At 35.6% G+C, this 144,179-nt stretch overlaps 13 protein-coding genes and 3 long non-coding RNA genes across 22 annotated transcripts in view; 6 read left to right on the top strand and 10 right to left on the bottom strand.

The window, feature by feature from the left end:
* Nucleotides 1–2,433: 2,433 nt before the first annotated feature.
* LOC116111262 (F-box protein SKIP23-like) lies at nt 2,434–3,726 on the bottom strand. The gene has a single exon (XM_031397452.1). It carries the CDS (start codon nt 3,724–3,726, stop codon nt 2,434–2,436), a length of 1,293 nt encoding a protein of 430 aa, XP_031253312.1.
* An 18,087-nt stretch (nt 3,727–21,813) lies between these two features.
* On the bottom strand, nt 21,814–22,727 carry LOC116111325. The gene is made up of 4 exons (XM_031397523.1): nt 22,453–22,727; nt 22,297–22,346; nt 22,116–22,197; nt 21,814–22,021 (listed from the first exon to the last, which is right to left on the bottom strand). The coding sequence occupies exons 1-4, from the start codon at nt 22,679–22,681 to the stop codon at nt 21,975–21,977; spliced, it is 408 nt and encodes a 135-aa protein (XP_031253383.1). The 5' UTR covers nt 22,682–22,727; the 3' UTR covers nt 21,814–21,974.
* A 1,109-nt stretch (nt 22,728–23,836) lies between these two features.
* LOC116111249 (transcription termination factor MTERF9, chloroplastic) lies at nt 23,837–27,736 on the top strand. Its single transcript, XM_031397440.1, has 7 exons — nt 23,837–24,238; nt 25,101–25,179; nt 25,250–25,437; nt 25,513–26,205; nt 26,383–26,829; nt 26,935–27,064; nt 27,423–27,736. The coding sequence occupies exons 1-5, from the start codon at nt 23,972–23,974 to the stop codon at nt 26,692–26,694; spliced, it is 1,539 nt and encodes a 512-aa protein (XP_031253300.1). The 5' UTR covers nt 23,837–23,971; the 3' UTR covers nt 26,695–26,829; nt 26,935–27,064; nt 27,423–27,736.
* A 1,766-nt stretch (nt 27,737–29,502) lies between these two features.
* On the bottom strand, nt 29,503–33,737 carry LOC116111283 (zinc finger CCCH domain-containing protein 18-like). Of its 3 annotated transcripts, none has more exons than XM_031397485.1 (8): nt 33,457–33,737; nt 31,643–32,601; nt 31,399–31,566; nt 31,135–31,314; nt 30,947–31,023; nt 30,584–30,757; nt 30,352–30,466; nt 29,503–30,066 (listed from the first exon to the last, which is right to left on the bottom strand). In XM_031397485.1, the coding sequence occupies exons 2-8, from the start codon at nt 32,572–32,574 to the stop codon at nt 29,997–29,999; spliced, it is 1,716 nt and encodes a 571-aa protein (XP_031253345.1). In that variant the 5' UTR covers nt 32,575–32,601; nt 33,457–33,737; the 3' UTR covers nt 29,503–29,996. The 3 variants fall into 3 exon arrangements, with proteins under 3 accessions (XP_031253345.1, XP_031253343.1, XP_031253344.1); XM_031397483.1 differs by having other exon boundaries at nt 29,503–30,069; XM_031397484.1 differs by lacking the exon at nt 33,457–33,737 and adding an exon at nt 32,692–32,789 and having other exon boundaries at nt 29,503–30,069.
* A 21,816-nt stretch (nt 33,738–55,553) lies between these two features.
* Nucleotides 55,554–64,376, top strand: LOC116111263 (protein transport protein Sec24-like At3g07100). Of its 4 annotated transcripts, XM_031397454.1 has the most exons (15): nt 55,554–55,828; nt 56,251–56,350; nt 57,010–58,137; nt 58,242–58,380; nt 58,946–59,136; nt 59,603–59,710; nt 59,819–60,022; nt 60,222–60,453; nt 60,566–60,715; nt 60,829–60,985; nt 61,788–61,915; nt 62,022–62,344; nt 62,427–62,615; nt 63,511–63,751; nt 63,919–64,376. In XM_031397454.1, exons 3-14 carry the CDS (start codon nt 57,067–57,069, stop codon nt 63,742–63,744), a joined length of 3,126 nt encoding a protein of 1,041 aa, XP_031253314.1. In that variant the 5' UTR covers nt 55,554–55,828; nt 56,251–56,350; nt 57,010–57,066; the 3' UTR covers nt 63,745–63,751; nt 63,919–64,376. The 4 variants fall into 4 exon arrangements, with proteins under 4 accessions (XP_031253314.1, XP_031253313.1, XP_031253317.1 ...); XM_031397453.1 differs by lacking the exon at nt 56,251–56,350; XM_031397457.1 differs by lacking the exon at nt 56,251–56,350 and having other exon boundaries at nt 57,016–58,137.
* A 564-nt stretch (nt 64,377–64,940) lies between these two features.
* On the top strand, nt 64,941–65,832 carry LOC116111313. The gene is made up of 2 exons (XR_004125049.1): nt 64,941–65,207; nt 65,375–65,832. It is a non-coding gene; the product is annotated as an uncharacterized LOC116111313 (long non-coding RNA).
* A 906-nt stretch (nt 65,833–66,738) lies between these two features.
* On the top strand, nt 66,739–68,335 carry LOC116111314 (armadillo repeat-containing protein 4-like). Its single transcript, XM_031397510.1, has one exon. It carries the CDS (start codon nt 66,800–66,802, stop codon nt 68,207–68,209), a length of 1,410 nt encoding a protein of 469 aa, XP_031253370.1. The 5' UTR covers nt 66,739–66,799; the 3' UTR covers nt 68,210–68,335.
* On the top strand, nt 68,315–69,929 carry LOC116111285 (U-box domain-containing protein 4-like). Its single transcript, XM_031397487.1, has 2 exons — nt 68,315–68,319; nt 68,441–69,929. The coding sequence occupies exons 1-2, from the start codon at nt 68,315–68,317 to the stop codon at nt 69,678–69,680; spliced, it is 1,245 nt and encodes a 414-aa protein (XP_031253347.1). The 3' UTR covers nt 69,681–69,929.
* Nucleotides 69,930–73,242: 3,313 nt separating this feature from the next.
* On the bottom strand, nt 73,243–73,752 carry LOC116111286 (heavy metal-associated isoprenylated plant protein 47-like). Its single transcript, XM_031397488.1, has 3 exons — nt 73,747–73,752; nt 73,582–73,663; nt 73,243–73,487 (listed from the first exon to the last, which is right to left on the bottom strand). The coding sequence occupies exons 1-3, from the start codon at nt 73,750–73,752 to the stop codon at nt 73,243–73,245; spliced, it is 333 nt and encodes a 110-aa protein (XP_031253348.1).
* Nucleotides 73,753–75,217: 1,465 nt separating this feature from the next.
* Nucleotides 75,218–87,028, bottom strand: LOC116111324 (heavy metal-associated isoprenylated plant protein 47-like). Of its 2 annotated transcripts, none has more exons than XM_031397521.1 (3): nt 86,949–87,028; nt 86,741–86,819; nt 75,218–75,673 (listed from the first exon to the last, which is right to left on the bottom strand). In XM_031397521.1, the coding sequence occupies exons 1-3, from the start codon at nt 86,952–86,954 to the stop codon at nt 75,402–75,404; spliced, it is 357 nt and encodes a 118-aa protein (XP_031253381.1). In that variant the 5' UTR covers nt 86,955–87,028; the 3' UTR covers nt 75,218–75,401. The 2 variants fall into 2 exon arrangements, with proteins under 2 accessions (XP_031253381.1, XP_031253382.1); XM_031397522.1 differs by lacking the exons at nt 86,741–86,819; nt 86,949–87,028 and adding exons at nt 75,764–75,842; nt 75,972–76,051.
* On the bottom strand, nt 79,736–80,500 carry LOC116111323 (heavy metal-associated isoprenylated plant protein 47-like). The gene is made up of 3 exons (XM_031397520.1): nt 80,388–80,500; nt 80,198–80,276; nt 79,736–80,108 (listed from the first exon to the last, which is right to left on the bottom strand). Exons 1-3 carry the CDS (start codon nt 80,391–80,393, stop codon nt 79,807–79,809), a joined length of 387 nt encoding a protein of 128 aa, XP_031253380.1. The 5' UTR covers nt 80,394–80,500; the 3' UTR covers nt 79,736–79,806.
* Nucleotides 87,029–88,527: 1,499 nt separating the features above from the next.
* Nucleotides 88,528–89,150, bottom strand: LOC116111287 (heavy metal-associated isoprenylated plant protein 47-like). Its single transcript, XM_031397489.1, has 3 exons — nt 89,145–89,150; nt 88,907–88,988; nt 88,528–88,760 (listed from the first exon to the last, which is right to left on the bottom strand). The coding sequence occupies exons 1-3, from the start codon at nt 89,148–89,150 to the stop codon at nt 88,528–88,530; spliced, it is 321 nt and encodes a 106-aa protein (XP_031253349.1).
* A 7,514-nt stretch (nt 89,151–96,664) lies between these two features.
* Nucleotides 96,665–98,737, top strand: LOC116111288 (calcium-transporting ATPase 12, plasma membrane-type-like). Its single transcript, XM_031397490.1, has one exon. It carries the CDS (start codon nt 96,665–96,667, stop codon nt 98,735–98,737), a length of 2,073 nt encoding a protein of 690 aa, XP_031253350.1.
* A 9,435-nt stretch (nt 98,738–108,172) lies between these two features.
* On the bottom strand, nt 108,173–117,445 carry LOC116111290 (putative DUF21 domain-containing protein At3g13070, chloroplastic). The gene is given in 14 exon segments (XM_031397491.1): nt 108,173–108,648; nt 109,659–109,838; nt 111,380–111,493; nt 111,626–111,691; nt 111,845–111,953; nt 112,084–112,130; nt 112,243–112,288; nt 112,326–112,466; nt 113,085–113,188; nt 113,371–113,448; nt 113,727–113,820; nt 113,918–114,014; nt 114,523–114,822; nt 117,319–117,445. Coding segments are annotated over 14 exon segments (1,761 nt in total). The 3' UTR covers nt 108,173–108,390.
* Nucleotides 117,446–137,052: 19,607 nt separating this feature from the next.
* On the bottom strand, nt 137,053–138,222 carry LOC116111256. The gene is made up of 3 exons (XR_004125033.1): nt 138,108–138,222; nt 137,216–137,247; nt 137,053–137,106 (listed from the first exon to the last, which is right to left on the bottom strand). It is a non-coding gene; the product is annotated as an uncharacterized LOC116111256 (long non-coding RNA).
* A 1,284-nt stretch (nt 138,223–139,506) lies between these two features.
* Nucleotides 139,507–144,179, bottom strand: part of LOC116111255 — an 11,070-nt gene continuing 6,397 nt past the window's right edge. Inside the window, exon 3 of the long non-coding RNA XR_004125032.1 lies at nt 139,507–139,534. This is a non-coding gene — a long non-coding RNA (uncharacterized LOC116111255). The remainder of the gene's footprint in view (nt 139,535–144,179) is intronic.

The raw sequence follows: 144,179 nt of genomic DNA on the forward strand, positions 1-144,179 counted from the left end.
GGGTTTGCTTATTCGGTTTGTAATAGTTGAAATTGATGACCCACCCGATAAAGGCTTCGAGCCCCGGTTGACCTTAAACCAGCTAGGCGGACAAGGTTTTAAAAAATGCATAAAATCAATAAATTAGGCTTAATTTATAGAAAATAATACAACCATAAAAAAATTACCCAATAATTTTATGATTATTGCCAAATATTACAGATTATGTCTCTCTCTTTTTTGGATGATTTAGAATTGGAATATAATGTAGACAAGGTTTATTTGGTTTATTAGCCATATCATTTTCAGGCAAATCACATCTTAAGAGTAAAACTTTGAAAATTAATCATGTTTTGTGGGTTGAATTTCCTTGTAACTACTGATACTGACAACACTCTTAGAATATGTATTAATAAAAAACACATTTTAATTTCATGTCCTAATCGTAAGTCAAGAGACAAGATGGCAATCTAAAAACAACGAATTTATCAAAGAATAATTGATTCTGCCGTACAATCTTTTCCCAAAAAAAAAAAAAAATAATAATAATAAATAATAACAATGATATAATTGAATACACCATGTAAGTAATTAACATGTCATATTAAATATATGTTCAAAGATTAATTAATCAAAAGTTTAAGGAAAATATGGGCACCCAATAAGTTTATATTTTTAATTACATACCTACGTAATATATGTTATATAAATTAATTCTTTATTGATGACATCTTTATGTTTATAGTATAACATGCATGCTCATAACGTTTTAAAGGTATAATATTATATTTCTTAATATGAAATAATCATTTTTTTTTTTTTTTTTTTACAGTGATGTGTCTCTTATTTGACGTTGATTTATCATTAACCAAATGTTCTTTTTTACACACTAAAGTTACATAATTGAGACGATGCATCATTTGAAATGAAAAATATTATTAAGTTACACCATCATGTCATTTAGTTTTAAAACTCAAAAAATTGGCCAGAAATCCAAGGGAAATTAAAACAAGTTAATATTTTGAAAAACCAATTACAACAAGCATAACACTACGGTTTTGCTTTCAATATTGTCAAAAACACTCCTTTTTTTTTTTCTTCTTTTTAATTATCTTGTTATTAATGGAGAAAGTAGATAAAGAACCATTATTGTAGAAGAAAACTGAAGGCTAGCATATTTAAGAAAGCTATAGCTTTTCAGAAGCACACATAGAAGTTTTGACATGCCCCAAAGTCTTCAATTTTTCAAAGTAAAATCAAATACAAACAACACTTAATCTTACAAAAACATTCCTCATTTATATATATATATACACATAAAATCTAGCTAGCTAGACAAAACATGCCGTCATATATATATATATATATATATTGCATGCCATTAAAAGCTGAGAATAAAGTTATTATATATATAGGGTACGTACTAGCTACGTACTGGCCTCACATGCAAATTTATTAATTCTTTGGAGACTTGTATATATTTTGGCACAGAAATTGTATCGAAGAATCATCAAATCACGTCAGGTTGTTCGTAGAACAACGCAAAATAAAACAAAAAAGACGATGTAAGGTAGAAAATTGAACCACAAAGATTATATAAAAGCCAACTGCAAGGTGTTTCAAAGTTCATTCAACAACAAAAGAAGAAAGCTTAATTGTCTAGCAAGGAGGTGTACATCAGTTCCCACCATGCATTGTAAAGATAGAAAGACAACAAGAACAACACAGCCAATTAAAGCAGAAAAAAAAGAGAATAGAAAGCAACTGCATGCCCTTCAGCCCTTCGTTATCCAAGCTCCCAGAGAAGAAATATGCAGATCAGGGCTGAACATCCACTGAGAAATACTGCTGCATGCAAAGGAAACAGTAAGTATATATATGACAGATATATTGTTATTAGGGGTTATTTGATCCTTAGATCATCCTTTTTATTTCCATTTTAAGAGATAACTCAGAATAAAGCTGAAACACATTACAAGTTCACAAGAAGTAGATTTGTAAATATTAAATAATACTTAAAAGATCAGGATCCTCTGATGATCTGAATTTTACCTGAACAAAATACAGTATTGTGATTGATGGTTAATAAAAAGAATAAAACTTAATATTGAAGTAAGAAGTTAAACAATTGTTTATAATTAGAGAAAAAAAAAAAATATGAAAGTTAATTACTTACATTGTTGGCAATCTGTGGGCTCAACGAGATTGAAGCATTGTACCAAACAGAATTACTACGAAGAATTAGAGAACTACTATATGCTTGTATTCATGACAAGTTAGATGTGATTAATAATTAACTTTCAATCTTTCATCAATAACCAAACAAGTTTACATATATATAAACATTCATCAAAGATGGATTGATAACCAAACAAACATGTAAATGTAAAAATATAAGGAAAACAACACAAGACATGTAATAATAATAGTGAGCCTCAGACTTACATTCAGTGGCTACTGGTCAGTCTGATGAGGCGATGGGGACCGGTATTGCCTCAACCATTCCGGTGGTGGCCAGAAAATTTTATGATATTCGGGCTGATATTCTAGAGGTATATCAAAGGTTTCTTCGACATCGTACACACGAACTTTGATATCTTCCAACAGAAGTCCCCAGAACTCATCTACTGGTTCCTCCTGCTCATCATCAAAGTCTTCTTCATCATCACTGTCAATTGGATACTTCACTTCATCAACAAAGATGATGTGATTGCCTTCAATCTCATCAAAGTCCGAAGCATCAATGGCGAATGACCACTTTCGGCTGAGGACTAACACGGTATCACCCAAGTCTTCAACCTCCGTCCATTCTTTCTCTCCATCCTCCGTCTCCTCCAGCCGATGAATTTTGAAATCAACAAATATATCTTCTCGAATACCAGGCCTTCTGATAAAACTATCAGTGGGGTTATGATAATAAACTTGATCATCACAAAGAGAATAGTCTCTTCCTACTAGAAGAAGATCCCCACCTGACTTTACCAAGAACCAATCTCCCAAAAAAGGATAAGGAACCGGAATTGTGATGCAATTGTAACTGGATTCCTGGACTGCAACCACAATTCCGAAGCGATCGACAACGTAGACATAACCATTGTGGCCTGCGATGTCGCGATACTCTATTTCTCGGTTCACCAGTGACCAATAGTCTTCACCGATTGTTACTGAAAATACTTTATGATCATTGATCACGAATAATGAGTTATCTGATTCAAAGTTTGATGACAACACTGCCTTGTTTTTGAGCTGTTCGTTGTCATTGTTACGGTTATTCAATGGCTGCGCAGGATTCGCGGCTTCATTTCTGATCCATTTTAGAGTGAAACTCTTACACACTTCAGTGACGCGAAACTCGAGCGAGTTCAACTCCTTGGGGAAGTATTCGTCTGGTAAACCTTCGATCTTTTTCATCGTGAATGGATTAAGAAAACAGAACTTGCCTTGTTCATTTGGTTCACTCACCATGATCAACCATCCGTCGTTCGGAGAGCCCTCTGGATCTTCGATAAGGTAGACCGTCGACTGAAACAACACGTACCCCAAGTTAAGCTGGTCCTTCGCGTTGTTTGAAGGAAAATACATTTTTTTGGGCAAGAGAACTTGCTCTTGAGGAGAGGGAATGGTAGTTCTCCAGGAATTACAGACGGCACGAAAACGGAGACGGCCTGAATGGGTATCAATGAATTCAGAGATAGAGAAAATGCCATCGGGAGTGAGATCAGCCCAGGAAATCTTGAAAGACTTCATGTGTTTGGCTCTGTGTTTGCAAACCCTAACCCTAAGTGTTGAAGAAGATGGAGTGAGAGAGAGAGAGGCGGATATGTCTATGTTCAGTGTAAGAGAGGGTTGATATTTGTAAGCCAGAAAAGGTCCAGTTGCGTCACTGTCTGACAGATGACGACTGCATGTCAGCCTTCTATCACAGTAACGTACGAGGGGTTGGTAAGATTCAATTTCTTACAAAAACAATAAAAGATAAAATTGTATTTATATATTTATTATGTAATTAATTAAATAATTATAGTGGTTTTAGTTTTCATGACAATTTCTTAAAATTTCATATTTGTTTAATTAGATGAAAATAAGTTATAAGTAGAAGAGACCGTCATATACAGTGGTCGACGATCATGATTATTGTGAAGGAATAATAATAGGGACGGTGGTGATGACGGTGTGATAATGGCGCGAATGTAACGAAAATGTAAATTATGATTTACAAAATAACGGAAAAGGAAAAACGAGATGTTTTGTGTTACAAATAATCTTCGAAAATAGTAAGTTGATGATTAGTTATCTTGTTTAGTTATATAAATAGCGGACGCTACGTACTTGATGCATGCCGCATGCAAAAATCTATTATTTCAGGTAAATAATTTTATATAATTATTAATTTTTCAATAATAATATGAGCATATATAAGTAATAAAAATGCAAAAAGTTTTTTTTTTCATATATAATTTTATGTCTCATAAAATTATAAATAAATAAATACCCAATAAGAATATAATTATATATACTCATTGAGAAATGTGATTATTTTAACTTGAATTATTTACCATATTTGATCATATTCAAAAACAGAAGTAATAATGTAGAAAATGGTGAAAAATGAAAAAGAAAATGTTATATATATTACAAATGATCGTGGAAAACAAAATATTTAATGCCGAAACAAATAACCCTATGTATTTAAAGAAATCTTGTTGAATGTCATATTCGAGTAGTTGTTGATAATGTTTTATCCTGTTTAAATATGCAGATAGAAAACGCTACCTAATTATACATGCCGCATGCACAAATCTATTATTTTATGTAAATTAACTAATATATAAGTTAATTTTAATGTAATATAATGATAATAAGTAATGTAAATGATAAAAAAAAAAAAAAAAAAAATCTTTACATGGTAATTTTAGGTATCATAAAAATAAAAGGAAAGTTAACCTATATAAGAACATATTTTAGGGAAATAAGATTTTTGAACTTGAATTAATTACCATATTTGTTCATTTCAAATATAAGTAGATTTAATAAATTAAATTAATTTCCGAACCATATAAAGTATAACAATAGTCTTAAATTAATAACCAGAAGTAAAAGAAAATTATATGGAGGCTGGAAGTGAAATATACCCAGAAATCAAACATCAAAATTATACACCAAATTAAAACCCTTCTTCTCAAAGATAAGAATATAATTATAAATGCTCATTGAGAAATTTGATTATTTTAACTTGAATTCATTACCATATTTGATCATATTCAAACAAAAAAATAAAAACAAAAAAACAAAAAATTAATTAATAAATAATAATGTAGAAAATGGTTAAAAATGAAAACGAAAATGCTACATTTTACAAATGATCGCGGAAAATAAAGTATTTAATAATCCTTTGTTTTTAAAGAAAAGTTTGTTAAATGTCATCATCGGTAACCGTTGATAATGTTTTATCTTGTTTAATTATGTAGAATTGTATGTGATTTTTCCATTAAACTCAGAGTATCGCGAGGTTATAACCCGATTCAGAACCAGATTGGCTCCATCGATTGTCCGACCTAACATAAGCTAGTCGTGACCAATCTTTAAGGTCGTTCAACCAATTCTCAAATAACTTCAGACTTAGATATCTTGGGAATGATCAAATCGACAACAATCTTTGCATAATTACAATGCCCAATTGTGAGAATATCGGAGTTACATTTCAATTTAATTGTAATCCCTTTATTTTTGCTCTTTCCTTTGTACAAACTTTGTATATAAACCTCCTCAAATAATGAGAAAATGTTTAAAAATATTCATAGAATTACTATTGTAAGCTCTCACAACAAATACAAAAAATAGTGGATGTAGGCTCAAGAGTCTATTTCGTCGAACCACTTTAAAATTTCTTTTGCTATTTACTTTACTACATTTATTACTGATTATCCGTAATCACACACACACTAGTTTCGATCTCGCTAAGGTCGATCGGATCACTCTAATTAGAGCAGATTTATGCATCAACATGCAGATAGAAACGCTAGGTATTTATGCATGCCGCATGCAAAAATCTATTATTTCATGTAAATTAACTAATATATATAAGTTAATTTTAATGTAATATAATGATCATAACTAATGCAAATGAAAAAAAAAAAAAAAAATTTCTTTACATGTAATTTAAGTATCATAAAAATAAAAGGAAAGTTATCCCAAATAAGAACATAATTATAAGATTTTTGAACTTGAATTAATTACCATATCTGTTCATTTCAAATATAAATAGATTTAATAAATTAAATTAATTTTCGAACCATATAAAGTATAACAATAGTCTTATATTAATAAATCATAAGTAAAAGAAAATTATATATATGGAGGCTGAAAGTGAAATATACCCAGAAATCAATCATCAAAATCATACATCATATTAATAACCCTTCTTCTCAAAGATAAAATTAAACAGCAAGTCACCAACTCTAGCTACATATCTGTTCTTTATTTGTTTAAGCAGAGATCAAAGGATTCATGTTTTATCAGAATGACTGATCATTTTAATAAGTGCTTTCTGGCCTGCATTTTATGATTTAGAATTGGAATATTAATGTAGACAAAGTTTATTGGGTTTATTAGCCACATCATTTTCAGCAATCACATCTTAAGAGTAAAACTTCGAAAATTAATCATGTTTTGTGGGTTGAATTTCCTTGTAACTACTGATACTGACAACACTCTTAGAATATGTATTAATAATAAAACACATTTAATTTCATGTCCTAATCGTAAGTCAAGAGACAAGATGGCAATCTAAACACCAAGAATTTATCAAAGAAACTAATTGATTCTGCCGTACAATCTTTTTTCCCAAAAAAAAAAAAAAATTAATAATAATAATAAACATATATAATTGAATAACACATGTAAGTAATTAAACATGTCAATTAATATATAGTTTCAAAGATTAATTAATCAAAGGTTAAGAAAATAGGGTGCACCCAATATATGTTTATATTTTTAATTACATCAGCTACGTAATATATGTATGTATAAATTAATTCTTATTGATGACATCTTATTGTTATAGTATTAACATGCATGCTCATAGACGTTTTAAGTATAATATTACATTTCTTATATGAAATATGAATATAAATTTTCTTTTACAGTGATGTGTCGTCTTATTTGACATTGATTTATCATTTACCACAATTAGTTCTTTATTTACACATTAAAGTTACATAATTGAGACATGCATCATTTAAATGAAAATTTGGATTTCGTTCGAAAAGTAAAATATTTTTAAGTACACCATCATGTCATTTAGTTTTAAACTCAAAAAATTGGCCAGAAATTCAAGGGAAATTAAAACAGGTTAATATTTTGAAAAACCAATTACCAACAAGCATAAACACTACGGTTTTGCTTTCAATATTGTCAAAAACACTCCTTTTTTTTTTTTTTTTTCTTCTTTTAATTACTTGTTATTATGGAGAAAGTAGATAAAGAACCATTATTGTAGAAGAAAACTGAAGGCTAGCATTTTAAGAAAGCTATAGCTTTTCAGAAGCCACATATTTTAACCCCAAAGTCTTCAATTTTTCAAAGTAAAATCAAATACAACAACACTTAATCTACAAAACATTCCTCATTATATTATATATACACATAAAATCTAGCTAGCTAGACAAAACGGCCTGTCATAATATATATATATATATATATTATATGCATGGCCATTAAAAGCTGAGAATAAAGTTATTATATATATAGGGTACTACTAGCTCACGTACTGGCCTCACATGCAAATTTATTAATTCTTTGGAGACTTGTATATATTTTCACAGAAATTGTATCGAAGAATCACAAATCACGTCTTGTTCAAACAACGCAAATACACAAAAGACGATGTAGAGTAGAAAATTGAACCACAAAGATATATAAAAGCCAACTGCAAGGTGTTTCAAGTTCATTCAACAAAAGAGAAAGCTTATTGTCTAGCAAGGAGTGTACATCAGTTCCCACCATGCATTGTAAAAGTAGAAAACACAGAACAACACAGCCATTAAAGCAGAAAAAAAAGAGAATAGAAAGCAACTGCATGCCCTTCAGCCCTTCGTATCCAGCTCCCAGAGAAGAAATATGCAGATCAGGCTGAACATCCACTGAGAAATACTGCTGCATGCAAAGGAAACAGTAAGTATATATATGACAGATATATTGTTATTAGAGGTTATTTGATCTTTAGATCATCCTTTTTTATCCCATTTTAAGAGATAACTCAGAATAAAGCTGAACACTTACAAGTTCACAAAAGTAGATTTGTAATATTAAATAATACTTAAAAGATCAGATCCTCTGATGATCTGAATTTACCTGAACAAAATACAGTATTGTGATTGATGGTTAATAAAAAGAATAAAACTTAATATGAAGTAAGAAGTTAAACAATTGTTTATATTAGAGAAAAAAAAAAATATGAAAGTTAATTACTTACATTGTTGGCAATCTGTGGGCTCAACGAGATTGAAGCATTGTACCAACAGAATTATACGAAGAATTAGAGACTACTATATGCTTGTATTCATGACAAGTTAATGTATTAATAATTAACTTTCAATCTTTCATCAATAACCAAACAAGTTTACTATATATAAACATTCATCAAAGATGGTTGATAACCAAACACATGTAAATGTAAAAAATTAGGAAAACAACACAAGACATGTAATAATAATAGTGAGCCTCAGACTTCCATTCATTGGCTACTGGTCAGTCTGATGAGCGGGGACCGGTATTGCCTCACCATTCCGGTGGTGGCCAGAAAATTTTATGATATTCGGGCTGATATTCAGAGGATATCAAAGGTTTCTTCGACATCGTACACACGAACTTTGATATCTTCCAACAGAAGTCCCCAGAACTCATCACTGGTTCCTCCTGCTCATCATCAAAGCTTCTTCATCATCACTGTCAATTGGATACTTCACTTCATCACACAAAGATATGTGATTGCCTTCAATCTCATCAAAGTCCGAAGCATCAAGGCGAATGACCACTTGCGGCTGAGCTAACACGGTATCACCCAAGTCTTCAACCTCCGTCCATTCTTTCTCTCCATCCTCCGTCTCTCCAGCCGATGAATTTTGAAATCAACAAATATATCTTCTCGAATACCAGGCCTTCTGATAAAACTATCAGTGGGGTTATGATAAAACTTGATCATCACAAAGAGAATAGTCCTCCTACTAGAAGAAGATCCCCCCTGACTTTACCAAGAACCAATCTCCCAAAAAGGATAAGGAACCGGAATTGTGATGCAATTGTAACTGGATTCCTGGACTGCAACCACAATTCCGAAGCGATCGACAACGTAGACATAACCATTGTGGCCTGCGATGTCGCGATACTCTATTTCTCGGTTCACCTGACCAATAGTCTTCACCGATTGTTACTAGAAATAATTTATGATCATTGATCACGAATATGAGTTATCTGATTCAAAGTTTGATGACAACACTGCCTTGTTTTTGAGCTGTTCGTTGTCATTGTTACGGTTATTCAATGGCTGCGCAGGATTCGCGGCTTCATTTCTGATCCTTTTAAGAGTGAAACTCTTACACACTTCAGTGACGCGAAACTCGAGCGAGTTCAACTCCTTGGGGAAGTATTCGTCTGGTAAACCTTCGATCTTTTGCATCGTGAATGGATTAGAAAACAGAACTTGCCTTGTTCTTTTGGTTCACTCACCATGATCAACCATCCTCGTTCGGAGAGCCCTCTGGATCTTCGATAAGGTAGACCGTCGACTGAAACAACACGTACCCCAAGTTAAGCTGGTCCTTCGCGTTGTTTGAAGGAAAATACATTTTTTGGGCAAGAGAACTTGCTCTTGAGGAGAGGAATGGTAGTTCTCCAGGAATTACAGACGGCACGAAAACGGAGACGCCTGATATGGTATCAATGAATTCAGAGATAGAGAAAATGCATCGGGAGTGAGATCAGCCCAGGAAATCTTGAAAGCTTCATGGTTTTGGCTTGTGTTTGCAAACCCTAACCCTATTGTTGAAGAAGATAGATGAGAGAGAGAGAGGCGGATATGTCTATGTTCATGTAGAGAGGGTTGATATTTGTAAGCCAGAAAGGTCCAGTTGCGTCACTGTCTGACAGATGACACTGCATGTCAGCCTTCTATCACAGTAACGTACGAGGGTTGGTAAGATTCATTTCTTACAAAAACAATAAAGATAAATTGTATTTATATATTTATTATGTAATTAATTAAATAATTATATTGGTTTTAGTTTTCATGACAATTTCTAAAATTTCATATTTTGGTTTATGAAGAGAGGATCTTGATTCGATATTTATAATAAAAACCGTCGTCGTAGTTGTAATTTAAGAATAATAACGGTTTTATATTATCATGTGATACATGAATGGAGATGTTATAATCAAAATATGTAGAGTGACCCACCTTTGTTATCTTCAAAGTTTGATGTCACACAAGTGTTCATTTTTGCAAATTACATATATGATTCAACGTATCAATTTAATGCCTTTCATAAGGTACCAATTTTAAGTATAAGTCAATTCGAGTAAATGAATCCCACCTAACTGAAAACTATATATGAAGGATTATAGGACAATTTATATATATTTTTCACTTAATTTGATTCACTTTGAATATTACTTATAGTATTGTATTAATGTATATTCGAATCTCTCTAACTCCCAAGATTTAAGTGGGGGACTATAGCAGTGGGTTGTTGTACACTTGTACTAACTCTCTTGAGAATTAGTCAGGTATGCGCATAAGTTGACCTAGATATCTAGGTTTATAATATTTGTTTAAAGCTTGATTAGTTGAATTTGATGGCCTTCCCATGGTTTCACCGACCATGAAGGGCCCTAAATTAGGTGGTTAATTAATTATATTTTAATTATAATTCCAACATTTTGTCTTTATTCTTCTCTCCTGTAATATTCAATTTATTGTAATTAATTATAGTCCATAAGTTACATGAAATACTATTAGATATATGTATAATAATATTTCATCCTCACCAACTCATATTTAAGATCAAGAACCAACAACTACCCTTTATTTATACTATATGACCACGGAAACAACATTAAATATAATAACCTAAAGTAAGACTAATTTTATTATACATAATATAGTTACATAAATATTAATAATATTTGCATATATTTTTCATTAATCATTGATACCGTAAGTATATTTTGTTTGAAGAAAATTCTAATCAATCCGTTTAAGAAAACCTACATATCAAAAGGGTTTAAGATCTACAAAGTCAAGAAAACTGAAGTATACATACGTACATATGTGCATACGATCACTATCATATAATATAAAAAAAATTAATAATTCATCTCGAAATGCCATTTATAATACAAAATAATTTTACCCTTTTCTTTAAAGTCTCAACAAACGAACATTTTTATAATAATCTCATAATCTTAGCAAGTGGACTAAATTTCAAACAAAACTTTAGATATTCAAAAAAGAGAATTATTGGGTTGATGTAAAGTCAAAGATATATTAAACAGCAAATTAATTAATTAAAGGAAGTTGGTTTGAATAAAGACAAACAAAGTAATTATGTATATGAAGAAACAAGTCAATTTGAAGATGAAGGTTTGTCAATGGTGGTGATAAGGGCAAGTCTTGCATAAGGAATGACGTATATTTTGAAAAAGAAATATTAGACTTTTTTAAGTCAAAACAAAAATTAAATTTATTATTTTGTAATTTTTTGTTCAATTCAACCATAGGATATAATGAGTTTAATTTTGATTTTATAAGACTTTGGCGTGTTATCTCTGTCGAACATTCTCTTTATGGTGAATTAAACAGGAGTAGTTTCATGACTTCATGACTCACGTCATAGTTTAATCATAAAGTCAATATATTAATGCTTAGTCTATAGAAAATGTTATAGAAACCATGTTTTTTTTTTTTTTTTTTTTTTTTTCATCATAAATCAATGTTTTAACTTTTAATAAGCGACCCGGGATGAGTGGCCCAAGTCTTGGGTTGATCGTGACGTCAAAATGTCAAAATGTTTGAAATCTATCAAACATACCCCTACAAATTACATGTTAGTCTCTATAGGTTTGAAATCCCACAAACACACCCCAAATGCAAATTGGCTGTCTATTGATTGGCAGCGACAACACACCAAATGCAAATCTCACTCATCCTTTGAGCCATTCCTCAACAAATATATCTAAAATCTAGTCAAAATTGAACCATTTTGTAGAAAAAAACACTGCCACCGACATCGACAACCGAAGCCAAATAGGGCCTATTTCCAGCGTCAACAACACTCTCCATCACCACAAAAATACTCCCCTTAGTCTCCTGAGCAAAACCCATCTCACCTCCTATGTTCGCCTCGCCAATTGTCGACAACAACCCACTGTTGTGGTCGCATGACTTTTTTCCTTTTTCGATTGTTTCACCATCGAAAATCACCTCCATCACTATCTTTCAACTCGCCTGCACTCCCTCTTTAAAACCCCCAATAGCCCCGCCATCATCTACTCGCCAATTGCCTCCTTCCTCTCTAGGGTTTGCTTATTCGGGTTGTAAACAGTTGAAATTGATGACCCGGCCTGATAAAGGCTTCGAGTCCCGGTTGGACCGGTTAAACCAGCTAGGCTGGACTAGGTTTTAAAACAATGCATAAAATCAATAAATTAGTGCTTAATTTATAGAAAATATAATAACAACCATAAAAAATTACCCAATTTAATTTTATGATTAATTGCCAAATATTGCAAGATTATGAATCTCTCTCTTTTTTGGATGATTTAGAATTGGAATATTAATGTAGACAAGGTTTATTTGGTTTATTAGCCATATCATTTTCAGGCAAATCACATCTTAAGAGTAAAACTTTGAAAATTAATCATGTTTTGTGGGTTGAATTTCCTTGTAACTACTGATACTGACAACACTCTTAGAATATGTATTAATAATAAAAACACATTTTAATTTCATGTCCTAATCGTAAGTCAAGAGACAAGATGGCAATCTAAAACAACAAGAATTTATTATCAAAGAAACTAATTGATTCTGCCGTACAATCTTTTTCCCAAAAAAAAAAAAAAAATTAATAATAATAATAACATGATATAATTGAATAACACATGTAAGTAATTAAACATGTCATATTAATATATAGTTTCAAAGATTAATTAATCAAAAGGTTTAAGGAAAATATGGGTGCACCCAATATATGTTTATATTTTTAATTACATCAGCCTAACGTAATATATGTATATATAAATTAATTTTATTGATGACATCTTTATGGTTATAGTAATAACATGCATGCCTCATACGTTTTAGAGTATAATATTATATTTCTTAATATGAAATATCAATTTTTTTTTTTTTTTTTTACAGTTATGTGTCTCTTATTTGACGTTGATTTATCATTTACCACAATCAGTTCTTATTTACACACTAAATTACATAATTGAGACGATGCATCATTTGAAATGAAAAATATTATTTAAGTTACACCATCATGTCATTTAGTTTAAAACTCAAAAAATTGGCCAGAAATCCAGGGAAATTAAAACAAGGGTAATATTTTGAAAAACCAATTACCAACAAGCATAAACACTACGGTTTTGCTTTCAATATTGTCAAAAACACTCCTTTTTTCTTCTTCTTTTTAATAATCTTGTTATTAATGGAGAAGTAGATAAAGAACCATTATTGTAGATGAAAACTGAAGGCTAGCGTATTTAAGAAACCATAGCTTTCAGAAGTCTTCAATTTTTCAAAGTAAAATCAAATACAAACAAACACTTAATCTTACAAAAACTTTCCTCATTTATATATATATATATACACATAAAATCTAGCTAGCTAGACAAAACATGCCGTCATATGAAAAATTCAATTCTATATATATATATATTAATATATATATATAATATAAATATTATAATATTATATATATATATATATATTGCATGCCATTAAAAGCTGAGAATTAAGTTATTATATATATAGGGTACTAGCAACGTACTGGCTCACATGCAAATTTATTAATTCTTTGGAGACTTGTATATATTTTGGCACAGAAATTGTATCGAAGAATCATCAAACACGTCAGGTTGTTGAGAACAACGCAAAATAAAACAAAAAAGACGATGTAAGGTAGAAAATTGAACCACAAAGATTATATAAAAGCCAACTGCAAGGTGTTTCAAGGTTCATCAAACAAAAAAGAAGAAAGCTTAATTGTCTAGCAAGGAGGTATACCTCAGTTCCCACCATGCATTGTAAGATAGAAAGACAACAAGAACAACACAGCCAATTAAAGCAGAAAAAAAGAGAATAGAAAGCAACATGCATGCCCTTCAGCCCTTCGTTATCCAAGCTCCCAGAGAAGAAATATGCAGATCAGGGCTGAACATCCACTGAGAAATACTGCTGCATGCAAAGGAAACAGTAAGTAATTATATGACAGATATATTGTTATTAGGGGTTATTTGATCCTTAGATCATCCCTTTTATTTCCATTTTAAGAGATAAACTCAGAATAAAGCTGAAACACATTACAAGTTCACAAGAAGTAGATTTGTAAATATTAAAAATACTTAAAGATCAGGATCCTCTGATGATCTGAATTTTACCTGAACAAAATACAGTATTGTGATTGATGGTTAATAAAAAGAATAAAACTTAATAAGAGAAGTAAGAAGTTAAACAATGGTTTATAATTAAGAAAAAAAAAAATATGAAGTTAATACTTACATTGTGTGGCAATCTGTGGGCTCAACGAGATTGAAGCATTGTACCAACAGAATATACGAAGAATTAGAGAACTACTATATGCTTGTATTCATGACAAGTTAGATGTGATTAATAATAACTTTCAATCTTTCATCAATAACCAAACAAGTTTACATATATATAAACATTCATCAAGATGGATTGATAACCAAACAAACATGTAAATGTAAAAAATAAGGAAACAACACAAGACATGAATAATAATAGTGAGCCTCAGACTTACATTCAGTGGCTACTGGTCAGTCTGATGAGGCGACGGGGACCGGTATTGCCTCAACCATTCCGGTGGTGGCCAGAAAATTTTTGATATTCGGGCTGATATTCAAGAGGTATATCAAAGGTTTTTCGACATCGTACACACGAACTTTGTATCTTCCAACAGAAGTCCCAGAACTCATCTACTGGTTCCTCCTGCTCATCATCAAAGTCTTCTTCATCACACTGTCAATTGGATACTTCACTTCATCCACAAAGATTATGTGATTGCCTTCAATCTCATCAAAGTCCGAAGCATCAATGCGAATGACCACTTTCGGCTGAGGACTAACACGGTATCACCCAAGTCTTCAACCTCCGTCCATTCTTTTTCTCCATCCTCCGTCTCCTCCAGCCGATGAATTTTGAAATCAACAAATATATCTTCTCGAATACCGGCCTTCTGATAAAACTATCAGTGGGGTTATGATAATAAACTTGATCATCACAAAGAGAATAGTCTCTCCTACTAGAAGAAGATCCCCACCTGACTTTACCAAGAACCAATCTCCCAAAAAAGGATAAGGAACCGGAATTGTGATGCAATTGTAACTGGATTCCTGGACTGCAACCACAATTCCGAAGCGATCGACAACGTAGACATAACCATTGTGGCTGCGATGTCGCGATACTCATTTCTCGGTTCACAGTGACCAATAGTCTTCACCGATTGTTACTGAAAATAATTAGATCATTGTCACGAATAAGAGTTATCTGATTCAAAGTTTGATGACAACACTGCCTTGTTTTTGAGCTGTTCGTTGTCATTGTTACGGTTATTCAATGGCTGCGCAGGATTCGCGGCTTATTTCTGATCCATTTAAGAGTGAAACTCTTGCACACTTCAGTGACGCGAAAATCGAGCGAGGTCAACTCCTTGGGGAAGTATCGTCTGGTAAACCTTCGATCTTTTGCATCGTGAATGGATTAAGGAGACAGAACTTGCCTTGTTCATTTGGTTCACTCACCATGATCAACCATCCGTCGTTCGGAGAGCCTCTGGATCTTCGATACGGTAGACCGTCGACTGAAACAACCGTACCCCAAGTTAAGCTGGTCCTTCGCGTTGTTTGAAGGAAAATACATTTTTTGGGCAAGAGAACTTGCTCTTGAGGGAGGGAATGGTAGTTCTCCAGGAATTCAGACGGCACGAAAACGGAGACGGCTCTGAATGGGTATAATGAATTCAGAGATAGAGAAAATGCCATCGGGAGTGAGATCAGCCCAGGAAATCTTGAAAGACTTCATGTGTTTGGCTCTGTGTTTGCAAACCCTAACCCTAAGTGTTGAAGAAGATGGAGTGAGAGAGAGAGAGGCGGATATGTCTATGTTCAGTGTAAGGAGGGTTGAATTTGTAAGCCAGAAAAGGTCCAGTTGCGTCACTGTCTGACAGATGACGACTGCATGTCAGCCTTCTATCACAGTAACGTACGAGGGGTTGGTAAGATTCAAATTCTTACAAAAACCATAAAAGATAAAATTGTATTTATATATTTATATGTAATTAATTAAAATTATAGTGGTTTTAGTTTTCATGACAATTTCTTAAAATTTCATATTGGTTAATTAGATGAAAATAAGTTATAAGTAGAAGAGACCGTCATATACAGTGGTCGACGTCATGATTATTGTGAAGGAATAATAATAGGGACGGTGGTGATGACTGGTGTGATAATGGCGCGAATGTAACGAAAATGTAAATTATGATTTACAAAATAACGGAAAAGGAAAAACGAGATGTTTTGTGTTACAAAAAATCTTCGAAAAAGTAAGTTGATGTTAGTTATCTTGTTTAGTTATATAAATACGGACGCTACGTACTTGATGCATGCCGCATGCAAAAATCTATTATTTCACGTAAATAATTTATATAATTATTAATATTTCAATAATAATATGAGCATATATAAGTAATAAAAATGCAAAAGTTTTTTTTTTCATATATATTTTAAGTCTCATAAAATTTAATAAATAATACCCAATAAGAATATAATATATATACTCATTGAAAATGTGATTATTTTAACTTGAATTATTTACATATATTGATCATATTCAAAACAGAATTAATAATGTAGAAAATGGTGAAAAATGAAAAAGAAAATGTTATATATATATACAAATGATCGTGGAAAACAAAAATATTAATGCCGAAAACAATAACCCTATGTATTTAAAGAAATCTTGTGAATGTCATATCGATAGTGTTGATAATGTTTTATCCTGTTTAAATATGCAGATAGAAAACGCTACGTACTTATGCATGCCGCATGCAAAAATCTATTATTTTATGTAAATTAACTAATATATAAGTAAATTTTAATGTAATATAACGATAATAAGTAATGTAAATGAAAAAAAAAAAAAAAAATTCTTTACATGGTAATTTTAGGTATCATAAAAATATAAGGAAAGTTATCCCAAATAAGAACATAATTATATATAGTACTACTTCATAGGGAAATAAGATTTTTGAACTTGAATTAATTACCATATTTGTTCATTTCAAATATAAGTAGATTTAATAAATTAAATTAATTTCCCAACCATATAAAGTATAAAAATAGTCTTAAATTAATAACTAGAAGTAAAAGAAAATTATATGGAGGCTGGATGTGAAATATACCCAGAAATCAAACATCAAAATCATACACCAAATTAAAAACCCTTCTTCTCAAATATAAGAATATAATTATATATGCTCATTGAGAAATGTGATTATTTTAACTTGAATTCATTACCATATTTGATCATATTCAAAATAAAAAATTAAAAATTAAAAAAATTAAAAGTAATAAATAATAATGTAAAAAATGGTTAAAAATGAAAAAGAAAATGTTATATCGGAAAACAAAGTATTTAATAATCCTTTGTATTTAAAGAAAAGTTTGTTAAATGTCATCGACGAGTAATCGTTGATAATGCTTTATCCTGTTTAATTATGCAATGTTGTGTCTGGTTTTTTCATCAAACTCGAAGTATCATGAGGTTAATTATAGCACGATTCAGAACCAGTTTGGCCCCATCGATTGTCCGACCTAGCATAAGCTAGTTGTGACCTATCTTTACGGTTGTTCAACCAATTCTTAGATAACTTCAGATCTCAAATATCTCAGAAATGATCAAATCGACAATAATCTTGACACAATCACAAAGCCTAATCGCAAGAATATCGGAGTTACATTTTAATTTAATTGTAATCCCTTTTATTTTCGCTCTTTGTTTTGTACAAACTCTCTATATAAACCCCTCAAACAATGTGAAAGGGTTGGAAAATATTCATAAAATTACTATTATAAACTCTCACAACAAATATAAAAAATAGTGAATATAGGCTCAAGAGTCTATCTCGCCGAACTACTTTATAATTCCTTTTGTCATTTACTTTACTACATTCATTATTCATTACTAGTTATCCGTAATCACACACACACTAGTTTTGATTCCGTCAAGGTCGATCAAATCACTTTAGTTGGTGCAGATTTCTGCATCAACATGCAAATAGAAAACGCTACGTATTTATGCATACCGCATGCAAAAATCTATTATTTCATGTAAATTAACTAATATATAAGTTAATTTTAATGTAATATAATGATCATAAGTAATGCAAATGAAAAAAAAAATTCTTTACATGTAATTTAAGTATCATAAAAATAAAAGGAAAGTTATCTCAAATAAGAACATAAATATAAGATTTTTAAACTTGAATTAATTACCATATTTGTTCATTTCAAATATAAATAGATTTAATAAATTAAATTAATTTTCGAACCATATAAAGTATAACAATAGTCTTATATTAATAAATCATAAGTAAAAGAAAATTATATATATGGAGGCTGAAAGTGAAATATACCCAGAAATCTATCATCAAAATCATACATCATATTAAAAACCCTTCTTCTCAAAGATAAAATTAAACAGCAAGTCACCAACTCTAGCTACATATCTGTTCTTTATTTGTTTAAGCAGAGATCAAAGGATTCATGTTTTATCAGAATGACTGATCATTTTAATAAGTGCTTTCTGGCCTGCACATCAAAAGAGAATATAGAATAAATTTTCTAGATAATAAAATGAATGTATATACCTTAGTTAATTAAGCTTACTACTTCATCCTGAAGATGAAGATGAAGATGATGATGGATCTGATGATGACACACCCAGATTGGAGGACGAAGAACATGGATCATCCTCCGCCGATGGCCTCATGAGCCAATTCGGCGGTGGCCATAACATTTGAAGATAGGCCGGGAGAGACATGATAGGTTCACTGCTTCCATCTTCTAAATCATACACACCAACTCTCACTCTTCCATCTTCTAAAGCTTCCATCACTTCGCCATTATCATTTACACCCCTAGCATAATCAGTTAAAGATTTAATTTCATCAACGAAAATGATTAAATCACAAGCTTAAACCGAATACGAACAGTCATGACTTATGAAAAATATTTGATCTCCGAATCTGTGACCTCCTCCCATCTCAGTCCATCCATATTGTCACGATGATCGAGCTTAAACACTTTGAATTCCACTGGAAGTTGACGATCATGATCAAGATTAACATAGCGTAGAAAGGCTAAATGAAAAAAGACTCGGCCGTCAAATGATTGAAGATCTCTAACTACAAAGTAAAGATTTCCACAAGATTTTACTAAGTACCACTTTCCACGTACGGCGAGGTAATGCGCGAGGAATCAATCAAAGATGTGTCGTCAATGATTCTAACAACGCTTTCTCGATCCACGGCAAAGAAAGAGTTCTTGTAATGTTAAAAGTCAGTGATTCCATAGCGTCGTTCCATCGGCCGCCATAAGTTTTCACCAATTGTGACGCACTGCAAGCCTGTCCGTTCGATCACAATAAACTTTTTTGCTTAAATCGAAGTCGCTGGACAAGCCTGCCTTGAAGAAACTCCTGGAGACTCGATGGTTTTCTTTAGAGCTATCGTTTCTAAGGAAGAAGTTTTTGGAAACCTCTGAGACGCGAAAGTTGAGAAGGTTTAAAACTTGAGGGAAGAGCTCGTCGTCAGGGAGATTCTGAACCGGGTGAGAAGAGGATGGATTGACGAGATGGAATATCTTCAATTGGCTCACTGACCTTGATCAACCAGCTCTTTTGGGGAGAGCTATCAGGAACTTCAAGGCGCGCGAAAGACTGTGGTTTGAACAAAGTGAAAGAAGCCATTGTGGTGTTAACAGTTTGAGCATTATTGATTGGACATACCATTTATTTGGGTAGTGAAAGAGGAGATTTATCAGGCGAGGAGTCAAGAATCGCTATGAGTTACAAATGGCTCGAAAATGGAGAATGTCAACGCGGGTATCCGGGCATTTTTCAATGAGAAATAGGAGTTCTGGTGGGAGATCAGCCTATGAAACTAAGGTTTTGGACTTTTTTTTTTCTTGGTAATGGGAATGAAACCCTAACCCTAATTGTTTCAGAAGAAAGAGAGGGAGATAGATTGAAGGTAGCGGAGATCTCCATGTTCAGTGGATTTGGTTTACCGATGTATATATAAGGCGGAAGAGGACCAGCTGCCTCCATTTGGAAACAACCGGTGTCAATTTCATGCATGTTAAAGATTCTAGAATGGGATTGATTTTGTGGATAACTTTCAATCAAGTTTTGTAATTTTTTTTTTTTTTTCAGTTTTTAGATTCTACAATGGGATGATCATAGCTAAAGAAAGAAGATGATAAGATAAAAATAGAAATTATTATTACAGAATAATAACATTAACATTAGCTGAATAAAGATTATAATATATAACTTAAAATGATGATAATTAAACTCAATCAAATATGAGAAGACAGTAATTAAAAAGTATATATAGATAAAAGAATGTTACTATCATTAAATCATTTTCTCAAAGTGTCTTAAACTGTACATATTAAAAATATTGAAAATAAATCATTTTTTTTCATTTAAATTGGAGTAAATTACTTTTTTCCATTCGACTTTTTCCCACTTAAAAAGTTTCAAAATATTACTTTCTACTCAAACTCCCAAAGTTTATATTTCGTTACTACCTAAAGCCAATTCTGACGGCGAAAATTTTCTCCATCATCACCATTTGAACCTCGGGTCTCCTCCTTACAAAACCTCTCTCTTTCTAGCATCTCATTTCTCGTCGATTGTCGGCCATCACAAAGCTAGGATTTCTTGTTCTTATCTGAACCCCGGTTGATTCCGACAATACATATTCAGTCAATTATCATCATTCGATTCATCAACCTTTACTCTATAAAACCTCTCACCTTAGCTCCCAGTAACTCGCCGAACGCTGATTGAGAAAGTAAAATATATTTTGGGTATTAACGAAATATAGACGTTAGATGGGAAAGTGGTATTTTGAAACTTTTTGAGTGAAAAAATGTCATTAAGGCAAACCTTGGGTGGGAAAAAGTCGTTTACTTGTTAAATAGTGAATTAACTTAGAGTAATACTACACATACATCATTTTCATACAATATTTCCCATACAACATTATGTGGTAAGATATGATTGGCTAATTTAAAGTTAAAATTAAACTTTCACCCAATCACATCTTGCCACATAATGTTGTATAAGAAATGTTGTATGAGAATGATGTATGTGTAGTATTATTCATTAACTTAATCATCAATTTTCAAATAGATTAAGATATAAAGTTGGAGATTATTTTCAATCGACTAATACATATAGTCACTTGGCATAGAAATCGTATTTTTATTTTAATTCTTATAAATAACATTAATTTCCTGGTATCAATAAAAATAAAATTAATGTATTAAAGATTAATTTCCATATCAACTGTGTACAAAAGGCACATATTTAATTAGTTTTAATTAAACAAAAGGAAACTATAGATTACATTAATTAACCTATTGTTGTTAAGTATAAAATACAGAAAAAGAAAAATTCAACAATTAATTCAGCCAGTGAAGAACCTTTTCCAGGACTGCCATGGCAGAAATCCACCTGCAAATCCATTAATTAAAAAAGGTTATTATTAGACATATTTAATGGATTAAATTTGAGAAAATCAATCAATTAATTAATTAATTAATCATACCACACCCAGGACACTTGAAATAGTCCTTCTCCCTTAAAATTAATCCTGACCCTCCACACACCTCACATCTTCTCTGTGCTATCTGATAATTAAATTTCCATAAAATTATAAAAAAAAAAAGAATTTAAATAAAATAATTAAATATAATAAGCTAAAATAATTAATATAAATATTTACATACAATTCTTTTGCTGAACTCAATTCCTGCAACCACAAATGGTGTAAACCCAGCTGCACATAATTATAAACAAATTAAACATGATTAAAAGAAAATTAATAATATTAAAAAATCTAAAATTAAATTACCCTATTTTGTTTAAAAAAAAAAAATGAATACCTATAGAACCAACAATAATCTGCCAAGTGACCGCGACCCGAGCAGGATCCGTTACGTTAGAAACATCATCAATGGCCTTAATTGGAGCGACCCGTCTTTGATTCGCAATCGGATTATTGTTGCGTCTTCTTCTTGTGCAACAAAAATTGGCCTTTGAATTTGAGAATTTTGTGATTTTGTTTGAGATGGGAATGGTGAATGAAGGTGAAGAGATTGAAGCTGCTTCCATGGCTGAGCCTGAACTGAAGCTGAAGTAAAATTAGTGTAACGATAGAACTCTATAAGAGAATGACCCGTTTAAATTGGGCCACGTTGGCATTCTTGGGGTCGGGTTCGCGCCAACCACATAAAAAACATGTGGTTTAGATTGTGGCTGTCCAGATGTTACAAAACGACACACAGTTTTGGACCTGTGAAACAATCCCCACATATTTGTAGCTTCCCAAAAAGTCCATGTTGTTTTGCTAATCCACACAAAACACCCTGTATTTTGTCTAGATATCACCATTCTCACCCCTAGGTAGAGCCGGCAGTGAGCCGTGCCACGCCGTACCTAAAAATTCAAGACTCATCGTGCCGTACCAAGGCCTCTAAAAATTCGTGCCTTATCATGTTGTGTCGACCCACCAAATCTGAAGGCCTATGGCACAACCCACTATATATCGTACTATGTCATGCTGTGGATTGGCCCACGTGCTTTGTGGGTGGCCTACAATTTTTTTTTAATATTTATAAATTATGATAATTTGATTTATTATTAATAATTATTGTAAAACTATTTTATATGTTATATTTAACGATATTTTGTATTTGTATTAATTAAAAATATATTTAATCACTATAAAATATAATAAAATAATAAGACATTGAAATATTAATTGAATTTCAACACTTTTTATTATTTATAAGTTATAATTATAAATTACAAATATAAACTTAAAAATTAGGATGAAGAATTAACACTAATAATTATATCTCTATTAGAAATACAAATATATAAATACAATGTGTGTTTGATCAATAAAACAATTTTTTTAGGCCCACGACACGACCCGTATGATTGTGAGCCGTGTCATGCCTTGTTGTATCGTGTTTTTTTTGTGTCGTTTGTCATGTCATAGGTCGGCATAGCCCACCGCCGACTCTATCTCTATGATTTTTAGCTCAAAGTGTAAACATACCTACGCCCATGATAATGCACACTATAATTTATCCATGTATCAAAGCAACCCTGAAGTCCAAAAATATATTAAAAATATTTTGCAGGACCTTATGGTTTGTCAAAATATCATAATGATTCCTGTATGTTATGAGCTTTCTAAGTTGCCCCTGCTGTTTTAAAAGATGTTGATAACGAAAATGCCACCATTTTTCACCGAAAAACTCAGAGGGATAAGGGAAATGACAGAGACAGTAGCAGAGCAAGAAAGAAATAAAAGCTAAAGCTTTAGATATTTTCCTTGTTTAGGGTTTTTGGGTATATTCTCTTTTTCTCTTTCTTTGGTTTATCTCTAAAACCATGTCACTTTTGTCTCTCTTCCCAATATTCAGTAGTAACCCAACAATTCTTCACTCCCCACTTCACACTGTTGCTCAGACAAGAACCAAAACTAGCCGTTTTGTGGCCTTATCCACTCACTCCAACGCTAAGATTCTTAAGCCTAACAGAAAGTCAAGGTATGGACAGCAACTGTCTCTGTATGATGATAGCGAAGAAGAAGAAGAAGAAGAGGAAGAAGAAGATGGGGATGACGTGGAAAAAGATGATTGGTTGGTTGATGATGATGTGAGTTTTTGTTTCTTGATTGTTATGTTATTCTTAGTTTACTCTTTGGCGGGTTTGCTTTTTGAAAGGAAAATTGTTTTTGTTTTGGTATGTAAATTTCCCTCCTTGTGTAAGCTTTCTTGGAGGTGTTTTCTAGTTTTTGAAAGCAGAAGTTAGTTTCTTGTTGCTGAAATTTTGGTTTTTGAAAGGAAGAAAAGTACTTTTCTAAAGATAATTTCTGGTTGCTGCATTGGTTTGATGCCAATTTTCTGAAAATTTTATAATTATGTGGTGAAAGTGTTGAACTATAGGTTTGTTATGTCAATTATGTGGCCAAGGGTTTGCTTTGGCGGAGTTAAATTGTTTATGGTGATGCTCTGTCGGGAGCAAAAGGCCAAGTTTGTATTTTTTTTAACTTGGGATTAATCCACTAATAGAATTTAAAGTTTGTATCTTTTCATTTCTCTTTATTTGAGTTCATATAGTGCTTTGTACAGTAGTTTCTAATTACGAGCTTGGTTTGGTGGTGTTTTTCATGTTTTCACTCGTTGTTGGCACTATGAAATTGGAAAATGAAGGAATTATTTGTATAGGAAGTAATTTCATTACCTCAGTTCTATATACCATTTAGAACATCATCCTTCATGGTGTGGGAGAAGTTAGTATTTGATTGAGTGTTGTTCCAAAGCAATGTGTTGTTAATTGGCAAAGACTGTTAAGATTTCCATGATTGAGATGATTGAATTTGATCCTATGGCATGTGTCCATGTTTCTTGTTTTATTTGTTATCTCTTTTTCACTTTTACTGACAATTTAATTGGTTAATATTACTTTGTTTGCCATTTCTTTGTTGCTTACACTTTAGCTGTGAGATTTTCTCCAGGATGACTTCGCAGAAGTTAAGGAATATGATGTCAATGGAAAGAGTAATAGGTCACAGAAGGGGGTGAATACAAAACAAGGTATGCTTTCAAAAACACTTCCCAAAAATTTGTAGAAAAAACTGGCTAAAGCATAACTTCTTTTTTGCAGGCAGTCAGAGATCACCAGTTACAGGCAGGAGCATAGGATCATTTAAATATGGAGGAAGCCTTCGAACTGCTGAAGAACAATTAGATGTCAGAAATAGAAGAAATATTGTAGGGAAGAGTATTACCAGTAATCCTTATCGTAATTCCTACAATACTAAGGAAGTTAATTCATTTGATGGCAGAGAAAAGGTATGATATTTGTCAAATTTTTCTATGAATTGTGCGAATAGTGAAAGGAGCTTTGAATGTTTCCTTTGGTTGCAGCATATGACGAAAAGTTCCATGGAGAATAGATATCAATGGCTATCTGAAGAAATAGAGTTGGATGAGAAATGGCTCCCACTTCTTGATTATCTAAGCACATTTGGGTTTAAGGAATCTCATTTTGTCCAAATGTATGAGAGGCACATGCCTTCCCTTCAGATAAATGTATGTTCTGCACAGGAAAGGTTGGAATACTTGTTGAGTGTTGGTGTCAAACAGAGGGATGTCAGAAGAATTATTTTGAGACAACCACAAATTTTGGAATATACTGTTGAGAACAATTTGAAGTCCCATGTCGCTTTCTTGATGAATTTGGGTATCCCAAGTACCAGAATAGGACAGATAATTGTTGTTGCTCCATCCCTTTTTTCTTATAGTGTTGAGAAGTCACTAAAACCAACAGTGAGATACTTGGTTGAGGAGGTTGGCATTAATGAAAAGAGTATAGGTAAAGTTGTGCAACTGAGCCCTCAAATTCTGGTTCAGAGGATTGACATATCCTGGAACACTCGCTATCTTTTTCTTTCAAAAGAATTGGGAGCACCAAGAGACAGTATAGTCAAGATGGTAACAAAGCATCCTCAACTCCTTCATTACAGCATTGATGATGGATTACTACCTAGGATAAATTTCCTACGGAGTATTGGAATGCATAATTCTGAAATCTTGAAAGTCTTGACTAGCCTTACACAGGTTAGTGGCTACTCTTGTGTTTTCTCTTCTTTTCCTTTGAACATCTTCATATCAAAAGAAATAGAGTTGTTTTCTCAACATATTTTTTTTATTTTGAAATGTATTATTTACCTTCATTCTGTTTTTCTAATTTCATATGATGTTCGCAAAATGAATTTATTGTTGAATGTGTTGCAGGTATTGTCCCTCTCACTGGAAGATAATCTAAAACCAAAGTACTCATACCTGGTTAATGAGCTTCGCAATGAGGTGAAGTCCTTGACCAAATATCCCATGTACTTAAGCTTGTCCTTGGATCAGAGAATTAGACCACGTCATAGATTCTTGGTATCCCTTAAGAAAGCTCCAAAGGGGCCATTTCCTCTAAGTTCACTGGTTCCAACTGATGAAAGCTTTTGTCAGCAGTGGGCTGGTACTAGTGTAGATAAATATTTGGCATTTCGGCAGAGGTTGCTACTCAAGGATTTTGCTAATAAATATGAAAAATGAGGATAATATATTTTCCCATGTTTGTTCTTTGTTTATACTATCACAAGTTTTGTAGTAGCAGAGTGATCATTCCCCAATTTAAGGCACCTATAAAGCTGGTCTTGTGGAACAGTTCCGGAAGTAACATTAGCCCTTGTAAGCTATTGGCTTGATTTCTTTCAAATAATGTTTGTGTGTTTCTCATTTTAATATACTAGATTCATGATTATGACATGGTATTTTGTGTCATATTTTATGCAGGAGTTGATCCAGATTTTTGTTTAGTTCACTTGGCATTTAAACTTTCACTTGGAGGCATTCAGATGATAATATCTTACTAACTGCTTGGATCGAAGAGAAAAATATTTCAAGTATAGTATATAGCAATAAGGTTAGTTATTAATTATTGAACTGGAGATTTTGAGTAGTAGTTGCGGAAATTCAAGCTGCATATAGAGTAATGGTAGTGTGCGTGGATATAAATACTGTTAGTCCTTGTACATGTAATTCCTCACTATTAAAATGTCATATTATTTTGGCATTATGCTTTTACACCATTGGTTGGCTACATTTTCGGATAGATTCAATTATTGGGAAAAATCTTTTATTAGCAATCATTGTACATGTTCTACTGTATGCTAAGATCTTTACTGAATTATTTTGGTAAGGTTTCTTGTCTTCAGATCTTCTATGTGTATATCGCTTTGTTACAAATTCACATTTTCTGATTATCACCTGATCCATTGCAGGCTTGTGCATCCTGATTGCATTTCATCAAAAATACAATTGGAAGTAGCAAGTTGTATAAACTGCAAGTTTTCCTTAACTGAAGGACATCCCTCCCTTGCAAAATATAATTATTTTTTGCCCCCTCCAGTACGAGATATAATCATTTTTGTTTCTCTGTTGAATGTAAAATTGGCTGGATACTTGGATAAGTGTAAATATGCTCTTCCAAGTTGCTCCATCTCATGTTTTATATGTGTATCCTTACCTGGCTGCTAAAGCATACCTTAACCTTTTCTATGTTATGCCAAATCACCGATTGTTTGTTCATGGCCAATTTATTTGATCTAATTTAATATTGAACCAATGTGCTTATACATGAAAAAAAAACATGAGATTTTCTATCATCAGGAGTAGGCATATTTGAAAATTCTTAAGTGCCTTGTGATTGGAGTATTCCTTGCAGAATCCATCACAAAGTAAGAGTACTTAAACTGTCTTTTGTCATTTTAAGATTGTTGGTAGGTTTCTTCAGAATTCTGTTAAATAAAAGGTAGTTGAATTGGATTCGCCAGCTGAAAGGCTGATGGTTGTCTTCCTCATAAAAATTTTATATCCTACGCTTTGGTGTACATCCTAAATTAGTGTAAGATTCTAAGAATGTTCTGTTCTTTAAACAAACTTACAATAGTAAAAGTTTAAACAATGATTGGTGTAATATACTAGGAATTGGGTGACTAATGTTCAATATTCAATAGTTCCTTAGGGAATCAAGGCAGGCAGGATGTCATTTTCAAGCTGTGTTTTTGACCCAGTCCCAGGTGTCTTCTTGTTCCTCAAAAGATAATATTTATCTTTGTTTTTACAAGTCAAATGAACACACCCTTTTCCCTCCTTTTTGGTCAATCTGTTTATGTTAATGAATTGCATTCTTGAGCTTCGGAACTCTGATTATTATATTACTTGTACAGGGGATGATATTGACATTGCTGCTATCTTTGGATACCCATCAAGAAAAAGACTATAGTTTGAGGTCAAAATAGTAGTTGAAACTTTGTTTTTACTTTGAATAACAATGATATATCTCCTCAATCTGTCCTCCATAACTTAATTTTGTTTTTTCTGTGACTTCAGAATCAACTATTTCTAGTCCATTTTTTTAGTTACCCAGTAAAGATGGTGATGATTGGAGCACTTTGACAAATTTGTTATTTGATAAGTTGGTAACCTTTCAACTTTTGATTGCCAGGCTTCTCTCAACTCTTCTTTAGACTCTAATATTCCAGTATTATCCGGAAATTGCGGACTTTTTGAAAAAAAGTAAGCAAATCATTCATTCAATCAATCAATCAAAGATTTGGCAAAAGGGTATTGTCAAAAGGGCACTTCAAAAGATGATGTCAATTTAAGATATTATGTAAATCCAACAGGAAGAGATAATGAAAGAGACAAAACTTAAAAAAATGCAAGTCGTTTTACAACAGTATTGGTGGGTGGATTCCATATTTATATTCTAATTAATGGGTTCTTAACTTTTCTATATGCAGAAACTTATAGCAACTCTGATCTTATCTAGATACCACTTACAGAAACCAACTTCATTCAAGTCTTTTTCAAGGGTTTCATACACCTTATATGCCTTCCAGGATTGATACCGATAAGAGTTTGCAAAGTTTCCCAATAAGAAAAAATTCTTCAAGCTACTAATAAGTATCGCATAGAAGAATCTTGCTGATGAGTTCAAATCTGGAATTTGAATCTGCACCTGAAAGTTTTCAATGGTAAGTAGATAAATATCTTGGCTATACTTGTGACATAACAGGTTTGGTTTTGACTTGGGTGAATCCAAGAAATGCTTCGTTATTTGGATCAAAACTATTAGCACCCTCATGTGGGAATAGTTTCATCTACCAAGTTATGCCATTGAACTTTCACCCGAATATTCAATGTAATATTCATAAACAAAATTACTATGTTCAACTTCTCAAATGAAAGCTTTCAAATTGAGGAACACAAATTAGTAAATCAGTAAACATGCCTGTATATAGAAACATTCAGTTACTTAAGAATAAAAGTGCAAAAAAATTGAGATTACGATGCATGGAGACTAGAAAAGGTTTCCACTATATGAGGTGAAAATTTACAAAACTAGCAACCAACGTTTATAAACTGTTATAAGCTGCTGCTACTAACCCTTTTGTTAATAGTTATTTCCATCTATTTCTGAGTGGTAACAGAGACCATAAACATATATCGACCTCTCTGAACACTGCTTATACATTTTTTGTTTCTTTTGTTTTTGGGTTTCACTAAAAGACTATATCTTCTAAGTCTTCCATAGCCTTCTTTGTGTGATTATGATTAAAAGAGAAAGAAAAACCTGTAAAACCTTCCTGTAAATCTACGTATCATGTTCATCTTCGCTACTTTCAACAGAGTAGATTCTCCGGTGTTTTCTTGAGCAAGTATGTACTTGTGGAGAACTTCGATGATAAACAAGTTCAATGAAAAAAAGAGTTGCTATCAAACCATTGATGTTGCGCCTTTGTGCCATTACTCTTAACTCTGAAGTGTTGTTCTTCTGTGTGTTGCTGAGCCTATATGACGGTGGAAATGCCACTAGCTATAGGGGAAGCAAATGGGCTATCTGGAAGATTAAGACCTTCACTGCTACAAAAAGATTAGAAAATTAGACAACCTTTGTCAAAATTTAATGCTAAATCAAGAATAATGCAAGAGGACTTTAATGCAAACATATAGAAGGAGACTCTTGATGGAACGTCATTCGCTACCCACCTAAGAAGTGAAATCGTTAAACTATGATTTAGGATTGGGAAGGAAAAAAGCAACCCCGATTAGAGAATATTTAGTCTTCATGTTTTAAAAGGTTAAATATCACATACTTAGCTACCGGACTAAACTGGGAAATGTTAACTGACTTAACTTTCATACCTCTCTTGGTCAGTGTAATTATTCTCTGCATGCTTGACACCATCAGCGGCAGAGCCATTGTTCAAAACATCTAGCAGATAACTGAAACGCTCTGCTGACGGAAAATTGAGATGATCTGCATACACAAAGATTAGAATTAATTGAAGGAGAAAAATTAAGCAAACAAGGGAACATAAAACATCAAAAGTAATTTACAGATTATGCGACTATGCATACAGTAAAAGTTTCAGACCTTCTGAGACTTTCAAGCCATCCATGGAGTAGCCAAAATAAGGCTGACTAGCGAGAGGTTTTTGCACTAATTGAAGTTCTGCGAGATGCCTCCTCTCGAATTCAAGAGCCTGCTCATGCTCTTCCATAAGCTGCTGTTTCCTGAGAAATCTTGAGGTCTCGCATCCTCGTGAATCTGAGATAAAATAAGTTATAAATGGTACGAACTCCGTGAACAATTCATTTACAAAATCAATTGAAAGAACATAAAGACGCAAAACAACAATGAACTGGATCCACATCATTTGTAATTCACAAATTTGAAACAAAAGAAACACTCTAGAGGTCTCAGAAATAAATTATTTTTATAGAAGAACCCACTCACATGACTGAAGCTCGGAGTCCATGTCTATATATGGTGGAGAAAAATAGATTGAAGGCTCCATTCTCTCTTGGTATTTTCTGACAAAAATAAAGAACCTTGAATAAATTTCACAAGTATACAATTCACTTAGTTCTAACTTTTCTGAAATTTATAAGATGCTAAAATGAAAGAGAAGAAAATATATTCACCTATCAACAAGTTTCGATTTCTCCCGGTAAGGTTTCACAAGAACGCGAGCACCACAAACGAAATGTGGATTTCCCTTTGCCAAAATTATTTTCACAGTATCTGCACTGGCGAAGGTTACAAATCCAAACATCCTTTTCTGTTGGCAAGGAATTCTGACATCTTCAACCTCTCCATAGGTGCTGTAAAGAAACCACAACACAATAATAATAAGAAATTGAGTTAAGAGTATCAAATTTAGATGCAAGGCATTTCAAGATTATTACCTGAAGTAATTGGAGACATCATCTTCTGAAAAAGTACTCTCAGCTGGAAATGTTAGGTAAATCTGCCGTGATCCACAAACAATCGGACCAGGGTCACTCCTCTCGTTTCGACTTTCCAAGTATTTCGGTGCATCCTCAGCCAAAATCACAGCATGCTGTCCATGAGGCCTGCAAATATTCATAAAGAATGGATATCTGAAAATTTGATAAACACTAGAGTTACATAGAATACCATAATCTCTACCTGTCAATCAACCGAATGCTGTTTTTCAATCTAGCTAGAAGCTTGGTCAAACTATAACCAGCTTTGCCATGTCGCTGGCTCTCGGTGAGATAACCGTCGGCCTGAAGAACTTTTCCATACTTTTCATAATATATCATTGGCAGTGAAGCAATTGAAATAGGATTTCCTCTTTTTGATTTCAATAATTCAACGATTTCCAACTCTAATTTCTCGAGTGACCCCGGTGAGAAAACATGGTCTTCATTAAAACCATCCATTGAATTATGCACAAACAGTTGAGAGTAGTTCTCTGAGACTTGCCCATGGTAGTACCTACAATTACTTCCATGCTTACAAAACCCTTTGTTGTAGTAGTGACACGTCTTTACCGGAATTTCGGTCGGGGATGTATAACGACGACTTCTTGCACCTAAATTACTCAAAACTGCATCGGAGTAATAATAATCATTTGCAAATCCTGTATTCCCGAAGTTAACATGCTCCATTTGGTCCTCTAAACTCAAGAACTGAGCTTGATTTTGGAGTTCATTGATAGAATCCGAATAGCCTAAAGGCACAAAATCCGAATTATGCTTGGCCACGACATGGTTCTCCCAATAGGATGGAACTCTAAAGCTTGCTGGTAGTGACATTGCAGGCCTGGATGAAACTGGCGAAAAAGGTGTGTACTGAAATGGGCCATCACTAACTGGCGGTGAGTTCATAGAAGGTGAAATCGGAGCTGATGCTGATTTAAGGGGCAATTGCTGAAGCTCAGCTTTGGCTTTGTATATAAGTTCCTGAATAACAATATCAGGACTCAAAGCCAACTGAACCATTTCTTGGTCACCATGGTCTTGTAGAAGAAGATACCCAATAATCTTTGTAACATGCTCTGGTTCCAGTTTCCTGATTCTGTTGAACACAATTTTTGTAGAGTCTGAAAAATCCATGTAGCATCTAGAATAAATGTCTAATCCCTGCAATTGCCACAATAAGAAAAAAAAAAATTAACACTACCCTTTTAAGGATAAAATCTTTTTTCCAAAATAGTTCACAAATTTGCTTACAAAATCTAAGGCCACAGAGGTTCATAACCAGATCCAGTGGAACAAAGCTCATAAAAAATCCCAAAAAAGTTAAAAAAAAAAAAAAAAAAAAAGTTGGGGGTTTTTGTTTCTGGTGAGAAGCTTAAAAGAGAAGAAATTAAATATTATAGGAATCTGCAACATATAACACAAACAGAAACGGGACGAAATGCCTGAAAAAAAAAATTCTGGTGTGTCTATAAATGGATATAATGTATATTAAAATGATTTCTGAACAGAAACTACAAAGCTGCAATGATTGACAGAAATGAACTTTTTTTCGTCATCTGCAAAAAAAAAAAAAAAAAAAAAAACCATACAAATTACAAGACATATCAGACATAAAATCATACGAACCCCAAAAAAAAAAAAAAAAAAAAACTGTTCTTTCCACATAATCAACAAACATTCTTTCTTTCTTCTTTCATCACTTACATGAGAACACACAGATGAACATTTGAGCATCAAGGAGAAAGCCAAACATAGTGGATTCCAACAAAGAAAGCACACAAACAAGCTATAAACAAACAAAATAAGCACTTCCTCGAAAAATCACCAAAAAAAACTCAAAAAAAAAAAAAAAAAAAAACACCCTTCATCTTTAAATTCTATTCATGTTAAACTCTAAAGACTTCCAATCTCTCTCAAACTCTGTTAAAAGATAAACATAAACATTTAGCTTCACACATAAAAAGGATAAACTTGAGTTGAAAGAGTTATCCAGTGACAGAAAAACAAAATACCCACCAAATGTTTTTGAGTGTGAGTTGCAGAAAAAGTATATCAGAAGAATGAACAAAGAAGCTGAAACTGAAACTGAAACACCATGTTCAAACTTAAACCCATCTCTGTGTCTGTGTATTAGTATTGTTTCAGCTAATATTTATGCATATGCATACACAGCTTTTCCCTCATGCTCAAAATTATCTGAACGAAAGACATAGACATCATGTTGAACACACAGAGAAAGCAAAACTGACACAAATTGATGCTTTTTAAAAGCAGACACTCTCTTCCCTTCACTCCATTTCAGCTCAGTTTTTTATAATTATACTGCACAGGCCACAGAGAGAAAAAGGGGAAAAAAAAGAAAAAAAAGAAAGGAAAATCCACTTAATTAGAATCTCTCAAACCCCTGATGTTTAGGAACATATCAGTAAAACCCCCAATATATGATAAATTGCAAACCTTCTTTAGATTTGGAAAAATTTATCGTTGACCTCCTTTAACAGTGTAACTATGAATGTAATGGTAAAAATTGATAAAATCAATGGGGGTAAGTGATGATTTTACGAAATATGAGTGGGAGGTAGTGATTTTTCTTAAACCTCAGGGGAGGTAAGAAATAATGAGCCTTGTCATTATGATTATAATTAATTCAATTTTGAATTTTTTTAAAGCTGGATTTTACACTAATAAGAGACAATTAAGGCACTTAATTAGTATATTTTTCCTTAATTTTCGAGTTTCATTGTAACAAATTAAATTGAAATGACGGAATTACCCTTGTTTAAGTACAAAACCCTAAAAATCTAAAATTAATTTTTAATAATTCGGAAAAACCAAAGTGCTAAATTTAGAATTTCCCACTACAAGCTTTTTTGTCTTCTAAGGAGGTAAATCCTCCTCAAATGTGCACCGTCAGATCATCTCGATGTGCACAAACGAACGGATCAAAGGGGTGGCGCACGTACACTTTAGGTGCCCGCGATTATTGGAAATTTGTTTTCTTTGTAAAGCAATAATAAAGACGATTGAAAAAGAACACAGATTTGATTAATTAAGAGCCACTTGATGACAAGCCCAGTTACATCGAACGGTCCCATTCCCTTTATTTTCTACTTGTTTTATGGTCCATTGATTTAAAGGGGGTCCGGTTTTTGTCCCATTGTGTACGGCTTTGCACATTGTAGTGGTACTTGTAACTACATGATTTTAATTTTTTTTGTTTGAATTTTTAAATGTAATAATAATTATAATAACTAATTACCTAATCTTCAACCCTAATTTAAGATTTCAAATTATTATCACCAATTATTATTATAAAGGAGTTAAAATAAACAGTAAGAGGGCAATTTGGTAATTTTTATTAGGAGTGTTCAAAAGAAGTGGATACCCAGGGTTTGGTTCCGGTTCCTACCTGGAACTGGCCGTCAATGGGTAGGTTCTGGTTCTGGTTCCTATAGTTAGGAACCGGAACCGGAACCGAGACTAATATAAAATAAGATTAAAAAGTGGGGGGTTAATAAAAAATTTTGTAGAAAAAGTAATGTGAATACATTTTATTTATATTTCATAACATTTAAAGTAAGTTAGTTTGACTTTTGAGAATCTACCTTTACAAAGTAATGGAGTTTGTAATTTTGAATTTATAATTTGTAATTTTATTTTTGTTAACAAGTGCCAGGTGGGGGGTATTTGTAAGTTTTTAAGGGTTTTTTTTGCCATTTTAAAATTTTTTGGGGGGTAATAAATTTTACAGGATATCCAGAATCGGAACCGGAACCATTGTTACAGATTCCAGTTCTGGGTACCTAGGAACCGGAACCGTCGATTCTGCTTCTGGTTCCGGTTCCAAATTTTAAGGAACCTTCGGTTCTGGTTTCAGTTCCTTAAAAAAATGCAGGGTACCCAGAACCGAACACCCCTAATTTTTATTAACTCATAACAGTGTAAATTTTAACAATTCATTAACAATAGGGGGAATTCTATTATTTTGGAAACTTCAAGGAGATTTTTGTTACTATATCTTACCTTAGGAGGATTAATATGATTAACTTTTTTTAATATAATGATAAATATAATGAAGGGGGTAGATTGGTAATTAGATGGAGCTTATGTGTCAAGCAGCTGACCTGTTCAACCGGCTGGATAAAAGGGGTGTACGGGTCAAAAGATAAACGGAGAGAGAGATTAAAGGGTAAATTAGGATTTTAATTATATAATTAAGATAGGATTAAGGAGAATTAACCGGGAGAGTAGGTTAAGATTGATTATCATTATCTCCGCCTCTCTTGTTATCGTTAGCCCCCTTTTGACTTCATTTTCATTTGCTTAGCTCTTTCTCTACTAATTTAACTCCTCTAGTGAGAACAAGTCTTCTCTTCATTTTGTCATGTTTATATCACCATTAATTTTAAATCATTTTTGCCCTAATTCTTAATTATTATTTTATTAAATTTTTTTACTTTTACTCGGGTTATTTTTAATTGTTGTTCTAATGTACACGTGTCACTAAATTTTTAAAAATTTAAAGAGATTTTTATCAGTAAAACTCGAATTAAAGTAAATCCTGATTCAGAATCTTAGGGTCCGTTTGGTTTATTATTTTGGATAGGATTTTTGAGATAGTATTGGATAGTTGAATAGGATGATCATTACGAGGTAACATTTAAAAATTTATAAAAAAACTCCCTAGGTTTGCCAATTTAACTAAACACCCCAATATATAATTTTTTGTAAAATAACAAAAACACCCCCACCCACCCACAGTGTCAGATTTCGGCCACCACTGCTGGAATCTAGCGTTACGAAGCAGATCAGCTGAATCTGGCCGGACATGCGTCTATCTGGCCTTTTTCAGCCAGATCCACCACAGATCTGGTCGAAAAAGGCCAAATCGACGGCCAAATCTGGCCGTCAACGGTCGCAAAAGACCAGATTTGGCCGTCGTTGTCTGTCAACAACAGCCAAGAGTTGGTCGTCGCTAATGACCAGATCGACGAATTACTGACCAGTTCTGATCGTTTGTAGGCTGTTGTGACAGATTCCGGCTATCACCGACGATAGTTGCCAGAATCTGGCAACGATTGGTGGGTGGATGTGTTTTTTTTAATTTTTAAACTTTCTTTTCGTGTGGGTATTTAATGAAATTGATAAACTTAAGGGGTCTAAAAGTAATTAAAAAAATATAATAGTATTTCCTAAATAATTAAACAAACAAATATTTTGGAAATAGAATTGGGAATAGGGATAGAAATAATAAACCAAACGCACCCTTAGATTTTTGTTGAATTGGTTATTTAAAATTCTTCACATCTCTTGTTTAAAACTAATAAGCCATATTTAAACCTTGATAAAAACTTTATAACCCTAAAATATTTGAAATTTAAAGATAATCCAAAATTGTTTACACCTAAACATTATTTTGATCAATTGGGAAGCTCATGTAAACAATGAATAACGAGTTGACCCATCCGTGGATAGTCCAAATGATTAGGACGAACTGGAGATAATGAGGTGATATGTTGTTGCACTAGTCTCCCCAAAGGATTAGTCGAGATGGAGGGTTGCTGCGCTAATCTCTCCTAAAGATTAGTTGCGGTGTTTGGTTATTATTCTAATCTTTTTTAATGATTAGTTGAGACACGTATAAACTAGTTCGGACACCTTGTTTACCAAAAGAAAAAATGTAAAATTTCCCCAAAAGTGACTAATGTCATGTCGTTTCTAGATGAAAGATGATGGAGTAGCTTTAAACAAGTCCTTATCCAACTTTATGTAAAATCATCAATCTCTCCTTCCTTGTAGCTATGAAAATTATGAACATTATTGGTCATTATGAGAAAGTAGATTCAATTTTTAAAGCTTGTGGATGCTACCATTTATTCCAAAGCTTGCTATTATTTCAATTTTGAAACTTGGTTTTGTGAACTTTAGTGAAAGTTAATGTCATTATTGTTGTTACCTTTGTTACTTGTACTCTATATTTATTTCCTTGCACTAATTATTAGATAGGTTAGAAACTATAAGTAATTAACACGCGTACAATCACTTATGTAAACTCTTATCAACCCTTTTTAGTGAGCGCTTTGCTCTTAATTTTATGTTTGTATTGAAGAATTTTCTCTCAAAGAAACGAATCTGATACTCAAAGATTCCTTGGTTCAATACGAAGAAGCAATGTCAACACTAGGTCAATTTTCATTATCGAACTAACTATAATCTTCTTCTGTCTATGAAGATCCTACTAGGGCGTGTACTATTTTTATAGGCCATGACTAGATTAAGTTATTCTTAACGACCCATCTCTTTTGCTAAGTATGATAACCCATATGATAGAACCTTATATTATTTGTATAAATAGAACCTCATAACATAAAATATTTCATTGGACTAACATTACAAAATCCTTCAACAACCAACCAATTAACCACAATGTTGTTTTTATATGAACATTTTGGAGGTGCAAAAATCATTGTAGAAGATTAAATAGTTCTTAATAGAGGAGGGAGAATGGAGGGCCATGGGGTTTAGTTGTTGTAGTTGTCAAGTCATTATCTTCATCATCTCTAGACATCTTAAAGATGAGAAAAATTTTCATGGTGGGCCGCCATGAAATCCCCCCAACAAAATCAAATCCTCATGTTTGGGATTCTTTTTTCGTTTCTTTTTTCTTTTTATATCATCTCTAAATTATTTTTCATCCATCAACCGAAACTTACTTCCTTTCATCAAGAATATAACAAGTTTTTGTTTGATATGGTTTATACTTCTCTTAGCTTTGACGGATTATTGACTTACGCCGACTCATTCGGAGGTCCACAGAAAATTGTGTGTCTTCTTTACTTTTCTGTTTTCAGATACTCAATAAATAGAGAGCAAGAGTGAACTGTCGTAATTTACATTGTATTTGCTATAGCTTTCTAATACTCAATAAAAGTATTCTATTTGAGTGTTGGATATAGTTCATTTATTGGAACAAACTAAGGTAAATTGTGTGTCTTCTTTACTTTTCTGTTTTTATTATTGTGCGTGTTTTGGCTGTGGTTTCAACAGTTTTATTGCTTTATGTTTTATGTAGAATAATTTTTATTTAAATATTTGTTCATCGTGTTATGGACATACGCTTTTCAACTAGCCGAAAGACTAACTGTATATACATAAAGCAAACGTTTGCACTACCTTCAGTTGGTCCAAGCTCAACTCTTAGCCGATCTAGAGCTTACATACCAATCGAGTGAGATCATTATCACATTGGTTTACATACCAATTTCGTGACACCAGTGTCACGTCCGTCATTTGTCACGAGCCGGGTACTCACCAACCAAAAGAATAACCTAGTTTTGTTCGATATAGAATTTTAACGATAGGATAGTACTATATGACAATAGTAAAAATCACCGTAAGATGAACAATATCGCCCTTAAATCTTATATGTAGGAGTTAATTCTCAACGCTACGAGTTAATTAACATATTTGTTGCTTCTCCCAAATTATTCATTAAACGAAACTTGTAGAGTAAACCTTATTTAAAATCAATCATTTTCAAAGAAGCATTATAGTAAATATAAATCTATTCTCAAACCTCAATAATTTAATCAATCGTGACACTGAAGTAGCTAATTTAATCAAAATCTTAATTAAGAAACTTCACCTTACCGTCTCAATCAAGTTATTTATTATTATAATCAAGCCACATATTAACCCTAATTATTTATTAATTACTATTCTTGTAGCTAGTCATGGTAAACAGAAGTTGCATTTCTCCTTCAATGGCTTTAAATCTCTTCATCAATACGTTTTAGAAACATGTAATTTTATGGTAAATCATTTGATGGTTCTTGCTATAAATGTTTTATTATAATGTTTTAGTTAAATAGTTGACATAGATTAAGCTTAAATTAAGATATGCATCATCACCATCTCTCTCTAAGCGTTTACTTTAATTAAATACATTGACCACCATTTTATTTTAAGATAATAACTATACGTCAATTTTTAATGTGTCGAGTGAAACACGGTTAAATAAAATTTCGAAGTAAATCTATGAAGGGCGAAAAAGCTTGTTTAAGTATGAAATGAATGTTGGAGTTGTCGACTACTTCAGCATTAATGGGTAACGGAGACGCACTCGGGGGTCTCGCTGATCGGTCAGCGGGCGGGTGCCCCGCTCCCTGGTGAGCGGGCGGGGGCAGCGCTCCTGAGCCAGTAGGCGGTTTTGGGCTTTTCCATGTATAACTGCTGTACGATTTCTTTTAAGTTATTAATTCCTTTTTGGGTTGGGCTTAGGAATCGGAATCCTTGTAAAACTATCTCTTAAACCTAGTATATAAATATACTTTTCTTTTCTCTTGTTATGTAGGTGAGAGCAATTCATTCATTGTAAACGAGAGAGGTGAGACATACTGTAATAATATTGACTCAGCTGGACGTAGCCCACTTTGGGTGAACCAGGGTAAATCGCGCTTATTATTTTCTTTGTTTACTGTTTGATTTGTTTTACTATTATATTTTGTTCCTGTTGTTGTCTCTATTTCGTTCAATGAATAGTTGTATCTACTACTTAATGCCAAATACAAACTCTAGAATATCACAGGGTATCACATATATTTTAGGAACGTAGGTTTGAAACTAAAAAAACTCTAGAATATCACAGGGTATCACATCATCTGTATCACCGTCTAGTGAATTTATGTTACATTTGATTTTTTTCTCTCTCATATATCTTTACGTTTTAGAGAAGGGGAAAAATGGTAGGTTGAACCATCACTGGATAGCCGAGTGGTCAATTAAGACTCTTGAGTGTATTATTCAAGAGGTTTTGAGTTTAATTTATTTCGACCTGTAATAGATGTGATCATTGGAGCTTTTACCAGGTTAGTAGTTCTAGGGTCCAGGAGGATTAGTTGAGGTGTGAGTAAGCTAGCATGAACACCTTCGATCATCAAATGAAACAAAAAATGGCAATTTTCAGTCTTGAAATGTATCTTCTTCAATGGAAGAGTTTGACTACGAATAATAATTATTTGACATGCACGTATTGATTTGTATCACTACGACATAGTGTCACAAATTTTATCTTAAAACTGAAACCTTATCAAACCCTACAATAAAATAAACTACAAGTTAGCCCTAAAGGGTTGGTCTGGTGGTCAAGAAGGTTTGCTCTCTTCGTTGACTTTCTTGGTTCAAACCATCTTGGGACCACTAACCACATTTATGACTTATCTAGAACATTAGACTTATAGAGCATTCAATGAGCTTCGGGGATTGATTTGACATGCACGTATTGATTTGTATCACTACGACATAATGTCACAAATTTTATCTTAAAATTGAAACCTTATCAAACCCAACAATAAAATAAACTACAAGTTAACACTAAGGGGTTGGTCTGGTGGTCAAGAATGTTTGCTCTCTTCGTTGATTTCCTCGGTTCAAACCATCTTGGGACCACTAACTATAATTATGGTTTATCTAGAATATTAGGCTTATAGAGCATTCAATGAGCTTCGGGGATTAGTTGAGGAGCACACAAACTGGTCCGGATACCCTCATTATCAACATAATAATAATAATAAACTACAAGTCTGATCATTCAGTTAAACCTAACAACAGAGACCAAAAACCAAGAGATTAGCTATAATTTTATATAAAGTCAAAGCATGTAATATGGAGAAAAGGGTGTGAGTGAGCATGGTCTTTCCTCTACTTGTCAAGATCAAATCTTCCTTTTTTTTTTTTTTTCTCTAAATTAGCTAGCCACTTCACATGTTTTCACCTAATCATTGTTGCCTTTCTTGTCAACTTATGCTGCTTGTTGTAAATACAAGGCAAAAAGGGGCTTTCAAGTTGGATATAACACAAAAGAAATTTTGGGTTTCTTGTAACAAGGTAGTGTATTTAAGGTCTTTCCATAAAAAGTGATTGTTGACTAGTGCCAGGATTCAAATGGTAGCCAACTATCTAAATTTGGACTTATGGTTGAGTCAATGGAGATGCCAATTAACCCTTTAGGCTAGGCATTTGGTTGGCCCTCAATCGGTACGGTCAAATCAAAGTTGTGCAACTAGATCATTAAATGGCTTGGCCTAAGGTCACATTGATGGTAATTAAATGGCTATTTCATAAGCCAACAAAGAGATTTTTGGTTACACACATTCACATTGAACCATTAGTTCATGCCATATGGTCTATTCAATAATCCATTTGTCATTTATTATTTTTGACAAATGCTAGCTTGAATCTAAATTTTGAAGGGTTGTACAGTTGTTGGCACGATATAAGACCCTAACTACTAACTATTTGTTTTATTTGGAAACTGTATAATTTCATGATTGAACTGTCAACTTTACCACGTTTCTTCATTATTGTATATTAGTGTTATATAAAAAGTAAGAATGAGAAGACCCCAATTATGAGCATAAACACCCCAAGTTAGTCTCAAGATTGGTTTTTAGTTAGCATACTTGACCTAAATTGAGTCATTAGGGCTTTAGACCCAAGTTTGAAATTGGTCGGATCAATCCCATCATCTTTGATAAGAAAATATATAATCGAGATTAAAAATTTGAGATATTATTTAAATTATATCGTATTATTATATGATATTTTATATATAAGTCCCAAATTCAAGTTTTCCTTTTGAGTCCACTGACTATGGTTGGTGAGGATTGGGTGGATCATTAATTCATTACAATACATTCTTCATTTCATACAATATAGTTTTGGTGGGTAAGGTTTTGGGCCCATCAAATTGGTCGGTTCCTCTATTGACCTTGTGATATTGATATGACCTAAAATTGATTGATTATTCGGTGAAGTCAATTGCTATTGTAACTCAACATTGTTTGAAGAGTACCAAGCCACTTGCTACCATTTGGAATGCCAAAAACAAGAAGGCCATTGAAAGAAGCTTAATTGAAGTTTGCTAAGATAAGCCCAATGGCCCTAATCTTAGGCCCATAACTGGCCCATTTATTTTGATAGCCCAAAGGTGGAGACAAGTATGGGGTTTAATCTCCTTTCATTAAGACCATTTTCATTGACTCTTACATTTACAATAATTTTGTATATTTGATGATTTTATTAATGTATAAAATATTATCTCAATATGTGCTTTTAAAACATACAAATTAATGTAATTTAAAATTAGAATCAAATTACAGAACCTAAGAATGATTTAAATAATTAAATCCATTGTATTATGGTTGCGTTTGGTTTGAGGTGATATAAGATTAATCATGTAATTTTTGTTTAATTTTCAAGATTCTCTCATTTGATTGTCAAGTAACAAAATATTACATAATCTTTTATTACAAACAGGGCCCGTTTGGATTGGGTTGAAATTTTTTAACAAGGGTAATATTTGTTTAATTGAGCAAATTACCATATTTGGCATTTTTGTACAAAAATATTACTGAAAAATAAGATGACAAACAGCACTCAAAAGAGGGTAAATTACCGGGAATATTTGTACCTGATGGGGGGCTGGTATTAAAACATTACCTGGGTAATCATAATTTCTGTCAAATCTTGCCCCTAAACAGTATATTATGCGGACGAAAATATCCTTGGCTTGGTTAATAATTACAAAACACCCAATTTGTAAAATGACAAAAACACCCCCACCACCACAGTGCCAGATTTCAGCCACCACCGTCGGAATCTAGTTGGAATCTGCCGTTACGACTCAGAGTGGTCAAATCTGGCCGGTGGTGTGTCGATCTGGCCTTTTCCAGCCAGATCCACCATGGATCTAGCCGTTGACGGCCGAAAAAGGCCAGATCTGGCCGTCAGAGATGGCCAAAGAGTTGGTCATCATTGACGGTCAACGACGACCAACTCTTGGTCGTCGTTGACCGTCAATGACGACCAAGAGTTGGCCGTCGTTGACAGTCAACTCTTTGGCCATCTCTGACGGCCAGATCTGGCTTTTTCTGGTCAGATCCACCACGGATCTGACCAAAAAGACCAGATCGGTGAATAAACAACCAGTTCCAGTCGTTTTTAGGCCGTTGTGACAGATTCCGGCCATAACTGACTGTGGTTGTCGGAATCTAGCAACTATGGGTGGGTGGGGTTATTTTTGTTAATTTTTAAATTTTTTTTTCTAGGGGTGTTTAATTAAGTTAATAAACTTAAGGGGTCTAAAAGTAATTAAAATATAGAATAGTATTTCCCAAAATAATTAAATAAATAAGTATTTTGGGAACAGGATAAAGAATAAGGTTTGAAATAATAAAACAAACAAGCCCTTAATTATTTATATCTAGTAATCATCTAAAGGGCATTTTCGTAAAAAGGCATTTCAGGACATCTATTATTACTATCGATCAAACACATTAATTATTAATACATCCCAATTGAACCAAGTACAATAATAATTTAAACCCGGTAATCTACAATGTAATCTTTTTTTCCGGCAATCTTATTACTAAGATAAAAAAACATTATATTATCCAAACGCCCCCACAATGTTTACTGTTAGTAATATTGGGGGTAATCAGATTACCTTCCTAAGGGGTGTTAATATAAGATGAATAATACTACACATACATCATTCTCATACAACATTATGTGGTAAGATATAATTGGCTAATTTGAAGTTAAAATTAAACTTTCACCCAATCATATCTTGCCACATAATGTTGTATGAGAAATGTTATATGAGAATGATGTATGTGTAGTATTATTTATATAAGATTATCGAGGTAATCTTAATTTTGACCATATTTTGCCCTTAATCTTTTATCATTTATGACACATTTGCTTTCATATGTTTACCAAATAACAATTAGCCCAGACCCCCTACATTTGAATATATAACTAAAACACCCCAGCCATAAAAAAGTTTAAAAGTTAACAAAATACCCCCAGCCACCCAAGACCACCGCCGACCGTCTGCAAAAGTCGTCATATCGGGGCAAGATCGACGAGATCTTGCTAGTTGTGTGCTGGTAAGGACATTTCCAGCCATGGATTTGTGATCCATGGCCGAAAACGACCAGATCTGGCCATTTCACGGCCAAAGATGTGGTCGTGAAACATCATAGATCTGGCTGTGAAAAGGTAAGATCTTTAGTCGTGAAATAGCTACCGTTTCATGGCCACATCTTTGGTTGTGAAACGACCATATTCACGGCCAGATCTAGCTGTAGATCCATGGCAGGATTAGGCCTTATCGGCCCACGATCAGCCAGATCCGGTCGGTCGTGTGCCATTACAATGGCTGCCGGTGGTAGTGGCTGGCTGTCGGTAGTGGCTTGGGGTGGGTGAGGGTGATCTTGCTACAAATTAAAGTTTTATGTGGTTAGGGTGTTTTAGCAAAATTTAAAATTAAGGGGTTAAAAGAAGTAATTTAAAAAATAATAGAATAAAATAATAATAAAAATAATGGGTGCGTTTGGTTTAGTATTTTGGATAGGATTTTAGGGATAGTATTGGGTTATTGGATAGGGGAGTATTACGAGGTAAATTTTAAAAATTTGTGAAAAAGCCCTTAGGTTTACTAATTTAACTAAAGACCCTAACATATAAAATGACAAAAACACCCCCGTTGACTAGTGGCCAGGATTCAAATGTAGCCAACTATCTAAATTTGGACTTATGGTTGAGTCAATGAGATGCCAATTAACCCTTTAGGCTAGGCATTTGGTTGGCCCTCAATCGGTACGGTCAAATCAAAGTTGCACTAGATCATTAAATGGCTTGGCCTAGAGTCACATTGATGGTAATTAAATGGCTATTTCATAAGCCAACAAAGAATTTTTGGTTACTACATTCACATTGAACCATTAGTTCATGTCATATGGTCTATTCAATCACCATTGGTCATTTATTATTTTTGACAAATGCTAGCTTGAATCAATTGTCGAAGGGTTGTACGTTGTTGGCATGATATAAGACCCTAACTACTACATTTGTTTTATTGGAAACTGTATATTTCATGATTGAACTGTCAACTTTACCACGTTTCTTCATTATTGTATATTAGTGTATATAAAAAGTAAGAATGAGAAGACCCCATTATAGCATAAACACCCCAATTAGTCTCAATTGGTTTTTAGTTAGCATACTTGACCTAAATTGAGTCATTAGGGCTTTAGACCCAATGTTGAAATTGGTCGAATCAATTCCATCATCTTTGTAAGAAATTATAATCGAGATAAAAAATTTGAGATATTATTAAATTATATCGTATATTATATGATATTTTATATTAAGTCCCAAATTCAAGTTTTCCTTTTGAGTCCACTGACTATGGTTGGTGAGGATTGGGTGGATCTAATTCATTACAATCCATTCTTCATTTCATACAATATAGTTTTGGTGGGTAAGGTTTTGGGCCCATCAAATTGGTCGGTTCCTCTATTGACCTTGTGATATTGATATGACCTAAAATTGATTGATTATTCGGTGAAGTCAATTGCTATTGTAACTCAACATTGTTTGAAGAGTACCAAGCCACTGCTACCATTTGGAATGCCAAAACACAAGAAGGCCTTGAAAGAAGCTATTGAAGTTTGCTAATAAGCCCAATGGCCCTAATCTTAGCCCATAACTGGCCCATTTATTTGATAGCCCAAAGGTGGAGACAAGTATGGGGTTTAATCTCCTTTCATTAAGACCATTTTCATTGACTCTTACATTTACAATATTTTTGTATATTTATGATTGGTTTCAACAGTTTTATTGCTTTATGTTTTATGTAGAATAATTTTTATTTAAATATTTGTTCATCGTGTTATGGACATACGCTTTTCAACTAGCCGAAAGACTAACTGTATATACATAAAGCAAACGTTTGCACTACCTTCAGTTGGTCCAAGCTCAACTCTTAGCCGATCTAGAGCTTACATACCAATCGAGTGAGATCATTATCACATTGGTTTACATACCAATTTCGTGACACCAGTGTCACGTCCGTCATTTGTCACGAGCCGGGTACTCACCAACCAAAAGAATAACCTAGTTTTGTTCGATATAGAATTTTAACGATAGGATAGTACTATATGACAATAGTAAAAATCACCGTAAGATGAACAATATCGCCCTTAAATCTTATATGTAGGAGTTAATTCTCAACGCTACGAGTTAATTAACATATTTGTTGCTTCTCCCAAATTATTCATTAAACGAAACTTGTAGAGTAAACCTTATTTAAAATCAATCATTTTCAAAGAAGCATTATATTAAATATAAATCTATTCTCAAACCTCAATAATTTAATCAATCGTGACAATGAAGTAGCTAATTTAATCAAAATCTTAATTAAGAAACTTCACCTTACCGTCTCAATCAAGTTATTTATTATTATAATCAAGCCACATATTAACCCTAATTATTTATTAATTACTATTCTTTTAGCTAGTCATGGTAAACAGAAGCTGCATGTCTCCTTCAATGGGTTTAAATCTCTTCATCAATACGTTTTAGGAACATGTAATTTTATGGTAAATCATTTGATGGTTCTTGCTATAAATGTTTTATTATAATGTTTTAGTTAAATAGTTGACATTGATTAAGCTTAAATTAAGATATGCATCATCACCATCTCTCTCTAAGCATTTACTTTAATTAAATACATTGACCACCATTTTATTTTAAGATAATAACTATACGTCCATTGTTAATGTGTCTAGTGAAACCCGCTTAAATAAAATTTAGAAGTAAATCTATGAAGGGCGAAAAGCTTGTTTTAAGTATGAAATGAATAGTTGTATCTACTACTTAATGTCAAATATATACAAACTCATGACTCAATAGTTGGAAGGGACTAGTGGAAGTTATATATATCTTAAGTTTCTTTAACTAAGTAAACATATACATATATTTTAGGTACGTAGGTTTGAAACTAAAAAAAAACTCTAGAATATCATAGGGTATCACATCATCCATATCACCGTCTAGTGAATTTATGTTACATTTGATTTTTTTTCTCTTTCATATATCTTTACGTTTTAGAGAAAGGGGAAAAATGGCAGGTTGAACCATCACTGAATAGTCGAGTAGTCAACTATGACTCTTGAATGTATTATTCAAGAGGTCTTGAGTTCGATTCATCTCGACCTGTAATAGATGTGATCACTGGAGCTCTTACCAGGTCAGTAGTTCTAGGGTCCAGAAGGATTAGTTGAGGTGTGAGCAAGCTAGCCTGGACACCTCCGATCATCAAATGAAACAAAAAATGGCAAGTTTCAGTCTTGAAATATATCTTCTTCAATGGAAGAGCTTGAATACGAATGATAATTATTTGACATGCACGTATTGATTTGTATCACTACGACATAGTGTCACAAATTTTATCTTAAAACTGAAACCTTATCAAACCCTACAATAAAATAAACTACAAGTTAAACCTAAAAGGTTGGTCTGGTGGTCAAGAAGGTTTGCTCTCTTCGTTGACTTTCTGGGTTCAAACCATCTTGGTACCACTAATCACATTTATGACTTATCTAGAACATTAGACTTATAGAGCATTCAATGAGCTTCGGGGATTGATTTGACATGCACGTATTGATTTGTATCACTACGACATAATGTCACAAATTTTATCTTAAAATTGAAACCTTATCAAACCCTACAATAAAATAAACTACAAGTTAACCCTAAGGGGTTGGTCTGGTAGTCATGAAGGTTTGCTCTTTTCGTTGATTTCCTTGGTTCAAACCATCTTGGGACCACTAACCATAATTATGGCTTATCTAGAATATTAGGCTTATAGAGCATTCAGTGAGCTTCGGGGATTAGTTGAGGAGCATACAAATTGGTCCAGACACCCTCATTATCAACATAATAATAATAATAATAATAATAATAATAAACTACAAGTCTGATCATTCAGTTAAACCTAACAACAGAGACCAAAAACCAAGAGATTAGCTATAATTTTATATAAAGTCAAAGCATGTCATATGGAGAAAAGGGTGTGAGTGAGAATGGTCTTTCCTCTGCTTGTCAAGATCAAATCTTCCTTTTTTTTTTTTTTTCTCTAAATTAGCTAGCCACTTCACATGTTTTCACCTAATCATTGTTGCCTTTCTTGTCAACTTATGTTGCTTGTTGTAAATACAAGGCAAAAAGGGGCTTTCAAGTTGGATATAACACAAAAGAAATTTTGGGTTTCTTGTAACAAGGTAGTGTATTTAAGGTCTTTCCATAAAAAGTGATTGTTGACTAGTGCCAGGATTCAAATGGTAGCCAACTATCTAAATTTGGACTTATGGTTGAGTCAATGGAGATGCCAATTAACCCTTTAGGCTAGGCATTTGGTTGGCCCTCAATCGGTACGGTCAAATCAAAGTTGTGCAACTAGATCATTAAATGGCTTGGCCTAAGGTCACATTGATGGTAATTAAATGGCTATTTCATAAGCCAACAAAGAGATTTTTGGTTACACACATTCACATTGAACCATTAGTTCATGCCATATGGTCTATTCAATAATCCATTTGTCATTTATTATTTTTGACAAATGCTAGCTTGAATCTAAATTTTGAAGGGTTGTACAGTTGTTGGCACGATATAAGACCCTAACTACTAACTATTTGTTTTATTTGGAAACTGTATAATTTCATGATTGAACTGTCAACTTTACCACGTTTCTTCATTATTGTATATTAGTGTTATATAAAAAGTAAGAATGAGAAGACCCCAATTATGAGCATAAACACCCCAAGTTAGTCTCAAGATTGGTTTTTAGTTAGCATACTTGACCTAAATTGAGTCATTAGGGCTTTAGACCCAAGTTTGAAATTGGTCGGATCAATCCCATCATCTTTGATAAGAAAATATATAATCGAGATTAAAAATTTGAGATATTATTTAAATTATATCGTATTATTATATGATATTTTATATATAAGTCCCAAATTCAAGTTTTCCTTTTGAGTCCACTGACTATGGTTGGTGAGGATTGGGTGGATCATTAATTCATTACAATACATTCTTCATTTCATACAATATAGTTTTGGTGGGTAAGGTTTTGGGCCCATCAAATTGGTCGGTTCCTCTATTGACCTTGTGATATTGATATGACCTAAAATTGATTGATTATTCGGTGAAGTCAATTGCTATTGTAACTCAACATTGTTTGAAGAGTACCAAGCCACTTGCTACCATTTGGAATGCCAAAAACAAGAAGGCCATTGAAAGAAGCTTAATTGAAGTTTGCTAAGATAAGCCCAATGGCCCTAATCTTAGGCCCATAACTGGCCCATTTATTTTGATAGCCCAAAGGTGGAGACAAGTATGGGGTTTAATCTCCTTTCATTAAGACCATTTTCATTAAGTCGACATTTACAATAATTTTGTATATTTGATGATTTTATTAATGTATAAAATATTATGTCAATATGTGCATTTAAAACATACAAATTAATGTAATTTAAAATTAGAATCAAATTACAGAACCTAAGAATGATTTAAATAATTAAATCCATTGTATTATGGTTGCGTTTGGTTTGAGATGATATAAGATTAATCATGTAATTTTTGTTTAATTTTCAAGATTCTCTCATTTGGTTGTCAAGTAACAAAATAGTACGTAATCTTTTATTACAAATAAGGCCCGTTTGGATAGGGTTAAAATTTTTTAACAAGGGTAATATTTGTTTAATTGAGCAAATTACCGTGTTTGACATTTTTGTACAAAAATATTATTGAAAAATAAGATGACAAACAATGCTCAAAAGGGGGTAAATTGTTGGGAATATTTGTACCTGATGGGGGGCTGGTATTAAAACATTACCCGGGTAATCATAATTTCTGTCAAATCTTGCCCCTAAACAGTATATTATGCGGACGAAAATATCCTTGGCTTGGTTAATAATTACAAAACACTCAATTTGTAAAATGATAAAAACACCTCCACCACCACAGTGCCAGATTTCTACCACCACCACCGGAATCTGGTGGGAATCTGTCGTTACGACTCAGAGTGATCAAATCTGGCCGGTGGTGTGTCGATCTGGCCGTCGACGGTCGGAAAAGGCCAGATCTGGCCGTCAGAGATGGCCAAAGAGTTGGCCATCGTTGACAGTCAATGACGACCAAGAGTTGGCCGTCGTTGACAGTCAATGACGACCAAGAGTTGGCCGTCGTTGACTGTTAACGACGACCAAGAGTTGGTTGTCATTGACCATCAATGACGGCGAGATCTAGCTTTTTCCGGCCAGATCCACCACAGATCTGGCCAAAATGGCTAGATCGGTGAATAGACAACCAGTTCCAGTCGTTTTTAGGCCGTTGTGACAGATTCCGGCCACAACTGATGGTAGTTGCCGGAATCTGGCAACTATGGGTGGGTGGGGTTATTTTTGTTAATTTTTAAACTTTTTTTTCTAGGGGTGTTTAATTAAGTTAATAAACTTAAGGGGTCTAAAAGTAATTAAAAAGTAGAATAGTATTTCCCAAAATAATTAAACAAACAAGTATTTTGGGAATAGGATAAAGAATAAGGTTTGAAATAATAAAACACGCAAGCCCTTAATTATTTATATCTAGTAATCATCTAAAGGGCATTTTAGTAAAAAGGTATTTCAGGACATCTATTATTACTATCAACCAAACACAGTAATTATTAATACATCCCAATTGAACCAAGTACAATAATAATTTAAACCCGGTAATCTACAATGTAATCTTTCTTTCCGGCAATCTTATTATTAAGATAAAAAAACATTATATGATCCAAACGCCCCTACAGTGTTTACTGTTAGTAATATTGGGGGTAATCAGATTACCTTCCTAAGGGGTGTTAATATAAGATGAGTAATACTACACATACATCATTCTCATACAACATTATGTGGCAAGATATGATTGACTAATTTAAAGTTAAAATTAAACTTTCACCCAATCATATCTTGCCACATAATGTTGTATGAGAATGATGTATGTGTAGTATTATTCATATAAAATTATCGAGGTAATCTTAATTTTGACTATATTTTGCCCTTAATCTTTTATCATGTATGACACATTTGCTTTCATATTTTTACCAAATAACAATTAGCCCAGACCCCCTACATTTGAAAATATAGCTAAAACACTCCAGCCATAAAAAAGTTTAAAAGTTAACAAAATACCCCTAGCCACCCTAGACCACTACCGGCCATCGGCAAAAGTCATCATATCGGGGCAAGATCGACGAGATCTTGCTGGTCGTGTGCCGGTAAGGACATTTTCGGCCATAGATTTGTGATCCATGGCCGAAAACGACCAGATTTGGCCATTTCACGGCCAAAGATGTGGTCGTGAAACATCATAAATCTGGCTGTGAAAAGGCCAGATCTTTAGTCGTGAAATAGCCACCGTTTCATGGCCACATCTTTGGTTGTGAAACAGCCATATTCATGACCAGATCTAGCCGTTTTAAGATCCATGAAGGATTAGGCCTTATCGACGCACGATCAGCTAGATCCGGTCGGTCGTGCGCTATTACTGTGGCTGTCGGTGGTAGTGGCTGGCTGTCGGTAGTGGCTTGGGGTGGGTGAGGGTGATCTTGCTACAAATTAAAGTTTTATGTGGTTAGGATGTTTTAGCAAAATTTCAAATTAAGGGCTTAAAAGAAACAATTTAAAAAATAATAGAATAAAATAATAATAAAAATAATATTATATTATTATTTAAACAATAATACTATACTTACAAAAAAATCTTAAAAATGTTTCCATACAAAGTGAGGTGGCAAAAAATAAATGAAGGGGGCGTTTGGTTCAGGAATGTTAGATTATTGGGAATGTTGGATAACTGGAAAGATAGATTACCTTGGAAGATTACTTGGAATCTTTAAAAAAATATGTTTGGTTAGTTGATGGGTATGTTATATTAATATGTTTGGTTATGGGAATAGATTAGTGGGTATGTTATTTAAATTACTAAATTGACCCTTTTTTAAATATTAATATAATATTATTTTTATTATTAATTTTTGAATAATTTCTTTTAACCCCTAATATTTCAGATTTAGCTAAAACACCCCCGCTTATAAAAAATTTTAATTTATGACGAAATCACCCCCACCTCCTGCCGCCACCGGAAAATCGTCGGAGCCCCTAAAAAAGAAGAAAATTCTGTGGGAGGCTCTGAAAGGCTTCGTTATGGCCGTTTCCGGCCATATTGATGGCTGAAAACGGCCAGATCTGGCCCAGACCTGGCCGATAATGGCCAGGGATTTGGCTGTTAACGGCCAGATCTGGCCTGATATGGCCGTTTTCGGCCATCAATATGGCCGAAAACGGCCATAACGAAGCTCCCTGGAGCCTCCCACGGAATTTTCTTCTTCATTAGGGACTTCGGCAATTTTTCAGCGGTGGTCCGTGGTGGTTGGCCTGCTGTCGGCGGTGGTGGCTGGGTGGCAGTGGTGGTCCGTAAATAAGTTTAAATATAAGGGCATTATTGTCCAAAATTTTAATTAAACAAGGGTAAAATTGAAATAGGATATTAATGTAAATTTGTTTTAAAGTAGGGGTATTATTGTCTAAAACTTTTATTAATAAGGGATAAAATTGTAACAAAAAAAGATAACCCTGGTAATCTCATAATACCTAAGAAAATGGAGGTAATCAGATTACCTCTGATATTACCAATAGTAACCACTATTGGTATTTGAAGATTACCGGTATCTGACATTACTTGACAACCAAACATGGTAATCAAGTAATATAAGATGACATTACCCCAGTAATCCCACTTAACTCCCAACCAAACGCCCCCGAAAGAGTGAAATAAAAAGTCAAACTCATTAAATTCACTCTTCCATTAATTTTTTGCCACATCACTTTGTATGAAGATCTTTGTAAATTTTCTTTGTAAGCGTAGTATTACTCTTATTTAAAAAGGAGGGCAATTTAGTAATCTATATAACATACTCACTCATTTATCCTCCCAGCTAAACATAGTATTATAACATACCCACCAATTTAAAGTAACCAAACACATTTCTCTAAAGATTCCTTGGTAATCTATCTTTCCAGTAATACAACATTCTCCTGTAATACAACATTCTCTGAACCAAACGCATCTTATATATATTCCAACATAAATTTGGGTGACCAATTCTCGGATTTTTTGTATTTTATTTAATATATTTTAACTAAAATAATAAATGTAATAAGAGGCTACACTTGGATTTGAGTGGCAATACCAGGGCTACAATCGAGCCAAGCCAAATTGAGTATTGAGAAGCTCGAGCTTGACTTGACTGGAATAGTAGAAGCCTCGAAGGTCAAGCTCGGGACTGAGTTTTATAAATATATGATCAGCTCGAGCTCGAACTTGAGATCGACTCGGTTATAATTGAGTCAAAATTAATTAACTTATTAATTGTTTTAATTTATATAATATTAATATAAAATTAAAATATTGTATAATATGTTGAGCTGGAGTAGGCTTATGAGCTGCTCAAGTCGAGTATTGTTAAGCTTGAACTCAGCTTGACATGACACGGTAGCTACTTGACCTCGAGCTTGGCTCGAATTAAGCCCAAACAACTCGTGAGCTGCTTGTCTCGTTTGCACTCGTAGGTAAGTTGATACCCACCCCAAGCCTAAAGCATATTTTGTCTCTATTTCAAAATACTAAATAATATCGATTATTGAAATCAATTTGAATTCTTTAAAGGTATTAAATTTTTTAAAAGTTATTTTTGAATTACAAATAAAAAACATTATATATAATTGTGGGGGTCAAAAATCACTTGGGGCCTATCAGGCCCAAATAGACATTTTCTACTACAACGGCCTAAGGACACGATCCAACTCTGGTTGGGCCAGCATCAGATTTCATGATTTGGGCCAAAACTTGTGGCCCAAATCTAGCCTTCCTCCCGAATAGGCATCATCAACAGCCCACTTAAGGCCAGACCTCCGAAACGAGGTAAATAAGATTCTTTCTATTTGATTCTATCCTAATTTGCCCAAAATTTCGTATCTTGAATAAATTAAGACTCTTGCTACTAATAAGGTAAGTGAATCAGAATTTTTCTTATTTCATTAGACCTCTTCCTTTATGGATTCAGAATCCTATTAGGATACGAAGATCCCACAACTATTATATAAACAAGGGTCACCCCACTATTTAGGGAGTAAACGATATATTCCCACCTAAGGTTTAGTGAAATCCTAGGTTGGTACCCCTAGTTTTATAAATTCCAGATTCCCACCCTTACATGGAAGTCGTTAGTGATGGATAGGTTGTGACACAGGGGCAAAGGGTTCTTTTACCAAATTGCCCTTGAACCTTCTTCTTCTCCATCTCCCCTCCTCTTCTTCATTGTTGCCAGCCTTTTGACTGCTTCCCCTATTCGGTGAGATGGGTTTTTGTCAAAGAGATGCCCCTTGAGTTGCAAACACTTCTCCCAGCTGCCGCAAAAGCCAACTCTAGTTGTCCTTGCACATTGGATCATGACTATCGAGCAAATAGGTTGTGGATGGTTGGGTGGGTAGTTTTATTGAACAACCTGTGGGCAATGTATTTCAGGTAGATCTTGTGGGAGAGCACCTAAAAAGACCATTTTAACCTTCAACGGTGAAAAAAAAATGTAACAGCATCCATTTAAGGGTAGGAATATGGAATTTATGAAATCGGGGGTACCAATCTAGGATTTCACTAAACCTTACGTGAGAATATGTCATTTACTCCTATTTAGGCATCAACATTACACCTTATAATCCCTTAGTTCTTATTCTTGAGAGCTATATATCGTCACCGTGGTTTTAGTTTCCGACTAAGCTACTGGTAACCTTTTCTTTCCCTTACCTTTATCAAAAAGTCTTTGTTATTCTTACTGACTTGAGCGTCGGAGTGCTTACGAGAAATACCACCTCGGTGTTTTCCGTTTGCTTCACGTTAATTCCTTTATGTGTGTAGGAGCAACAGATTGTCAGTGGCCTTAACTTCACATCTCAACCTCACATTATTTGTTATTCTTTCCACAACAGTAGATTTTAGCGTTTACAATAATACAAATTCATCGTTTGTTATTATATTGCTATGTACACATTTTTATTTTACAAATATATAATAATCCAATTTGTAAAACGGGTCGCAAATCAGATGGGCCGGAGCCGCTAAAACCCGAAACTTGGTTCATCATAGTTTCACTTGCTCGTTCTCTCTCCTACTTTTCAATTTTTTCTTCTCAATTGATCTCCTACCCGGTTTCTGCCTCCTCGTTGGATCTAAACTCAAACCCCCTTTTTCTATTGACACTCACCGTCACCACTCTCTGCTTCTTCGATCTAAATCAACATCTTTAGTGCTTTTTTTTGTCAACCCAGACTTACTGCAGGTCCGCTTTCACTGATTTGCCATCTGGGTCTGGCTTTTTTGTCTCTACTGATTACTGAATCAAAATTCTGTAGCTATCTCACGTGACTTCTTCTCTGATCAGGTAATTTTCCGAATCTTCCACGCCACTTTTATGTTTCAGTGAGTGAGGGATTCTACGTTTGATCTATGGTTTTTGTGAACTGGGATTTGTTTTTGGATCAATTTGGCAATTGGGTTCTCGTTATTTTTACGTGAATTTTTGTTATTGTTTTCGTTTTATTGTTTTATTTGAATTTGTGTTCGGGAATTGGCAGCTGGGATCGATAGTTTTCATGTGAATTTGTGTCATTTACAGAAATTTGCAATTGGGTGTGGAGAACTGTTCTGATGACTTAATTTACGCATTGCATCAATAGTTTGAAACTTTGTAGGGTGACCAGGATTGACCTTTTCGTAGTTTAAATATTTGGGCTTGTAATACTGCATGGACTGAAAGTTTCATCGTTAAACAGGTGGAGTATTGATGATATTTTTTTTTTTCAGGAAAGAATGACGTTAGCCTTCTCCTATGAACGTGTATTGATTAACAGATAGGATTGTGGGTAGGATAGAGCTTAAGCTTTTTTTTTGGGCTAAGAAAATGGTGAGTGGTGAAGTAAGTTGATTTGGAATGTTTGTGTCAAATTTTGGGTCCAACCAGGTAGAAATTGTCTTTGGGCCCCTGCCCGCACGGGTTTGCTTTTGGGCAGGGAATCCTAGGTTCATTAGCTTGTTGATGTGGGTGGGATGTGGCAGTTTGATAGAGCTTTAAAACGAACTACATTCTCTATTTTACACTTTTGATAGAGTTTCTAGCTTTGTTGGGTGAGCACTGAGCAGCGTAAAATGTAGTTGCCGAGCAAAGAAAAGCCAAATCTAATTGTAGATTTTGATTCTAAAATTTTCAACTCATGAATTGCAGTGATTTATTCCATCGTTTTAGAAATGTGAGAACTGATTATCATTGTTATTATTACGGGACTACTCAGTTATTAAAAAAAAAAAAAAATTGGTTACAGCTCAGAAGATAAAAATTTTCAACCGTTTTCTGTTTCTTCATGACTTAGATACTATGCCTTTTCCTATGGGCAATTATTTAAATCTTTTTTCCATGTTTTCAAAAATATTGCTTTCTTTGTTAATAGCAAAGATGCGTGTGTTCTATCTATCATTTAGAATTCTATCGACACTCAGATATTCTGGGCTATTATGAAATGAATCTTTATTCTGTTTGTCAGATTGTTGATTTGTGTGTTTTGGCAGGTTTAGGTGATGGAAGCTTGACTGTAGCAATTGGACCAAGTAATATTAATCAAATCCATGGGGACAGAAAATCCTGGTCGTCCAAGTTTTTCTGTAAGACCTTCGTCTGCACCTCCAACGGCGACACCGTTTCCGTCATCTGGTCCTCTGGTTGGACCGGAGGCCTCTAGTTTTAGGCCTACTCCACCTGCCCCTCCTCAGGCTACTGGGCCTTTTGTGTCATCTGGGCCACCAGTTGGATCGGATGGCTCTGGTTTCAGACCTACTGCACCCCTGAGGTTCAATGATCCGTCTGTGTCTTCTACACCAACAACATATATCCCACCCACTGCTGGACCTTTCCAGCGTTTTCCTACACCGCAATTTCCTTCAACAGCCCAAGGTCCACCAGCACGTGCTCCACCTGTTGGCCCACCACTGGTTCAGCCATTTGCTAGTCAAGTTTCAACTCCTCCAGTTTCATTTCGTCCACAGCCTCCTTCAGTGCCGATGGGATTTCCAGCTCAAAGAGCAAATTTTGCACCACCTAGTATGAATGTTCCTCAAGCCTTTTCTGATTCATCATTCTCAGCCCCGAGGCCAAGCTCTCAGCCTTCATTTACTCCTGTGGATTCCTCATATTCTTCTGCAAGAGCTACTTTGCAGCCTCCTTTGCCTGGATATGTGAATACACAGCCTAATGCAGTTGCCCAATTGCCAACTATGCCATCTTCTTATCCTTCTTATCCAGGAAGTTATGTACCTCCCCCACCAACATCAGTTTCTTCTTTTCCTGCTCATCAGGGAGGTTTCACCCCACCTATGTCAGCAGCAACCCCACCAGGCATGCTTTCCCAACATCCAGGGCCTCCTGGTGGTGTCATGCAAGGTTTAGCAGAAGAATTCAGTTCTCTCTCTTTTGGGTCTCTTCCGGGATCAATTGAACCTGGAGTTGATTTGAAAGCATTACCAAGGCCATTGGAGGGGGATGTGGAGCCAAATTCATTTGCTGAGATGTACCCCTTGAATTGCCATTCTAGATATCTAAGGCTTACTACTACAGCAATACCAAATTCCTCATCTTTGGTTTCAAGGTGGCATTTGCCTCTTGGGGCAGTTGTTTGTCCTCTTGCTGAAGCTCCTTCAGGGGTTAGTCTCTGTTTTCAAACAAAGTTGAATTTTGATGTACTATAGTTTGCAGTTATTGGAGTTTTATTTTATTTTCCATTAATATCTACTCTTTTTTCTATCAGGAGGAAGTGCCCATTGTTAATTTTGCTTCAACTGGGATTATCCGTTGTCGAAGATGTCGGACATATGTGAATCCTTATGTGACATTTACTGATGCTGGACGAAAGTGGCGTTGCAACATCTGTTCTTTACTTAATGATGGTAAGCCCCAAAAATTTCATAGAAACAAAGATTTGATATGAAGCATGAATTGGCTCTGTAACCAACTTCTGTCAGCCATTACTTGGAATCTCTGATTACTAGTTGGCTTAGTAGAATAATTTAATGTTGATAATTTTCATATGCTCAATGCTTATTAATTATATTTTGTCATTTTTTCTTTGGTTTTAATATTTTTTCTCTTAAGTTTGAATGCCATGACCTGATGTTTTGCTAAATAATGATAAATTACGAGGTGAAGTGTATTTTTATTGAGATGATTTGTTCTGAATCTGTTTGCATTATGGTCTTCATGTCCGTGTATACAACTTGTGGCAGTTCAACTGATTTTGACATTTATTTTTCAACTATAATTGATTGTGTTATATTGCAATAAATTGTTGCATGCTTAATTTATATCATAAATGATTTTTGGCTTTATATTTGTTAATTATTTTGCAATTACAAGTTTACCTAATTTATTAGAAAGTGGTTGTTTGGTGGTAATTTCCTGTATTCTTTTCTGGGGCAAGGGATAGTTGCTAATTGACTTCAATTTTTTGTTCAGTTCCAGGTGATTATTTTGCCCATTTAGATGCCACTGGCAGAAGAATTGATCTAGATCAGCGACCTGAACTTACGAAGGGTAGTGTGGAATTTGTTGCTCCTACTGAGTATATGGTGCGGCCTCCGATGCCGCCTCTGTACTTTTTTCTCATTGATGTGTCAATATCTGCAATTAGAAGTGGTATGCTTGAGGTAAGCACTTTCAGCTTAGGATGTGCTAACATAACCATAAAATGTTGGGGCTCTTTCATCTGATATATGTTTGCTGCATTTTTATCTGAAGTAGTAACACTCAGGTTGTTTATCTTTCATTTGTATGCGTTTGTTAAGATGGCCTTTTAGAATCTCCTAAAATATTAGGAATAAATTTTTAGCATATTTTATAATTGTATGCTTTGCTAGTGGTAGAATAATAAAGATTGATCACAGTTGGCCTGATTTGGGCATGTCCAGAATTGATATGTTAATGTTTGCAAGTAAGAGGCCCAAGTCTTGGCTAGTGTATAAATGGATGGGATGAATTAATAATCCAACGGGCATTTGGTAAGGTTTGCAAGTATAACTGAATATGGGAATGATGTTAATATTTTCCTCTCATTTGGGTGATAATTCATTTGGTTCTCATATTAAAACATGAATTTCTTTGACTTTTGTGCAGGTTGTGGCTGAAACTATTAAGTCATGTTTGGATGACTTGCCAGGCTTCCCTAGAACACAGATTGGATTTATTACTTATGATAGCACTATCCATTTTTATAATATGAAGGCAAGTAACTTGGATCATCTTAAAATTGTTTTTTTCATGTACTTCTGTCATTTTTTCAGTTTCAAACAATTTATCATGCTGATTTTGTTTTTTGGTTTGCCTATGCAGTCTTCTTTGACACAACCTCAGATGATGGTGGTCTCTGATCTAGATGACATATTTGTCCCCTTGCCAGATGATCTCCTTGTCAACTTGTCTGAATCTAGAAGTGTGGTGGGAACATTCTTAGATAGCTTACCAACCATGTTTCAGGACAACGTCAATGTAGAGTCTGCTTTTGGTCCAGCTCTTAAAGCGGCATTCATGGTTATGGTTTGTATAGTTGTCTCCATTACTTTGAACTTCTACAATTGATAGTTCTTTTTCTCCCTTTAAAGTTTTTGCTGGTGATTACATTTCCAGCATAATGTGGCTTTTGATTAAGGTATTATGCCATTATAAAATAGTTTGAACTATGATGACCTTGGTAATTCATTCCCTTTGTATAATTTCTCTTTCTGTGTGTTCACAGAGTCGACTTGGAGGAAAATTGCTAATATTTCAGAACAGCCTGCCTTCTCTTGGTGTTGGGCGTTTGAAGTTGAGGGGAGATGATGTTCGTGTATATGGGACCGATAAAGAACATGCATTAAGAATACCTGAAGATCCCTTCTATAAACAAATGGCTGCTGATTTGACCAAGTTCCAGATAGCTGTGAATGTGTATGCTTTCAGTGACAAATACACTGATATAGCCTCATTAGGTAAGTGGTGGTTGTTTTAGGCTTATATTATTGCAAGTTATGGGAACTGGACAGAGTCCATCCTGATTTTTGAATTTAGTAGCAGTTCGGTTGATATTTTTTTCTCATATAGGTACTTTGGCAAAATATACTGGAGGTCAAGTGTATTACTACCCCAACTTCCTGTCATCCCTTCATGGAGCTAAGTTGACACATGAGTTATCACGAGATTTAACCAGGGAAACTGCTTGGGAGGCTGTCATGCGCGTAAGATGTGGAAAAGGTCAGCTCATTTTGATATATGAGAGTCTTTTCTGTTTAAGACACATACACTTGCAGTCATTTATGGTTATCATGTAGAGAGAGCTGATTCTTTTTTGTCTTTGGTGCTTCTAGGGATTCGGTTTACGTCTTATCATGGGAACTTTATGCTGAGGTCCACTGATCTATTAGCACTTCCAGCTGTAGATTGTGATAAGGCATATGCAATGCAGTTATCTCTTGAAGAGACTTTACTGTCAACTCAGACAGTATATTTTCAAGTTGCTTTGCTGTATCCTCTTGAGTTAAAAGTCGGCATCCATTTGAAATCCAAACTACAAATAGATGAATATGTGATGGCTCTGCATGTTTAAGAAATGTGAATTGATTCTGCTAAATAAAAATTCTACTGAATTGGTTTCTAATATGTAGGTACTTAAGAATCTGATTACATGCCTTTTCACACCCAAATATTAGTTTTACATCGTTAATTTTGAATTTATTTGTCATTTGCTTGTGGAATTTTGGAGTCAGTGAGAAAGAATAGCTGAATAAGAAATAGAGAAAGTATGCCCCATTCTTAAGATTGGTCTAGATTAATCATTTGCTGGTTTTTTTTTTTCTTATTAGATAACCTTTTTCTAGCATTTATGTACTTGGGGCCGTTTCCTGTAAAATATAATTGAAACTCAATGTTATTTTCTTTTGAATTGTCAACTAAGACTTAATCTGTTTCCTGTTCTGAATACTTAGAGATATTGCCTTCCATCCAAAATTTGTTTTAGGGATTAGATTCTCTGTTTTTTAATTTTCTTTTCTCCTGTTTGAAATTTTGATTTCTCATATTTCCTCAACTTTTCTGTATGACATTGTTCCTCACTGCCGTTTTCCCCCCCTTGTATTCTTGCTTTAACTTCCTGTAGTGAGTGATTGTAGTTTTTTGACTAATGAAAGAATAAATCAGTTTTTCTTGTTTTGTTTTGTTTTTTTATTTTTTTAATTTGATTGCCAATATTGGTGAGGTAGTATTTTTTGCATGAAAAAAAAAAAAAAAAAAAGGTTGCAGTTACTGATTTTTCTTTGACAATTAAAAGATACACTGCATCTTGCGGAGAGAGGCGTATCCGGATACATACTTTATCAGCTCCTGTTGTTTCAGATCTAAGTGAGATGTATCGTCAGGCAGACACTGGTGCCATTGTTTCTTTATTTTCTAGGTTAGGTAGGTTGATCTATAGCTATGCTAGTACTGTCATGTGTAATCAATTTTGTTTTCAGATTGGTTCTTGATTTTATGTTTTTGTCAATGAACCCGAAATAATTTGCAGCAATTGAGAAAACATTATCACATAAGCTGGAAGACGCACGGAACGCTGTGCAGCAAAGGATTGTCAAAGCTCTGAAGGAATATCGGAATCTCCATGCTGTGCAGCATCGCTTGGGAGCCAGGATGATATATCCTGAATCTCTGAAGTACTTAACTTTGTATGGTTTAGCACTTTGTAAATCAACACCACTTCGAGGAGGATATGCTGATGCTCCACTTGATGAACGCTGTGCAGCAGGTTACACTATGATGGCATTGCCTATTAAAAACTTGTTGAAACTCTTGTACCCCAGCTTGATACGAGTTGATGATTTTCTCTTAAAGGTAAAAGAACTTTTTGCAGCTAAACTTCTTAAATAATAATGTAAGTTTAACAAAAGTAACAGTTTGCATTTGATGTATGCAGCCATCTGGTGACGTTAAGGAGCTTTTAGACAACATGAAGAGGTTACCACTGGCTGCAGAGAGCCTAGATTCTAGAGGACTTTATATATATGATGACGGTTTCCGTTTTGTTATATGGTTTGGTAAAATGCTCCCGCCTGATGTAGCTATGAATCTGCTTGGCCAAGACTTTGCGGCTGAGCTATCCAAGGTATGCTATGTTATTTTCGTAGACCATACTGAATGGTATCGGTATTTTGTGTTTATTATAAGGTCATTTTTGATAATTGTTTAGAGTTTAAATTATCTTCTGGATAATGAGGATACCAACATGGATGTTGATCTTGGATATACATACATACATACATACATACATACATACATATATATAAACTTTTACTCGAGTTTATAAAATAACTGCAAGTTGGGGTTTGTATTATGTAGTGATAAAGTGGGCTTGGGTAAAACTCACTCCCAAAAGCTAGCTCAAGGGAGGAGGGAGCCCAATCACTTATATACACCATAACAGCTCACTATTGGGGCGATGTGGGACAAATTCAACTTCTAACACCCTCCCTGACGCTCGACGTGTAAGGCCGGGATCCAAACCCATCATCGCTCCAACCAAAGAGGGGAGCGAAACAAACGTAGCTCTGATACCATGATAAAGTGGGCTTGGGTAAAACTCACTCCCAAAAGCTAGCTCAAGGGAGGAGAGAGCCCAATCATTTATATACACCATAACAGCCCACTATTGGCGCGATGTGGGACAAATTTAACTTCTAACATGTAGGTTGTGATAATTTGTAAATTAAAAGACCTAGTGATAATATTGAAGTTATAAAAATTAGAATATCTGAAAAACTAAAAAGAAAATGGATCCCGTATATAGTTTAGCCTTAGGTGTCCCTATAATATAGCTTCCAATTGGACTGTGATTGTTCGATCTTTAATTTTGTTTATTGTGTTTAATTGAATCTTGAACTTTATGCCTGTGCATTTATCTCAATGATAATTCAATTTTCCTGTTTCTCCATGCTGCTTTGTGATGAGGCTGTAATTGAATTAACCTGGTATCATTTTCTTGTTTAATTCTTGGGAATCAGGTCAGCCTTAGTACGCGTGATAATGAAATGTCAAGAAAGTTATCGAAGATATTGGAGGGACTTAGAATGATTGATCTTTCATATCATCAGCTGTGTCATCTTGTAAGACAAGGTGAACAGCCCAGAGAAGGCTTCTTACTTCTTGTAAACCTTGTTGAGGACCAGATCGGTGGTAGCAGTGGTTATATGGATTGGGTTCTGCAGATACATCGACAAGTACAGCAGAATCCATAGTACAAAGGTAATGACTTAAACTACTGATCCCTTCATTTTAGAGGCTGCTTCAAAAAATGTTACTAACACCTTAAGAATAAAAAATAATGTTGAGTGGTTCTATTGGCATGGTTCTGCTAATTTTTTATAAAATAGAGTGCTACGCTTGATATCTTCTTCACTGTAATGCTGCAGAGATACCAGTGGCTTGTTCTGTGCTTCATTGAGAAAGTGATCCGAGCATTTGTTCAATACCGTAAATAACCTTTGATTTCAGCCACAAGTTCCTCGCAAAATGTGGATGTTTGAGTCGCCGATAATGATCACCTTCACTGGAAAGATTTTCAGACGACAATCTGTTGCTTCACTACAGGATTCAATAACTTGGGGAGATGCACTTTTAATGATACATTGTTTTACTTCGAGTTTTCATATTGAAACGCAACAGAGCAAAATTTTATTTGATAGCTAAAATTATTGTCAGTAAATTTTTTTACTTAGTGATATATTTTTAAGAACCCTTTAGGTATTTGCTTTGTTTAGAGAGGTGTGTTCCAATTTCTTGACATTGTTCATTGTCAATTTTGTTCTGATATTTGAAGCAATGCTAAATTTGCCTTTCTGGGCTTTGAATGGATATTACTTTTGATATATAAGTGACCAGTCAATTCCCTTTTGTTACCTTTGTTGCAGAAAACAAAATGAAAATTATTCATTAAAATTTGATGATGAATTTTGAAAATTTGGAGCTGGGTTTGAATCATGTTCTAGCTATGTTCATCTCTTTAAATTTGTTCAGTATTCACCTAATTGCAGATTAAAAAAAATCCAGGGAAAAGAGGATTAAAATGTAAGTTACGGTTGGAGACTGAAAGTAGGGGGGATTTTGTTAGTTTTAAAACATTTTGAGCTTTNACTTCTAACATGTAGGTTGTGATAATTTGTAAATTAAAAGACCTAGTGATAATATTGAAGTTATAAAAATTAGAATATCTGAAAAACTAAAAAGAAAATGGATCCCGTATATAGTTTAGCCTTAGGTGTCCCTATAATATAGCTTCCAATTGGACTGTGATTGTTCGATCTTTAATTTTGTTTATTGTGTTTAATTGAATCTTGAACTTTATGCCTGTGCATTTATCTCAATGATAATTCAATTTTCCTGTTTCTCCATGCTGCTTTGTGATGAGGCTGTAATTGAATTAACCTGGTATCATTTTCTTGTTTAATTCTTGGGAATCAGGTCAGCCTTAGTACGCGTGATAATGAAATGTCAAGAAAGTTATCGAAGATATTGGAGGGACTTAGAATGATTGATCTTTCATATCATCAGCTGTGTCATCTTGTAAGACAAGGTGAACAGCCCAGAGAAGGCTTCTTACTTCTTGTAAACCTTGTTGAGGACCAGATCGGTGGTAGCAGTGGTTATATGGATTGGGTTCTGCAGATACATCGACAAGTACAGCAGAATCCATAGTACAAAGGTAATGACTTAAACTACTGATCCCTTCATTTTAGAGGCTGCTTCAAAAAATGTTACTAACACCTTAAGAATAAAAAATAATGTTGAGTGGTTCTATTGGCATGGTTCTGCTAATTTTTTATAAAATAGAGTGCTACGCTTGATATCTTCTTCACTGTAATGCTGCAGAGATACCAGTGGCTTGTTCTGTGCTTCATTGAGAAAGTGATCCGAGCATTTGTTCAATACCGTAAATAACCTTTGATTTCAGCCACAAGTTCCTCGCAAAATGTGGATGTTTGAGTCGCCGATAATGATCACCTTCACTGGAAAGATTTTCAGACGACAATCTGTTGCTTCACTACAGGATTCAATAACTTGGGGAGATGCACTTTTAATGATACATTGTTTTACTTCGAGTTTTCATATTGAAACGCAACAGAGCAAAATTTTATTTGATAGCTAAAATTATTGTCAGTAAATTTTTTTACTTAGTGATATATTTTTAAGAACCCTTTAGGTATTTGCTTTGTTTAGAGAGGTGTGTTCCAATTTCTTGACATTGTTCATTGTCAATTTTGTTCTGATATTTGAAGCAATGCTAAATTTGCCTTTCTGGGCTTTGAATGGATATTACTTTTGATATATAAGTGACCAGTCAATTCCCTTTTGTTACCTTTGTTGCAGAAAACAAAATGAAAATTATTCATTAAAATTTGATGATGAATTTTGAAAATTTGGAGCTGGGTTTGAATCATGTTCTAGCTATGTTCATCTCTTTAAATTTGTTCAGTATTCACCTAATTGCAGATTAAAAAAAATCCAGGGAAAAGAGGATTAAAATGTAAGTTACGGTTGGAGACTGAAAGTAGGGGGGATTGTGTTAGTTTTAAAACATTTTGAGCTTTACTATCGATATCAATTATAAGGGGTAAAAACAACCCTCATCTTCTTATGATATCACCTACACCCTGTATTTTGGATTAGTCTTCTTATGATGTCACCTACACCCTGTATTTTGGATTAGTCTTCTTATGATGTCACCTACACCCTGTATTTTGGTTAACTTATTAAAAACCCCATAATTGTAAAGTGATCAGTGATCACAAACCCTTTAGACTTCTTCTACCTACAAACGCACCCCTGAAGATTATAGATGGTTTTTCATTTTTACCTCGAAAATTCTCCCATACCCTAAACGGCATCCATTTCATCTCGGCTAGCTGGAACGTGTCGTGAAGCTCGATGAGATAAAATATTACGGCAGAGGCAAAGCTTACCTGTTGTTCTATTTCAATCCGAATTGTTTATTTCGTATTAATCCAAAGCTACCAACCAACTTTCCTTTCTGTTTTTTTCAAGTTCCCCACCATAAAAAGAAACAGCCTTCGTCTTTATTTACAATCCAAATCATTAAGGGTAACTACTGTTCTATTGTTCCAGTCCTTTTCTCTGTTTCGTATGCACGTGCTATTATTTCATCGTTTTCTTGTTGTATTTTTTATATTATAATTTAATTATTGTTGAAGCTGATATGGAGAGAGAGTTTCTTCTTCCTCCTCTTGTCGTTAATCTTGAAGATTAATTAGTGGGGTTGACTATTTTGTGTTGTTAATGAGTAATTCAGACATAGAGAAATTTCAGGGAAAGATGATCTCAAATTGGGAAGAAGCTTTTAATCACTTTGAAGAAGTGGTTGTTTCTGGGTCTGAGGCTATGAAAGTAAAGGCTATATTGAACCTTGTCCATGTCACTGGTAGTTTTTCTGAAGATGTGTTGGCCAGGACTATTCCAATCCTTGCCAAGATTCTTGGAGAAAATAGCAGCTGGCCTGTGCATCAAGCAGCTGCTTATTGCTTAAAACAAATTGCTTCTCAAGGCGATGGGCCTGATGGTAGGTTGGCAACTGAGATTGGTCAGTCTGGTGTTGTTTGTTGTTTGTTAAGGTTATTGCCACAAGCTGATAATGGTTTTAAAAGAGTTCTTGTTAATTGTTTAGGGAGTCTTGTCACATTTGGGAAGGCAAATCGGGTGATTGTAGCAAGGAACGGTGGGGTGGAGATTATTATTGATATGTTGAATTCGTGTAATGATGGTACTAGGAAGTATTTGTTGGAGATTTTGAGTGCGCTGGCTTTGTTGAGGGAGGTTAGGAGGGTAATTGTTGGTTTAGGAGGGTTAAGATTTCTTGTTAAGGCAGCTGAGTTTGGCAGTATGGTTTCTAGAGAGAGAGCTTGTCAAGCAATAGGGTTGCTTGGGGTTTCGCGGCGTGCTAGGCATATTCTTGTTGAATTGGGAGTGATTCCGGTTCTTGTGGAGTTGTTTAGGATTGGAGATGGTACAACAAAATTGGTGGCTGGTAATTCTCTTGGTGTGATTTCGGCTCATGTTGATTACATTAGGCCAGTTGCTGAAGCAGGAGCTATTCCCTTATATGCTGAGCTACTTCAAAGAACTGATCCTATTGGCAAAGAAATTGCTGAGGATGTGTTTTGCATATTAGCTGTTGCAGAAGCGAATGCAGTTTCAATAGTTGAACACTTGGTGAGAATTCTAAGAGAAGGTGACGATGAAGCCAAAACTGCAGCTGCTGATGTTTTGTGGGATCTTTCTGGTTACAAGCATTCAACATCATTTGTTAGAAGCTCGGGTGCAATCCCAGTCTTAGTTGGTCTTTTGAGTTATGAAAATGATGAAGTTAAGGAGAAGGTATCTGGGGCTATTGCCCAATTAAGTTATAATGAGCTAGATCGAGTAGCACTTGCTGAGGCGGGGGCAGTGCCAATTATGATCGAGTTGCTGCACGATGAATCTGACGAGCTAAGAGACAATGCTGCAGAGGCTCTTATAAATTTTTCCGATGATCCATTGCAACGGGAGCTAATATCTGAAGCAATTGGTGTTGCATCATTTCAGAGTATGCAGAATAGGTTGATTAGACTTCGCGCTTCTGATGAGCACATGGCTAGGTCCATGAGACGGATGAGCATTGACCAGCTAACATGGGACCCTGATCTTGTGTGAATTCTCTCTTAATGGTTAATACCCTCTTCAAGTTTTAATCTTGTGAAAATGTGTACAAACTACAATTGAAATTTTTTTCATTTTTATTTTTCATAGGGGCTTTTTATGGAGTTTGATTATGTTATATGCTAGTTTGAATTTGAGAAATTCCCCTGAATATTGCCATTGGAGTTGCTAGAGGATTTCTTGTTTGCATTTTGCTTCATTCAAGAGTCAAAAACTAATANCCAGGACTATTCCAATCCTTGCCAAGATTCTTGGAGAAAATAGCAGCTGGCCTGTGCATCAAGCAGCTGCTTATTGCTTAAAACAAATTGCTTCTCAAGGCGATGGGCCTGATGGTAGGTTGGCAACTGAGATTGGTCAGTCTGGTGTTGTTTGTTTTTTGTTAAGGTTATTGCCACAAGCTGATAATGGTTTTCAAAGAGTTCTTGTTAAGTGTTTAGGGAGTCTTGTCACATTTGGGAAAGCAAATCGGGTGATTGTAGCAAGGAACGGTGGGGTGGAGATTATTATTGATATGTTGAATTCGTGTAATGATGGTACTAGGAAGTATTTGTTGGAGATTTTGAGTGCGCTGGCTTTGTTGAGGGAGGTTAGGAGGGTAATTGTTGGTTTAGGAGGGTTAAGATTTCTTGTTAAGGCAGCTGAGTTTGGCAGTATGGTTTCTAGAGAGAGAGCTTGTCAAGCAATAGGGTTGCTTGGGGTTTCGCGGCGTGCTAGGCATATTCTTGTTGAATTGGGAGTGATTCCGGTTCTTGTGGAGTTGTTTAGGATTGGAGATGGTACAACAAAATTGGTGGCTGGTAATTCTCTTGGTGTGATTTCGGCTCATGTTGATTACATTAGGCCAGTTGCTGAAGCAGGAGCTATTCCCTTATATGCTGAGCTACTTCAAAGAACTGATCCTATTGGCAAAGAAATTGCTGAGGATGTGTTTTGCATATTAGCTGTTGCAGAAGCGAATGCAGTTTCAATAGTTGAACACTTGGTGAGAATTCTAAGAGAAGGTGACGATGAAGCTAAAACTGCCGCTGCTGATGTTTTGTGGGATCTTTCTGGTTACAAGCATTCAACATCATTTGTTAGAAGCTCGGGTGCAATCCCAGTCTTAGTTGGTCTTTTGAGTTATGAAAATGATGAAGTTAAGGAGAAGGTAGCTGGGGCTATTGCCCAATTAAGTTATAATGAGCTAGATCGAGTAGCACTTGCTGATGCGGGGGCAGTGCCAATTATGATCGAGTTGCTGCACGATGAATCTGACGAGCTAAGAGACAATGCTGCAGAGGCTCTTATAAATTTTTCCGATGATCCATTGCAACGGGAGCTAATATCTGAAGCAATTGGTGTTGCATCATTTCAGAGTATGCAGAATAGGTTGATTAGACTTCGCGCTTCTGATGAGCACATGGCTAGGTCCATGAGACGGATGAGCATTGACCAGCTAACATGGGACCCTGATCTTGTGTGAATTCTCTCTTAATGGTTAGTACCCTCTTCAAGTTTTGATCTTGTGAAAATGTGTACAAACTACAATTGAAATTTTTTTTATTTTTATTTTTCATAGGGGCTTTTTATGTAGTTTGCTTATGTTATATGCTAGTTTGAATTTGAGAAATTCCACTGAATATTGCTTTTGGAGTTGCTAGAGGATTTCTTGTTTGCATTTTGCTTCATTCAAGAGTCAAAAACTAATAAAGACTTTTGGTTCAATAAAATTGTAGGCTCTAAGTCTTGTGTTGTGACATTTGCAATTACAATAATCTTATCTAATGTTGACTTATCATATTTATTATCAATTTCACATTTTACTTCATGAAAATATCTTTAGACGTTAGTTTCTCATGTCTAGTATTTGTTTGAAAAATGTGTGTTCCCTTCAATGCGTTGCAACTATAAAATAACATAAAACTTTGCATAAGATGTATATATTTCTTAGCGGTGATATCACTCTTATAAGACATGACGACCGATAGTGATCATTACTTATGTAGTAATTTAACATCAATCATCCATTCATAGGTAACCCAGATGGTTAGGGCGAATTATGATAGGGTGGATAGGTTTAGACGTGTAATTTAACAGAGATTGAAAGCTTCTAGTACATATACTTAGACGTGTAAAATGGGTTGTATCGTGTTGGTGTAGCCCACTTGTTTAGACCTTTTGGATCTATCATGTTGGGCTAGCTTGACGTAAACAATGAAATTATATTCGATCAATTTACATTGATTCTAAAATTGATGACTTATCATGGCACGAATGAATTGAGTAGAGCAGCTAGGCCTTGGTCTTGTCAAGGGGTCGGTTCTCGGGTTGACTGATTTGACCAACTGATCGAACCAGTGACATCAGCATGACATATTGTTATTTGGATTTCGTTTTATTTTATTTATGTTGTTTTTTGGATTTAGATGAAATTATTTTGGAAATTTATTAGAATTTTAGAATGCCATGCTAATGTCACTAGTCCGGTTCTCTAACTTGACGATTCGACACTATTCCGTTTGTTCAACCTTGATCAATTCCGTCTAACTACTATAACTGGATTTAGGATGTACTAGGCTTGGATAAGGGTTCGATTCTCGATCGAACCAGCCGGTTCGGTCCTGGTGGTGTAGAGCCTATACCTAAACACGAATAGGCCACAAAAACATTCACAATTGAAAAATAACATAATTTGGATGATGTTTACCGATTCTACTTTGGATTAACGGGGAAGCAACATTATTTAAGGGTTTCAACTTCAATTAATCATATTATAAAGATAATTCCAGCAAGGGCGTGAAAAGAAAGCTTGATTTTGACCCATTAAAGTATTCAGAAAATCTTAAATTTCCAAAACAATAATGTTTAGATAATAATTGGTCATGAGATTATTTTTCAATAATACTTCTTGTACAAGTTGAGTTTATGTAATTTATTGACTTGTTTTTTCTTATGGAAGTATTCATTTTGGCATGAAGCCCTGTGATGATGCTGAACTTGGTGATTCTCTTGAAGCTGTAACGGCCATTCTTTATGTATTAATGTGATTCACAAGCCATTATATATTAATGTAAAGGCCATTGTTTATATATTAATGGGAATCATATGTCATTCTATATTAATGTACAAATTGTACAAAGTATCATCCTGAGATGTAACATTTTGGTATAAAATCTAATTATACATGTGCACTTGATACCTATGCAAAGCTTTCCCTAGTCCAAGTCATTCTAATTTGGTGATAAATATTATTGAAGATTGTACAGAGTAATTACGGTTAAATTCGTTTTCCCTGATATACTCTAGCAATTTTTTGGTTATGAAATTACTAAAACCCCCCTTACGTAGGGTATTTTTAATTATTTCTAAGGATTGTTGAGACGTATAAGACTTAACTATCTCTTCGGATGAATAAAATTAACCCCAAGTAGATATTGTACTTTAGGCTTAATTTGCTTATTTTTAAGCTTTACGGTAGTTTTTTATTTTATTCAAAACATGTTTAATAAAAGGTGATCGGGGGTGTTTGGGTTAGTTTGCGTGCATCTTAATTAATCTTTCAGGAGCTTCAAGTTAATGACTAGATAAACCCTCTAGTGACCACTTCTACTAACAATCTTGGGGAATAAAACTCAAGAGCTCTTGATTGATTCACCTAATAGTCTCTATTGTCTCACTCGACCACTTAGGGGTGGTTATTGACCTTAAATCTTATTCGCAAGTGATTTGAAATGTTACAACATGGTCATAATAACAATTACATACACAGGCTTTTTAATTTTCCACGAGGCACTGATTTATTTACTGATGTTAGGTTGTGGTCAAATGATCATAAGAGACACTGAAAAGCTTATATGATTTTCATAGATGATTTAGTTTTCTAGAGTTTTGGAGGTCTATGCATACCTCTAACCAGGACCATTTTAAGAATATTTGTGACCCTAGGCAAGAGTTACTATGGGGGTCTTCTAATAATATAAACATATATTAAAAAAATTATTTCAAATTTATTTTTCTTGCCTTTTGAGATTCAAAATCACTAGGAGAGGTGGCTGGCGACCGACGGGCTAATGGGGTTAGGTTGGTGGGGAGTTTTGGAGAGCAGATGTTGGAGAAACAATGGGTGGTGAAATGGGTGATTTCTAATGCTAGGATTGGTCGGAAAAGGCTTGAGAAGTCGCGGCTCAAAAGGTATTGGTGGCTGGCGATTGACAGAGTAAACAGATGAGGTATGATAGGGGTTTTGGTGAGAGGACTGAGGGGAGGAAGATGGTGGTGTTGGGGAAGGCCAACAATGTTGGGTACATGTCGAAAAGGCTAGAAATGGCTATCGCGCGTTGTGGAGTTGGGTTGCAAGATTTATAAAATCGGCCAAAGCGAGGGCTATCAAGGTTAGGAAAACACTTGGGAAATGATAGAGTGATGAACTGATGATTCTGGTTGATTTTAGTGAGAAAATTGACCAGAATCAGCTCCAAACGATCAACGGTGGAAGAGGGGTGGAGATGATTTATGTGAATGTCAAATTGTGGGATGGAATTGGGGGTGAGTAATTTGAGCCATGTAAATGATTATTTTAGCTTTTCATTATTAAAAGAAATTCAATGTGTTAATTTAGGGGTATAAATTGGAATTTATGAAACTAGATGTACAAACTTATTATTTTGTTAAACTTTGGGTAGAAATATATGTAAAAAGTTTATAATAAACTTAGGTATTTTTGCCTTTTTTTGGGGGTTCCTTGACCTAGATAAGAAATTATACACAATTTTCATTTTTATACATATTTAAAAAAAAAATTATAAAAAATTTGGGCTCCTATTTTTGGGGGGCCCTAGACAGGTGCCTAATGTCCCTACCCCTTGAGCCGGCCTGCCTCTAACTAACCAAACATGGTTACACATTATATCAATCAATTCTGTACATTAACATACACAACGTTATACTTTAGATACATTATAGAAACATATAAAATGTTAAAAAAAAAAAAAAAAAAATTGTGGGTATAATTATGTTGCAGAAAGGGGAAAGAAGGAACAATATAATTAAAGAATGGTGCATGGGCAAGAGTCGGAATCTCTACAATTTGGACAACTTGATGCATATGAAGTAAATGTAGAGGGAGTTGGATTTGTTTCATTATTTTCTGTATTCTCCATCAGTTCTTCCACAATCTCTAAGCTTGCATAGCCAAGCTTCTCTTTCAATTCAATGCACAAGTTGGCTGCATCAACTCCATCTCCAGTCACCACTATATTTTCTCTGTTTTCCAGTCTCACTGAGATTACACCTATATGATCATGTCAGGAAAGAAAATAACTCCTTAAACAACATAAAAAATGGGCAAAAGGGTGTGCATCTTTTTTAACTGTGACTTCACATACCATCTGCGGCGGCGGCTGTCTCCATGGCCTTGGACCTGCAGTTGTCACATTTTATAACTTGCACCTTAATGACTATCTTCTGCTGCACAATTGAACCGAAGAACATGGTCATAATTATATATTAACACTTCTTTCATATTATTTCTTCATAATGTTATAACTTACCTTCATATTAGGAAGCTGAAAAAGCTGTGTTGTTCAGAGTGTATTACAAATGAATTGAATGTGTCATAATATGATAAGGAGAAATTAAAAGAACTATTATATATCTACTGCATCCTATGTATAGATGTCGATACATGTGAGTTTTGCTGAATGAATAAACTTGAACATGGTGAATATCCCACTTGTACAGGGAATTTCTGTAATGTTTCAAGAGCTCGATCAAGATCCACATTTTATGGATTCTATGTATTGATACAATTCCATTCACACTGACTTAACACATAGTCTTGCTTGACTTCTAAGATATATATTCATCACTGTCATGAGTTTTATGTCAATGCATAGAATTTGATTGGAGAATCAGTAAAAAAAAATCGAATATCATGTTGGGATCACTTAGAGCTTCAGAATAGTTGTTATTTAATTGCAAATTGAGTTCATTAGAATCATATATATAATAATTATAAAGAGATAATTAACTTAATTTCGCCGCTTTATTCGTAGTTATCCTTGCATGTGACACTTTATTGGAATGCAAATTCAAGAACTCTCTTCTTTGTCTTCCAATCTTATCATACATTTAACTTTTTTTGTCTGTGATGCGAGTAGCTTGAAGTTTCTACTTCTCAGTATTAGCTAGTTCAAATTTATAAACAAGTCTGTTGAATAAATTAAATTTTTTTTTTTAATCAAGGTGTCTGAGCCAGTTTACACGCATCTTAACTAATCTTTAGGAAAAGTAGAACAATAACTCATTATCACGACTCCCTTTTTAAATCGTGGATGCTCAGATGAGAAATTAAACTTGAGACTGTATGATTATTTATACTATCTCTAATTCGCCCCAACCATCTTAGCTATCCAGTACTCGGATGGGTTCAATTTCTTATTTCGGATGGGTTCAATTTCTTATTTCACATTAAGAAGCAAGTGGATCAAGCAACAAGTACTAGATATTGTTGTTTCAGTGGTGCTTGCATGCTTTATTCTTTTTTAAGAATATGAATGTCTAGATTTTGTTACTATAGATTATTTTATCTTGTAATTTATTCTTCAAATAATACTTTAGTACAACTTAGAATTCATATATATGACCTCGGCAACTTCAATGTTCTTTTAAGGCATTGTTCGGTTGCTGAAGCCATGGAGAGATAGGGATAACCGCCATGTTCGTTGACCAACTTTTTTTAATATATATATATATATGTATTATGCTTACTTACGATCTTATTAACCATCTTACTATCATTTGTAAATGCATAGTACGGATACCATATGTAATTTTAACAAAAGTAGTAAGATAGTTAGTAACCTCGTGAGGAAACATAATATATATATATATATGTCCTCGCTAGAAGCTGCAAACTCATATTAACATATGTTTTCATAAACAGAACTTTCACAAACAATAGATAAAAGTCATTCTTGTACTGATGGCAGATTCAAATTAATAAATCATATACTAATTCGCTTTCCCTTAATTAAAAATATAGAAGAAATGAGTTTGTTCACCAATATATATATCTGCCATAAAAAGGCCAAGCCATTACAGATGAGAAGCGAAACGAATCATATATATATATATATATGTGGTTATTGTTTGTCTGAAAATAGTAAGGACGAGAAGAAGGGAAGCGTTAATATTGAAGTTGGGTTTACATGATGGTGCAGGGGCTTGGCTGAGGATCATAAGCAACTCTATATAATTCATACTGAGGTTGATAAGCATATGAATATGATGCGGGTGAAGTCGTATCTTTGTTCTCATTTTGGTTGTCCTTTTTCTCCTTCACTTCTTCCACTATTTCTAAGCTCGCATGGCCAAGCTTCTTCTTCAATTCACTTGCCAAGTCTGCTGCATCAACTCCTTCTCCGATCACCACAACTTTGTCTTTGTTTTCCCCTTCTAATGCCACCGAGATTACACCTATATAATACCACAAAAATAACTTAAAGAACATAAAAAATGGGCGAATGAGCAAATATAGAGAACAGATTTAAATGTGACTGCAAATACCATCTGCGACGGCAGCTGTCTCCATGGCCTTGGACCTGCATTTGTCACATCTCACTTGCACCTTTATAACTATCTTTTGCTGCAAAATTAAAAAAAGGAACATCATCATCATTAATACATAAACACATTAGTTTTCTGGTGAAACAAACATTAGCCTCAAACATGAAGGCAGCTAGTATATTCATCATGTTATAGCTTAATTACAAACCTTCATCTCTGCCAGACACAACCACAACCACAAGAACAGTTTTGTTATTGTTTAGAGATTGTATATGACTTGAATGTGTCGCAATATGATGAAGAATAAGAACTCCTGATTCCTATTTATATATGTCAACACAGGAGAATTTTCTAAATAGTAAACGCATTCATGCACATACATGGTTAATTTTCTATGGTAGAAGGAATATTTTAAGGTTTCAAGAACTCAAGATCCAGATTTTATGGATTTTATGTACCAATATTATGTCCATTTGCACTAACCTAAGAATTAATATAATGTCCATTCACACTGAGCTAACATAGAATCCCTTGGCTTCCTCTAAATTCAGCACTGTCATTGGTTTAAGTCGATCGTCCGGTATTGATTTTAAGTCAACAGTTTATTAAGTCAATTATGAAAATAGTAAAAAATTTCAATGATCACATGTTATGAACGCGGGGATATTTTTGTTTGATTGAAACCGAGTTTATTTAGAATTTTATAATTAGTGGAAAGGACATGACTTTCTTTAGTTTATTTGTAATTGTTCTTGTGCCATTGTATTTGTATGTTCTTTAAGCTGTAGAGGCAAGAAACTATTGACCAAGTTTGGTATCTACCAATAATGAAGTTCTACCAGACTGTACCTGGCCATATCTTGTTGAGAATGCCTACACCTAATACAAATGCAATCCTGTTATTTTATATACCATTTATTGACTTGTTCTATACAAATATTGATCTTGGAATGAAGCCATGTGATGATGCTGAACTTGGTGATTCTCTTAAAGCTGTAAAATACCATATGGCAAAGTCATAATTCCATGCTGGTGAATCGTTTTTGTCTGTGTACAAAGTATTATCTCGAGATTATGACATCCTTTTGTCTCCCTCTTTCTTTCACTAACATAACATATATTATATAAATATTTTTTTTTGATGGCCAGGGTATTTGAGCTAACTTGCGGGTACTTTAATTAATTTTTAGAATTGATTGAATATTCTATAAATCTAATGTTCCAAGATAAGTTACAAATGTAAGTAGAATAAATTTTCTTAACTGCTAGGCCAATCCTTTGAAGTTTTATATAAAGATATTTTGAATACTATGACGGCATCCTTCTTATTCAACTCAAAATGAACCAAATAAAATGATCAATTAATCTTTAATAATTCAGAGGCCTATATTTTCTCCATGACAAAGAAAAAATGTATATATATATATATTTGTATATAAGCGTATAAAATATACTCAAATTAACAATAATAAGATTTTGTGTGATTTAATTCGACCTCTTATTATATTTTTAGACCTAATCGATCAACAAAATAAGATCAGATGTATTATATATTTTAATCAATTTTGTACAGTACATACAAAAGAATATACTTTAGGGTACATTTAGAAGAACAAATAAAGTGTTGAGGAATCAAAACTAATCCCACTTTCCGATGCACAATAAAAATAAAATAATTAAAAAAAAATGGGGGGAAGGAAGAAACATTCTAATTAAAGAATGGTGCAACAGCATGAGTCAGGATCTCTACACTTTTCACAATATGATGTATATGGAGTTGGATTTGTCCCATAATTATCTTCAGTTGTCTCTTGGAATTCCTTCACAATTTCTAAGCTTGCAAAGCCAAGCCTCTTTTTCAATTTGCTGCACAATTTGGCTGCATCAACTCCATCTCCAGTCACCACTATATTTTCTCTGTTAACCAATCTCACGGATTCTATACCTATTATCATATCACAAAACACCTTAAACAACATCAAATTTGACAAAAAGGGTTTTCAGTCCTCCATTTTTTATGATCAAAATTCAACATCTAACTTAGAAACATCAAGCTTAAAATAAATTTAAAAATTAATGCGCTTCACATACCATCCATGTCGTTGGCTGTCTCCATGGCCTTCGCCCTGCAGTTGTTACAATTTATTACGTCCACCTTAATGACTATCGTTTGCTGCACCATAAAATCAACATGCATTATAATTACATAAACACATATCTAGCCTTCCTTCAATGCATGGAGCTAAACAGCAAATGAACCATCTTCCCTGGAAGAAAATGGATCAAGCAAAAGAGAGGGGTTGCAGTTTTAATCAATTTCATAGCTTACCTTCATATTTTTTTCGTCTTGTATATGTTATTGCGTAGAGATTATAACTAAATTGAACGTGTCAAAGTTTCTTTGTATAATGTAAATACATGTCAGTATTGCTAAGTTAATAAACTTGCATGCAAAGTTTCAAGAGCTCAAGATCCACTTTTTATGGATTCTATGTACCAATATAATTCCATTCACACTGAGTTTCCAACTAGTCTTTGCTTGACTTCTAATAATTTAGCAGTATCTTGAGTTCAAGTCAATTACAAGAACCAGTACAGAAAAATTCAGTAGTATCTTGATGGGATCACTTAGAGTGAGGGAATGATTGTTATTTAATTGGCAACCGAGTTCATTTAGAATTTTATAATGAAGTAGAAAGGGTATAATTAACTCCATTTCTCTGCATTATTTGTAATATTTATTCTTACATGTGATCACACCTTAAATATTATTATGCAAGATTTTATATGTGTATTGAAAAGTATGCTCTTGTTTGCTTTTCACCTTGGCTTAAATCTTTGGTCTGTGATGTGTGGATTGAGCTTTATACTTATCAGTATTGAATTTTCCCAAGTGATGCCAAACTGTGACCAGATGATAAATAGACTAAAGTATAGACCACTATATAAAATGTTCTTGAAAGATCACCATCACTTTTCAATATGAATGGAAGACTCAATTGTTTATATGAGGATGCACAAAGTTGATGAGGATCGATTTCATAAACAAGTTCATGTAAGCATTGATGGATCAATCATATACTCTTTTAGACAAACATATTAACTTATGATCAATGTTTTTAAACCCAGACTAGCCTTGACCTAATTAAGGAACCAGTTTCTCGGGTCAGACTAGTGACATCATGCTAACGTTAGCATGATGTAATAAAAATTTAAAACTTTAATAATTAATAAATTTATAATAATTAAATAAATTTCATGCTGATGTCATGTTGACGTCGCTGACCCGACATCATGCTGACATTACTAGTTGTTGAACCGGTGGTTGAATTGATGATGTGACGTATTGTTTCGCTAGTTTAACCTCGGGTCAATCCGGTCCAATAGTTAAACCCGTTTTAGCCATTTAGTGGATCGGTTCCCAGCTAGTAGGACCAGCCAGTCCAGTCCGATCCGGGTTTACATATATATGAAACTTATATATTTAAAAAGTTAGTTTAATTTTAGAAATAAATTGAAATCCTTGATACTTTCATATTTTTACTGTTTCAATGTACTAGCTTTACCTTCATGTTAATGTACTAGCCTCAAATAAAATTCTGCTGTTGTTATTTTAAGAATGTGGAGGACCAGATTCTATTATATCTTATAGATTTCTTTTACTCAAATATTCACTTTACAATAAAGTCTCGTATTCCTACTGAACTTTGGTGATATTCTTTAAAGCGGTGTTTCACAAGACAAGCCATAATTAATACAAGTTGGTGAATTTTTTTGTCCGCGTACAAAGAATCATCCTAAGAATATGGAACTTCTTGGGATCCGACCCTTCGTCGTCCTTCCTCTCTTTCTATTTTCAGTTATGTGATTCTTCTTTTTATGTGACCTCGATAACTTCAATGTTCTTTTTATCAACATAATTGGATTATTATCTATTTATTCTGTGCAAAAGCTTATGAAAATTACAGTACTTCAAGGTACAATCTGTAAGTACTTAAACCATAAAGGGTGAAGAAGAAGAGGTTATATAACTGAATTGCAGTTTACATGATGGTGCAGGAGCTTGGTTGAGGATCAATAACAACTCTAAATAATTCATACTCACAACTATTTTGATAATAACATGGTGGATATGGTGTAGTTGGAGAACTTGGACTGGAAGGTGGTTGTGTAGCTTGGTCTTCATTTTCGTTGCCTACATTCTCCTGAACTTCTTCCACCATTTCTAAGCTCGCATGGCCAAGCTTCTTGTTCAATTGAATTGTCAAGTCGGCTGCGTCAACTCCATCTCCGATCACCACTACTTTGTCTTTGTATTCCCCATCTAGTGCCACAGAGATTACACCTATATCATATCACAAAAGCAAACTTAAAGAACAACAAATTGGGCAATTGGGTCTGTTTTACATTCATTTTTTGATCAAAATTTAATACCATCTGCGGCGGCGGCTGTCTCCATGGCGTTGGACCTGCATTTGTCACATCTCACTTGCACCTTTATAATTATCTTTTGCTGCAAAATGAAATCAAATAACATCATGATCATAACTAACATGAAGGCAACAAATTCAATAAGCAAGCAAATTGTAGCAAGCTGAAAGAATGAACCTTCTTTCATATTTACCTTCATATTCGCCAGGTTATTGTACAGAGATTCTTGTTGGTTCTGTTGGTTCTACTGGAGAGTGATGAAGAAGAGTGATTTTGCAAAGGAAAGAGACGGCAGCAAGATGAAAATGAGTGCTCTGTTTTTCATTCATAGATTAAGGATAATATATGTACAAAATCAATCCACTGTTTCACCTAAAACAACCTAATGCGGTGGATAATTTTTACACATTGGAATTTTGAAATAAACTTACAACAAAACATTTCTTAATCACAACTAAACTCAACTAAACATGTCACAAAAACATCACAATAATTCAACTAAACATGTCACAAAAACATCACAATAATTCAACAAAAACATTAGCTTCAACCACTGCACTGGCTGTAACAGTAACTTGAACTCTTGGCGCCAAAAACAATTTGAAACTTTAGCTGAATATTTCTGCATTTCCAACAAATTATTACCATCTTCAACACTCGTTGATAATCTTGCTGGAAACACCAAGTTTGAGTCTTAAATTCTCAAACTTGGCTTTGGATAAAGCCTTGGTCATGATGTTCGCCACCTGGTCTTCACCCCTACATTAATGGATCAATTTAATTTTCCCATTACTTTCTGCCTCTCTCACAATATGAAACTTAATTTTGATGTGCTTGGTTCTGCTGTGTGAGACAGGATTTTTTTTCCATTGCCATGACTGACTGGTTGTCACAGAAGATCACAGTTGGACTCCTCTGTGTTTGCCTCAAATCCTCCAAGATTTTTCTAAGCCATGTGGCTTGGTTTATGGCAATAGCAATAGAAATGTATTCTGCTTCTACTGTGGACCGAGCTATGGTGTCCTGTTTTTTGGATAGCCAACATATAGCACCTGAATTCAAGAAGAAGGCATAACCGGAAGTACTTCTCATATCATCAATGCATCCAGCTCAATCATTGTCAGAGTATCCAACAAGCTGAAAATTTTCAGACTTCTTAAACCATACACTAAGATTAGAACTTCCTTTAATGTACCTCAACACCCTCTTGGTTGCCTTGAGATGAACTTTACTTGGGTTGCTCATGAACCTAGAGAAGAGGCTTGTTACAAACATTAAGTCAGGCCTAGTGGCTGTCAAGTACAATAGATAGCCAATCAAACTTCTATAAATTCCCTCATAATCTTCACAGCCCCATTATCTTTGCTCATCTTCAAGTTTACAACCAGCGAAGTGTCCACTGGTTTGTACCTATCGATGTTGAACTTGTTTAGTATTTCATTATGATATTTTCTTTGGCTAACAAATATCCCATGTTGAGTTTGACTAATCTCCATTCCAAGAAAATAAGACATTTTCCCTAGATCAGTCATTTCAAACTCATTGTGCATTGCCTTCTTAAATTCTTCCAGTTGAATTAGACTACTTCCCGTGATGAGCAAATCATCTACATATAGTGATACAATAATGAACTCCCCTTCCAGCTCTCTCTCATACAATGTGTGTTCACTAGGGCTCCTCATGTATCCCAAATTAATTAAATGATCATTGATTCTACTATATACTAGGCTCTAGGGGCCTATATTAGGCCATATAATGCCTTCCTCAATAGATAAATTTTGTTCTCCTGCCCTTCTACTTCATATCCCTCCGGCTGCTCCGCATAAATTTCTTCATTGAGCCAACGATTCAAAAGAATGCAGACTTAACATCTAGCTGATAAATCCTCCATTCAAATTGGGTTGCTAAAACAAGGAGAAGCTTGATTGTATCATGCGTGGCCACGGGTGCAAACGTATCCGCAAACGTATCCAAGAAGTCTACTTCAAATTGTTGAGCAAACCCCTTGACAACCAACCTTGCTTTATGTCTATAAACTGATCCATCTGGATTTAATTTTCTTTTGTAAATTCATTTAACTTGGATCATTTTTCTGGTTGTTGGTCTGTCTACCAATTCCTAAGTGCCATTCTTCTCAATCATGCTTAAATCCTCCTTTATTGCATTCCTCCAAGTATCTGACTTAGCAGCTTCATTATAATTTGCAGGTTCAAGTAAGGCTACATTACACCTTTCATAAACCTCTACCAGAGGTTTGGTACCTCTAATTGGAATATCTTTATCTGAATCTATCCTTCATTTTTTATGATCAAAATTCAACATCTAACTTAGAAACATCAAGTTTAAAATAGATTTAAAAATTAATGCGCTTCACATACCATCCATGTCGTTGGCTGTCTCCATGGCCGTCGCCCTGCAGTTGTTACAATTTATTACGTCCACCTTAATAACTATCTTTTGCTGCACCATAAAATCAAAATGCATTATAATTACATAAACACATATCTAGCCTTCCTTCAATGCATGAAGCTAAACAACAAATGAACCATCTTCCCTGGAAGAAAATGGATCAAGCAAAAGAGAGGGGTTGCAGTTTTAATCAATTTCATAGCTTACCTTCATATTTTTTTCGTCTTGTATATGTTATTGCGTAGAGATTATAACTAAATTGAACGTGTCAAAGTTTCTTTGTATAATGTAAATACATGTCAGTATTGCTAAGTTAATAAACTTGCATGCAAAGTTTCAAGAGCTCAAGATCCACTTTTTATGGATTCTATGTACCAATATAATTCCATTCACACTGAGTTTCCATATAGTCTTTGCTTGACTTCTAATAATTTAATAGTATCTTGAGTTCAAGTCAATTAATAATATTAAGTCAATTACAAGAACCAGGACAGACAAATTCAATAGTATCTTGATGGGATCACTTAGAGTGAGGGAATGATTGTTATTTAATTGGCAACCGCGTTCATTTAGAATTTTATAATGAAGTAGAACGGGTATAATTAACTAAATTTCTCTGCATTATTTGTAATATTTATTCTTACATGTGATCACACCTTAAATATTATTATGCAAGATTTTATATTTGTATTGAAAAGTATGCTCTTTGTTTGCTTTTCAGCGTGGCATAAATTTCTGGTCTGTGATTTCTTTGGATTGAGCTTTATACTTATCAGTACTGAATTTTCCCAAGTGATGCCAAACTGTGACCAGATGATAAATAAAGTATAGACCACTACATAAAATGTTCTTGAAAGATCATCATCACTTTTCAATATGAATGGAAGACTCAACTGTTTATATGAGTATGCACAAAGTGTGGAATTTTGAGATTGAAAGTGTTTGAAGCTTAAAGTGAAGATCTGAGAAGAAAAAGACTTTCTCTATTGATTAAAGATACATGAAAAACGCAAGAAGGGGTTGCAGTTTTAATCAATTTCATAGCTTACCTTCAATTTTTTTCGTCTTGTATAGTTATTGCGTAGAGTATAACTAAATTGAACGTGTCAAAGTTTCTTTGTATAATGTAATACATGTCAGTATTGCTAAGTTAATAAACTTGCATGCAAGTTTCAAGAGCTCAAGATCCACTTTTTATGGATTCTATGTACCAATTAATTCCATTCACACTGAGTTTCCAACTAGTCTTTGCTTGACTTCTAATAATTTAGCAGTATCTTGAGTTCAAGTCTTACAAGAACCAGTACAGAAAAATTCAGTAGTATCTTGATGGGATCACTTAGAGTGAGGAATGATTGTTATTTAATTGGCAACCGAGTTATTTAGAATTTTATAATGAAGTAGAAAGGTATAATTAACTCCATTTCTCTGCATTATTTGTAATATATTCTACATGTGATCACACCTTAAATATTATTATGCAAGATTTATATGTGTATTGAAAAGTATGCTCTTGTTTGCTTTTCACCTTGGCTTAAATCTTTGGTCTGTGATGTGTGGATTGAGCTTTATACTTATCAGTATTGAATTTTCCCAAGTGATGCCAAACTGTGACCAGATGATAAATAGACTAAAGTATAGACCTATATAAATGTTCTTGAAAGATCACCATCACTTTTCAATATGAATGGAAGACCAATTGTTTATATGAGGATGCACAAAGTTGATGGGATCGATTTCATAAACAAGTTCATGTAAGCATTGATGGATCAATCATATACTCTTTTAGACAAACATATCTTATGATCAATGTTTTAAACCCAGACAGCCTTGACCTAATTAAGGAACCAGTTTCTCGGGTCACTAGTGACATCATGCTAACGTTAGCATGATGTATAAAATTAAAAACTTTAATAATTATAAATTTATAATAATAAATAAATTTCATGCTGATGTCATGTTGACGTCGCGACCCACATCATGCTGACATTACTAGTTGTTGAACCGGTGGTTGAATTGATGATGTGACGTATTGTTTCGCTAGTTTAACCTCGGTCAATCCGGTCCAATAGTTAAACCCGTTTTAGCCATTAGTGGATCGGTTCCCAGCTAGTAGGACCACCAGTCCAGTCCGATCCGGGTTTACATATATATGAAACTATATATTTAAAAAGTTAGTTTATTTTAGAAATAAATTGAATCCTTGATACTTTCATATTTTTACTGTTTCAATGTACTAGCTTTACCTTCATGTTAATGTACTAGCCTCAAATAAATTCTGCTGTTGTTATTTTAAGAATGTGAGGCCAGATTCTTTATATCTTATAGATTTCTTTTACTCAATATTCACTTTACAATAAAGTCTCGTATTCCTACTGAACTTGGTGATATTCTTTAAAGCGGTGTTTCACAAGACAAGCCATAATTAATACAAGTTGGTGAATTTTTTTTGTCCGCGTACAAAGAATCATCCAAGAATATGGAACTTCTTGGGATCCGACCCTTCGTCGTCCTTCCTCTCTTTCTATTTTCAGTTATGTATTCTTCTTTTTATGTGACCTCGATAACTTCAATGTTCTTTTTATCAACATAATTGATTATTATCTATTTATTCTGTGCAAAAGCTGATGAAAATTACAGTACTTCAAGGTACAATCTGTAAGTACTTAACCATAAAGGGTGAAGAAGAGAGGAGATATAACTGAATTGCAGTTTACATGATGGTGCAGGAGCTTGGTTGAGGATCAATAACAACTCTAAATAATTCATACTCAAAACTATTTTGATAATAACATGGGATATGGTGTAGTTGGAGAACTTGGACTGGAGGTGGTTGTGTAGCTTGGTCTTCATTTTCGTTGCCTACATTCTCCTGAACTTCTTCCACCATTTCTAAGCTCGCATGGCCAAGCTTCTTGTTCAATTGAATTGTCAAGTCGGCTGCGTCATCCATCTCTCTCCGATCACCACACTTTGCTTTGTATTCCCCATCGTGCCACAGAGATTACACCTATATCATATCACAAAAGCAAACTTAAAAACAACAAATTGGGCAATTGGGTCTGTTTTACATTCATTTTTTGATCAAAATTTAATACCATCTGCGGCGGCGGGCTGTCTCCATGGCGTTGGACCTGCATTTGTCACATCTCACTTGCACCTTTATAATTATCTTTTGCTGCAAAATGAAATCAAATAACATCACGATCATAATTAACATGAAGGCAACAATTCAATAAGCAAGCAAATTGTAGCAAGCTGAAAGAATGAACCTTCTTTCATATTACCTTCATATTCGCCAGGTTATTGTACAGAGATTCTTGTTGGTTCTGTTGGTTCTACTGAGAGTGATGAAGAAGAGTGATTTTGCAAAGGAAAGAGACGGCAGCAAGATGAAAATGATGCTCTGTTTTTCATTCATAGATTAAGGATAATATTGTACAAAATCATCCACTGTTTCACCTAAAACAACCTAATGCGGTGGATAATTTTTACACATTGATTTTGAAATAACACTACAACAAAACATTTCTTAATCACAACTAAACTCAACTAAACATGTCACAAAAACATCACAATAATTCAACTAAACATGTCACAAAAACATCACAATAATTCAACAAAAACATTAGCTTCACCACTGCACTGGCTGTAACAGTAACTTGAACTCTTGGCGCCAAAAAACATTTGAAACTTTGCTGAAATTTCTGCATTTCCAACAAATTATTACCATCTTCACACTCGTTGATAATCTTGCTGGAAACACCAAGTTTGAGTCTTAAATTCTCAAACTTGGCTTTGGATAAAGCCTTGGTCATGATGTTCGCCACCTGGTCTTCACCCCTACATTAATGGATCAATTTAATTTTCCCATTACTTTCTGCCTCTCTCACAATATGAACTTAATTTTGATGGCTTGGTTCTGCTGTGTGAGACAGGATTTTTTTTCCATTGCCATGACTGACTGGTTGTCACAGAAGATCACAGTTGGACTCCTCTGTACAACTTTGTCTTTGTTTTCCCCTTCTAATGCCACCGAGATTACACCTATATAATACCACAAAAATAACTTAAAGAACATAAAAAATGGGCGAATGAGCAAATATAGAGAACAGATTTAAATGTGACTGCAAATACCATCTGCGACGGCGGCTGTCTCCATGGCCTTGGACCTGCATTTGTCACATCTCACTTGCACCTTTATAACTATCTTTTGCTGCAAAATTAAAACAAGGAACATCATCATCATTATTACATAAACACATTAGTTTTCTGGTGAAACAAACATTAGCCTCAAACATGAAAGCAGCTAGTATATTCATCGTGTTATAGCTTAATTACAAACCTTCATCTCTGCCAGACACAACCACAACCACAAGAAGAGTTTTGTTATTGTTTAGAGATTGTATATGATTTGAATGTGTCGCAATATGATGAAGAATAAGAACTCCTGATTCCTATTTATATATGTCAACACAGGAGAATTTTCTAAACAGTAAACGCGTTCATGCACAGACATGGTTAATTTTCTATGGTAGAAGGAATATTTTAAGGTTTCAAGAACTCAAGATCCAGATTTTATGGATTTTATGTACCAATATTATGTCCATTTGCACTAACCTAAGAATTAATATAATGTCCATTCACACTGAGCTAACATAGAATCCCTTGGCTTCCTCTAAATTCAGCACTGTCATTGGTTTAAGTCGATCGTCCGGTATTGATTTTAAGTCAACAGTTTATTAAGTCAATTATGAAAATAGTAAAAAATTTCAATGATCACATGTTATGAACGCGGTGATATTTTTGTTTGATTGAAACCGAGTTTATTTAGAATTTTATAATTAGTGGAAAGGACATGACTTTCTTTAGTTTATTTGTAATTGTTCTTGTGCCATTGTATTTGTATGTTCTTTAAGCTGTAGAGGCAAGAAAATATTGACCAAGTTTGGTATCTACCAATAATGAAGTTCTACCAGACTGTACCTGGCCATATCTTGTTGAGAATGCCTACACCTAATACAAATGCAATCCTGTTATTTTATATACCATTACTTGAATTGTTTTATACAAATATTGATAGTGGAATGAAGCCATGTGATGATGCTGAACTTGGTGATTCTCTTAAAGCTGTAAAATACCAAATGAAAAAGTCATAATTCCATGCTGGTGAATCGATTTTGTCTCTGTACAAAGTATTATCTCGAGATTATGACATCCTTTTGTCTCCCTCTTTCTTTCACTAACATATATGAAATCATCCTTATGTAATCTTGGAATCTCATTGTTATATGGAGTGGTTAAAGCTAACATACATTATATAAAGATATTTTTTTTGATGATCGGGGTATTTGAGCTAGCTTGCACGTACCTCAATTAATCTTTAGAACTGATTGAATACCTTACAAATCTAATGTTCCAAGATAAGTTACAAATATAAGTAGAACAAATTTTCTTAACTGCTAGGCCAATCCTTTGAAGTTTTATATAAAGATATTTTGAATACTGTGACAACATCCTTCTTATTCAACTCAAAATGAACCAAATAAAATGATCAATTAATCTTTAATAATTCAGAGGCCTATATTTTCTATATGACAAAGAAACAATGTAATGCTTATATATATATATATATATAAGCATATAAAATATACTCAAATTAACGATAATAAGATTTCTGTGTGATTTAATTCGATCTCTTATTATATTTTTAGACCTAATCGATCAACAAAAAAAGATCACATGTATTATTTATTTTAAACCCATTTTGTACAGTACATACAAAAGGATATACATATTAGGGTACATTTAGAAGAACAAATAAAATGTTGAGGAATCAAAACTAATCCCACTTTCCGATGCACAATAAAAATCAAATAATTAAAAAAAAAAAAAAAAATGGGGGGAAGGAAGAAACATTCTAATTAAAGAATGGTGCAACAGCATGAGTCAGGATCTCTACACTTTTCACAATATGATGTATATGGAGTTGGATTTGTCCCATAATTATCTTCAGTTGTCTCTTGGAATTCCTTCACAATTTCTAAGCTTGCAAAGCCAAGCCTCTTTTTCAATTTGCTGCACAATTTGGCTGCATCAACTCCATCTCCAGTCACCACTATATTTTCTCTGTTAACCAATCTCACGGATTCTATACCTATTATCATATCACAAAACACCTTAAACAACATCAAATTTGACAAAAAGGGTTTTCAGTCCTCCATTTTTTATGATCAAAATTCAACATCTAACTTAGAAACATCAAGCTTAAAATAAATTTAAAAATTAATGCGCTTCACATACCATCCATGTCGTTGGCTGTCTCCATGGCCTTCGCCCTGCAGTTGTTACAATTTATTACGTCCACCTTAATGACTATCGTTTGCTGCACCATAAAATCAACATGCATTATAATTACATAAACACATATCTAGCCTTCCTTCAATGCATGGAGCTAAACAGCAAATGAACCATCTTCCCTGGAAGAAAATGGATCAAGCAAAAGAGAGGGGTTGCAGTTTTAATCAATTTCATAGCTTACCTTCATATTTTTTTCGTCTTGTATATGTTATTGCGTAGAGATTATAACTAAATTGAACGTGTCAAAGTTTCTTTGTATAATGTAAATACATGTCAGTATTGCTAAGTTAATAAACTTGCATGCAAAGTTTCAAGAGCTCAAGATCCACTTTTTATGGATTCTATGTACCAATATAATTCCATTCACACTGAGTTTCCATCTAGTCTTTGCTGACTTCTAATAATTTAGCAGTTTCTTGAGTTCAGTCAATTTATAATTCAAGTCAATTACAAGAACCAGTACAGAAAATTCTAGTATCTTGATGGGATCACTTGAGTGAGGGAATGATTGTTATTTGCAACCGAGTTCATTTAGAATTTTGTAATGAAGTAAAAGGGTATAATTAACTACATTTCTCTGCATTTTTTGTAATATTTATTCTTACATGTGATCACACCTTAATATATTATGCAAATTTTTATGGTATTGAAAAGTTGCTCTTTGTTGCTTTTCACGTGGCATAAATTTTTGGTCTGTGATTCTGTGGATTGAGCTTTATACTTATCAGTACTAATTTTCCTAGTGATGCCAAACTGTGCCAATGATAAATAGACAACGTATAGCCACTACATGTGTTCTTGAAGATCATCATCACTTCATATGAATGGAGAGTCATTGTTTATATGAGTATGCACAAAGTTGATGAGGATCAATTTCATAAGCAAGTTCATGTAAGCATTAATGGATCAATCATGTACTTTGTAGACAAACCATCAACATTATGATATGTTTTAAACCTGGACCGTCTTACCCGTTCAAGGAGCCGGTTTCTCGGTCAGACTGGTGACATCATGCGATGTTAGCGTGATGTAATAAAATTTAAAACTCTAATATTATAAATTTTATAATTAAAAATTTCATGCTGAGTCATGTTGATGTCACTAATCTGACATCATGCTGACACACTAATTCTCTAACCCAATGGTTGAATCGGTGGTTGAATCGACGAAGTGACGTATTGTTTTGCCAATCTAACCTTGGGTCAATCCGGTTCAATAGTTAAAACTCGTTTTAGCCATTTAGTAGATCAGATTAGGGATCGGTTCTTGCCAGTAGACCAACCGGTCTAGTCTGGGTCCACGTGTATATGAACCTTATATATTTACAAGTTAGGTTTATTCAAATATTCATTTTACAATAAAGTCTCGTATTCCTGCTGAACTTTGGTGATATTCTTAAAGCGGTGTCTCACAAGAAAGCCATAATTAATCCAAGTTGGTGAATTTTTGTCTGCGTACAAAGAATCATCCTAATTCCTAAGAATATGGAACTTCTTGGGATCCGACCTTCGTCGTCCTTCCTCTCTTTCATATATCAGTTCTGTGATCTTCTTTTTATGTGACCTCGATAACTTCAATGTTCTTTTATCAACTAATTGGTTATTATCTACTTATTCTGTGCAAAAGCTTATGAAAATTACAGTACTTCAACGCACAATCTGTAAGTACTTAAACCAAAGGGTGAAGAAGAAGGGATTAATTGAATTGAAGTTTACATGATGGTGCAGGGGCCTGGTTGAGGATCATGAACAACTCTATATAATACATACTCATTACTGGTTGATAATACTTGATAGATATGGTGTAGTTGGGAGACTTGGACTGGAAGGTGGTTGTGTATCTTCGTCTTCATTTTCGTTGCCTGCATTCTCCTGAACTCTTCCACCATTTCTAAGCTCCATGGCCAGCTTCTTGTTCAATTGAATTGTCGTCGGCTGCGTCAACTCCACTCCGTCACCTACTTTGTCTTTGTATTCCCCATCTAGTGCCACTGGGATTACACCTATATCATATCACAGAAGCAAACTTAAAGCACACATAGGGCAATTGGTCTGTTTACATTCATTTTTTGATCAAAATTTAATCCATCTGCGGCGGCGGCTGTCTCCATGGCCTTGGACCTGCATTTGTCACATCTCACTTGCACCTTTAATTATCTTTTGCTGCAAAATGAATCAATAACATCATGATCATAACTAACATGAAGGCAACAAATTCAATAATCAAGCAAATTTGTTGATGCAAGCTAAAAGAATGACCTTCTTTCATATTTACCTTCATATTCGCCAGGTTATTGTATAGAGATTCTAAGGAATGAGTGTTTTGCAATATGTATGAAGAGTAAGACGTCAAGTTGAACCTTATTTATAATGTCAGCACATGTGAATTTTGCCGAGTAAAAGTTGCACATGGTGAATATACACCTGTGAAGGAATTTAGTAAGGTTTAAGAGCTCAAGATCCACTTTTCATGGATTCTATCAGCGAATTTCATTATACTCAAGCTATGTTAACATAGTCTTGCTTGGTTCTAGCAATTTCCAGCTTATAGTATTGATTTAAGTCATATAACTGATCACGTCAATTACGAAACCGGTAAAATTCAGTAGTCACATGTTTGAAACACTTCAAGCGCGTTAATGGTTATGTAATTGACGTTTATTCAAACTTTATTGGATGTAGAAGGTAAACGGGAGAAAGAAGAAAGAAGGTGAAGTCCATGACTGCTACTTCACTGATGGTGCAATTGGTTGGTTTTAGGATCATAAACTTGATTTACATGGACAGAGCAGGCCTAGCTAATCTTCTCTTGCTCACTTTACTGTCAAGTTTGCTGCATGCATCAACTCCACTCCAGCTCCAGCTCCAGTGGCGGATCCAATTAATGACTTGTGGGGACTAGAGTCCCACTCAACTTTTGAAAAAAGTCCATATCTTATATTTATTTAATTTTACACTTATAGAACTATGAGATTTTGGAACGTCCCCACGATTGTTTAGATTTATTTTTGTAAAACCCATTTTTAATCCGAGTACATATATTTCATATTTTTTGTGATTTTTATTTTTATGCAGAGGATCGATTAGTTTTTAAAAGTTTTATTAGGAGTGAAAAATGAAGGAAAAAAACTGTTGGGTTTGCATTTAACTGAGGGGAGAAATCTGGGCATTTTTACATCAAAAAGCTAATGTGGCGAGGTCATGGTGAGAATAGAGAATCTTGGGGTAGTTTCATAATTCAAAGAAGTTGTTTTATATATAAATTGGTTTGTTTGTAAAAAGAAAAGAAAGAGAAAAGTCCATAAAGAAGAAAGAAGAAGAAGCAAAGGAAAAAGAATGAGTTTGGTCAGTTTTATCTATTTGATTTTTCTGCACTTGAGTTGATAATACTTGAGAACCAGATTGAGATTTTGTTATTGACATACGTTCTTGTGATAAATTTGCTGAGTTACAAGGAATTGTGTTTTGTTAGAATTTAGTTCGGTTTAAAAAAGAAATTACATACGTTGGTGTATAAACTTGTGAAAGTTGCATTAGTTTTATTAGTTGTGACTGCGACTGTTGAAAGAGTTTTTCTACAATGAATCTTGTGAGAATCGGTTATCAATCGAATGAGAGTTAATGGATGAATGATTGCTGGTCATCTATATTGAGAAAAATGTTTTGATACAATTGACAATGAGATGATTATCCAACGTTTTCAGAATAGGAAATAGTCAAGGAACAATTGTGAAAAATTGTTCTACTTTTACAAAAATTATGTTTTTGAAGATATTTATTTGTATTTTATAACTTTTTATTGAAGCTCATTGTATGAAAAAGAAAGTGTAGTTATGATTGGTTTTAATTTTTTTTTGTGGTTTATTTTGCCCCCATTGGGGAAATTCCTAGATCCGCCACTGTCCAGCTCCCTCACATCTCTTTTCTCTTTGTGTATTTTAACAGAGGTTCGATGGCATTAGGATTTCAGGGGTTGTTTATTTTTTTTTAAATAGTTGGGCAAGTGATTAAAAAATCGATAATTATTCAAAAATTATGATTTTTGAAACTGAGGGAAGAATATCTCTCTCTTATCAATATTATTGAAAGAATAATTTATTTACAACTTTTTTATAAACTTACTTATATTTCGACTACCTTCGTTTTAGTCGTTTATAATAGATTTGCTTATTAATTCAACAGTCACAGAGTTTGTGAGAAAGGATATAAATTGTTTTGAAATTGTTACATCACGCTGACTTATTGAGATGTCATCTGTTATGTCATGCATATGTCATCATATCACTTGAAACTTAAGGTTTACTTCAAAACCACCCTCGAAACTCCAAAAATTTTATGCTAAATGGAGAATAATTTTTTCTCTATGGTTTCAGTTCAATACTGTTTAGCCAATTGTTATAATTTATTTAGTTCTCGTTTCAAATAATACTTTTTTTTGTTCTCTTGACTTAATGAAAGATTAGTTGGCTGCTAAATTTACATTGAAATGATAAAAATACACTTCTTATCAACAAATGAAAAATTATTTACACAAACAATATTAATTAAATTAAAAGAAAAATACACATGATATACTACAAATTCAACATATTTATTAAATTTTGATTAACTAACGTGATTGTGTTTATTTATTTCAATTTGTAGATTTTAATTTACAATTTTGGATTTGCCCTGCATAATGTGTATATATATATAATTTTATTACCTTTTTTTTTTTTTTATAAATGCATTCTTATACCAATGTTTATAAAATTTTAATAACATTAAAAAAAGTATTTTGTCATTTTAATATAAATTAAGGTCAAATACCTTTTATAATTCAAAGGACTAACAATGGTAATTTAAAACGTATACTAAATAGTAGTAGACTGAAACGATAGGGATGAAAAAGGAATTTCTCCTGCTAAATGCAAGTTTAGAACAATAGTTTAATTCCCAATTATTAAAATAACATTAAAAAATTAAAGAATTGCTTCCTATATATTTAAACACCCTTGAACAAATCTATATAATTCCAAAAATTTAAGAATATATAATATTATAAAAAATAAAAATAGAAAATTCTTTTCCAAGTCAATTGATGTCCTACAGAAACGGAATTGCTAAAGACTTCCACAAATTTAAATTCATTCATCCTTTGAATTTCCTTTCTTAATATTTTTATCGGTTTAAAACTTATTAGTTCGAACTTCGAAGGCGCCAAACTTTGGGGTTTTGAAAATTTGAAACCTTGAAGGTAGTTTAAATGCCTAAAAATTAAGGTCCCAATAAATGTTTTACTTTTATGGGTTGTTTAAAATGAAGATGAAGATTATAAGATTTGATCTGTAATAATTTAAAAGAGTAGGACATTCGGAGAAAGATAAAATGCTTTTGGGTGCAAAAGAAGTTCGAAATTCCATTAATTGATTTTTTGATTCCTTATGCCATTAAAGCAGTGAAATTTTTTTTTTTTTTTTTTTTTTGTTTGGTGTGAGAATTTTTAGAAATATTAAGAGAAAAAGTGAAATTGAAGAAGAGCAGAATCTGACACACGGCTCTTTTATAAGGCCGTTATACAAAACGCTGCGTTTCTTACATATTTTGATTTCTAACACTTTAACCCAGCTATTAAACATTACATTTTAACCCAGTGCTTCTAGCTTATTCTTGACATTTTTTATTTTTTTATTTTTTAGTGTTGGCGAGAGAGAGAATGGAAGAAAAAAGTGAGAAAGGCTCAAAGGAGATAAAGGAAAAAAATAAATAAATAAATAAAGGAAAGTAAAGAGAAAGAGAGGAGAAGATAAATAAAAAAGGATTAAAGAATAGTCTCAATTCATTATTTTGAGAGGTTGAGCCACTGACACTGTAATATATCGTTACTCATAGGGGCCGTGGGTCGGGTTGTATTATATACGAGATAATATATTTTAAATTGGGTAGATACCATGTTTGGTTGTTTTGTAAAAAAAATTCCCGAAAAAAAGTGTCAACAGTGCCAAATTGAGGGTAAATCGTCGAGAATAATGTTACCTAGGGGAGTATTATTAAAATATTACTCATGGTAGCCAAATTTTTGTCCAATTTTGCCCCAAAACAGTGGGCAATGTGGACAAAAATATCCTTGACTTTATTAATAATTATAAAACACCTAATTTACACAAGAAGATGGATTTGTCCTTAGTTTTTTAATTTTTCGGACAAAATTGCCTTGCTTATTATCAATATTTTCAGAACTACCACGAAATATTGGTGTGCCCATATTATCCTCACATATTTGCATATTGTGACCGATATGCCCTTTTATTCACTAAAACTACAATATAAAAAGAAAAAAAATTCTCAGCCCTAATACACATTTCGACTGAGACTTTGCCCTAAACCTCCATTGTTGCCACTGGTTTGCTTCTTCTTGATCTCGTTTGTGACTTCATCACTCCGATCTCCATTTTTCAGTAAGTCAAATGCCCTCTTTCCATTGTATTTTTCATTTTGGGTTTGTTTTGTGTTTGTTAGTCTAAGATCTCACTCTTACCTCTGTCGTTGGTCGCCCATCTTCACCGTAGCGCCTTGAGTCTTCGTCTCCAGTTGTTTGATCTGGACAACACTCCATTCGCCATTTCTGGTAAGTCCCTAGCCCTCTTTCCATTATATTTTTCGTTTTTAGTTTTGTTTGCGTTCGTTAGTACAAAATTGTTCATTGATGATACAAATAAATTCATACTTAATTACCTAGTATATATCGTTTACAATAATACTAGCCTTACAAACATCTCTCACTAACCCTATGTGGCAGCTCGCAATTGGCTTGGTTAGGTGGGACTTATTGTTGGGCAGGCGAGACCCATGCGAGTTGACACGTCGCATTTGTGAGATAAGTTAGTGAGAAGTATTTGTGAGTGTAGTATTACTCTATCGTTTAAACCCACATCAAATAATTGTTGCAAGAACATAGGATAATGTCTAGAAAAAATATAATCGTACTTACAGTGTGTTGGTGCTAAAATTCGCACCAATGAGATGTGTGTAGATTCCTTGGTGAAGTCTATGCAAGGGTTTGTGTGGAATCCGTGATGTGATGCTGGATCAATGAATAAATCAAAAAACAGAAATGACGAGATTTTTAAAGTGGTTCGGATACTTGATATAAACCTTACATCCATTGTTTTTGTATTGCTTTTTGTATTTGCTTCATTTTTTCACGTACAAGTGTGACTTGCAAAAGTTGGAATGAAAAAAATCCAATAAACTTGTAAATAAAGTTAACCCTAAATGGAATGATATGCGATGTGAATCTGTGCTCAGGGGACTCACCGCACAACACAGTGTAATCTTTTCTTACATTGGCTCTATTTTAATAAGCTCTTTCTCTTATAAATTTTAACTGAAGAAACCATGCCAGCAATAATCAACAAATGTTTATATATATGTTTTAAATGGGGCGTTTTTATTATTTTAAAGTTTAAAAAAGAAAAAGAAAGACTCTTAAAAAGATTTTAGACCGCATGTAAATGCATCATTGATTAATTGATACAGCAATTACGTTCTTATGATTTTATGATTCAATTCGAATTAACTTAGCCATCACGTTCACGTCTTTAATAGGAGGAATCTTTACCCTAACTTTTTCTAGTTCCTCGAGAAAGACTTAGGGCTTAGCTTAGTCATTTCATGATGAGTCTGTTCCTATGAATATATATATATATATATTAGCACAATCATGGAAGAAGAAAATGTCTATTCTTTGAGCCAGTCCAACTTTACCAAATTGAGTCATGAGAAAGAGTTTGGCCAAGAAAGATTAATAGTTGAGAGTAACAACTTTTCGTCTCTTTATCAATCAGGTGGCATTGATAGCGTTGTAGCTGCTTTAGAATCTGATCTTGGAAGGGGAATATCTGGTCATGATGAAGATCTTCGTCGCCGATATGACATGTTTGGTTCAAACCATATTGTAGAAGTGAACTCTCAACAACTTGAGAAAAGACACTTCCTTCAAGTGATCTTGAATGCCACCAAAGATACTACGGTTATCCTCCTCTTATTTTGTGCTTTACTTTCTTTTGTGCTTGAAATCAAGAGTAATGGACTTGAAGAAGGACTTATTGATGGTTTAATGATATTTGTCGTGATCTTCACTGCTTCTACCTTCAGTCAAGTTGTCAAGTTCTTACAGAATCGAAGAAATGAGAAGCTTGTAAGAACCAAAAAGCCGACAGTGACGGTCAAGAGAGATGGACGGGAGCGACAAATATCTATCTCTGAAGTTGTGGTTGGTGATATTGTATGTTTAAAGACTGGTGATGAAGTACCAGGTGATGGGCTAATTTTTCATAGAAGTGATGGATTAAAGGTAGATGATTACGATGATAATGATCATGTTGGAGATAATGATTTTCACCAGGTGTTTAGTGGTTCAAAGGTGGTGGGTGGACAGTGTTCCATGCTGGTGACTTCCGTTGGTTTAAACACAGAAACTAGAAAGATGATCAAATTGTTAAAAGGTGATCTAAATGAGGAATATGGAGGGTTTCAAATTGAGCATGACATGATGATCTTCCGTTTGGATAAGATTTGTTTGAGCCTCTCTTTACTTGTTCTTGTGGTACAAGTGCTTAGATGTTTCATAAAGAAAATTGGGTGCCGTGACTGCCAACATTTAGATCCTAAAGGTGTGAAGGACACAGCTGGGGAGATAATGACCAAGGCGACCAACATAATCAAGAGGCAAGGTGGAAGGTTAAATTTGTTTGTTGAAATGATAGCTGTTTTTATATTCGCCGTCAGGGATGGCTTGCCTTTGGGTTTATTAATCTCTTTTGCTTATGCATCAAAGCAATTTAAACGTTATCGGGGCATTGTTCAACATCTTCCAGCCTGTGGTACTCTTGGCTTTGTCACAACAATTTGCACAGACATAACTGGTGATTTGTTCCTGGAGGATGCCAAGATGGCCGGCTTCTGGATCGGTACGGATATCATTGGGGAATCAATATTGAATTGTGTCAATACTGATGTCCTTGATGCTTTGGGCCTAAGGATATGCATGAACTCTTCATCTGAGTCTGTAGATGATGAACTTTTGTATTGGGCTAAGGAGGTTCTGGGGTGTGATAGAGAGGTAATCAAGCAAAATTGGACAATTGAAGCTTCTGAAGTCCAAAACAATCGAACTGGGTTGTTGTTGAGATGGAATGGAGAAGATGGCAATAGTTATGTTAACATACACTGGAAAGGAGCTCCAGATATAATACTGTCTATGTGCACCCATTATTTTGACATAGATGGAACTTTACAAACCCTAGATGAACATAAAAGAGATGTGTTCAAGAAAAATATTGAATATATCAGAGCTAATAGTGTACAGTGTATCGCTTTTGCGTGGAAGAACGTTGAAGAACACGAAGAAGAAATCGTGGAGCTCGCTGATGATTGGTTAACATTGTTAGCAATTGTCGGCTTGAAGAACCCATATCCACCTGAGGTGAAACAAGCTATTGAAGCTTGTGGAGAGTTAGGAGTTGACATAAAGCTAATCGTGGGAAGTGACACTAACACAGCAAGATTAATAGCAATCATCTCAGGAATTCTTAAGCCCGAAGAAGATACAAACGAAGCAGCAGTAGTTGAAGCGTCTGAATTCCGAAACAACTACGAGGCGGGTGGGTCAATTATGGCTAATAACATCAGGGCATTGGCCAATGCTTCTCCATTGGACAAGCTTTTAATGGTTCAGTGCTTAAAAGAGACTCCAAGCGTTGCCACTGGTCTGCTTTTCTTGATCTCGTTGTGACTCATCACTCCGATCCATTTTTCAGTAAGTCAAATGCCTCTTTCCATTGTATTTTTCATTTTGGGTTTGTTTTGGTTTGTTAGTCTAAGATCTCACTCTTACCTCTGTCGTTGGTTGCCATCTTCACCGTAGCGCCTTGAGTTTCGTCTCCAGTTGTTTGATTTGGACAACACCCATTCGCCATTTCTGGTAAGTCCCTAGCCCTCTTCATTATATTTTCGTTTTTAGTTTTGTTTGCGTTCGTTAGTACAAAATTGTTCATTGATGATACAAATAAATTCATACTTAATTACCTAGTATAATCGTTTACAATAATACTAGCCTTACAAACATCTCTCACTAACCCTATATGGCAGCTCGCAATTGGCTTGGTTATGTGAGACTTATTGTTGGGCAGGCGGGACCATGCGAGTTGACACGTCGCATTTGTGAGATAATTAGTGAGGAGTATTTGTGAGTGTAGTATTACTCTTCGTTTAAACCCACATCAAATAATCGTTGCAAGAACATAGGATAATGTTTAGAAAAAATATAATCGTACTTACAGTGTGTTGTGCTAAAATTCGCACCAATGAGATGTGGTAGATTCCTTGTGAAGCTATGCAAGGGTTTGTGTGGAATCCGTGATTGATGCTGGATCAATGAATAAATAAAAAAACAGAAATGACGAGATTTTTAAGTGGTTCGGATACTTGATATAAACCTACACATCCATTGTTTTTGTATTGCTTTTTGTATTGCTTCATTTTTTCACGTACAAGTGTGATTGCAAAAGTAGGAATGAAAAAATCCAATAAAATTGTCAGAGTGAAATTGAAGAAGAGCAGAATCTGGACACACGGCTCTTTTATAAGGCCGTTATACAAAACGCTGCGTTTCTTACATATTTTGATTTCTAACACTTTAACCCAGCTATTTAACATTACATTTTAACCCAGAATGCTTCTAAGCTTATATCTTGACATTTTTTATTTTTTTATTTTTTAGTGTTGGGCGAGAGAGAGAATGAGAAGGAAAAAAGTGAGAAAGGCTCAAAGGAGGAGTAAAGGAAAAAAATAAATAAATAAATAAAAGGGAAAGTAAAAGAGAAAGAGAGGAGAAGAATAAATAAAAAAGGAATTAAAAGAATAGTCATCAATTCATTATTTTGAGAGGTTGAGCCAACTGACACTGTAATATATCGTTACTCATAGGGGCCGTTTGGGTCGGGTTGATATTATATAACGGAGATAATATATTTTAAATTGGGTAGATAACCATGTTTGGTTGTTTTGTAAAAAAAATTCCCGAAAAAAAAAGTGTCAAACAGTGCCAAATTGAGGGTAAATCGTCGAGAATAATGTTACCTAGGGGGAGGTTATTATTAAAATATTACTCTGATAATCCAAATTTTTGTCCAATTTTGCCCCAAAACAGTGGGCAATGTGGACAAAAATATCCTTGACTTTATTAATAATTATAAAACACCTAATTTACACAAGAAGATGGATTTGTCCTTAGTTTTTTAATTTTTCGGACAAAATTGCCTTGCTTATTATCAATATTTTCAGAACTACCACGAAATATTGGTGTGCCCATATTATCCTCACATATTTGCATATTGTGATCGATATGCCCTTTTATTCACTAAAACTACAATATAAAAAGAAAAAAAATTCTCAGCCCTAATACACATTTCGACTGAGACTTTGCCCTAAACCTCCATNAAAAAGATCACATGTATTATTTATTTTAAACCCATTTTGTACAGTACATACAAAAGGATATACATATTAGGGTACATTTAGAAGAACAAATAAAATGTTGAGGAATCAAAACTAATCCCACTTTCCGATGCACAATAAAAATCAAATAATTAAAAAAAAAAAAAAAAATGGGGGGAAGGAAGAAACATTCTAATTAAAGAATGGTGCAACAGCATGAGTCAGGATCTCTACACTTTTCACAATATGATGTATATGGAGTTGGATTTGTCCCATAATTATCTTCAGTTGTCTCTTTGAATTCCTTCACAATTTCTAAGCTTGCAAAGCCAAGCTTCTTTTTCAATTTGCTGCACAATTTGGCTGCATCAACTCCATCTCCAGTCACCACTATATTTTCTCTGTTAACCAATCTCACGGATTCTATACCTATTATCATATCACAAAACACCTTAAACAACATCAAATTTGACAAAAAGGGTTTTCAGTCCTCCATTTTTTATGATCAAAATTCAACATCTAACTTAGAAACATCAAGCTTAAAATAAATTTAAAAATTAATGCGCTTCACATACCATCCATGTCGTTGGCTGTCTCCATGGCCTTCGCCCTGCAGTTGTTACAATTTATTACGTCCACCTTAATGACTATCGTTTGCTGCACCATAAAATCAACATGCATTATAATTACATAAACACATATCTAGCCTTCCTTCAATGCATGGAGCTAAACAGCAAATGAACCATCTTCCCTGGAAGAAAATGGATCAATCAAAAGAGAGGGTTTGCAGTTTTAATCAATCTCATAGCTTACCTTCATATTTTTTCTTGTATATGTTATTGCGTAGAGATTATAACTAAATTGAACGTGTCACAGTTTCTTTATATAATGTAAATACATGTGAGTTTTGCTAAGTCAATAAACTTGCATGCAAAGTTTCAAGAGCTCAAGATCCACTTTTTATGGATTCTATGTACCAATATAATTCCATTCACACTGAGTTTCCATCTAGTCTTTGCTTGACTTCTAATAATTTAGCAGTTTCTTGAGTTCAAGTCAATTTATAATATCAAGTCAATTACAAGAACCAGTACAGAAAAATTCAGTAGTATCTTGATGGGATCACTTAGAGTGAGGGAATGATTGTTATTTAATTGGCAACCGAGTTCATTTAGAATTTTGTAATGAAGTAGAAAGGGTATAATTAACTCAATTTCTCTGCATTATTTGTAATATTTATTCTTACATGTGATCACACCTTAAATATTATTATGCAAGATTTTATATGTGTATTGAAAAGTATGCTCTTTGTTTGCTTTTCAGCGTGGCATAAATTTTTGGTCTGTGATTTCTTGTGGATTGAGCTTTATACTTATCAGTACTAATTTTCCTAAGTGATGCCAAACTGTGACCAGATGATAAATAGACTAAAGTATAGACCACTACATAAAATGTTCTTGAAAGATCATCATCACTGTTCAATATGAATGGAAGAGTCAATTGTTTATATGAGTATGCACAAAGTTGATGAGGATCAATTTCATAAGCAAGTTCATGTAAGCATTAATGGATCAATCATGTACTTTTGTAGACAAACACATCAACTTATGATGAATGTTTTTAAACCTGGACCGGTCTTGACCCGTTCAAGGAGCCGGTTTCTCGGGTCAGACTGGTGACATCATGCTGATGTTAGCGTGATGTAATAAAAATTTAAAACTCTAATAATTAATAAATTTATAATAATTAAATAAATTTCATGCTGATGTCATGTTGATGTCACTAATCTGACATCATGCTGACATCACTAATTCTCTAACCCAATGGTTGAATCGGTGGTTGAATCGACGAAGTGACGTATTGTTTTGCCAATCTAACCTTGGGTCAATCCGGTTCAATAGTTAAAACTCGTTTTAGCCATTTAGTAGATCAGATTAGGGATCGGTTCTTGGCCAGTAGGACCAACCGGTCTAGTCTGGGTCCACGTGTATATGAAACTTATATATTTAACAAGTTAGGTTTATTCAAATATTCATTTTACAATAAAGTCTCGTATTCCTGCTGAACTTTGGTGATATTCTTAAAGCGGTGTCTCACAAGACAAGCCATAATTAATCCAAGTTGGTGAATTTTTTGTCTGCGTACAAAGAATCATCCTAATTCCTAAGAATATGGAACTTCTTGGGATCCGACCCTTCGTCGTCCTTCCTCTCTTTCTATTATCAGTTCTGTGATTCTTCTTTTTATGTGACCTCGATAACTTCAATGTTCTTTTTATCAACATAATTGGATTATTATCTACTTATTCTGTGCAAAAGCTTATGAAAATTACAGTACTTCAACGCACAATCTGTAAGTACTTAAACCATAAAGGGTGAAGAAGAAGAGGGGATATAATTGAATTGAAGTTTACATGATGGTGCAGGGGCCTGGTTGAGGATCATGAACAACTCTATATAATACATACTCATTACTGGTTTGATAATAACTTGATAGATATGGTGTAGTTGGAGAACTTGGACTGGAAGGTGGTTGTGTATCTTCGTCTTCATTTTCGTTGCCTGCATTCTCCTGAACTTCTTCCACCATTTCTAAGCTCGCATGGCCAAGCTTCTTGTTCAATTGAATTGTCAAGTCGGCTGCGTCAACTCCATCTCCGATCACCACTACTTTGTCTTTGTATTCCCCATCTAGTGCCACTGAGATTACACCTATNGCAGCGACCCACAGGACTGTCAGTGGACGGTGCATCTTCTTCTTCATTATCAAAAACAAAGTTGATTATGCGGAGAAATATTATGATTCAACTTATGTATCAAGTTACCTTCTTCTTGGCCATCCAATTCAAGGGAAAAAAATTTCTCCATGCAAGTCAGAAAGTTATAGAGGGGATTTTGTTTAATACCTTAGTTCTGTGCCAGGCCTTTGTTCTACTGAATGCAAAGGAGATTGAGAAACCAAATATTTTTCAAGGTATGACATTACATGAGAGTCGTTGGTTTTTAATAACAGTGAGAGCCATTGCTATTCTGCAGGTAGGGATCATTGAGATAATCACGGCTGTCAGTAATGGAGAGAGATTGAATATAGAAAATTGGTGTGCTTGTATTGGCATAGCAGCCATGTCTATACCCATTGGCTTGGTTGCAAAGTGGACGTGGTGGCCGTGACAATCTTCTTTTTCTTCTTCTCGTTAATTTTCTTTCATATGTTTATAATAAGAGAAATGTAAGTGTAATATTAATTTGTGTAACACGTTGAATATTTCTTCGTGGAAATATAATTAAAAGTTAACCATATGGTCATTGCCTCATTGGTATGCCGTGTGAAGACTTCAATTCTGACTTATGAGCCAAACCCTTTTTCTAGAAGGCATTAGGGCTAGAAATATTTCTATTATTGTCTGCCAAATGTTGCCACTGGATTGCATTAAATCTTATCCTCTTCCCTAAATATGAGGACATTAGTAGATGGTAAAATATAGTACGGTTGGTTCGGAAGGTGTAGATATTGTGAGAAGCGAATCACTGACAATTGGATAGACCTACTTAGAAAGAGAGAACGAACGTGAAAGCTCAGGTGACACCGATGTGGTGTCTATTGTAGACACTTTGATGCTCATGTCAACATGGGTGAAGGTATTTTAGTGAGGCTGAGAGCAAGAAATGATTTACTGTAAGGTGATAGGGCAAGGCTAACACAAAGTGGCCAGACAAGAGTAACACATGGCCAGAGCATAGCTTTGTAGTGGCTAACTTTAAGGCGGGAAAATATGGTGATTGAGAGCAAGAATTTAGGAGAGCTAAAGCTTTAGGTTGCATAATGAGAGTTTTGACTCCTGTTTATATAGTGAATCAAAGAGGTTAGAATCTTAGAAGAACTCTGAGTCCTACTTTGTATGAGAGTCCCAATTAGAAAGAAACTCTTGTTCTTTGCCTTTGTCGGTTCAAAAGCACTAATTCATGTAAGATACTGGATCTTGAATGAATTAGTAAGATGATTTTGGGACGAAAGTGGGCTACTGAGTTGAAGCCTATTTTAGCTTAACTTATAGGAAGACCCACCACACGGAGTGGCCCAAATTGGCCCAGTTTGTAAGGTAGCCTTGCTCATAGAGAGATCCAACTCGTAGAATGGGTCGACCCATAGAGTATTTCTTCTTACAAATTTGACCATCCCATAGGATTGTCAATCCAGAAGATGTATCTAAGCGTAGACCCAATTGGAATTAGATTAAGGCATTGTGCCATATTTATTATGTGTTTCGTGATTGGACTTGACAAGATCTAATACGATTTTTTACCCATATAACATCAAAGCCGAAGTACGAGGACATGGACACATTATTATTAATTTTTTTTTTTTTTTTTTTTTTTTGGGTGATATGAAGATAAAGGAAAGGAGATATATATAGTGTAGTAAGTAAAGACAAAATTAATCATAAATTTTAGTGGATAATCATGATGATGTTACTGTAAAAGAGAAGAAAATTTCCTATATGCCATCAATCAATTTGCATGTATACTTTCTTAATTTATCTAAAAAATAAAACTTTTATGAATTAATTGTTGGTTGGATATATATATGCTTTTTTTTTTTTTTTTTAATAATAAGTTAGTAAAAATGATTTTAATATAAAAGGGATACAAGTAAAATTTTTATATAAATTCAAAAAGAGGTTATTGAAAAAAGACATTTTTTTTTTAATTAATAGATATAGAATAATTCATTTAATTATTTATAATTATCTCTTAAATTGCAATCCAATAACATATAAAAAAAAAAATGATGGTCTAATTAGTCGATCTTTTTGCCCAAATAGCAAAACATATAGTATGAAACTAGGCGATCAGTTTGACTTAAACTTACCTGTGTTTGAGCAAACTCCTCCCAAGCCCTGGAAAGAAGAAAAAATGACCCAAATTAAGCAAAGTTTGAGTGATTAAAAATGCATAATCAAAATTATTCTGTAGAGAGAAACGATAAATTGTTAATATGTGGAAGCATGCATGTGGTTTAACATTCAATTTTTCTTATAAAAGATGCACTATTTGCACAAAACTAAGACTAAACCAGCAGCCCAAGCCACCAGGGATGCTATGCTATGGCAAAGACAGAGAGAGAAGATGAAGAAGAGAACCAGGAAAGAATAAAGTGAGAGAAAGGGAGAAGAGAGATCGCAAATGATTATATATTGCTAGCTAGTGACACAGGGAATGATAATGGAGGTTTGATGATCATCTCAATGGTTAAATCTTTTGAATGATCATCAATTTTTTGTCAATATCATGGTAGGCTCCATGCAAATTAAAAATATTTCAGAAAACTATTAGAGGAAGTATAATCATAGATTGAGACTGTGTCATACGACAACTTTCACTTTGGGATATTATTATTGCCAATATTATAAGAAACAATATCCTATAGTGTCATGTCATGAGTCATAATTCCACCCAGGAAAAGAGAACTTCCTTTTGTTTGGAATCAACTTCCCTCACATTTGATCGGAAAATAATATAAAACTAACAAGTGTTATCATAGACCATAAAATCTACAATTGATTCAAAAGGGATGAATTTTATGAAAAACGAGTAATTGACAATAGGATGAACCTATACAAAAAGAGAAAACGAACATGAAGGTTTGGGTGACACTGGTATAGTATCTATCGTAAGCACTTCGACGCTCAAATCAGCACAGGTGAAAGTATTTTAGTGAGGGTTGAGAGCGGGAAAGTGTTTGCTACAATATGACTAGGGCTAGACTAGTACAAAGTGGACGGAGCAAAGCTTTGCAATGGCTGAATGTGGTAGTAAAGCAGGGAATATGGAGATTCTTAAGAGCAATAATTTAGGAGTTAAAGCTATGAGTGATTTCTGAATGTGTCATGAGAGGTTTGACCTCTATTTATATAAGAGTTCAAGGGAGTTTGCATCCTAGTAGGACTTTGAGTCTTACTTGGTAGAAGAGTTAGTATTAGGAAGGAAGTCTTGTGACTTGCCTTTATCAGATTAAGACTACCAATTTGAGTAAGATTTTGGATCTTGATTGAAGTGAAAAGTAAATAGGATTTTGATTTCTATTTTGGAATGACTGTGGGCTAATGGGCTAGTGCCCGATTCAACTTAATTTGTAGAAAAACCCAACTCATAGAGTGGTCAATCTACAATGTGGATTTAAGCGTAGTCTAATCGAAATTGAGTTCAGACACTGGGTCGTAATATATTTATTTCGTTAGTAGATCTCGTTAGACCCAATATGATTTTTGACCCATACAGTTATAAAATAATTAAATGAAATTAAAAATTTAATAATGTGAAAATCATACAAAACTGATACATAAATTGTATAAATTAATTTAAATGATGAGTTTATATTATATGTTAGTGGTGGCTTCAATTAGAATATTATAAATCTTTAATTAAAATATTATTATAAAATATAAAAGTGGTTATTAATTTAATGTGCAAAGCATTGTTTGTGTGCGGATTCTTAGGCACCACCTTACGAGTAATGTTACAATCATTGAAAATAGTGTATCGAATTTATGCACCGAATGACGTGATATAATCTTGATTATCGATTAATATTAAATTATAATTAATCGACGGTTATGATTATGCTACGTCATTCAGTGCATGAATTTGGTATACTATATTTGGTGACTGTATTATTTTTCCTATCCTACACACCAATCTTGAAAAACCCTTCAAACTTCTTGAAAAGGTTTTGAGGAACATAATAATGAACTTGGCAGATTGATTGGGATTATTTGTTTAACGAAAGATTGAAGGTTTTCATGTAAGGGGGGCCATATATGCTTGCCAATGTCTTTTCGTACATATGATTCTGGTCGATTCAAGGAAATAGCTAGTAGGAAGATGGTTGCCTCCTTTGGTGAGACAGATATCATTTTCTAATGTCACATGGAATAACACATTCATCACCATGTTTTAAACTCTGGCCTAATCTAGTCAGTTGAACCGGTTCAACTGGGACCCGAGGCCTTCATGGGTGGGTTTTCAATTTGACTATTTATAAAAAACCCTAAAAATTAGGATGACGATCAACAAATAATTGGTAACTAAGATGTTGGGGTTTTGAAGAGGAAGGACTACTGAGTTAAAAGGTGGCGATGGAGGTGATTTTCGGTGAGTGAAATTACTGAAAATCGTAAAAATCAATCATCGAAAACAGTAGGCTGTTACCGACGATTGGCAAGGCGAATAAGGGTGGAGTGAGATGAGTTTTGGTTAAGAGGCTAAGGGAAGAGTTTTCGTAGTGATGGAGTGTGTTGTTGACGCCAGAAACAAGCCCTATTTGACCTAGATTGTCGACGTCGACAATGTAATTTGAGGTGGTTTTGCAAAATTTCAAACTTATAAAGGCGTATGATAATTTTTAAGAAGTTTTTACTTATGTTTCAAATCTTTTACGTGATCACATCATTGATTTGACACATCAATTAAACAGATCAACCCGAAACTCAACCACTTTGTTAGGTTTCACCTTGGATTGAGTTTTAAAATACTGTTCATCACTTTGAGATGATAATTTTTTTTTTTTTTTTTTTTTTTAGAATTTTAAGATAATATTACTTTTAAATTAAATAAATTGATCTGTCTAAGCCACCTCAACATGGCTATTTCTTCGAGCAACTACTCTGCTGTCCTGGCCATATATACTTCTCTTGATCTTCTGAGGAACTACTTGTGGTCAACAAATATTATCGTGTACTATACAAAAAACTGCCATTGCTCAGATGTTGATACTTGTCTTTAGTTAAAAAGAATAAAAATAAAAAATTTACAATTTCCTAGCATAAAAAAGGTAAAATGTCAGTTCATCAATCATCTCTACCTCTCCTTTTTGTCATCATCTTCTCAATGTTTTAACCGCTGTTCATGGTGCCGTAATAATAAGGGGTGAAAAACAAACGGGTGCATGTAACTAATTTGTTATGGTAGAGTCATGACGACCATCTTCATTTTCAGCAATTACATGGTCACCAGAGGGATCATCCTCAACTCTTTTTGAGTATGCATCACCGTCATAATCGTTACTATCCCATTCATCATCACTGCTCCATTTTCTCTTCATGATTTTCGGAACCAAGCGAGTTACTTCTTTTGCCTCAAACTTCGCTTCATCATTGTTCATCCGTTCAAACCGAACAGCACCAACTTTTCTGGCATTTCCAGCTAATATCTGCATTGAAGACGAGAATAACTGTTAAAACAGCTAATCAACATATAGACTTGTTTAAGCATGCACTTCTAAGGACTGAACGTAGAAATCATTGAGTGAAATCTTATAGTGGGTTGGAACAAGACTCATCAGATTCCAAAATCCTTTTCAAATAAGCAACTAGAGAAAATCAGAACAAAATAACTTGTGTGGGCTAATTATCAAATGATAGTTCATAGGACTTGCAATCACTGTATGTATCATCCACATATATAAATTCATAGGTTATTTCAAGAATCTAAAATCAGAGGGCACCGCCTTCTTATCTTGTCGACCAGACCCATGTAATACAAAAGGTGGCAGCCAACTGATATGATAGATTGCTAGCAGTGGGATCTGAAGGGTTTACCTTTAAACAATGGAAAATATAGTTCACCATGCATGATACTAAACAAAAGACATGATGGGAAGCATGGCTGGAGCCAACGAAACAACTTTTTCTTCATCAACAGAGTCTTAAGTTCTCATTAAATATACAACATTCCCAATTGAATTAGTACGTACCATAAACAATTATTACTCAAAAATTTTAATTTTGTAAATTTGTAACAAATGTAGTTGATTCTTTTGGTACTGATAACAAGTTATATATCATAGTGTATTTTAAAAATACGAAAATGCAAAAAAAACAACTATAAATACGTCAAACAAAATATTATAAATGAATATTAAAGATCTAATAAATGTTATATTTGTAAAATTTTATGATTGTTTAAATTGGCACCTCCTAAATCATATTCCTGGCTACGTCTATGATAGGAAGTAGGCCAGATGGAGAAGAAAGAATGTAAAGGTTCTCGAAATGATCCTTGAGAACTAGGACACAATGATTCAGAAGCTAAGCTATTCCTAGAAAAACCAATATTTAATAACGTAATGTAGAGGTAAAAATATAATAAACTTGTAATCACAACTTAATGTGATGGAGCTTCCACAAGAGTAAATGTAGCACAAAAGGATCAAGTCCATACCTCGAGTTTGTAAATTAGATACTTTTCCTTCAATTCCTGGTGGTCAGATCCAGATTCATCATGTTCTTCATTTTCCTCCTGGTTTTCCTTTTCAAGGACCACTTTCATACTCTCACCGGTCCTTGGGATGTATCCAAAGGCCTCACATATAAAACCTGATACTGTCTCATACTGATGACCCTATAAAATAATAGGAAAGAAAAGGTCAACTAGTTATGAGAAATTAAGCAATCATGGACACCTAAAACAACATATAATCAAATCTAACTTCTTCAATTGAAGCATAAGATAGGAGCCCTAATATGCACGACGAAGACTGTGGGTTACAGCTTTTACCCATTGAAGTAATGCATAACTGAGCAGTTAAATAGTCTCAGATCAGTCCACAAATCACGGTAAAAGATATCAAGTGTATTAGTGTAATTAATCAAATTCTTTTCAGTCATAATGAAATATTGCTAAACTATCATAATAATGACACTTTTGCCTTTACCAGTGCTGGTCCTCCCCAATAGGGATAAAGGGGTGTTCTCAATAAAGTTCTATCCATCAACAGGTNCACTATGAAAAGAAAAGAATTAGTTACACTAACATTAAGGGGGAGGGTAGTACATCGTGCCAGTGAGAATAGTCGTCAAAAACCGGGTAACATCACTATGAAGCATTTTAAAGACACCATTAGCAGGCTCTTTATCTGCCAATTCCCGCACCTGATTCAGAATAATATCAAACGGCCAATTAGAACAAATAAAACTATTTGAAGAGATGGCTACGTCTATGGCAGGAAGTAGGCTAGACGGAGAAGTAAGAATGTAAAGGTTCTAGAAATGATCTTGAGAACTAGGAAACACAATGATTCTGAAGCTAAGCTATCCCTAGAAAAATCAATATTCAATAGCGTAATGTAGAGGTAAAAATAAACTTATAACCCACAACTTAATGTGATGGAGCTTCCACAAGAGTAAATGTAGAACAAAAGGATCAAGACCATACATTGAGTTTGTAAATTAGATGCTTTTCCTTCAACTCTTGGCGGTCAGATCCAGATTCATTATGTTCTTAGAATTCTTCCTGGTTTTCCTTTTCAAGGACCACTTTCATACTCTCACTGGTCCTTGGGATGTAATCAAAGGCCTCACATGTAAAACCTGATACCATCTCATACTGATGACCCTATAAAATATTGAGAAAGAAAAGGTAACTAGATATGTGAAACAAAGCAGTCATGGACACTTAAAACAACATATAATCAAGTCTAACTTCTTCAGTTGAAGCATAAGATAGGAGCCCTAATATGTATGACAAAGACTGTCGCAATACAGCTTTTACCCATTGGCAGCAATGCATAACGAAGCAGTTAAATAGTCTAAGATCAGTCCACAAATCATGGTAAAAAATATCAAGTGTATTACTGTGATTAATCAAGTTCTTTTCAGTCATAATGAAATATTACTAAACTATCATAATAATGAAATTTTTGCCTTTACCTGTGCTGGTCCTCCCCAATAGGGATAAAGGGGTGTTCTCAATAAAGTTCTATCCATCAACAGGTCTCTACGTATGAAATGGAATTGAGGATACTTCACAATTATAAATGTGACAGGGCAATCCTGCCACGGTAAGTACTTCACATGCTGGCTAATCAATATGCATTTTAACATAAACATCACAGTGGCATTAACAACGGCATCAACACAGCATTACTAGAAGAAACATCATACCTCTGGTATTTTGATATTTAAGTCTTCAGAGAGCTGATCAATAGATGTATTAGCATCCACATCGTAAATTCCCTCTGCTTGCATCACTCTGTAGCCAGTTTTCTTCTGGATCTCCTCTTGTTATTGAGTGATAAAGGGTAGATAATCCAAATAAATCAATATAATGATGAAAACAAACTGACAACCTATATTATGTCTATCATATAGCAATGGTATTACAAAGACAAAATTAACAGTAAGATTTACTTTTGAATCATTTTCATCAAAGATTTCACCAACAATTTCCTCAACCACATCTTCCAGGGTCACTACCTGCTTCATCCAAAAAAGATAACGATTATTAGGCCATCAAAACTGAAGGTCAAAAGTTACTTACTGAGTTACCCAAGCAACCCTTCAACATCAAAATGTATAATGAAAAACTAGTTCCAACTTAGTTTGATTCAGACACGAGTGTGTATCTACCCCCACAGTTCCACCATACTCTTTTTGAACAACAGCCATGTGAACCTTCCTAATGCGGAACTCTCTGAGAAGATTCCAAACTGACATTGAATCTGCAAACCAATAACAAAACCCTATTTATTCAGACAGATAATATAAACCAGAGATTCACAGAAAAATAAATAATACAATAAATTTCATTAAAAAAACACAGCATCAACTTGAAATTGGCTCTAAGGATTACCAAGGACGAAGTATGAGGTTTGTAGGCCATGTCTCCCACTATAGTACTTTCTAAGAGATCCCCCTTCAAAATAGAAAGATCATAATTCTGCACACTATGAGACTGTTGCATAAAATCAATAAAAAACATGGTATTAACCTCAGAGAGGGAGGAAGAGGAATAGAAATCCCCTGACCTTCTGAACATAATCCAGCAGATCCATTATATGGCTTTACAGATTTCTTTGACTACTAGCGTTCAGAAATTAAACAAAAGGACTTATATTTAACATCAAAACGTGAAAACATAGGAAAATTATAATTCATTAATTTCATTACCTGTTCTTCCTCCTCTATTGCCCCACTCAACTCTGCTCCGCGCAACATCAGCTTCAACTCATCTTCAGTAACATATGGATCACTGATAAAGAAAACATTTAAGATACATATACCGATAGGGGAAAAAAATAGTTAATAGAACATTATTTACGACAAACTATGTAATGACTCTTTCAATTAATATGTCCCCACTAATAAGAAATATTTGCCTCATATACAGGACATTGGGGCATAGCTTGATCAATACTTAAGTGGCAACATTCAAACAAAATCCTAAATCCGTTTTAATAACATAATACAGTCAAATAAAATTGCTCTTGTAATTATTAGATGATTAGACTCTTAATTTTATTACATATATAAATACCACTTAAACCTCTGCTTCGTTGCTAGTAACCTACTGCCCCATTCTAATGCTAACTTCCTTCTCTACATAGCCTTAAACATGATATGAATAACTTCATACAAATATAACTTTGTGTCCTGTTCTTTTGCTACCCAAGAAATACTTTTTTGAATATAACTGAAAACCATTTGGTTCATTCAAATGAGTTGTCTAAAATCACAACAGACCAAGAGACATGACAATTTGATGGACATGGCTAACAAATGAAGTATGATGTGGAAGATACAAAAAGATAAAAAAAGAAGAGCAATGATTATCTTTTCACCAAAAAAATAAAAGATAAAGATCAAATACCTTCTTCCATTCAAACCAAGAGCTTTTAGCATTCCCATTGATAGATATGCAACAACTCTTCCCACAGGGTAAAGTACCAAGGAAAGCCATGCCACTGGCTTGACCTAGAAACATTGCAAAGTCAAATAGAGCTCAGACAGTAACATCAGCAAAGCATGGAAAATTTGCAGAACTACGTTAAGCATGAGATTGGGGAAAAAAACAAGGGAAAGCCAAATCTACTAAGAATTAATAGAGATGTCCTTATTTAGGTTGAAGAAAATGAAATATATAATTTTTAACTTACCACAAACCTAGCAACCTCTGTGGCATTATGAACATCAATACTTTTTGGAGTAATTTCAGTGAGAAGTAACACGGCGACCTAATATCATTCAGGAAATGGAAAACCGGTTAAAGAAATTGAAATAAGGTATAGACATCTTAGTGTATCTGCACAAGTTTTTAATTCGCAGAAAACATGAATTTTGTTTCAGTAAGAACAAATACTCGGTTTTATGGCAGCCTATACGTTGTGCAACCCTAACTTAGATGTCAACTATAACCACCGCCTGGCATTTCAATATGAGTTCATAATAGAATCTATACTTACAGTCATTACTCCTGTTGCTGTCCTTAAAAGAGAGAGAAAGTCATGCCTACAGTCATTACTCTTGTTGCTGCACTGACACCAGCCTCACCAAATAAAGCTGTTGCTGCCTCTCTGACCAACGCAGTGGCTCCAATATTTGCCACACTGAATATGTGAATTGAATCTATAAAAGAATTAATTTTCAAACTCAAGATGGAAAGAAAAGAATCAGTTACACTAATATTAAGGGGGAGGGTAATACGTTGTGCCAATGAGAATAGTCGTCAAAAACCGAGTAACATCACTGCAAAGCATTTTAAAGACACCATTATCAGGCTCTTTTTCTGCCAATTCATCAAATGGCCAATTAGAACGAATAAAACTATTTGAAGAGATGGCAATCATCTACTTACACCTAAAAGTACCATATGATCTTTCAGTTAAACATCTTTTATGCTGAATAGGTAATGTGGTCTAGAGTTTAAAGAGCTTGTCCTCATTTTATTAGTCCATATATTCTCATTCGACTATTCCTCAACTTCAGCAAACTAAAACCCCAAAAAGAGAAAAAGCATTCACAACACCTCAACGGAACACAGTCTAATATTATACCCAACATAATGTAATTGGACTTTATAAGTACATTAGGTAAAATAGCACTGGAATAAATATAATTTGCTTTTCAAAATAATAACACAATGTGCAATAAATTGTTCTAGACTCCATAAACCACCAACATCAAAATGACACCAAACTAAGCTAATACACATCCATGGCCAGAATGATAACAAACCCTTAAATGCATAATTTGTGACAACACAACTACATAAACTTCAAACAAACACAGACTAGCTCAAGAACTTTATACCTTCCAAGGCCGAAGCGTGGTGATTGATGTCTCAGCCATTGAAAAGAATGCAGACAACCCCAAAAGCGCAGCCAAAACCAAACCTTGCTCTTTAAACACTCTCAAAACCTGAGAAACTTTAGGGCAAGCATTCTTCAACAACAATATGCTCAGTCCAATAACTCCATACCCTACATTTACTGCACTCTCCACAGCAAAAACTCTCTTGCAACCAAAAACAAAAACCCCATAAACAAGTGCCCCTAAAACAACTCCCCCTTTCATCAGAATCTTAACTTTCTCTAAATTTGAATCCAAAACTCATTTTTTTCACGACCTAGTGCTGCAGTGGCTTTGTTTATTGGTTTCATGTGGGTTCTAGTGTCAGAAATTTTGTTTTTCGGCAATCTATAGATGTGAAACTTTGGATAGTGATGAATTCTGGGTTAATATAACATGTTAGGACTAAACAGATTTGGAGATAAATATGTAAAGTACAATGTTTCTTCGTATAACTCATTGACTAAAAACTCCCATGAATGCAAAGACTAAAATTCAAGAGCTTAGTAGTCAAATGTTCTGCTGGCAAAAAGTTCTCCTCATGCAAAAGCTTAAAAATAAAACACTTACAATAGAACAAGTAAATTTAGCAGAAAATGCATTTTGTTGAGTAGAAAAAATATAAGCTTACCATCAACTGGAAGTACTTTACAACACAAATAATAATAAATAAATTATTCTTTCGAGCAACAATTGAAGCATTTTTCGTTTAGGCTTTTCTGGAAAATGTCGATAACAGAGTCCTGAAATATAATAAACAAACCATGCTGATTCAATCGGCTATACTCTTTGCTCTTGTCAAGTACCTAGCTCTGAAAAGAAAGAGAAGGCTAAAAAATTAATGGTAGAGTTTATATTCAGGTTCTCTCAAAAACATAAAAATATATGCTGTAAAATCGAAACACTCACCTTGTTAAGAGCAGCGCTTGAGTCACTAATTTCTTCTTCTTAGATGGGTTCTCTTCACCCTTGCTATGATTTTGAGCCTCACTCTTTCAACCATTAATACAAACCATAAAGGTTTTCCTATTGTGAATACAATGTATCCCATAGACAAGCCTATTACCAATGCGGATCCGTAACCCATCAAAACAATTTTCCAATCAAACCAGCTCAAATCATCGTCTCCTTCATGGTAGATGGACGATGTTGGTGATAATGGTACATCATTACCATATTTCTTTGACAATGGGGATCCACACAACCCCAAGTTTCCATTGTAGGAGTCATTTTGAAATGTATTGAATTGATTTCCTTGAGGTATAGATCCCACAAGCTTGTTGTATGAAAGATTCAACACAGAAAGAAATGTCAGACTTGCCAACTGATTAGGAATCTCTCAAACAAGCTTGTTGAAGGAGAGGTCTAATGATTCAAGTCTAGTCAAATTTTCCAATAATGGTGGAATATGACCTCTAAGGTTATTATGAGAAAAGTTGAGGATTTGGAGGAAATTAAGCTTTCCGATTACTGTTGGTATTTGCCCTTGAAATTGGTTGCTTGACAAATCCATCATTACAAAAATGGTTAGAATCTTGTCCATTTTTCTATCAACGCCTTTTATTGTCAAACTAATGGAATAGTATTGAACATACATCGGCCTTTTCCAATAAAGGGGGTCATATACCCCTGGATCTTCTCTCATATATTCCAATTCACCTTTAGGATTCTTACCACCCATCATATTAAATTTCTCAAAATATCTTGTTGGCAAAATACCTGTGAATTGATTCGCAACTTAGGAAATGCTAATCTTGTCTTGGGTTCGCCAATGAAACCATGAAATCTATTAGATCTCAATATCAGAGCTTGCAATTCTGGAAGTTTGCTAACCATTAAGGAAAAGTATCATTGATCATGTTGTTTCCAACATTTAGAACTTCCAAGCGACTACAATTAACCAAAGTATGTCGTAATGACCCTTCCAACTTGTTGCCATGATTATATTGAATGAAGTCATTAGCTAATGATTGTGGGATGGTACCACAAAAATTGTTCATTTGCAGATGCAAGATTGAAAGTGTATCAGAGTTTCTTAGACATTGAGGTATGATTCCACTCAATCCATTGTAAGATAGATCAAGATATGTAATAGAGTTCAAGTTGCAATTTGTTATGCCTGGAAAATCAAGGGCTGACGTGGGAAGTCACGTGATGAAGTGTGACCTGCTCCCGTTAGAACGGTAAGTGCACGTCAGGTCTGCCAAACGCTATGGAGCTCCCACGTGTCCATTTCCCTGTAATAAATCGCGTGAAATCAGCTTGGGAAGTGGGCAATGGGACATAAAGCCGGATTATGTCCTGACACTCACACTAACCCATGGATTTAATGATGATTACAGGCCTTCATCTCGTTATAAAAAGAAGGAGACCCCTTCATAAGGGGATTCGGCCATTTTTACACTTGAACTCTCTCTCTCTCGAAAACTTTGTATTTACTTTTCCTAATCATTTGTAAGTCAGTTCGCTGTTGCGACCTGACCCACAATACTAATACAGATCAGTGGACGTAGGACTTGCTACCTTAGCATCCAAACCACTTTAAAAAGCTCTCATTGCATTTATTTCACATTTTCGATCCATAATCACGTGTGTCTCTTGACCAATCAACGTTACGCACGTGTCAATTAGTTGGTGTTAGAATCACGCATCAATAGTTTGGCGTTAGAAGGAGGGCCTGATTTAGTGTTCATCCTTCATCAGGGGAATCTTCAACCTACTGGTCCTACAGTAACAAATGGCCCGCCAATATGAACCTGAGCAAGCCAACCAGCGCGTTGAGGGAGTCCCCCTAACCCACGGGGATACCCCTTCCAGGATAATTCCAGTTTCACAAAATGCTGTGGGAGATATCCCGACAGCTTCGCAGCTTGACCCCGCCATCAGAAGCTACCTGGAGAGGTTCGACAATACTTTCTAGACGGTCAACTAGAGGCTGGACTGTTTGGACCAAGGCATGTCACCTACAACAGCTGGGGTGGTGCAACCGCCAAAAACGCCTGCAGGTCGCGTGAAAGCACGGCAAAGGGAAATAGCCCATGCCGCGAGCACTGCAACGCGTAGACGTAAGAGTAAGCAAGTGGCAAAAAGTAAGCCTACGGGCTCCCAAGGACCAGCGAACACAAACCGTGCCCCGAGTAGGGTGCCGGCAAAGCTGAGACTCTGCGAAAAAGTGAATCCCGAGCTGTCCCATGCCACGTCGCAGGTGAACCCAAGCAAAGGTGTCGAGCGCGACAATTCCTATCACCGCCAGCAGAACAATCCCCGATTGCTATCATGCGGGTGGTCCCCACACCTCGCAGGGAGGTTCCTACCACTGCGAGGGTCGTGAAAATGCCCCGTACAATCCATCACCTTCACACGCCTCTAGTCAGCATGTGTCGAGTGTGGTCGAAAATACCGGCCGAGGCGAAGAGGAGTCCGACCTCCAGACTTTCCTGAACCGTAATCGTGAAGGCCAGACTCACATGGGTGAAAGCAATCCCTAATTCGCTCCGTTACCACAAATTGAGGAGCTATAGTGAGCTATGGACAGGTTAAGGGAGCAGCAAAATGAACAAGCCCAGGTCGACCATTAAAGGGCAAGCTGTTGCAGACTTCATCTCAGAATTTTCCTATCTCCCAAGCGAGCAACAGCCTAGCAAAGTCATACAGGAAAGTATTCAGAACCTGTCGACCTGGAACCTCTACGTCGACGGGTCATCGAACAGGAAAAGAGCCGGTGCGGGTCTTCTCCTTATAAGCCTCGAAGGGGCTCGAATTCATGGTATTCTCCTGTTTGGGTTTAAGGCGATCAACAATGAGGCTGAGTATGAAGCCCTGCTTGCCGGATTGTAACTTGCCAAAGAGTTAGATGCAACCGCGATCAGCATTTATAGTGACTCCATGTTGGTCATCAACCAAATTTTAGAGGAATACCAAGCCAAGGAAGAGAACATGGTCCGCTACCTGAAAGAAGCTAAGACCGCTCTTGGGTCGTTTAAACACTTTGAAATCACTCAGATCCCCAGAGATAGCAATTCTATAGCAAACGCCCTAGCAAAGATAGCCTCGTCGTTGGATTCAGAGGCTCCAGACAACATTCTTGTTTGTTTCGTGGATGCTCCAACTATTAGCTTGGTCGAATAGGCTGTAAATGTGACTCAACCGGATTCCTGGATGACTCCTATTTTCCAGTACATCAAGGATGGGACCTTGCTAGACGACAAGGTCGAGGCAAGGGTCCTGCAAGCAAGATCTGCTCATTACACACTCATCGGGGACCAGCTATATAGGAGAGGATTCAGTGCCCCTCTCGTCCGATGTGTAACCAGTGAAGAAGCAGACTACGTCATGAGGGAAATTCACGAAGGGATCTGTGGTAATCACACAGCTACTCGATCTCTTGTGAACAAGGTTGTTCATCAGGGATATTATTGGGCCTGGATCCGAGAAGATACGCACAATTTTGTCAAGAAATGTGATAAGTGCCAGCAGTTCGCGAACATTCCGCGAACCCCCTCGCACGAGCTGATAACGATGTCTAGCCCCTAGCCATTTTCCATGTGGGGGATCGACCTTATCGGTCCCATGCTAGTTGGAAAGGGGGGGGGGGGGGGGGAAGTATGTCGTGGTCGCGGTAGATTATTTCACAAAATGGGTCGAAGCTGAACCGCTAGCCGCGATCACGACCAGAAAGCTGAAAGACTTCGTTTTCAAGAATATAGTGTGCCGTTACGAAATTTCCCACACCCTCATCTCGGATAATGGAAAGCAATTCAATAACGAGGAGTTCAAGCAGTTCTGCGACGAGCTGGGCATCCGTAAAAAATTCGCCTCAGTCTCCAGACCACAAGCAAATGGCCAAGTTGAAGCTGTCAACAAGACCATCAAGCACACTCTAAAGGCTAAACTTGGGGCAGCCAAAGGAAATTGGGCTGATGATCTCCCCGAAGTCTTATGGGCGTACAGGACAACTCCAAGAACCTCTACCTCAGAAACCCCTTTTTCGCTAGCCTATGGCTGCGAAGCAATGATTTCTGTAGAGGTGGGAACTAGTTCTCTTCGGAGAGACTTGTACGACGAGGTTGAAAACGAAGCACTTATGAAGGCAAGTCTTAAGAGCACCGCAGCAAGGCTTCGCTAAGGATAATAGCCTACCAGCAACATGCGAAGAGGTTCTTCGATTCAAAGGTCAAGCAAAGAGACTTCCAGGTTGGAGAGCTTGTGCTAAAAGAAGTTTTCCTTGGAACCAGGGAGCCAAGTACGGGGGTACTAGGACCTAACTGGGAAGGTCCGTACCGGGTTGACAAGGTGATCAGACCGGGGACTTACCATCTCAAAAGGTTGAACGGTTCCAAAGTACCCCGAGCTTGGAATGCCAAGCACCTCCAGCCATACTATCAGTAATCCAGAACTCAACTCTCAAATTAGTTTTTGATTTTGTTAGTCCCCTCTTTGATGTAAAGTATTATTTTGTTCGCTAGAAATAGTTTGCATGTATTCTGTCCGCTTGTAACAATTCGCATGTAATATTGCCTATGTAAAACTGAATTGTAAACTGCACTTATGTATGATAAAGCGAACATCAATTGAAAGCAAAATGTATTTTCATTTATTTACAACAAAAATTGTTTAAAAACCCTATTTTGATGGAGTCAGCCTCATTGTACTATGGCTGGTTAGGGGGACACTTCAAAGTAAGACCCAAACCCTCTGCCTGGTCGGATGTTTGGGTGGCCGCTGTTGCTTGATCGCCTTCCTCTGCCAAGATCCACAAGGCCTCTTGCTACCCCTCTGGGAGGTCAGAAATATCCAGATCTGGGTTCTTTGGTCACAGGCTATAAATGGACCCGATTGCCCAGTCGGCGGCCTTATCCTCAATCTCCTTTGACTGGATCTGTATTTCTTCAGTCAGTGAAGCAATTTTTTCCCGACTCTCCTGGAGTTCGCCCTCAAGAGCTTGCCTTTCCTTTTTGGAGGCCTCCCTTTCTTGTTCAGCTCGTTGAGCTCACATGGAGGTCGTTTGAAGCTCCTAGTCCTTCTCTCCGACCTCTTTAGAGAGCATAGCGGCTGTCCTCTGAAGCTTTTTTACTTCCTCCGCACATCGTTCAAGCTCTTCCTTTTGGAAGTCCACTGTCCGCAAAGCGGCATCCTTTTGGTTCAGGTACCTGTTCGCCACTTCAAATGCTTGTGTTCTTTCCGCTTCGACAGACTCCAGGCTCTGTTTGAGCTTCGCGACCTCCTCCTTTAGGTCGCTTGCCCCCTTCGCGGCCCCCAGCCGAGTCTTCTCCATAGACATCCTCATCGCAAGCAAAGCCTGCGAGCAAGAAGTGAATTAGAATGAAAACGGCGACAAACTTTAAGAGCAGTTCGTTTACCTTGCTTAGATGCTAGAACGACGTGGTCATCAGGTCATCGCCCGTATCGGCGAACTCATCATATGACTCCGATAGCCCACACTTGAGTAGAGAATAGACTATCGGCTGCAGGTATTTGGGTAGGCTCCCCAACAAGTCTAGCCTGGTACGTCCTTTGCCTTGTCGGCAGCAATCGCCTCGTCGGTAGCAATCACCTCGTCTGTAGGTTCCTTGCCCGACCTCCTTCTTGAGTCTTGTCGTGACCTTAACGGCTCTTCCTCATATTTGGTCTCTGATTTGTCGACCTGAATTTGCTTCCTCTTCTTTGACCTCTGGGCCGTAGCCTTCCGCCTTGGGCGAGTAGGTGGTGGTTGGGTGACCTGTTTTATCCTGGTCGTCTCTTGCTTAGGCTCACGGCTGTTCGCACTGGCTGTGCTGTCATAAGGCAAGTAGCTTCGGCCGCCCTTTCTCTCCTCGATAGAGGGAAGATGAATAGTGCTTGCTGGGGCTGCTCGGACTCTTTCGGAGGCATGGTCGCTGCATGCAAGTACATTAGTAACTAGACAAGTTATTCTGCGACCAGAAGAGAACTTACCTTCTGGGGGCTCCAAAGACGCGTTGTTACTAATGAAACCATACTTTTGCAAGTTTGCGGTCGTCACGAGCTTCCTCGCGTCTCGGCTTTCCTCGGGAAGGACTCCAAAAGACACGAGCCTGTCCGGATCATCAAGCAGGTTTTGGCTGGTCATCTTGTTAACTGCAAAAGAAGGCAGGTCGTTATGATAAAGCAAGTGAATAGACAATGAACCTAGTGAAGAAGAATCTACTTGGTTTCTGAAAGCGGCAGTAGCCGTCATAGCAGAAAAAGAAGAACTTTGTCTCATAGGCCCCCGCGTTGCTGGGATAGCTATGTATCCCTTCGACGATGGTAGGTCGCTGGGATAAGTAATAGGAATCCTTGTCCTTACTCTTTTTAAGATAATAGGTGATGCCGAGCTCCACTGCCATTAGCTCGCCCAAGCCACTCTCGCGGCACGCGATGTATATCGCGACAGCGATGACATACGCGTTTGGCATCAACTGCATTGGTGCGATCCCAAAGTGATCTAGGACCGACCTAATGAAAGGATGGAAGGGAATCATCCCTCCACCCTTGAAGATCTCTTCGAAGATCGCAGCTAGGCCATCGGAAGGATGCTGCGATGACCAGGTGTTGTCGAGGAACACCTCTACATGGACGTCGAACTGTCTTTTTATCCTATCGAACTCGTCTCGGGTGAGAACCGAGAAGACATCAAGGGATGCGTCCGCAGGAACGTCCCGCGAAGACAAACTGGCTCCTTCCTCAGGTCTGGACGTTGACGGTTCCATTCCGTAGTCTGCAACACCGACGAACAGGTCATTTTAGCCATCGCATGTTGTCCCGCACAACGGCATGGGAAAAATCCCTTAAACCCTAATAGTAACTTGAGCCGCCATCCACGGCTCGAATCCGATGACAGCGTCATATCGCTGGTGAAACACCAGGAGACCCGACGCCATTGCCCCCTCAAAAAAGAAAAAAAGAAAGAAAAAGACCTTACCTTCTAGGGCGCGTGATCGAGGATCTTGTTTCAGATATCGGAGAGACGCCAATCGGAAAAGAAGAACTTCCGGTTTGCAAAGATTTGTTGCTCGAGGCATAAGGGATTTTGGTGGCATCATCTAAAAAATTTGGGCTTTTATATGGACTGCAAACCGATGGTTATCACCCCTCGGAATCGAAACAACAGTCTTCTCTCTCTCCGCATTAAATGCGCCTCACGTCGCATTCAATGTTGTGATGAGGGTTATCGTTTCAAATGTGTCGTGCAATTAATGTTGTCAAAACAACACCGGGTTAGCACACAACTCATTTAATGTGCCTACTAGACGCTTTAACTCGTGCAGAGTGCCTGTCAGCGCGGAAGCAGGCTCATTGAATCTCCAACCCTAAGGCACGGTAAGAAACATCTGATGAGTCCAGGTCGCTGGGATGATGATTGTCAGGTCGTTTGGGCAAAGAGTGAGCGGGGTTGTGTTCGCAAAAGGCCCTGTCCCAAGCTTCTTCCATTCAGGTCGAAATTACTAGAACCTTCAATCGTGGCATGACTTAGTTTCCAAGGTTAGATCCTTAAACCTTAAAAACTAGGGGACTTCTGTTATGCCTGGAAAATCAAGGGCTGATGTGGGAAGTCACGTGATGAAGTGTGACCTGCTCCCGTCAGAACGGTAAGCACACGTTAGGTCTGCCAAACGCTATGGAGCTCCCACGTGTCCATTTCCCTACAATAAATCGCATGAAATCAGCTTGGGAAGTGGGCAATGGGACGTAAAGCCGGATTATGTCCTGACACTCACACCAACCCATGGATTTAATGATGATTACACGCCTTCATCTCGTTATAAAAAGAAGGAGACCCCTTCATAAGGGGATTCGGTCATTTTTACACTTGAACTCTCTCTCTCTCTCTTGAAAACTTTGTGTTTACTTTTCTTAATCATTTGTAAGTTAGTCCGCTGTTGCGACCTGACCCACAATACTAATACAAATCAGTGGACGTAGGACTTGCTACCTTAGCATCTGAACCACTTTAAAAAGCTCTCATTGCATTTATTTCATGTTTTCGATCCATAATCACGTGTGTCTCTTGACCAATCAACGTTATGCACGTGTCAATTAGTTGGTGTTAGAATCACGCATCAACACAATTGAACGGAGCGATCTCTCCACTCAACATATTGTCGAAAACTAATAAGGTGACCATCTTAGGTGCATCTAGCATCACAAATGGGCCTTGAAGCAAGTTGGCTTGAAGGTCAAGGACAACTAGGTCCATCAAGGAAACTTTTCCAAAAGGGACAAAACTTGTCAGAAAATTGTGAGAGAGATTCAAATAGTATAAATTGTGAAACAATTCCAATTGTTTTTGAAAAATCTGGCCGAGAATTCCATTGTTTGAAAGGTCTAAATCTGTCAAGTTTTCTGAGGTTCCTAAGAAGAAAGGGAATTCGGTTAGGTTTGCACAGATTAAAACTGAACTCCTCAAGCTTAGGCAGGGTAATGTTGGCCTTTTGGGGGGTAGCTAAAGATAGTAAGTTGTTATGGGAAAGGTCAATCCTAACTATATTTTTGAGCTTGGACAAATTTCTGGTTTCAAAATGCCACTCAAATTGTTGAAAGAAAGGTCAAGGTCTGTAAGGTTTAAAAGTTCAAACATGGAATTCAGAATTGAACCTTGAATTGGTTTATTCAGTAAAGAACAAGTCACAGAACCGGCTGATGGAACTCCTCAATCGACCTGTGAGTTTGTATTGCTAAGGTCCAAGACGCCGAAGATGGTAGAGTAAACAACCAGATGGAACTCTTCCATCGAGAAATTACACATAGGTTGAGAGAAAGCATTTGAAAGACCACTTACTTGATAGGAATAAGACCTTCAAATTGGTTTTTGGAAATTCTAAAGCCGAAACTGTGGATTGTGAATGCTAAGATGGCAACTGTGTTGACTATAAAAGTGAAAGACTACGCTCCGTTTCTTGTAAAAACTGATTACTGTGAAATCAGTTTATGCCCATCTTAATATAAAGCGACTCTCAACTTTCTTTAATAACGAAAACGTACTTCACATTTTTCTTTCTCTGCGATACTCTGCACTTTCTGCTCTGTTTTGTGGTTTCCTTTTCATGGTATCAGAGCCCTTGACTTGCGTCAATGGCAAACACCTCTCATTCACTCAACAATTCTAATGAAATGTTGAAGCAATCAACTAATCAAACTACATCACCAGTATTAAGTTGGCAGTAATCAGTCCAAAGCTCACCAAAATAACTATCGTTTTTGGAGTTCTCAAGTCCTTCTACCGTTGGCTCACACGAGCTTGAAGATCACCTTCTCGGTAGAGTTCCTTGTCCTTCCCCTCTATTTTCTGATTCTCAGATTGAACATGACTTAGGTCAAATAGGGAGTACTGTTAAAGTCAGTAATGTCTCTGTTGATGAGAAACTAAATCCTGCTTATAAATGTGGAAGAGAACTGACAAGTCTGGTTAGTTGGCTCTTGGCGTCAATTTCAGAGAGCATGTTTGGTAATGTTTCAAAGTGTAGAAGTCTACTGAAATTTGTTAGCTCTAGAAAATGAATTCGTTACTAACTCCAAAGCAAGAGCTCTGCATCTTAAGAATTTGCTCCAAACACACAAAAAGGCAATCTAAGTATAGGTGACTATGTTAAAAATGCGAAGATTGCTGAAAGTTTGTCTGCAGTGGACTTGTTATAGTTGATGAGGACTATTCAGTATGTAATTGATGGTCTGTGACCAGAGTTTGATCCTGTTGTAGTGAATTTGACCTCCAGAATTGAGTCAAAATTTGACTCTGTGTCACTGCAAGAAGCACAGTTTTTGCTTCAAAAGTATGAGATTCGTCTTGAAAAATTCAACTCGGTTGATCTCTACAATTGTTCTGCTAATATAGCCTCTACTGGTAACATCAAATAATAGCTCAAATTTGCCTCTCCAAGCTGAGTTAGTGAATCAACAACAGTCTGCCAAAACTTTTGGTTCTACCTATAATCTGCACCCTCTCTGATATCTTTAGGTAACCCACACTATCCTCACCTCTTATCATGCCTTCTCAATCATACAACCAACCTGTTCCTCATAACAGACCCCTGTATTGGAATGACCTATGGGCGAGGAAGGGGTAGGAATACTAGAGGAGGAAGACTGATTTGTCAGTTATGTAATAAGGGAGGCCACTCAGCAGGACAATGTTATCATCGGTATAATTCTGCTTATACTGGAGCAATACAACCCTTTTGGTAATGCAGCTTCTCACTATGAAGATTCTACACTGGTTCAGTTCCTTTTATAATAATGGTGGAACTCATTTTCTTATCCTAGTTCCTTTAACGCTTTGTTCCTGTTAATGGCAATGGTTCTGGTCAGTTTAATGGTCCTGGGTGTTTACAATCAGTCAACTGGTACACACACAAGCACACATATACCTATGGAGCTCACTGTTGTTCACCCTTCTTCTAGTGCTATCAACACCTCTGCTCTTGGTTCCTAGCCAACACCTACTGGTTCAAGTCAAGCTCATTTTGCATCTGCTGGATCTTCAACTTACTCAAATTCTATTGGCACACTGTCTTTACAACATACCAACCAACAGCAACAATTCCCACACAGCAGAATCAGCAGTTCACTCTTGCAACATCACTAACCCCAACAGATCCAGTGTGGTATATGGACTCTGGGGCTACTGACATGTCACTGCAGACTTGAATCACCTGCATATTGTAAGAACTACAATGGAAGTGATCAACTTCAGGTTGGGAGTGGTGAGTACCTTAACATCTCTCATACAGGTCATACTTTTATTCCTAGTAATCTGCACTCTAAATGTTTGCATCTCAAAAATATTCTTTGTGTCCCTAAAATCACAAAAAATCTGTTAAGCATATCCAAGTTTACCAAAGACAATGTGATAGTTATTTGATGCTAATTGTTGTTTTGTAAAGGACAAGTCCACAGGAGCCATGCTGCTGCAAGGGGACCTTAAAGGTGGCTTGTACCAGCTGAATTCACTTCCTATTCAGATTATCTCCAGCCCTTCCATGACCAACAGTCAAATTTCTTCTCAACTAGCCTCTGTCACCTCTGTTGCCAATATCAACAGTCTATTCTGATTCTCAGAATCTTTTCACGAACTATAATACGAAAATAAGTTCCTTAGAGTCAAATAGCTGTCCTGAAAGTTCTTTTAATTTTTCATCTGTTGTGTTGAATAATGAAGCTGTTATCAACCTGTATTGAGTAGTCATGGTCACCAATTGTTCTCATGTATACCTTCTATTGATAATAAAACTAAGGATGATAGCACTATGATTTCTAATAATACTACTGACTGCATCTGGTTGTTCATAAGATTCTGCTCATGATATTTCCAGTGTTCAAATTCTGATGCTTCTATAAATAGAATGTTTTTACGACTCTGCTCATTCGCATACTGCTAATTTATATACAATGACATGGCTACATCTGATCATTCATTACTGCTCTTCCACATACTAAAAACATGTCTTGTCTAATGGCCAACACTCACTCTGATTAAGTCTATGCATAAACGGTTAGAGACACCCGAATCCAAAATCCGCAACAAGTTTTATCAAACCTACATATCAATTTCCCTCCAATTTAAACACTCATCTAGTTCTAGCCTTACCTTTTGTGTGCTTGCCAATTAGGCAATTGCATCAGAACAGTTTTCCCATCTCACAGTCTCATGCTACTGCCCCTTTAGAGTTAATACATAGTATGTCTGGGTCCAGCTCCTTGCACTTCTGTTGAAGTTTCGATACTACATTCAGTTCCTAGATGACTACAGTAGGTTTACATGGCTATTCCTCTCAAACTAAAGCTGAAGTAAGGTTAGTTTTCATCAAATTTCATTTGCTGAAAGACAGTTTGATTGTAAAATTAAAAACTTGCAATCTGACCAGGAGGTGAATATAGGCTCTTCTTCCATACTTACTGAACAAGGTATTCAAGTTAGATACTCATGTGCATATGTTCATCAACAAAATGGTAGGAGTGAAAGAAGCTAGACATATTGTAGATCAGGTCTTACACTTCTGCTCATGCATCCATGCCCTTGACATTTTGGTGGTTTGCTTTTGAGACAGCTGTTTATCTCATAAACAGAATGCCTACTGCCACTCTTAATAACATTTCACCCTATCAAGCATTATTTCATCAAGTTCCTGTTTTATAATAGCTTAAGAGTTTTTGGATGTTCATGTTTTCCTTACCTTAGAGCTATAACAAGCACAAGTTTGATTTTCATACGGTTAAGTGTACTTTGTAGGCTATAGTTTAATTCACAAAGGGTATAAGTGTTTAAAATCTGATGGACAGGTTGTAATTACTCCTAATGTTCGTTTATGAGTTTGAGTTTCCCTTTGCCCTCACCAATTCAAGTTCTTCATCTCAAACTCAGTCTCCCCCTTGACACTCAAACAATGACTTTCAGTTTTCTCCTCCTATAGTTACTACACAATTCTTTTCAACCATCAGCTGGCACTATTTACCTACGGTCCCTTCTCCATGGACAAGTCCGCACAGCTCATACAACAACTGGTAAGAATTTTTCCCCTCACATTATGGTATCCACTGAAACCACTCAACAACATCCTCCCCATACCACTAATCCAAATACTACAGCACACACTACAGTCTCATCTTCACAACCTTGTCACCTTATAGTTGATCTCACACCTTCTCACTTCCCTGACACAACAGCTACCTCTTCTTATCCTAAACTCATATGCAATCTTTAGATAATCCAATCAGGAGTTTTTCTCCTACCAGTAATTTTTCTCCCATAGTCCTTCTCCAACTGCCACTCTAAATACTGCCCCTACACACAACTACTCATCAATCTCACTATGTCCAAATCAGCCTATAAACACTGATACCTTATCTAGTCACCTTGTCAGCTTGTAGTTGATCTTACTGCCTCTCAGTTCCCTGATATAGCAATGGCTGAGTCTTAACAGTTCACATGATCAACCCTCGTTAGTACAGATGCCCTGGATAATCTTCTTCTCGCATTTCTCATGCTGCTGTGACATCACAAACATACATCCTATGATTACAAGAGCTAAATCAGCGGCTGGATTACAACTGGTAACTCCCACTTCAGATGACATTCATCTTGCTTACTTGCTGGTGGTTCTGAAGTTACTGAAACAATCCAAAGCAGGGTCTGATGTTCTTGCTGGGTGTTCAACTACTGAACAGAAAACAAGTCAGTGCCGAATGTACTTAATGAGTGTAAAGCTGCTGAACAGAAAATTAAGTCAGTTTCTGATGTAACTACTGAGTGTAAAGCTGCTGAACAGAAAATAAGTCAGTTTCTGATGTAACTGCTGAGTGTAAACTGTTGAACAGAAAATTAAGTCAGTTTCTGATGTAACTACTGAGTGTAAAGCTGCTGAACAGATTTTTCAGTCAGTTTCTGGTATATTAGTAATCAGTATCAGTTGGTTTTCTCCAATCCAGATGACACTCTCTAGCTTACTTAGTTGGTGGGCCTGAAGTTCCTGAACCAGAACCCAAGTCAGTGTCTGATGCACTTAGTAGTAAAAATTGGAAGGCTGCTATGCAAAGTGAATTTGATGCTCTTAGCAGAACATACTTGGACTCTTGTACCCTTCTCTCCGATATGAATGTTGTTGGAAATAAATGGGTGTTTCGCACAAAGTTCAATGCTGATGGTTCTCTTCAGAAGTACAAAGCTAGATTGGTTGCCAAGGGTTTTCAACAACCTCCTGGACGGGATACTTGAGACATTTAGTCCTGATCAAACCGTCAACTATAAAATCTTCTAACCATTGCAGTTACAAATGGCTGGGATATCCAACAGATTGACGTTACAATGCATTTTTAAATGGGGTACTAACAGAAATGTTTTTGCAGCAACCTTCAGGCTTTGAAGATCAATCTTTTCCAAGGCTGTTTGTAAGTTAAATAAGGCCTTATATGGCCTCAAGCAGGCTCCTAGAGCATGGTTTGAAAAGTTGAAATCTGCTCTTCAGCAAAAAGGGTTCCAAAACTCTGTTTCAGACTCAAGTCTCTTCACTCTTCAACAAGGTTCGGTTCTATCTATGTTCTTGTGTATGTTGATGACATACTATCACTGGTTCAGATGTAATGTTTATCAATCAGTTGATGAAAGTCTTAACAAGGATTTTGCTTTGAAGACTCTTGGATCACTCAAATACTTTCCGGTTTAGAAGTAACTAGGACATCGCTGGTCTACACCTGAACAGTCCAATATGCTGCTGATCTTCTTATAAAACCAGAGATGAAGCCATGCTTGTTCTACTCCCATGAATGTTGGGATAAATTGAGCTCACCGATAGTGAAACATTTCAGAATCCTAGTTTATACAGGAGTACGATTGGTGCATTACAATATTTGACTCTTACAAGACCTGATCTAAGCTTCACTGTGAATAAGTTGAGTCAGTTTTACAAGCTCCCACTGAACTTCATTGGCAAGCTGCAAGAGGTGCTACGGTATGTTAAGGTACTATCCACGAGGTTAGTTTTCAAACCAGCAAAAGCATTACATGTTGAATGCTATGCTGATGCCGATTGGGTGGAATCTTGAAGATCGGAGATCAACCAGTGGTTATTGTGTTTATCTAGGACCAATTTGATTCAATGGAGTTCTAGAAAACAGAAGTTGTTGCTCTTTCCCACTGAAGCTGAATATAGAGCTCTAGTCCATACGGCAACAAGGGTAGCTTGGTTGGAGAGCTTGTTTACTGAATTAGGCTTGGTTTTTCTACTATCCAGTTATTTGGTGCGATAATGTTAGTGCTGGAGCCCTTGCATCTAATCCTGTGTTCATGCCAGGACTAAACATATTGAAATTGATGCTCATTATATTCGGGAGCAAGTTTTAGCCAAAAGGTGGCCATTCAATATGTTCCTTCCAAATTACAAATAGCGATGTTCTTACAAAGGCTTTATCAGTGAGTCAATTCACTGTTTTAAGGAAGAAGCTGAACGTCACCATACTTGGTGAAGACAGCAGCTAAGAAGCAAGTTTAGTATTATGTCGTTCTATACTATTGAAGTTCTTGATGGAGTACTTGCTGTACTGTATAGTTTTGTGCATGATGGTTACAGTTGTTATTATTGATCTGTGCTTGCTGAAGTGTTATGCAGTTTAGTGATGGAATCTTGCTGTGTTAGTTGAAGGGTTGTGTAGATTCTGTGATTGTTGCAGCTTGTTTGTACTGGGTCTTTATGGAGTGTTTGTGAAAGTACTGAAGTGTTATGCAGTTTAGTAATGGAATGCTTGTTGTGTTAGTTGAAGGGTTGTGTAGATTCTGTGATTGCTGCAGCTTGTATGTGCTGGGTGCTTTATGGAGTGTTTGTGAAAGTACTGAAGTGTTATGCAGTTTAGTGATGGAATGCTTGCTGTGTTAGTTGAAGTGTTGTGTAGATTCTGTGATTACTGCAGCTTATAGTGCTGAGTGTTTTATGGAGTGTTTGTGAAAGTATTGAAGTGTTAGCAGTCTAGTGATGGAATGCTTGCTGTGTTAGTTCAGCTTGTAGTGCTGGTTGAGCTGCTGAAGAAGTGTTATGCTGTTGCTGTATAGTGTTATTCTGCTGAAAATCCTTTGAAGTGTTGAGAGTTTTACAGTGTTGAAGTTTTTTCTGGAATAATGGTTGAGGGAGCATATGAAGTATAAGAAGGATGGAAGAAGCTGAATTTTTTTTCTGCAGTATGTTTCAGGGCGATATTGAAGTACAAGAAGATGGAAGAATTTGCTAGAAATTTGCTGAGCATATAAGAAAAGAGTTGGAGTATCATAAAATTGTATACAGTCACGTTTGAGGGAGCATGTTGACTATAAAAGTGAAAAGACAATACGCTGCCGTTTCTTGTAAAAACTGATTACTGTGAATCGTTTGTGCGCACTTAATATAAAGCTGTACTCTCAACTTTACTCTTAATAACGAAAACAGTACATTCACATTTTTCTTTCTCTGCGATACTCTGCACTTTCTGCTCTGTTTTTGTGTTTCCTTTTCAAACTGACCACTAAAATTGTTGATGAAGATCTAGATCGGTTAATTTACTAAGTTGCCAAAAACATCTAGAATCTGTTTGCAAAATTGTTGTAACTGAGATATAAACTTCTGAGCTGACTGAGTTTAGATAATGACATTACAACTTCGCCTGTAAAATATTGCCTGCCAAATCCAAAGAAGTGATATTCGTGCAATTCCAAAGTGATGTTGAATTGAACCTGTGAATCCAATCGAACGAAGACCCAATACTCAAGTATCTAAGATTGGCCAATTTTGTTAGGCAATTTTCTAGAGAAACTTGTGAAAGAGAGATCCAATACATTCAAGTATATAAGATCGCTGATGCGTCAGGTAATTGCCTGAGAAATTGTCATAGAGAGATCAAAAAATCTAAGGGAACTGCTCCAGTTAGAGTTTGGTAAATTACCTCTAAGATCTCATGTCCAGTGAAACTCAACTTCTGGAGGAATGGAAGGCGGAAACATCATTTGCAACCTGCCTTGAAGACCAGTACCGCCAACTAAAGAATATCAAAATAGAAACAGTTCAGCAAGGCCAGGTGCAACTGAAGACAAATCCACACCATTAGATGAAGATATCTTAATTTTGTAGATTCGTAAGTGCTTATTAAAACATGTTGGCTTAATTCAGGTAACCAAAGGGCAAAAGTAGCACCAGAGAGGTCAAGCGCAACAAGTTTAGATGGGTGAAAGATTTCGTTGGAACTATGCCATGGAATTCGGAGAAAGAAAGTTTAAGATGTGTAATTTTGTGAATTGACCAAACTTGGATGAGATTGTGGATTCACTGAAATCATTACAAGCAAGCTTGAGCTTCTAGAGTTGTGAAGGAGGAAGAGACTACTATTGTCTTTGATAGTGCCATGGATCAAACTAAGAAAGTTCAAGGCCAATGCCATGACCTATGTAGCTATCACAAGTGACCCCATCCCATAAGTAGCAATCACTTCCCTCTTTCCAAGAATCTGTCTTAGATAATTATTTCTTTGCAAGGATAGGAAGAAGACTATCAATTTTAAGGTCTTGAAATGGAGTAAGGCAAAGCTTTGTTCAGGGAGCAAAGTTTGATTGAACGAGAAGAGAGTTATAAGGAGATGAGCAATGGCTTGAAAACTCAAGTCCAGCAGGAGAGGCAGGGGAGTAGAGAGTGCCATGTAGTCTCCACTTGTTTTTCACAGGAAACAGAAGAATTGCATAAATGGATGAGAAAGATGAGAAATGAAGATGAAATGTCTATGTATATATAGATAAATAAAAAGAGAAAAATGTAACCAGATTGTTCAACACAATTAGTACATGGACGTAGAATTTTATTATGATGACTTTGAATTAGATGATTCATATATCTGATTGGCATAAATTGGAAACAAAATTCAAACTGGATTCGCTATTGTAAAGAGACATCTGTCATACCACCAGTCTTGGTCATGCATGGATGTCTACCCCATCAAGTCTTTGGTCAAGCACTAACCGAGGCCTACTGGATTTAGTCCTGACCATCCAAGCTCTTTTTCTACGTTCTATAAGAAAAACCACAAATGTCTTACATGGATTGGATTCAGGAGCTAACAGTAATGTTAAGGTTGGCAAAATTCTCCCTCAAAACAATGTAAGGAAATTTCTTGATAAATTTCATCAGCAGAGAATTTCTATCAAAAATGGATGCACCTGCTATTGCAACGGAGTGGCTTATGAGTATTCAAATAATGATGGAGTATTATCTGTAAGGTTATTGCGAGATAAGATTTAGGATATACAATTCTGCCACAATTTTGATTCTATTTGGGTAATTTGGCCAAAAATTTTTTGTTGCTAGAAATGTCCAAAATTTGCAAATTTTTGGCATGCCTTAAGAAACTCGGAATTGAGCTAAGTTAGAGAAAGGGTCTATTGACTGCAAAGACGATAGCGTAACAAACCAATCTGATATCCTACCATTAAAATTATCAAATAATTGAATTTAGTTAGATCTGAAAGGCCACTTGTATCATTCGAACATAAACAGTTTTGAAAAGGTTGATATATATATGGTTATTGTTATTTCTTGAAATCAGTGGCCATTCCTGATTTTATAGATCTTTCTATATTTCCCCTGTTTGCAACTATTTTCTGAGTCATAGATCATACTCCTGTGACTGCAACTTCATTAAAATTTCAAGTTAATCTGTTGCCTGATCTGACTATTGACATTAAATTATAAGCCATCTTAATCGTAACAAAGGTAACTGATGGATGTTATGGCCTCTGCATTGCTAGAAACCGAGCATTCTGTCACAAGAGAATGATATTATGCTTTTATTTGCATATGCAAGAAGGGAATTCTGTCAGAAGAGTCTTCTAATCTAACAGAAATATCAAATTTTCAACTTCTATAAACTGAAATTCTAAAAATTTTAGAGAGTGTTATGGAATTGTAACTCATAATTATTCAACCTCAATTCAAACTTTAATTTGAAAATTTTAACTCTTAAAATCAAGTTTAAGATACATGTGTTAGGTTCTTTTGCTCTCTCTCGACGCTGCCCTGCAATCAAACTCTCTAGAATCAAGAAAAATGGAGATCAAAGTTTAAATATGGAATCTTATCATAACTAGAGTGAAGTGAGGCTGCTGGAGATATATCTTCTGTAGGAATTTATGAAGTTTAATTTTCTTTAGTTTAAATTTATTTTCTCATGCATTTTGAAAATTATAGCTTATTAATTGGCTGATGCAGTGGAAAAAAGGCTATATGACTTCCCTAGTGATTTAACCACCATGTAGGAAGCTTGGTCTACTACACCAGAAAACAACAATGTCCAAATTTCCAATCTCACATTCTCTGGAATATTTGTTTATTTTTATACAGAAAAATAATTTTGTAATTTTTTCTGCTGAAATTAATGACAACGTAATTTATGTATCTAAAGAGACTTGAGTTTGACTAATTCCCATCTAAGTACATTTGAGACCATAAATTAAATATTCGCAAAAACAATTCTACCTAAATCAACCATTTCATAATCAATTCAAAGAAAATTACAAGTTGCACAAGACTGACTAACTATGCCAGAATAATTTCTACTTTAAGAAAGTAGCCGTGGAAATTAATATATGACAATTTTCGATACTAAATTACATGTGTTAAATTACATGAATTCCACTCTGTCTAGTCTCATTTCAATTTTGGTACTAAATTTTGCATTATTCGAACATGAACAGTTTGACAATTTAACATCACTTGCACTGTAAAGTTGAAATTGTCATTTTTGGTGCTAAAATGGTCTCCAATTTACACAAAAGTCTTGATCATATGTTTTTCATTTTCCACATGCCTTCGATTAAAGTTAAAAAGCAGAAATACATATATTTTATGCGCCGTGTAGAATAAGCAAGTTTGAAATAGAAAATCACAAATTACCATGCATGGAAAAAAGAAAACATGTAACGTACTGTCTAAGTCATATTCGAGATAATTTGATCAATTTCCAATATGAATTTACATGGATAAGCTTCAAAATATCTTATTACATGTGTATTTTAACTCAGGCATGGTCAAGACCTACTCTTCTATTACAATTTTATTTATTGACAATCAATCACAAATTTTGTACATCTAATAATATATAGATCTTTTGATTTGACAATCATACAATCCTTTTAGCTCATGCAGTGAGGAAGGGGGTAGAGGATTGATTATTTCAATCATTATTCAGCACTAATGTCTATTTTCCAATAATTTAATGTGTCTATTTTCCAACACTCACATTATTATAATATTTAATATAAAGATTGTTCCATATGAAGAAAAAAATACACTTTAAAATGCTTATTCTATTTTTTTTCTCTTCATTTCGGTAAGTCATCATAGGAAAAGAAAAAATAGATATTTATAGCTAGAACTCACTTTCTTGGTTGATAAGTTGTCTAAAACTAGAATATATATATAGGTTCATATTTAATACAATTTGGAAAGTTTTGTATTACTATAATTGCTCACTTTCCTAGTTTCTTGACTATAATCTCTAGTCGTGATGCTTTATCCATTCCACTTTCTCCAGATTGGAGATGTTTATGAATATAATTTGTGAAAGGCAAATAAATCTTATTATTGTAACCATTTGGCCAAACTATTGTGACTGAATGAATGAGATAGATTTTTGCTTGAAATGAGAAAGTTACTGTGTTCTTAGATGTAACAAAGATTTAGACATGACAGGGCTCATGCAATGCCTAACTAAAATTGCTCAAAATAAATATTCAAATCAAACCAGTATCATTCATAGTTTGCTCTCAAATTATTATGATATCAGTAAAATTCTAAGCACATTAAATCCGAATTCATAAAGATCCGTAGAGAGCTTCTTGTGTTCTATTGTTCTGCAACATTCCCCTAAATAAAAGTTGGAAAATAAAAAAGGGAATAAATTAGTCTTACACCTCATAAACCAGGACTTAGTTTAAGATCAGATTCCCTATTTGGAACAAAATTATCTGTACTGAAATAAACAGGCAAGGGTTCACGCAATGGCCGACTGTTTTGCGCCATTATTATTATTATTTTTCTCACAATGGTAGCTAACCACACTATTATCTAGCTTCGGTTCACCAACAATCATGCGTTGAAGGCCTGAGCCGTTCTTGTGGGGATTTAATTGGATGCTAACAAATCCTAAATCCCTATGAAAATGAATAAAACGAACAATAACAAATAAATAACTACACACAAACACAAGATTTATAGTGGTTTACTCTCTGTATGAGAGCTACGTCCACTTTGTTACAGAATTTCACTATGAAGAAACAAAAATTACAAAAGTCTTTCACAAGCCTCACAAATCGACACTCTGCTAAACCTCTTTTTGGTGGCTCTACACTTTTAATCCTGGTATTTTCTTTTCTTTTTGGTATAAATATAATATTCCAATAATCCAAACCAAAATGCAGTAAGTACCAAGTTAATTTTACTTTGCCAAATTGTGGGAAACCAGGGCTCACCATATACCAAGTTAACGCTCTCTCCCGATTCTTCAATTCCATGGAATCAAATCCCTAGAGTCTGCAAATGGAAAATAACAGGAGTGAGTTCGCAATAGAGTAGCTAAATTAATTTCAAACTATTGACCACATACGTCAACACTAACACAAGTTTGCATTTGATGATAACAAACATTCCTCTACAATTTTGAAACAATACTTACACTGGAGAACTTGTAAGAACTATTCTTTTCTTCCACATTATCTCTGTTTGGCCTTCTCCCCTTTTGACGGTGTCCTCCTTCAACGATCCTTACAAGCCACCGAGCTTCCTGTTGAAACACAACATATCCTATGATCATTCCAAACACCATTCCACATCCATAGCCTATCAACATCAATTTCCAATCAAATCCATTTGTATGAGTGTATCATCTTACAATTTTGAGGTTGGTTGTATTTGTCTCATCTCTTCTATATTCTTTTGACAGTGGAAATCCGCACAACCCAAGTTTCCGGTGTATAAAGTATTTCTGAAGGTATCAAGCACACTGCCTATGGAATGGGCCCCATGAGTTGGTTTTGAACAAGTCTAGCACTATGAGAAAATTTAAAGTTGCCAACCGTCATAGAATTTTTCTAACAAGCTATAACTTTCATAAAACTTAAAAGTTCACAATAGAAAGAACAAACATATGAATTTTCACCTTGGTGATAGTCTGATGGATGTTGCGGCCCCCTGCATAGCAAAGAACAGGGCATCGTTACAAGAGAAGAGCATTGTGCTTTTATTTGCTTATCCTTAATTATAGGCGAACTATTTTATAAGAATCAGTTGTTTTATCTTTAAACCCCTATTTCTATGATAAAAACTAAATTTACAGAAGCAATTGCCTTCGTCCGAATAAATGGTCCTTAATGGAGAAAAAATAGGCTATATTATAGCAATTTTAATTCATTAATTATTAAATTCTCATATTACAAAATTTGAGTGCTTCTCCATCACACGAATCTAAACAGAGAATGCTGATGAATGTAAAAGAAATGTGTTTGTTTTGAAGATGGCAAATTAAATTACTCATGGCATGGTTCATGACTTAATATTGTTATAATAAAGCAGTTAATAATCTGGCTTGTTATTAAACTGAAGTTACGCGCATTGAAAACAGGCAAAGCCCAAGAGCTAGATGCCCCATAAATTATATTTTGAATAAATCACAACTTACAACATTTGTAAATTTGTAAATGCATTATAATATTCCCAGTTGTATTGTACTTACCTAAACAATTATTACTCAAAATTTTAATTTTGTAAATTTGTAACAACTATAGTTGATTCTTTGGTACTGTAACAAGTTGTGTATCATAGTGTATTTTTAAAATACAAAAATGCATCAAAAACAACTATAATATTATGATTAATAAATTTAATGAATATTAAAGATCTAATAGATCATATTCCTGGTACGGCTATGGTGGGAGTAGGCCAGATGAGAAGTAAGAATGTAAAGGTTCTAGAAATGATCCCTGAGAACTTATAACCACAACTTAATGTGATAGAGCTTCCACAGTAAGTAGCACAAAGGATCAAGACCATACCTCGAGTTTGTAGATCAGATGCTTTTCCTTCAATTCTGGGCGGTCAGATCCAGATTCATAATGTTCTTCGTTTTCTTCCTGGTTTTCCTTTTCAAGACCACTTTCACACTCTCACGTCCTTGGATGTATCCAAGGCCTCACATATAAAACCTGATACCCGCTCATACTGATGACCCTATAAAATAATAGGAAAGAAAAGGTAACTAAATATGTGAAATTAAGCAATCATGGACACTTAAAACACATATAATCAGTCTTTCTTCAGTTGAAGCATAAGATAGAAGCCCTAATATGCATGACAAGACTGTTGCAATATAGCTTTTACCCATTGCAGACAATGCATAACTGAGCAGTTAAATAGTCCCAAGATCATCCACAAATCTGGTAAAAATATCAAGTATATATTGTGCTTAATCAAATTCTTTTCAGTCATAATGAAATATTACTAAACTATCATAATAATGACACTTTTGCCTTTATCTGTGCTGGTCTCATCCCCTCCCCACACACCTAACCACCACCCCCCCACACCCCCCCCCCCCCCCCCCCCCCCCCCCCCCCCCGGCGATAGGGATAAAGGGTGTTTCTCATAAAGTTCTATCCATCAACATGTCTCTACTATGAAAGGGAATTGAATATACTTCACAATTATAAATGTGACAAGGTAATCCTGCCCCGGTAAGTACTTCACATGCTAGCTAATAAATACGCATTTTAACATAAACATCACAGTGGCAGTAACAACAGCATGAACATGCATTACTAGAAGAACATCATACCTCTGGCATTGATATTTAAGTCTTTAGAAAGCTTATCAATACATGTATTAGCATCCACATCATATATTCCCTCTGCTCGCATCACATCATATATTCCCTCTACTCGCATCACACATTTAGCAATGCTAGTACAAAGACAAAATTAGCAGTCATATTTCTTTTGAATCATTTTCGTCAAAGATTTCACCAACAAATTCTTAGTTTGGTTCACAACCTGCTTCATCCAGAGAAAAAAAAAAAAAAAAAAAGAATTAGGCCATCAAAGCTGAGGGTCAAAGGTAGTTATTGAGTTACCCAAGCACCCTTTAACATCAAATGTTTATGAAAAACTAGTTCAATAGTTTGATTCAGACATGAGTGTGTATATACCCCCAGCTTCCACCATACTCTTTAAACACAGCCATATGAAGTTATGATGTGGAGATACAAAAGTTTTAAAAAAAAATAGCAATGATTATCTTTCACCAAAAAAATAAAGATCAGGAGAAGACATACATTCTTCCTTTCAGACCAAGAGCTTTTAGCATTCCATTGTAGATATGTAACACCTCTTCCACGGGTAAGTACCAGAAAGCCATGCCATTGGCCTGACCAGAAGCATTGCAAAGTCAAATAGCTAAACAGTAACATCAGCAAAGCATGGAAAACCTACAGAACGACATTAAGCATGAGGTTGGGGAAAAAACAAGTGAAGCCAAATCTATTAAGAAAAATAGAGAAGCCCTTATTTAGATTGATGAAAATGAATATGTAATTTTTAAACTACCACAAACCTAGCAACCTCTGTGGCATTATGAACAGCAATACTTTTTGGAGTAATTTTAGTGAGAAGTAATATGGACACCTAATATCATTCAGGAAATGGAAAACTGGTTAAGCAATGAAATAAGTTGTTATGCCCAGGAAAATGAAGGGCTACGTGGGAAAGTCACGTGAGAGTGACCTACTCCCGTCAGAGCAACGCGAACACGTCAGACCTGCCAAGTGATATGGAGCCCACACGCGTCTTTTTTTCTGCAACAAGTCGTGCGATGTCAGCTTGGAAAAGGAAATGGGACGTAAAGCCGGATTACATCCTGACAATCACCACCAACCATGGATTTAGTGATGATTAACGCTTTAGTCTGATATAAAAGAAGAAGACCCCTTCATTAGGGGGATTCGGCCATCTTTCATAAACAAAAGAAATCTCTGTCTCCTGTAATCATTTTTGACTTTTTCGCCTTATGTAAGTCAGCTCGCGACCGCGACCTGACACCCACTAATATCAATACAAATCAGTGGACGTAGGACTTGCTACCTTATCATCCGAACCACTTAAAAAACTCCCTTTACATTTATTTCGCTTTTATATATCTATTTTTCATGTGTATTGAACAGCCAATCAATGTTATACACGTGAGAATTCGTTGGTGCTTAAACTGAGCATCAACAGTTTGGCGCTGGAAGGAGGGCTGATTTAGTGTCTACCCTTCATCAGGAGAATCTTTGACCTACTGGTCTTACAGCTACAATGGCTCGCCAATCTGAACCTGAGCAGGGGAACCAGCATGCTGAAGGAGTCCCCCTGGCCCAGAGGGACACCCCTTCCAACATACCTCTAATTTTGCAAAATGCTGCTGGGGTATCCCCGCAATTGGACCCTGCCATCAGAAGCTACCTGGAGAGGTTCGATAATACTCTCCAGACGGTCAACCAGAGGTTGGACCGTCTGGACTAAGGCATGTCATCTACGATAGCTGGAGCGGTACAACCGCCAAAAACACCTGCAGGTCGCGCAAAAGCGTGGCAAAGGGCAATAGCCCGTGCCGCGAGCACTGCAACGCGTAAGCGTAAGGGTAAACAAGTGGCAAAAAATAAGCCTACGGGCTCCCAAGGGCCGGCGAATACCAAAGGTTCCCTAAGCAGGGTATCAGCAAAGCTGAGACTTGGCGAAAGAGTGGACCCCGAGCTGTCCCATGCCGCGATGCAGGCAAACCCAAGCAAAAATGCTAGACATGATGGTCCCGATCACCAATAGCAGAACGATCCCGATCGTTATGCAGGAGGCCCTCACACCTCGCGGGGCGGTTCGTACCACCGCGAGGGTCGTGAAAGTGCCCCTCACAACCCATCATCTTCACACGCCTTTAGTCAGCGTGTGTCAAGTACGGCCGGAAATGCCGGTCGACGCGAGGAGGAATCTGATCTCCGGATTGTCCTGAACCGCAACCGAGAAGGGAGGGCTCGCACGGGTGAAAACAACCCCAAATTGGCTCCATTACCGCAAATTGAGGAGCTGCAACGAGCTCTGGACAGGTTAAGGGAGCAACAGAACGAATAGGCACAGGTCGCCTCTACATCCCCATTTTCTCTGGAAGTGCTAGCTGCCCCACTTCCACCAGGGTTCAGAATGCCGGATATGCGACCGTTTGATGGAAACTATGATCCACAGGATCATTTGTATGAGTTCAACGACCTGATGGAGCTCCACTAGGTTTCGGACCTTGCGAAGTGCCGTTGTTTGGCTGTGACGCTGACATCTCACGCCAAACGGTGGTTAAGGTCGCTCCCAGCGGGATCGATCAGTTCGTGGCCTCAGATGAGCATGACGTTCTTGCGGCATTTCCAAGCCAACCGAAAATTTTCAATGCCTTTGAGCTACCTCAGCAACATAAGGCAAGAAAGAGACGAATCCCTGCAGTCCTATGTTGACCGCTTCCACAAGGAACTTAACAAGGTGGCTCATGCCCCAGAAGAGTCCATCCGAACTCTTATAATAGCCAGAGTTCGCCCGCAAACCGACCTGTGGAAGGAGCTGCAGGCTGAGGATGATGTTTCCCTCACCAGATTCTACAACCTGGCTGAAAAGTATCTCCGAATAGAGAATTCATTGGCGGCACTTCGCTGTCATGATCACGGCAACACCAGCAGTGTGTCAGGTCAGGGAGACAACAGGCGAGTTGATCGCAAAGGAGATAATGACGATCAGCAAAAAGGGAAAAAACCTTGCTACGAGCAGAAAAAATCCTATGCTCCCATTCCTCGTCACGACCGCGACAGGGCCCAATACATTCCGCTGAATGTGTCCATATCTGCGATCCTCGACAAATCCGAGGAAGCCAGTCTGCTCGGTGAGCCAGAACCCATGAAAACTCCTGCAACGGCTAGAAACAGCAAGAAATACTGTAGTTACCATCGGGATAACGGGTATCACACTAACGAATGCCGAGCTCTAAAGCAGGCTATTAAAGAGCTTATCAAGAAGAGACACTTCAAAGAGTACATTGACGACTCCCCAAAAGAAAACCAGGGGGAGCGAAAGAACAAGCGCCATGATCGCAGCGGGTACAGCAGTGTGAACCTAATTTTTGGAGGTTCGTACCTTGCTGGAAACACGCGAGGGGCGCAGGACAGGTATGCTCGGGAAGCACATCATGACCTGATCAGGGTCATGAGCACATCGCAGCGACCTTAGAAAACCAGGAAGGAAGAACCAATCACCTTCTACGAGAAGGAGGCAGCTCGCTTGCACCACCAGCACGAGGATGCTCTGGTAATCACACCCCTGATAGGGTGTCATAATATCTGCAGAATGCTTGTGGACAACGAAAGCGCTGTGAACATTCTGTTCAAGTCCGCTTTTGATAGAATGAACCTGGTCGAGGCTGACCTGAAGCCAGCCTCGATGCCTCTATACGGTTTTACAAGGGATCACCTGATCCCCAGCGGAACAATCCAGCTCCCGGTCACGCTCGGTGACTACGACGAGGTGACTAGGGTTACTGAATTCTTGGTCGTGGACTGCCCGTCGGCCTTCAATGGAATCCTAGGGCGACCTCTACTGAGAACCTTCAAGGCAGTTACTTCTATTTATCATCTTAAGCTGAAGTTCCCCACTCCGTCAGGGATCAGGGAGGTAAGCGGGTCACAAAGCGCATCACGCGAATGCTATGTAAAAGCGGTTCAAATGGCCGACAAGGGGAAGGGCATTTCGCGAAGCGCGCCCCGTCAGGCTATGGCGATCAGCCGGATCGAGCCACAGCCTGGTCCGACGGAAGATAATATAGACCCACGGATTCAGAAAATCCCCTCGAGCAACCCGGTTGAGGATTTGTCCGAAGTATCGGTTGATCCAAAAGAGCCGAGCCGAATGCTGAAGATCGGGAGCTGTCTCAACCCTCAGCTCGCTTTTGAGCTGGTAAACTTCTTGAAGGAGAACATTGATATGTTCGCCTGGTCACATGCAGATATGGTCGGGATCAGCCCGGACGTTATTTGCCATTCGCTGAACGTCAGCAGTGAAGCTAAGCTAGTTCGCCAAAAGAGAAGGGCGATGGATCTGGAGCGGTACGCCGCATTAAAATCAGAAGTGGTGAACCTTCTCCGGAATGGATCAGTTCGCGAGGCTCTCTACCCGACCTGGGTCGCCAACCCGGTCCTGGTAAAGAAGCCAAATGGCAAGTGGCGAACCTGCGTAGACTTCAGCGACCTGAACAAAGCTTGCCCAAAAGATAGTTTACCCCTGCCAAGAATTGACCAGCTCGTTGATGCCACCTCGGGACACGAGCTGTTAAGCTTCATGGATGCATACTCGGGATACAATCAAATCTCGATGTATAAGCCAGATGAGGACCATACGACCTTCATTACGGATCGGGGGCTATACTGCTACAAAGTGATGCCCTTCGGCCTCAAGAACGTGGGTGCGACCTATCAGAGGCTGGTCAACCGAATGTTCTCCGACCAGATCGGGAGGACAATGGAGGTCTATGTGGACGACATGCTGGTCAAGACCCAGGATGCCTCAGAACATATTAAGCATCTCGCTGAGATGTTTGACATACTCCGGCTCTACGGAATGAAGCTGAACCTTCTCAAATGTTCATTCGGGGTATCATCAGGAAAATTCCTAGGGTACATGGTCAATCAGCGGGGCATAGAAGTAAACCCCGAAAAGATTCAAGCTCTGCTCGATATGGAGAGCCCGATCAGCAAAAAGCAGGTCATGAGTCTGAACGGGCGAATAGCGGCACTTAGTCGCTTCATATCAAGGCTAACAGACCGTTGTTTACCATTCTTCAATATTCTGAAGGCCAATAAGAAATTCGAGTGGACTTCCGAATGCGAGCAGGCTTTCCAGAGTATAAAAGAGCATCTTGGGAAACCACCGCTCCTCTCTAAACCTCTTCCACAAGAAATCCTGCTCATCTACCTGTCTGTGTCTCAGTTCGCGGTCAGTGCAGCTTTAACCCGGGAAGAGGAAAAAGCTCAGTGGCTAGTGTATTATGCAAGTAAGCGTCTATCGGATACC

The sequence above is a fragment of the Pistacia vera genome, unplaced genomic scaffold, assembly GCF_008641045.1.
Source record: "Pistacia vera cultivar Batoury unplaced genomic scaffold, PisVer_v2 Contig630, whole genome shotgun sequence".
Taxonomy (NCBI): Eukaryota; Viridiplantae; Streptophyta; class Magnoliopsida; order Sapindales; family Anacardiaceae; genus Pistacia; species Pistacia vera.

Excerpts from the sequence above, each read along its gene's own strand:
- LOC116111283 (XM_031397483.1), bottom strand. The coding sequence starts at position 32,574 with ATGGATTTTTCAGACTCTACAAAAATTGTGTTCAACAGAATCAGGAAA. Across the intron at positions 31,315-31,398 it reads GATGTCTCCAATTACTTCAG|CACCTATGGAGAGGTTGAAG; the intron begins GTAATAATCTTG and ends GTTTCTTTACAG. Across the intron at positions 30,070-30,351 it reads AATTACACTGACCAAGAGAG|CAGTGAAGGTCTTAATCTTC; the intron begins GTATGAAAGTTA and ends ATCTTTTTGTAG.
- LOC116111263 (XM_031397454.1), top strand. The coding sequence starts at position 57,067 with ATGGGGACAGAAAATCCTGGTCGTCCAAGTTTTTCTGTAAGACCTTCG. Across the intron at positions 60,023-60,221 it reads AAGCGGCATTCATGGTTATG|AGTCGACTTGGAGGAAAATT; the intron begins GTTTGTATAGTT and ends GTGTGTTCACAG. Across the intron at positions 60,716-60,828 it reads GCGCGTAAGATGTGGAAAAG|GGATTCGGTTTACGTCTTAT; the intron begins GTCAGCTCATTT and ends TGGTGCTTCTAG.
- LOC116111286 (XM_031397488.1), bottom strand. Across the intron at positions 73,488-73,581 it reads GACAGCCGCCGCCGCAGATG|GTGTAATCTCAGTGAGACTG; the intron begins GTATGTGAAGTC and ends ATGATCATATAG.
- LOC116111262 (XM_031397452.1), bottom strand. The coding sequence starts at position 3,726 with ATGAAGTCTTTCAAGATTTCCTGGGCTGATCTCACTCCCGATGGCATT.
- LOC116111325 (XM_031397523.1), bottom strand. The coding sequence starts at position 22,681 with ATGGAAGCAGCTTCAATCTCTTCACCTTCATTCACCATTCCCATCTCA. Across the intron at positions 22,198-22,296 it reads TTGAGTTCAGCAAAAGAATT|ATAGCACAGAGAAGATGTGA; the intron begins GTATGTAAATAT and ends TTTAATTATCAG. Across the intron at positions 22,022-22,115 it reads TTTCAAGTGTCCTGGGTGTG|GTGGATTTCTGCCATGGCAG; the intron begins GTATGATTAATT and ends ATGGATTTGCAG.
- LOC116111287 (XM_031397489.1), bottom strand. Across the intron at positions 88,761-88,906 it reads GACAGCCAACGACATGGATG|GTATAGAATCCGTGAGATTG; the intron begins GTATGTGAAGCG and ends ATATGATAATAG.
- LOC116111249 (XM_031397440.1), top strand. The coding sequence starts at position 23,972 with ATGTCACTTTTGTCTCTCTTCCCAATATTCAGTAGTAACCCAACAATT. Across the intron at positions 25,438-25,512 it reads CATTTGATGGCAGAGAAAAG|CATATGACGAAAAGTTCCAT; the intron begins GTATGATATTTG and ends CTTTGGTTGCAG. Across the intron at positions 26,206-26,382 it reads TCTTGACTAGCCTTACACAG|GTATTGTCCCTCTCACTGGA; the intron begins GTTAGTGGCTAC and ends AATGTGTTGCAG.
- LOC116111324 (XM_031397521.1), bottom strand. Across the intron at positions 75,674-86,740 it reads GACAGCCGCCGTCGCAGATG|GTGTAATCTCGGTGGCATTA; the intron begins GTATTTGCAGTC and ends GGTATTATATAG.
- LOC116111288 (XM_031397490.1), top strand. The coding sequence starts at position 96,665 with ATGGAAGAAGAAAATGTCTATTCTTTGAGCCAGTCCAACTTTACCAAA.
- LOC116111323 (XM_031397520.1), bottom strand. Across the intron at positions 80,109-80,197 it reads GACAGCCGCCGCCGCAGATG|GTGTAATCTCTGTGGCACTA; the intron begins GTATTAAATTTT and ends GATATGATATAG.
- LOC116111314 (XM_031397510.1), top strand. The coding sequence starts at position 66,800 with ATGAGTAATTCAGACATAGAGAAATTTCAGGGAAAGATGATCTCAAAT.